Source organism: Mustela nivalis (assembly GCF_964662115.1).
Source record: "Mustela nivalis genome assembly, chromosome: 18".
In the NCBI taxonomy this organism is placed as follows: domain Eukaryota; kingdom Metazoa; phylum Chordata; class Mammalia; order Carnivora; family Mustelidae; genus Mustela; species Mustela nivalis.
This window is the reverse complement of record NC_139037.1, coordinates 34,133,528-34,277,706: the sequence shown is the minus strand read 5'-3', so window position 1 is coordinate 34,277,706 and position 144,179 is coordinate 34,133,528. Positions and strand designations below refer to the sequence as shown.

At 43.4% G+C, this 144,179-nt stretch overlaps 1 protein-coding gene across 15 annotated transcripts; it reads right to left on the bottom strand.

The window, feature by feature from the left end:
* Positions 1-59,870: 59,870 nt before the first annotated feature.
* On the bottom strand, positions 59,871-139,930 carry ABCC12 (ATP binding cassette subfamily C member 12). 15 transcript variants are annotated; one of them, XR_014305672.1, is made up of 30 exons: positions 139,766-139,930; positions 124,687-124,853; positions 121,279-121,434; positions 118,831-118,978; positions 118,308-118,541; positions 116,557-116,730; positions 115,951-116,098; positions 112,627-112,775; positions 110,071-110,178; positions 107,760-108,035; positions 104,046-104,117; positions 101,380-101,504; positions 93,754-93,826; positions 91,913-92,116; positions 88,155-88,289; positions 87,978-88,053; positions 87,821-87,892; positions 84,887-84,976; positions 84,104-84,207; positions 81,995-82,192; positions 80,985-81,211; positions 76,872-77,009; positions 72,537-72,723; positions 67,804-67,893; positions 65,380-65,569; positions 64,727-64,876; positions 63,639-63,717; positions 62,496-62,609; positions 60,743-60,907; positions 59,871-60,638 (listed from the first exon to the last, which is right to left on the bottom strand). XR_014305672.1 is itself a non-coding variant. In XM_082711388.1 (30 exons), exons 2-30 carry the CDS (start codon positions 124,803-124,805, stop codon positions 60,572-60,574), a joined length of 4,077 nt encoding a protein of 1,358 aa, XP_082567514.1. In that variant the 5' UTR covers positions 124,806-124,853; positions 139,766-139,930; the 3' UTR covers positions 59,871-60,571. The 15 variants fall into 15 exon arrangements, 8 of the variants coding, with proteins under 8 accessions (XP_082567514.1, XP_082567512.1, XP_082567516.1 ...); XM_082711388.1 differs by having other exon boundaries at positions 60,815-60,907; positions 62,425-62,609; positions 64,717-64,876; XM_082711386.1 differs by having other exon boundaries at positions 64,717-64,876.
* Positions 139,931-144,179: the final 4,249 nt, after the last annotated feature.

Below are 144,179 nucleotides of genomic sequence, written 5' to 3'. Positions count from 1 at the left end.
TCTCCCAGATGTGTATTCTATTCCTCAGATCCTTGTCTTTTCTAGAGAATAAGAGCTGATATGATTAAGTCACCAGATTATGACCCCTACTCAGTGAACTTTCAAGAGAAGAAATCTGGAATTTAGTTAGAGCATACATTTTTAACAAGTCCTTGTAGTCCAACTGGTCATATTGGAGGGTGGTTAAAACACAGCAGGTGTCCAGTGAGATAGGGATATTAGGAGGCTGTTCATGCCATGGCACTCTTTTTGTCCCTTGCCTGAAACAAGGTTTAAATCTTGATATTTGACTAACTTCCTTCTCTCCAGACCATATTGGCCCACTTCTTGCTCATGGGTTTACTTTAAAAAATAATAATAATAATTAAGTACCTAGTATTTAAACAAGGTAAGTACTATTACCTCTAACAAAAATGGTAGTACCATAATAGGGACACCCTGCCCATCAACCGAGATGGCTTCCAGCTTGTAGGGTCTCACTGTCGTCTTCCCATCTGCCATCTCTAGACTTTCATGGAAGTAGCCTACCACAACAAAGCTGAGAAAAAGGAGTTCAGAACCCATTATTGGGATGCTGAGACAACATGCATATCGGTATCACTGACCCTGACAGTTGCCATCTTTTTATAGGGTATGAGTGTATACAAAAAACCATAAAGCTGTTGTTCAAAATGACCCTGATCGTAGGTCAGGTAAAATGTGTACTATGATAGCTCTTGCAATCGTCAAGAGGGTGGTAGAGTTAGCTTTTTTCTGGCCTTCAAGTAGCTGAGAAAGGTCTGATACTGGCAGCTGACATTGCTGCATTACTTGATTGAACAAGAAGATGTGGAGGAGAGCAGTGTTAAGTTTAACAACACAGACCCAAAGGATTATTCAGGAGATTCCATAACTGCTTTATTTGTTGAGATAATACCCCAATATTTCTCTGGACCATAATCCAGATCTATTCTTATTTTTTTACTTTGGGTTACCCAGACAGAATGAATGGAGATACCAATTTAGGCACTTGAGAGGGGCCATGCCAGGCTAAAATGTGTGCACACACTTAATATGTGAGTCTTAAGCCTTTGAAACAGACTCCCTGGGCCACAAGAAGCCCACTAAGTGTATTTTAGGTCAGTCCCATCAAGTGTGTTTGTGTGCACATGATTGTGTGTATGTGCACATATGTGAGTGTGTGCATTTGATGCTATATGCTAGCAAGACTATAAAAACTTGATGAAAAGCAGATTTGAAGGAATGGAGATGCCTTGTTGTTCAGCAATGTTGAACTACCTGCTGTTTCCAGAAAGGCTCCAAGGCACCAAGCTGTTCCACACACCTCTGTTTTTTATAATCATGTCTTTACAAGCTAGAATGTCCTCTCCTATTGGTTATTCAAGGTTCAGCTTAAGCATCTTTCAAAGCTTTCTTTGACTGTAAGCAGACAATTAGCCATTTCCTCATTGGTGCACACTAAACCTCATAGCCTCTTCTGATAGGAGGAGAACAGCAAGCTTGATGTTCTTGTTACCAGTATTCACTTACCTGTTTCTGTCCCCACTGGCTCAGTTAGAAGAGGCATTATATCAGACAAGAGATAATCGTATGGCCACAAGTCTACAATGTGCAGATGAAGGTACTCATCTGTGATGAAAACACTAACACTGGGTGGGTACTGACCCAGTCACCCATCTGTGGGGCTCCATTTGAGTGCACTGAGTGTTTGACTATAATATCATGACAGAAGTGACCAGGATTATCCTGGCTTCTTATAAGAACTTCTAAGGACTTCAGAATATCTCAAAACAAAGGAGAGAACCAGTTCATTTCAGATTTTAAAGACTATTTTGAAGTTACAGAAGAGTTTTAGAAAATGAAGATATTCCTTTCTGGGTATAGTTTCTTGGTGCTATTTTTGTATGAGACAGAAAGTTTTAATTCTGCATTGTCATCTTAGTATTTGCCATTTGTTCATTTACTCATTTGGTTAATATTTATTGGGCATCTAAACTTTAGCTCCAAAATTACTTTATGCACCTAATCATGACATAAAAGTTTTTATCCAGTGTTATAATGTGCAATTTAGAAATTTTGGGAAAAAAACACTCTATTGCCCACCTGTGATATCTGCCTCCCTTCCCCAACTTAATCTTTCCTCTAAAAAACCCAGACATCCCACACATGGAGTTTACAGGAAGCATATCAGCTCCTTCTGTGAATACCTGTTTCTGTGTGCAATGGGAAAAATTAAAAAAAAACCAACAACAGTGGGCCTTTGACAAAGGAAAAAAAATCAGACAATATTTACTGAACATTTACTACATGTTTGATATAAAGAAGACCTAAGGAGAAAACAAATTACTATCCTCCAGCAACTTTACTCCAGTCCCACTAGAATGACTAAACTAACATGTGGGGAATAACTGTAGGCAAAGGAAGATAATTCATTCCTTCAGTGACCATCTCCTCACCCTCTTGTATAAGACTAGTGTTGTGGGAGCCCGCAGAAGTGCAGGTACAAATATTCAGTCCCTGTGCTCAAGGGGCTGATGGACTAAGGGCCATATACTCATAATGTACCACAATAAGGTGTGTTAAGCTTTAACAGTGGAGATTTGTGGTAGCCCAATGAAGCAGGTAATGAGCCCACTGGAGGCCAAGGCAGCCTTTCAGAGAGGATAACATGGGAGGGATGAGTTCATTGGGGAGGAGTTGGGGCAATTAACTGCTGCTGAAACATTTTCATGGGGTATTCCAATTCTACTGAGGTCTGATATAAACATAGTACAAACAGTGAGGTGAAGGAGAAAGAAGAGTTTCAAACTTTGCCAAGCCCCCATTCATTAAGATGCATCTCAACACATAAAGGTTTTTCTTGGTCACTTTATTTTCCATACACTTATTCATTCATTCAACAAACTTTATGGAGGTTCCATGCCAGACATGATTCTAAGGACTGAGGATGCAATGGCACACAAGATAAGGTCTTTTCCTTCAAGGAACTTTTATTCTGGTGGAGAAGCAAATAAGCAAGACTGTCAGTTTGTCAAGTCCTTTGAAGGATGAAGGTATGAAGTTACTGGGAGGCACCTCTTAACACATTCTGGGCAAGGAAGCTGTCCTGAAAAGGTGACCTATGAACTAAGACCTGAAAGATAAAACTAAGCCATATGAAGAGTTAGTGGGTAGAGAAGAGGATACTTTAGGCTAATGGAGTTGGGGAATATCCCTTAAGCAACTGTGCCTTTAGGCCTTGATCCACATATAGCCCTCTTGTAATAGGATTTGACCATCAGTCAGATCAGACTGGATTCTGTTACCATAGTAAGTGACTCCCAATCTCAATGATGCATAATGACATAGGCTTACGTGGTATTCATGGCACATGTCCACAGCAGATTGGAGGGAGGGAAATCTGCTTCATGGCTCCTCATCCCAAGACCCAGGCTGATGGAGCAGCCTGGATCTTAATGTTGGGCCTTGTGGTAGAGAGAAAGAGAGGAAGAGAGAACATGATCAGTCACACACTGGCTCTTACAACATTCACCTGAAAGAGGCGCTACACATTTTATTGACCAAAGAATGTCACATGTGCACACCTAACTCCAAGGAGGTAACACAGTGCAATTCCTACATTTTATCAGGAGAATAAGAAATGTCTATTAAACAGTACTAATGACTACCTTATGTGGGAAAAGTAATGAATTTGTCTTTCTCTCTTAGCTGGTACATGAAATCAGAAAGTTAATCTTTGGAAGTTTGTCACTGAGCTCCAAGAAGTTTGGTTGTAATCTATCTGAGCTCTCTGAACAGAGGAGCAAGGCTAGCTTCTGCTGCTGACACTCCTGTCTTCATCTGCTCAGACTACTGCAACAAAATACAACACAATGGATAGGTTAAACAACAGAAACTTATTTCTTCCAGTGTGGAGGTTGGGAAATTCAAGATTCCGGTTTGTAGATGGTCACTTTCTCTATGTGTGCTCACATGGCCTTTCCTCAGTGCACGCTCATGCAAAGACAAAGAGCTCTTGTGTCTCTTCCTCTTTTTATGAGACACTAATCCAATCATGAGAGTACCACCCTTGTGACCTCATTTAAATAAACCTAATGACCTCCCAAAATACCATCTCCCCAAATGTCCTTCCTCAGCATCAGAAACCCCAGCAAGAGATGCTTGAGTCCCCAGAATCTCACTCCCAGGGGAGCTCATGTTCAAAAGCTCAGAGAGCCCCCAAGAAAAACTCCTGGGCTCTTATGTGCCAGGCTCGGGGAATCTCAGAAGAGGGAAGAGATGCCGAGGCTTTGGTTTCTTTAAGGACAGTGGGGAAAATGCCGGGTGAAGGATGGGCAGAAAGGGGAAGCTGAAAGAGTTGAAACATTGCTGATGAAAGAGTCCGAGTGAGGTGATGAGAGACCCAGAGAGCAAAGGTAATGAGGCAGTGCAAGTGCAGGAGAAGGAGGGCAGGTATCAGAGAGCTGGGTGTCCTTTCAAGTGCAGAGGGGGAATGATGGGCAGAGACAAGCTTGGCACAGCTGCCCCTGGTTGGCTACTCATCCTGGGGAAAGAACAGGTTGGCTCATATCTGCCTTGCAAAGCTGGGGAGTCAGAGTGGGCAGAAGTAGTGGATGCAGGCTGCTGAGTGTCTGGTCACCATGTCTCTCTATATGTACCAGAGAGTGAGGGTTAACAACAGCTGCTGTTAGTCTTGCACCCATCCACCCTTCTGCCGCTCATAGCAACCTGACTTTCAACTGGGAACTCCCCTTAGGAACACGTCACTTCTTCCTACCTTTATGTCATGACAGGATTGGGCATACGAGTCAGGTTCGACCAATGTGAATATAGCATCAACCAAATGACTGGTTTGGGGATTGCATTGTGACCAATCATGCTAACCTAGTCAATTCCAAGATTTGGTCAGAATAATGGGGGATAGGTCCCCTTTTTATCCAGGAGCTCCTAAGCTGGCAGCATGTCTAAAGTCTAAAGCTTTAATGCCAAGAGCCATCCTGGCCACCACCTGGGGAGAGTCTGAGAATGAACCAATAGAGAGGAGCCTGACCTGAGCTGAGAGACTGAGCACCTGCTGGATTTCCTGGGCTTGAAGTTGGTGCATCCCAAGCATCTTTGTACTGTGACCATCTGAAATCCTTTTGTTCCTTAAGACTGCCTGAGTGGACTTCTGTTGCTGAAGGAGCCCAACTCTGGTTCCCACATCTTCTGGCAGCAAGCTCACTTTCTGCCCAGGTTTCTATGAATATACTAATTTGGCTTCTTCCCATGACTACCACCTAAATTCAGGGTACTAATGTGTGCTTTGCTTCCTAGCTCTGCTATTTCCTAAGCGTGAGAACTTGAGTAAGTTCTTCAAACTCTCTGTGCTTATTTCCTCATCTGTAAAATGGGGATAATAATGTTATGTATCTCATCAGGTGGCTGGGAAAATTAAATGAGTCAATAGATGTCAATTGCTTAGAATGGTGCTTAACACAAAGTAAGTTCTTAATAAGCATTTAGGGGCATATCCCATCACTTATTTTATATGCTGAACCAGGAAGAGATGCAAAACAGTTGCCACTGCCAAATGGTCTCTCCATGCTGAGTGCACTCTTAGAATACTAGGCTGACACAAATTTGGCTTTCCTCCCGCATCTCCTGTTACCTTGAATGCAGGCAAAGGACAAAGTGAGTGTTGATATGTGGCCTGATCTCAAGGTGCAGCTAGCCAGGGCCCCAGGGAGGGGAGTGGAGCAGCCCTGACTTATTGGCAGCAGGAAATGTGGAGGCTCTGAAGAGGCTCCCGCAGCCTGCAGAGTGGAGACTGTCAATCCGTGGGCAGCGTTTTCTGCAGCGGGGCATTGAACAGCTTCAACTAGGACAGACCAGTGATCCTTTCCTCCTCTGAAACTTCTCTGAAGGGTTTGGAACCATGTTTAAAAGTTTATCTGTGGGACTGTTGCCTGCATAGTAATTTAATGATGCACCCCTGAGCATTCACTCTCAGCTACCATTTCTTCCTCTTCATCTTATTTTCTGAAGTCTGAAAGTGTCCTTAGAAAAAAAGGCAAAAGGTGAACTTGTAAGGAGAATAAACTAAGAAACCCTGATATTTCTAATACTCTACTTGTTGGGACCATTCCTGCAGGGATGATGTTGTTTGCCTTTGACGTGGGACAGGATAACCCTCCAAATGCCCAGGATTCATTTTCAATTTCCCCCATGTCAGAACCCACACAGTCCTTTCTTCATGGACCCTCCATTCAGCTTGTTTCCATAGAAACTCCTGCCTGTGTCAGAGCACCTCTGAGAGGGTAGGAAGGAGGCAGGAGCTGTTGCCATAGCAACACGCATCTCCACAGCAGCAGCCCGTACTCAGTGCCATCTTGATTCCAAAGAGAGAGTTATCATTGTAGAGGAAACCTGGGTGGTTTTCCTAGGCTGGGAAGTGGGAGCTCAAATAACTGATTGTTATCAGTAACTCAGCCAGCTCTGCCTGGTATGCAAGAATCAGAAAAATGTATTTCAAAGTCCTGAGATGATAACATGAGCCAGACCCTATTTGAAGCCATACTACCAATAGGGCCACTTGCCGTTGTTGGAAAAGTTAAAGGATTAATCCAGACATTTCTACTAACATTATGTTTACATGACTCACATACAGAACCTCAAAGGCTTTGTATAAAATTTATACAATTTATACAAAGAGTATAAATTTAGGAACCAGACTCCCTAGAATCAAATACAGTCACTTACTGGCTCTGAGACCTTGGATAAGTCAACTTATCTGGACCTCAGTTTTCTTATTTGACAATAATAGTCCCTACTTCACTGGGTTGCGATGAGAACTAAGTCACTGGATTTATGAAAAGCTCTAAATTCCATCTTACAATAATTCCCTAATACATTAACTGTTATAATTACTGCTACTAATAATGAGATAGCACTTATGAGAGCTGACTGTGTACCAAGCATAGGGCTAAGCACTTTCTTAAGGACCATCTATGGTTACGGTAATGCCATGAGGAGGTACACTTGTTACCTTGCACTAGTATACAGACAAGGAGCCAACACTTCACCTCAAGAGGCTAGGTCCTACCAACACTCTATCTTTAGAGCATGCATTCCTGACAGCGCAAAATCACCCCCTGGGGCACAGAGATACACAGTACATAAATAGATGCTCAGTGTATCTATGGTATTAACATTTCATGGGTGTCAGGGAGGGTGGAAGGCAAGTAGGGATAATTGTCTAAAAAGGCTCTTCAGGGAGGTGATAATAAAAACAAGGTTGAGAAAGCAGAAATCAGATGGCAAGATTTGGGAAGCTAAGCTACGGGCAAATCCTACTCAACCTGTGCCATCTGCTGGTCATCAAGACCTTTTATCAAACCAGTATCAAGAACTGGCAACAAAACCACACCTTCCACAGTGACCTTGGAAAAAATGAGGTCAAAATTCAAGAAAGTACTTGGAACTTGTTAGAAGAAAGGGCCTGTGTAAACCCATAGAATTGTCCTTCTCGGCATTGATGGCGAAGTCCGAGATTGCTTAGGAATCAAGTCCCAAAGTTCTTCTTTGACCTGTGAAAGGATGACCAGCAAAGACATTGTGGGGGAGAGGGGGATCAGCAGACTTCTGTCCCAGCTCTCACCAGGAAGCTGATAGCCAGCTGCTGGGATGGGTGAATTTAGGACCTGGCTAGACTTCTAATACCTGGGAAAAGGCTGACAAGGCTAATTCCTCCTGAAAACACTCCCCAAAGGACTAAGATTGCTTCCATCCCATCACCTAAGGGGCTAACCTCTAGGCATTGAGCTACTAATTGGAAAAAATGGTACCCCAAAGGCCATCAGGCTGCAGCAACCACAGGACAGTAAGATGGGAGATTCCTTGGAGCCCTTGACAATAGTCCAGGACACCTATCCCTCTCCATCCACTCCCAGGTTTGTGAACAAAACCACTCAGCAAAAGTAAGAATCAATCTGGAACTTTCTTATGATTTTATGATTTGCTTAATTTCACATTCATCAGAGCCATGAAAAAGCATTGCTGTTAATATTATTATAACCAGGAAAAATAGCAAAGAGAGAGGGCAGAACCTCAAATCAAAACATCCAGCATTTTCCCAGAAGGACTCCACAGACCAGAGATTTTCAAACCGGTTTTGGTTGAGACTAAACTTAGGATAGACACTTTACCTTGTAAACAGGTACAAGCTCACATGTACACGTCAAACTAAGATAAAAAGTGTCATGAAATAGTACTTGTCCTTAACGTGGGTGATGCATTTTGATACTCCCCGCCTAATTTTATCTGTTTTAAAGGGTGTGTGATTCACTAAGATGACTTAATGGGTCACAAGCCAAGGTTTGAAGATTATTATCAAAGACCACATGTTACTCTTTAAGACAGTGACACATGAAGTTAGGAACCTGGATTCTGGCATCAGACTTGTATGGTTCAAGTTCAAGATGACTGGAGATTTCAGCCAATTTAGTTCATTTCTCTCATCCTCATTTCCTTAGTAGCAAGGTGGGAATATTAGTAGCACCTGGCCCCCAAGGACTGCTTTGCAATTAAGTGAATTAATGCTCATAAGGCATCTAGCACAGTGCTTGCTGTATAGACAGTGGCCATAACTAAGAAGTATCATCATTATTACTGTTGCTGTTGTAGTGATTGTCGTTTTTTTAAAAATGTAGAAATTGGTATGTACACAAAAGGATGGTCATTTGGGAGTTCAAAGCAAGATCAAACAGCATTGTAATTGAAGCCAGGCCCAGAAGAAGAGGAGTATGTGCCCTACTGAAGCAAGAAGAAGAGGGGGCACTTGAGTCAAGGGGGCGTGGTGGGGAACCCCCAGTGTGGATTGGAAGGGGACATCATTCCCATCACAAGGCTATGGACATCAGGAGCACAGAGAAGGGGTGCTCAGAAATCCTCACATACAAAATATTTTCCCTTCCTTGCAAGAGTCCTGGGCTCATTTGCTTTTAGGCTACAGCCAGTGACAAACCGTATTCCAGACGAGACTGCTGTAGTCTAGGCAAACCTAGAAGCTTGCAGTGCCACTAATCGAAAATTACACACTTTGTTTTCTGACTGCCAACTGCTATCCAAGGATGATCTTAAATATGGGTCGGAGCACACAGTTCACCCGACTCCTGACTTGCGGGCTGTGTTCATTGAGCAGCCGAAATTGCTGGGGAACCTGCAGAAATAGCCCAGTTTGGCCTGCAAATCATTGTGTTCGGGCCAGAAGCTGCATGCTCGCTCCTTGTCTTTGCCCTTGCCCAACAGGACAGCCAGTCCAGGTGCTCTGAAAGCCACGTGGTGAATGGATGGATGTGGGGGAGAGAGCATGTGTGAACACACGTGGGCACACATCCACACCGAGGGAGCAAAACACGTGGCTCCCAAGAGCAGCGAAGGGGGAGGTTATGTTCCCAGACTGTTTGTTGCTTGCCCTTGAGGGCCAGGACAGGAACAGAGGAAATGGTGATGAACATAGTGCTCAAAAAAATGACTGATATTTGCTGAGCACTTATTTTGCAACAGGCATGGTGCTAAGCTCTTCCACTGCGGAGGCGCATTTATGATAGCCATAGGAGACAGCTGTTACTATTACCCCTACTTTACAGAAGAGGAATCTGGGACTTAGGGATGTCAAGCAGCTGGTCAGTGGCCAAGCAAAGACTTGGACAATTTTTCTGAAAGCATCACCCTCAGGGAAGCGGCCAACAGATGCAGTTTCCATCTGGGAAAAGGTAGTCTTCCAAACTAAGCTTGAGACTGTCTCAGCTCTCCATCTTGAAACACAGGGAGGCTGCTGACATCTTCAGACAGGTTCGGGTGTTATGGACCAATGGGGAGGGACAGGGAGGAGAGCTTGAGGGCTTTGCTTGAAACCTGTCTTTCCAAGGAGTGTAGACTCTAGAATACGTGAGATATAATGGGCCTTTAACTTTGCAGATAGCGAAATTGAGACCCAGAAAGGGGAAGTGACTTGCTCAAGACCATCCAGCATGGTATGAACAGAGCCACGAGGAGAATCTGCCTTGACCGACTCCTAGTTCAGAATGCTCTTTCTACAGTCCCAACAACGAAAGTAATAGCAATACTATGCACATGAATTGAGTGCTTTTATTCTACCAGAAACCATGTTAAGTATGTTACATGTATTAACTCAGTTGTGCCCCACAACAACCTGATAACATATGTACGACTATTAACCCCCTGCCACACCTAAGGAAACAGTGACACAGAGAGGTTAAGCAACTTGCTTAAGATCACACAGCCAAGAAATATTCTATGTCCTTCAAGGCCTGGAAGACGGGTTGTTGCCCATCCTGTTTCATTTTCTCAATATAATGGGCTCAGTTTCCTCCCAATTTTGTGTGCCCAGAGTGGTCTGCTTTCCATTCGACCCCACTCCCCTCCCAGAGGACCCAAATGATCTTTTTCTGGCCTTGATCTGAAGGAGGTGAGGCAGAAAAGTCTAGAAGGGGTGGGCAGGAAGTCTGCAGGGTCAGGAGCAGGGGCTTTGCTCTTCTGAACAGAGAGCTTCCTAAACAGGCTGGCTGTTTCCCCTCCTCATCGTGCTAAGTAATATCCAGTCACCCAAACAGCTCCTGGCCACTGGGCTGGGATGTGCCCACTGGATCTGCTGGACTAATGTTAGAATGTGTCTGTGAGTCATAACTAATAGCTTCCCACCCTCCCCCCCCAAAATTCCATTTTGATCAGGTGTCACCTTAGACAGGAAAGGCTTTTGTTTAATTTGGGTTATCTGGGTGGCAGTTGTTTTTTCTAACTGCACCTTACCCTTTTTATAGCTGTAGATAATCTTTCTTTCCATAGACAGGCCCAGAAATGTAACCGTATTTATGGGTCAGGCTTCGCACGCAATCATCACTCAGAGGACGGTGATGGAGCAGTAACTCACCGGAACAGCCGTGCCACCTTCACACACCGGGCTCTCTCTCCCGGAAGCTCGCTCCTGTGGAGGGGTGGTGAAGGTGACCCCTCTGGAGTAGAATAGAATAGAAGATTCCAGCCCAGGAGCAAGGAGACTGAGAGGAGGGTGAAAGCAGCAGTTCAGAGGCTGAGAGGGGCATGTGTCAGATGGTTATTGATCTTTTGTGACCTGCCCAGCACAGGTCGGAGCCCAGGCCTCCTTTGATCTGCCCAATGTGGGAGACTTAGCCTGGGTCCTTGACCTGCCCAGTGCAGGGGACAGAGCTTGGGCCTTTGACCTGCCCAGTGCAGGGGACAGAGCCTGGGCCTTTGACCTGCCCAGTGCAGGGGACAGAGCCTGGGCCTTTGTACCCTGCCCAGTGCAAGGGACAGAGTGCCAGGCTGTGGAGTCAGACACAGGAGGCCAAATTCTGACTGGTCCACTGACCAGCAATGTGCCTGAGCAGGTTATTTAACCTCCCTAAGCCTGGTTTCCTCAACTGCAAAACAGGGAAAATAACACTCTGTGGGATTAGTATAAAAATTGGAAGAATGTAAAGTGCAGAACAGAGCACCTGACAGCCCAGGAGCGTTCAAAAACATTAGAGGTTATTTGCAGGAGTGTAGATGAGCCTTGAATCATTTTGTTGAGTTCAAGAAGCCAGACACAAGTTAGCACGTACTGTATGATTTAATTGAGATAAAGTTCTACGAAAGGCAAAACTAATCTCTGGTGAAAAGAAATAAGAGCAGTAGTTGCCCTTAAGGTGGGAGCTGGGGACAGAAAGAAGGGTCATAAGGGATTTTTCCAAGGGTGATGGAATTGTCTGGTGTCTTGATAGGGGTGTGCGTGCACTTGTCAAAACTCATAGAACTGAATACTTGAGATCTGGGTTTTACGGTGTATGTTATACCCTCATCAAAGAATTACCAGTAAAAATCACAGTTTTGCTTAACATTCTGTAAATCTTAATGAGGAGTCCTTCAATGGTGGAGATGAAACTTGATTAAACAAAAAGGGGAGGGCACCTGGGTGGCTCAGTGGGTTAAAGCCTCTGCCTTCGGCTCAGGTCATGATCCCGGGGTCCTGGGATCGAGCCCCACATCAGGCTCTCTGCTCGGCGGGGAGCCTGCTTCCTCCTCCCTCTCTGCCTGCTTCTCTGCCTACTTGTGATCTCTGTCTGTCAAATACATTAAAAAAAAAAAAAAAAACCACAAAAAACAAAAAGGGGATTTATTGACTCTCTTATCTGGAAAGTCCAGGAGTAGTTTGGCTTCAGGAATGGCTGGATTCAGGGGCTACATATGTCTCTTCTCTCAGCCTGCTCCCTGTCACACCCACCATCTTCATTCTCAGGGAGCCTGTCCCCACATGCTGAATAGAGGGCCGTAGCAGCTCCAGACTTACCAACTACCGGTTTGGAGACCTTGAGTAGGAGGTGCTGACCTATTTACGGATTACTCCTGCAAAAGCCCTGGGGTTGGCTTGGATGAAGGGTTCTCTTGGATGAAAAACAAAGAAGGGTGCCCCCGCGATTACAGTCAAAAATGGTGTCCATTTTATTGTTGTTGCTACTGATCTTGTTATGAAACCCTCTGATGAGGAAATTAAATAAACTGGCTTAACTGAATGGAGAACCAGCCTCCCCAAAATAAATAATTTTTAAACCATCAGTGGTTTCTTCCTATGAGGTAATACTTTAACTTCCCTAAGACCCAAGCTGAGAACACACAAAGGACACTCTCTGCAATCGTGTTTCTATTTTGTGAAGTTCCTTCTCCAGTTGTGGGGTCCCTTCAGAGTAGCTGTGTGCAGACCCTATTTGGGGGCTAGCAGAAATTTCTGTGGATTTAATATCAGACAGACTTCATTCTCTTTTCCTCCTCTTTAAAGGTGCCTCTCAAGTAACCTGAGGATGTTTTTACCTTTGAAAAGTTGCTCTAGGAAAAGAACACATTCCAAAGGTCCTACTAGGCCTTTCACACAGTTGCTTTTGTTCCTGTTGACCTGGGTGTGACCTTGGGCTGCCATTTACCTCTCCTATAAAGCGAGATGATGTGGGCTTTCCTGTCTGCATCACAGGGATTATAAGTTCCAGGGAAGCTAATCAAGTGACGGTATTTTGAAAATCACAAGCATTTATAAAAGCTTGTGAGTTATAAAAAAGAATCCTAAATGTCCAGGAAGAGAGACTGTTGTCTGCCCCCAGAGTCACCTGCGGGTCTCCAGTTTCTCGACAACGGCCCTGGAGGAGGAATATGCTCTCTTACAAGCTGCAATCCATGCCTGAGCAGAGATGTTGATTGAACCCTTTGTCAGGAAGCAGCCATGGCTTCACGAGACCCTGCAGCCACCTTGGGCCCTCCATTCCACTGCCTCATCTCTGGAGCAGAATTTGAACTCTATACCCCCTCTGACCCAGCAGATGCATTACGGCGATTCTCCCTCACTGAAACATCCGTTCATGCAAACGAGAAACCTATAAAAGAAGGCCCATTGTACCAAAATACCTGAAAATATCCAAGTGTTTATTGGTATAAATGTTGTATAAATCCAAGGATAAACATTGGATACGTTAAGGTACATCTAGATTATGGAGGGCTTGAAAGTCCCTAAAAAGGAACGTAGGTCAATAGCTCTGTTTCTTGGAGGAGAAAAAAAAAGAAAGTAAGTTGATGAACAACATTAATTCATCCAGAGTTCAACACACATGGTTGACCACCTACCTAGGCTCTCTCCTGGGACTGCAACAGCGAACAAGACAGATATAGCCCTGGCTTCATGGATCCTATTTTTTTTTGGGGGGGGGGGGTGGAGTGTGCCTCAGAAAATGTCTGCTCATAGCAACTACCCAGCTACCCCCAGAGTAGGGAACTCAGGGATGGGCACGGAAGCATGAGGAAGGAGGAGGGTGTTTTTACTTCTTCCATTATGCATGTCTGTGCTATTTGAATATTTCACAATGAGTATTTATCACTTTGTAATTTTTATAAAACCAACAGAGGGAACAAAATAAATGAACTGTGGGCACGCATGAGCACACACCATCCATAAAAAGCCAAGCTGGGAAGAGATAAGGAGGAGGTAGGAGGAGTCCAGGAGAGAGACAGATACTCCCCACATGCCCGCGGAAACAGCTGAAAAGAAGCTGTTTCTGGAGAGAGCAAGTTGCTAAAGTGTTCATTCCCTTGAGTATTTCTGTGCCAGGACCACGGAATGTGGCTCCTCAGGGTCCTGAGTGCAGTGAAGCAAATACCAACTGGCAGGTGCTGTTCCCTCTCTGGGATAGGAGGCAGGCTCTGTCCCTGCCCTCACCAGGACGTCATCATCCCTGCTCTGTGCAGCACAGAGCAAGTCCTGCCCTTATATTATAATACAGAGTTCAAGTCTAGCTGTGCAACTCATCAGCAGTGTAACCTATGCAACACCCTTCACCTCCCTGTGCTTTCTTACTTATAAAGTAAAGATGATGATGATGATGATGACGACGACGACGACGATGATGATGATAGCTGGGCCAAGGATTTATTAAGTAGATACTTGTAAAGAGCTTAGAGTACCACTCAGCACACAGGAAGAGTTCTGCCAGGTGTTAATTACCTTTAGAGCTGTTGTTAGAACTGCCTCCTACTGTGGGGAGCCTACCATGCAAAAAGTAGCACGTGTTTTCTGGCTCTTTTTACTTGGCTCCAGGGGCTTGGGATGTAATTCCCATCCAGTAGATCTGCCCTCAGAGTTGGACATCTAAAACCCAAAAGCCTTAGGGGTCCTATAGACCAAAGTCCCATTTTATGGATGGAACCACCAAGGCCCAGAGAGGCAAAACCTGAGCTCCTGCAATTCAGTGAGGCTCTAGAGAGTAAGGAAGGTGCATGAGGATGGGTGTTCCTCTCACCCTGCATTAAAGAGCTCTTGGGGGTGGGGAGTGCCTGGGTGGCTCAATGGGTTGAGCCTCTGCCTTCAGTTCAGGTCATGGTCTCAGGGTCCTGGGATCGGTCTTGGGATGAGGCTCTCTGCTCAGTGGGGAGCCTACTTCTCCTCTTTCTCTGGCTGCCTCTCTGCCTACTTGTGATCTCGCTCTCTCTGTGAAATAAATAAATGATAATTTTCTTAAAAAGAGCTCTGGGGATGTGCTAATTTGGTCCCTTAATTTAGGCAGTCTTGCTGGGACAGTTGGGTTTTAAGCACCATACTCTGCAGGGTAAAAATGATGCTACTAAAACTTCCTGGTCATCCTCTTGTGGATATGCCTAAGTATAAATTCCTTGCTGATACATGTATTTTCATCTTGGATCATTGTCACAGTTCATTTTGCAGTGCCTACTTGAATGGATTACAGAGTATCTAGATATTTGGCTAACCGTTTTTTCTGGGCGTGTCTGTGAGAGCTCTTCCAGCTGAGATTAGCATTTGAATCAGTGGATTCAATAAAGTACATTGCCCTCCACTGGGTGGGTGGGCATCCTCTGATTTATTAAGGGCCTGAGCAGAACAAAAGGGGAACTGAAGGAGGGTATGTCCCTTCCCTGCCTGATTGAGCTGAGACAGTGGTCTTCGCTTTGGGTCTAGAAATTACACCATCAGCTGCCCCGACTCTGGGACCTCCTGATTCAGACTGAATGATACCAATGGCTCTTCCTCTGCAGCTGCCAAACAGCAGATCATAAAACTGCTTAGCCTCCACTATTGTGTGAGCCAGTGTCTCACAATACCTCTGTCTGTATAGATATAGATGTAGATGAAATAAATGACATATAAACATAGATGATAGATCTAAGGACGATAGAGATGAAAAAGATACAGATATAGTTATAAATGATACAGCCATAGATCCTGGGGTTCTGTTTCTCTGGAGAACCACAACTAATACAACCATGTATTTTTTTTTTAACTTTTCATTTGAAATAAGTTTAGACTTTTTCTATAGAAAGGTTGCAGGGAGAGCAGAGTTTTCACATACCTTTCATCCACCCTCTCTCAAATGTTAGTATCTTCCATGAGCATAGTACAATGATCAAAACTAAGAAATTAATATTGATGCAATAATATTGACTGAACTACAGACTTTATTCAGATTTCCTTTTTCTGTTCCTGGATCCAAACCAGATTGAATCTGGATTCCACATGGAATTTAGTCATTATGTCTCCTTAATCTCCTCTAATCTGTGACAGTTCCTCAATCTTTCCTCATCCTGTATAACCTTGGAACATTTGACAAGGGCTGGTCAGGTAATTTGCAAGCCATCCATCAATTTTAATTTGCCTAAAGATTTCTCATGATCAGACTGAAGTTACAGACTCAGGAAAGTATACCACAGAGACAGGGAGCCCTTCTCATCCTGTCGTAGAGGGGGATAGAGGAAAGCCACATGTCTTATTGTTGGTGATGCTAACTTCCATCACTAGATTAAAGTGGTATCCATTTCAAAGTTACTAGTTTTCCTTCCTGTATGCTATATATTAGAAGTGAGTCAGGGAATCGGGCCACATTCAAGAGGAACGGAGTTAAGCTCTGTCTCCTGGAGGAAGGAGTGTCAAAGAATGTGTAGGTATATGTTAAATGCACCACAGTAATTAATGTATATCTGAAGGGAGATACATTGAGGCTGTACAAATATCCTGCTTCTCCTTAAACTTTACCTCACTAATTTTAGGATTCATTGGTGGATATTGCCTGCAGCAATGATTACTCTGGTGCCTTAACGGTGATTTTCTATTTCCCCTCATTCAGTCCCATTTATTAGTTGGAATTCTTCTGTAAGGAAGAATCAGCTTTTCTCCTCCATTTATTTACTCAATTTACTTATTCAATTACTTATTTACATCAGTATGGACTTATGAATAAGTATTTTCCTCTTTGGGTGATAATCCAACACAATTATTATTTACTTTGTTCTAGTTTGACCCTTGGGAGATCTTTCAGGGTGGCTTCTGGGCTTATGTGACTTTTTAAGTGTCCCCAACCTTTTTGGGGATTGTTTTTTATTTGGTTTGGTCTCTCGTGTTTGGCACAGGTCGTGTCTTTTTCTTTTTCTTTTCTTTTCTCTCTTTTTTTTTTAGATTTATTTATTTATTTATTTGAGAGAGAAAGAAAGAGAGAGAGAGAAGGGGAGAGGGGAAGCGGGAGAGGAAGAGAGACACAGAGCCCAACACACTACCTCAGGTCATGATCTCACAACCCTGAGATCGTGACCTGAGCCAAAACCAAGAGTGGACCACTCAACCAGCTGCGCCGCCCAGGCTCCTCAGCCATGTCTTTTTTCTTTTTTCTTTTTTTAGATTTTATTTATTTATTTGATAGAGAGAGAGAGAGAGAGAGATCACAAGTAGGCAGGCAGAGAGGCAGGGGGAAGCAGACTCCCCGCTGAGCAGAAAGCCTGATGTGGGGCTCTATCCAAGGACCCTGAGATCATGACCCAAGCCGAAGGCAGTGGCTTAACCCCCTGAGCCACCCAGGTGCCCCCCCCGCCATGTCTTTTTAAAGCATCAATTGAATCATGTTCTTCTACAGCTCAAAACCCTCCCACACATTTCCACCATACTTAAAGTAAGCCCCAGAGTTCTTTCTTCCCCACACTTCTGCCCCCCACAAGAGCCCCTCGTCACGTCTGACCTTACCCGCCACCCCCACACCTACCTCTCTCGCCTCTTGCTGAGCTGCAGTCCCTCTGACTTTCTTTTTGTTCCTATGACACACCTAGTTTGTTCTCTGCAAGCCCTTTGCTCCTGCATCCCCTCTGCCTGGAGCTCCGTTGCACAGATATCACCTTGGCTGACCTTCATCCTGCCAGCCAAAGCTCTGAGAAGCCTCCCTGATCAAGCCTGAAGTGGCAGGAGCACTCAGAGTTGGGATTGAAGGGAGTTTAACTAAGGTGCATTTTACAGAGGAGAAGATGGGTTACAGAGATAAAGATGGAAGAGTGAAGCACACAGGAATGGGCCAGACAGGAGCTATTACCAATCCCTAGCTTAGATTGAGAGGAGAAAAAGGTGTAAGTATCTCTGGCAAGAACTGGGGCCATAGGTAAAGTCATGCAACCACTCCCCAAACCCTGGGGCTAGCTGCAACAGGGGTGGGTCCTGGGAGGGCATTAACCTTTCCCTCTCCTTCTTCAATTTCCTATCAGTGTTTCCCATTGGCCAGGGAGCCAGGGAACAAGTCTGCTGCTACACTCCACAGAAGCTGGCCTCCTAGGACACAGGGCAGGGCAGAGATTGGGTGAAGGTGACGGTGAAGATTCGGTCTTCAGGGACAAATGGAGAATACCCAGCTCACCACTGCTGTCACTAGGGTGTCACTTCTCCTGCTTCTTCCCCTCCCTTTCATGCATTTGCCATTATCTGAAACTATGGTATTTACTTATCACTTGTTTGTTATCTACCGATCTCCAATTAAATGTGATTTCTATGTGGGAAGGGACCCTCTTATTCACCACGATATTCACAGTCCTTGGCACAAAGTAGGAATTCAACAAATATTTGTGATGAATGAAAAACATAATTGATGTTCAGAGACCAACCATATGTTCAGGTTCTTGGTACTCCCTTCAGGATGCTCCTTGTGGTTGGGATTATTGGTGCCATTCCAGAGCTGGAGCTACTCCAGCGCTTCCGATTCACTCTCCCCTCCCATATTCCCCCTTCATTTTGGCTGAAGCACAGCAGGGATGTCTCATCTGCTCTAGCTTTGGCCACCTATTTCCACCTCCTACCCTTGAGGCTCCGCTCGACCTGCCTCCTCAGAAGTCCCTCTGCTGTCTGTGCCCTTCCTGCCCTCTTCACTCTTCTTTGCAGACCAGCAAAGCCTCCCATTGTTTGTCTGTTTCTCTACACTCTTACTGCCAGTAGCCACTAGCCACATACGGCCACCCAGTATGTAAAGCGTGGCAGGTCCAATCCAGATATGTTATAAAGCACCCACCAGGTTTCAAAGAGTATGCATAAAAGAAGGCACACATCTTTTTGAAACTTTTTAATTTTTTTATTGAAGGGTCGTAAACCTAGGGTGTTATTTTAGTTTCAAGTATACAACACAATGATTCAATATTTCTTCATATTACTCAGTGCTCATGAAGATACGTGTACACTTGATCCCTGTTATCATTTCATTCATCCTCCAACCTCCCTTCTGATAACCACCAGTTTGCTCTCTATATTTAAGGGTAGTTTTGTCTCTTCTTCATTTGTTCATTTGTTTTATTTCTTAAATTCCATATACATGTGAAATGATATGGTATTTGTCTTTCTCTGACTGACCTATTTCACTTAGCCTTATACTCTCCACCCATATAGATGCAAATGGCAAGATTTCATACTTGTTATGGTTGAATAATATTCCACTGTGTGTGTGTGTGTGTGTGTGTGTGTACCACTACTTCTTTATCCATTCATCTACGGATGGACACTCAGGTTACTTCCATATCTTGGCTATTGTAAATAATGCTACAACAAACACAGGGGTGCATACATCTTTTCAAATTAGTGTTTCCATCTTCTTTGGGTGGAAAACAGTATAGGGTTTCCTGGGGGGGGGGGGGGTGGAGAACCAGAATTACCATATAATCCAGTAAGAAAGTACAGGTTTTTGTTTTGTTTTGTTTGTTTGTTTGTTTGTTTGTTTTTGGTCAGAAAGAGGGAGAGACAAAGACAGAGAACACAAACAGAGGAGTGGCAGGTAGAGGGAGAAGCAGACTTCCTGCTGAGCAGGGAGCCCAATATAGGCTGATTCCAACACCCTAGGATCATAACCTGAGCCGAAGGCAGACACTTAACTGACTGAGCCACCCAGACATTCTAAAAGTACAATTCTTGATTACATGTTGAGATGGTAACATTTTGGGTGTATTGGGTTAAATAAAATATATTATTAAAATTAACTTCACCTGTGTGTTTTTACATTTTAATATAGATACTAGAAAACCTAAAATTATATATACGGTTCACATTATATTTATGTCAGACAAAGCTGTTCCAGACTAAATATCTCCAGAAACATTGTCTTATTTGCCACAACATTCCCAGGGCCTGGCACATAGCCTGGCACAGAGCCTGGCATGTAGTAAGTGCTCAATAAATAACTGTTAAATAAATGAACACTTCCTACTTAAAGTCTTTTCCCCAGAGGGATCACGAGCTCCTGGAGAACAAGGCGGGGATTTTTCTGTCTGCTTCACAAGTGAGAGTTGCCTCTGGCACACGTTCATTGAATAAAGTTAATTAAGAAGGTCCAAATCTAACTGAGGCTCTAGAAATGAAACCTGGTGGCGCATGATGTCTGAATCAGGAATTAAAGTCAAAAGACCAGATTGGAGAATGAGTGGCATTACCTGTCTATGAAGAATAACTCACTTGAGGGTTTTAAAAGAACACAAGACTCTTAGAGAAGAAGCAAAGGACCCTGGTGACCTGTTTAACTGAATCAGGGAGGTTGTTCTGTGCCAATTTTTTTGACAGGAAGATGCTAGCATCTGCTGGCTCTGCACATTTTTACCTGACAGAGGGGGGAAATATGTAACCCTTTCTGTGGCAAGAGGTTGTAAAAGGAGGAGCTATCTGCCTCTCCCCAGAGGCAGAACTTGAGCCAGAGGCCATCATGAGCACTTTAGAATTCTTATTTCATAAATCCCTTCCATGCCTCTGAGAGGCAGGCAGTATTACCAATTCTGCTTTACTTCTGAGGAAAATGAAGCCCCAAGAGGTGAAGTAACTTAGCCAGAGTCTCAGATATAGTGACAGAGAGAGCCCCAAAACATAATTTTCTTGCTTCTTCATCCAGTGTACTGTCAAGTGTACCACGCTGGCTCCATCCTCAAGTTGACAAAGAGGGAGAGAGGGAGAAAAAGAAAGAGAGAGAGAGAAAAAGATGTGGAGTGGGGAGATAGTTTTGGGTCTGCAATCCATTGTTTTTCTCATGTAACTCTTCAATGATAGAATTTTTCAAAGCAGTATAGGTGCATTCTCCGTCAGAGCCCAGCCGTGTGACAGAAGTCCAGTTCCAGGATTCTACAATCAACACCCACATCTGCCTCTCTCTCTCTCTGTCCCACCACTGGCTTTCTGAGTCCTCAAGGATGATATTGCCAGCTCCTTGCTTCCCTTCTCTCTCTCTGTCAGAGGGAGAGCTAAAGTGCTGTGAATCTTCAAGTTTCCTGGTATACTCACTGGCTGTTTGACCTTGGAGAGTTCAAACACCTATATCAATCAGTTATTACTGCACCACAGAGTGCCCCCAAATAGCAGATCACTCACAGGTATGAAGATCTGTGGGGGTGTTTTTGCTTCACAGACCTCAGCTCAGGGCCCAGACTGATGGAAGGGCCATTAGCCACACAGGCATGGTCTTCTCATGTGTCAGAAGCAAAAGCAGGTAAACCAATCAGTCAAGCATACCTCAAGTCTCTGCTTGTACTCTCATCTACAAACACCTCATTGACCAAAGCAAGTCACGTGGCCCAGCTCAATGTCAAGATGCATCTTCCTATGGGGATTGAATGAGGTTGGTGGAAGAAAAATTTTTTTAAGAGTAGTGTAATCTAGCATATACTTTTGTCTATCTGGGCCTCAAGTACTATTGGTTTCAATGATCATTTGGTCAAGGAATAGAAACACACATCATGTTTGAATAGTAATACTACGTATATTCTTGATTTGTGAAATAATGCTACAATATATTTCTATTTCTTAAAGAGTTCATTACTTCCTTGACTGGAGTATTTCACAGGTCACATTCTATCTCTGAAACTGAACAACTACATCTGATTTGATGCAACTGGTCAATATATAAGTCCCATTCCCCATTACCAAAGTGGTAACCTTTCCACTGCAAAACTATAGAAACTTACCCAAAGCTTTGGCAGTGTTCTGCTCTCCAATTACAGTTTTCTCCCTGCATGAGTTATTAATACAAAGGATCCCTTTATAGTTCTACTCACTTTTACATAGCCCTCCCACATTTTAGAACTTGGCATTTTCTAAGAGAGTTGAATGAAGGTTTCTTATATTTAATTGCAAATGGGTTGGGCCCATTATTAGCCAAGTAATCATAAGTATTTAGGCACCAGTTATACACAGGGCATTGTAGCAGGGAAATGAAGACAGACTGAGTGGTGAGACACAGTACCTACCCTTAAGGAGCATAGCATCTGGTTGGAAAATCGACATGCTCTCCCATGTTGACATAGACCAGGCATGTCAGTACTACAGTGTACATTTGGTTTAGGTCAAACCATCACTGAAAATAATCATCCTAAATTCCACAACTGAGGATATGGACTAGCATTTTTTTTTTTTAATCATGTTTCTCAAACCCAATATCTGTACCTTGGATTTAAGAAGCAAATTTAAATTTTTGAAAAAATTTTGGGTTTCTGAAATGATGGTTTTAAATCTCTGGTCAGCAATATTTAAACTTCTCTAGCGTCCTTTTCAGCTGAATTTTTCATTTCATAAAGGATATTTTTCAATTTAAGAGAAAAGGGTAATTTTGTTTAATAAAAGGAAAATAGAAGCACTAGATGGTACACATTTATCTTGCTTTCAGTTGATGTTTCATTACAAATTTCCATTGCATCTGACAGTCTTGCATTAACAAATCTTTGAATACATCATTTTGGAATTAAGACAATAATTTGCCTGCAAATTTGACCAAAAAATTCAGTAATGCTGGAGATCCATCATACAGATATAATTTGCCACTGCTGTGATCATTTTCAGGAAAATGATCCAATTATACTCCACATAGCTTGTTATTAGTTTCCCTCCCTCGACCAGCTGGAAAAGGGAAAATAGTTTCATGTTATTAGTAAATGGCTCAAGTTTGTGCAACTCCAACTCTGATTCTGACAGTGAAATCTGGGGACATCAAGCCCCAAACCCTGTAATCACTTATTTGCTCAACAAATACATGTAGTCCCTGAACTATACCAGACAATGTTCTGGGTATGAAGAGGAGTTAAGAGGAGTTACACAGAAATGAATAAGACAAAGGGTCCCAGATTCAGTGCCTATATTTGCCAGGCTGCTGACATAAGTTGCTGAAGGGGGCATAGGAGAGCATGGCAAACAAGAGACTATATGCTCTGCCTACTCAGCACCCAGTCACCTATTACCTGGCATAAAGGTAAGACTGGTATGACCACAGCATCTAAGTTTTTAAAAGAAGCCAAAAACCAAACACCTGGGTGGTTTAGTTGGTCAAGTATCCAACTTAAGTATGACCAACTTAGGTTGTGATCTTGGGGTCGTAAGATTGAGCCTTGCTGGGCATGGAGTCTTCTTGGGATTCTCTCTCTCCCTTTCTCTCTTCCCTCGCCAGTCCCTATCCCTTAATAAAATAAATAAAAGAATCCAAAAACTAGGTGAAACTTTGGTGAAATCTCCTGATTTGAAAAACTTGTTTACTGACCTATGGGCTACTAATTGGGATCCCCATTTGGAGACAGGATTCCTGCCTTCAAGAAGCATGGGCAGTAGTGAACACAGGTCACTTTGACACAGGGCAGAGTGAATTAGTGGTGTGATGCATGCATCTCCAAGTACTAGAGAAGTAGGAAAGATGGGGAGAGAGCCCTCTAGGTGTGGGTTTCAGCAGGGGTCTTCTCTTGTGAGGCATCTGTAAGCCCTACGCACTTTTTCCTTTTAAGGCTTCACCCCAAAACATGGTCATCATATTAAAATGCATCCGGTTCTCAGATTAAATATATTTTGTTGTCAAAAATGTGTCTTAAAAATATTTTGATTTCGGGGCACCTGGGTGGCTCAGTGGGCTAAAGCCTCTGCCTTCGGCTCAGGTCATGATCTCAGGGTCCTGGGATGGAGCCCCTCATTGGGCTCTCTGCTCAGTGGGGAGCCTGCTTCCTCTTCTCTCTGTCTGCCTGCCTCTCTGCCTACATGTGATCTCTATCTGTCAAATACATAAATAAAATCTTTAAAAAATTTTTTTTTATTTCTGTTTTTCATATTTTGAGGCCCATTATTCTTTTTTGCCTTCTCTGCAGGCCTCATGGTCATAGGCTCCTGAAAACTCTGTAGGGCTAATAGGTAAAATACTCCCAAAGTCAGGAACAGTGTCATAAATCTTTGAAGATGAGTATATTTCCACTCACAGTAGTGAGGGAACTGAAAGGCTTTCCAGAAAAAGGAAGCAGTGAGGGGACATTCAGGAATAGTCTGGAAAGGATCAAGTATTTAGCCTTTTCCAGGGGCAGGTTAAAGGGAGGTCTAAAAAAAATAGGTAGAAGACAAATTTTGAAGACAGGATATGGATTTTAGATTTTATTCTCCATGCCATGAGGAGCCACAGATGGTTTCTGAGAGAAGCCTGACCTGTCCGGAGTACTATAGGTGGGACTGGTCTGGAAAGGCTTCAAGAAGATGAATCTAAAACTTGACATTGAGGAATGAACCTCAGAGCAGAGTTTGAGGTAGAACCCAGTGCTGTATGCATTGACTCTGCTCCATGTTTTCCTTATTCCTTCTGCCTTTGACATTCAAAGCTCTTCACTCCTTTTCCGTGCTACCATGCACCCCATAATACATTCTACTCCTGCTTCCTGGTCTGCAGCAATCCTGGTGCTGTCTTTGCTCTGTCTTGCCTTCTCAGTCGACATTTCATTCACTATCACATTTGCCTCCCCCAAAACACACTTTTATAGAATTCACACTATAGCCTCTTCTTCTAGAAAAGACTTATTTCACAGAGCTTAAATGCTGAAAGGGAAACTAGAAGCCAAGGACTCTTCATTTCTTCAAGTTTATAGTAAAGGAAAATTGCTTAGACAGGAAAACCTAACTTGCCTAAGGTCACCAGAATCAGAGCCAGAGTTGAGACAAGAAACTGTGTCAGCTGGTTCAAATAACTTCACTTCTTTGCCCCTGGCCACCTCCTGTGGGCATAACCTAGAGACTGAACTGACAGATATACAATGGTACGAGCCTTCAGACCCTAAACACACCAACTGTTTTCTGAATTAAGATTGTTATCCCCTAAGACAATTTAGAAATACTTTTAGTAATGGGGCCCTTGACTTTGTGACCAGGTCAGTTGTTGTGGGACCAATCAGACTGACTCATAAAATGCATTTTCCATGTATTCTCCAAATTGGCCTCTGATTCACTTTCTTTTTTCAACCTTTTTAAATAAGAATGAATGAAACAAAGGTTGGGGCTGATGATCCATCCTTTTTCTGATCCTCTGAGAGGAAATGTCTCACCCAAGAAATAACCACCTTTTTTTTTATTGGAAAAATTTGACATATTGAATAAAACTATTGGATAATTTTGACAATAACATTATGCATTTCTTTGATACATGTATATATTGTAATGTGATTGCCATTGTAGCAATATCAGTCACATTACATACTTATAATATAGTATTATCTATATTCATTATACTGTGCATCAGATCTCTATGGCTTCTTTACTATTCATTGCAAGTTTGTACCCTTAAGCAACATCACTCTTATCCTCCTTTCCATCCCCCGCTAACCACAATTTTACTGTTTTTTTTTAAATGAATATAACTTTGAGATGCCATGTATAAGTGATATCATACAGTACTTGCCTTTCTCTATTTGACTTATCACACTTAGCTTAAGGTGCTCAAGGGCCATCCATGTTGTCACAAATGGAAAGATATACTTTTTCATATCGTTGAATAGTATTCTAGTGTATATGTACCACATCTTTTTTTAAATCTTTTTATCTACCGATAGCCATTTCGGTGGAAATAACCATTGTTTTTTTGAAGGCTGCTGTTCATCCTTGGAAAAACAGTGATGTCAAACAGAGCCATGAGTTTCTTTGTGCTCTAACCTGCCTTGCCCCGCCATTTGAACAGTGAGGGCTTCCCAGGTAACATGAAATTTTCATGAAAGCTTTGTTTGTCTTTGAAAACAATTTAGTGCTGAAACTTTCCATGACAGTCTGTTAATGCCAGTATAACTCATGGTGATATGTGGTGTTGGGCAGGCAGTGGAAGTGAGCAAAATAGCCATAAAATCACCCTAAATAGACCTGTCTCCTTCACTTTTCTTGTCTTCGAATGACTATCACATCCCTTCCTAAAGATCTTCAAGAGGGGAGATGCCATACCCGGATGCCATAGCCTCAACCTGAAGTTTCATCATTAGATTTCACAAAGTTGATTCTCTTATCAAAACTGCAATTCTTTTGACATTTAATCTCCTCCTTTCTCGGTTCAATTCCTAAAGCACAGAAATCACTGCCCAACTTCGTTTTTCTCCTTCCTGTCTTGAAGATGACATTGTTTCTGTTGAGACTGGCACCAAGGGCCCTTGAGAGAAAAGGCAGCTTGCAAGGAAGGTTCCCTTGGAGACTCATGACCCCAAATGATCACCCTCGGCAACATTTTAGACAGGCTCTCTTAAAGATGTTAGTATCTTGCTTCTCTCCTGCCTCTTCGTTTCTTCAGGATGCCAATGAACTTGCATGCAAAATGAGTTCTTCCCTTGTTTGAATCAGTGCTTACAGTTCCTAATTAAATAATAACTTGCACAGCACTCTGCTGCTCTAAGCCTGAGCAGCATTTCCATTACCTCTTCTCTGAAGTCAAAATTACAGGCCTGTCATTTCCTGGATTTTCTCATAAATGCAAGCATTAAATTATACCTACACTCACCCATTAGTAACTTCTCTTTGTAGTGGGTGTTTAAATGTCTTATAATGACTCTACTCTCTCTTCAACTTTCCATCCCTCTCAGAATATTAATAAGTTCCACCTTGTTCTAGAGTTCCTATCTATTTTGTCTTCTAATTTCTAGATATAACATAAATGTGATTTTATAAAAGCTTTCTTTTTTCCTTCTCTTTGGGAAAGAAGAAGGAAAACATCTTTCTTAGGCACTTTCTTTGACTAAGGGCAAGAACCTAATAGAAGAGGAATCACTTTTAGATTTCAAATTTTTCTTTGAGTGGAAGAGCAAACAGTTTGGGTCCAGTTGCAGACAGACTGATAGAGTCCTTCTGTCTCTCCAAATAATTTTTTTGCCACTTGATCACACTTGGATAACGACACCTATGTTCTGGGTGTTTTATATGTATTAACTCCTTTAATCCTCACAGTAACACCAAGATAGTTTCTGTTCTTGTTACCATTTTATTGCTGTGGAAACTGAGGCAAAGAAGTCAATAAATTTTCTCAAGATCACAGAGCTAAGAAGCCTCACATGTAGATTAAACCCACACAGTCCAGCTGAGTCCACATAATTGACAGGGTCCTTTGAGTTACAAGTGACAGATGCTCAACACAAACTGGCTAGGCAAAAAGGGAAAGTTTATCTCTTCATAAACTAATCCTTGAAAATAACCCTGCTCTCAGAAGCAACAGAGGCTGGAAACATGGCTACCCTCAGAGACTGCCATCAGAGACTCCATCTCTGATCTTTGGTGTTTGCACACTTCCCTCAGGCTAACTTCTTCCACAAAGCTGCAATAGGGGCCACCAATTATTTCCTAGATGATACTCTCCCAGCTTCACAGGGAAAAGAAGGCTCTTTTCCCCAAGCTCCAACTCAAAAAAGAAAAAAAAAAAAAAGAGTGAAAGACAGATGGAAGGAAGGAAAAGAGAAAGAAAAAAAGAGGAAAAGAGAAAAGAAAAGGAAAAGAAAAGAAAAGAGAAAAGAAAAGAAAAGAGGAAAAGAAAAGAAAAGAGGAAAAGATGCTCATTGGGCAACTTGGGTCACAAGACCCGCCCCTGGACTAATCACTGTGGCCAGGAAGGTGTGGCATTAGAATCAGTTCAGCCTGGGCTAGGTGCCTGTTCTTGGAGAAGTTTTGGAGAAGTTACTGTGTAGTTATTGTGCAGTCATTGTGCAGCTACCAGAAGTAGCTTCTGGTAAGTTACATTTTAGAGTCACGGGCTAAGAGAAAAACAAAACAGTTTCCTAAAAGATGAGGGTGGGGTGGAGGGAGGTAACCCGACTTTGCCACTGGTGCAGTTACTGTAAACTGAACAACACCGGAAGAAACACAAAAAAACATCCCCAAAGAAACATAAAAATTAGAGAAATAGGAGGGGTAAAATAATGGTTCCTGAAACAGATGGATAAGCAGATCTGGCAACACCAGACTTTCAGATCAACAGTTAGCTGGAGCTCAGGACCAGGTTCCCCTCTATGGTGGGCTGTGGATGGTCTACTTTCCAAAGCCACCATCAGGCCTGCTTTGTTTATTTATGTCACCTGCTGGGCCCCTGTAGGCCTTTGAGTTTGAGGCCTGTGGCTTAGCGTATCGCCAAATAGCACATTCCATCATCGGGACAACCAACTAGAGCATTCATTTCCTGCATCATATTTGGCCAACAGCCCAAGAAGAAGGTTAATGCTTTGAAGAAAAAAGAGGCAAGGCAAAGGATCTGGCAGTTAAAAACAAGAGATTTCTTGACAGAATGGCTTATGGCATTTGACAGAATTTTTCAAGGAGCAGAAAAACAAGTTTGACAGCCTGTGTTTTAAGCAGAGATGCATATATGGCACTTCCAAAGTCAATCACTGCCAGCCTTTGTGTGAGGTGGGAGTGGGGAGGGAGGGGGACTTTTTCTCTCTTTCTCCTTCTTTCCACCCAGAGCCTTGGTCTACACTCTTTAGGTGGTTGTGTGAAATAGCCAAACCTATTTTTTCTTGCTGTCACTAATTTCTAGGTAAAGTCTCTGCCTTAGAATTCTCTTTGTAAAGATGCCCAGTGGCTCCTGGAAAAGCCACGAGGCTAGGACATCATATAACACTGCACTTTTCAAGCTGTGGCCCTAGAGATTCTTTGCTGTGTAAGCCAAGAGGTGTTCTCTGGCAAGATGCCCACCAAAAGCCTTCTAGGGCTTGGAGAAAAGATTTTGTTTTCCCCAATAGGCTGGGATGAAGTCAGCTAGTGATGGAAAGACAGGATGAAGGTTTTATGCTTCACATTCGGTCTTCGTTTTTCTCCACATCCAGATCTGTGAAAATACAAAGAGACCCTGTGGGTAGGGGGAGAGGGCAGTGACCTTGAGCCGGGAAGTAGAAAGTGAGTAGGAGGTGATCGTTTAGGAAAAAGCATCACTCTGGTCAAGTAAAAATGTAACTTTCTGGTCTCCTCTCACAGAGTGTCCATGAGAGGATGAGTCTCTTGCTTCCTTTTGTGGAATTATTGATGCCGATATCACATTTGGGGTGGAGAACCAGCTTGGCTGCCAGTGAGTGTCCCCTTCTGCTGTCCCTTTTGGAATAAAACCCATATTTGTGCAGCCAATCCAGTTTTCCTGACTGCTTTGCTACACCTCTGGGCACTGTTGTCTTCCCTGTAGCTTGTATAATCACCCTTCTGCATTCCTAAATAATTTCGGTGTTCATTTGTATGTTTTCCTCTCCTTTTACTGAGAGAGAAGAAACAGTTTATTGCTCCCTATTGCATCTCTACAAAACCTCAATTTCATTGTCGAACCCCTACAAAACCCCAGCTTCATCGCCCAACTCCTTATTTTGCTAATTTTTTTTAAAAGATAAGAAATAATATCTTTATCAAATCCAGTTATTGGCCTGAAGGAAATAAGAATGTGTTTTAACTCATATATTTTTCAAATGTATAACCTATGCTCAAGGTCACCCTTAATTCAACAATCTCTCACACCCCATTAATCACTCATCTATCCATCTTTCCATCCACCCATGCATCCACCCAACCCACCATCCACCTATCTGTTCATCCATCCATCCACCTATCCATCCACAACATTTATTCAGCTTGAAAAAATCAAATAAAAAAACCCATCTCCTTTACTATGTTCATTTATCTCAGTGACCATATGAAGTCAGTTGCATCACAAGCCATAGCTACTAGGCAAAAGCTGGTTTTTAAAACAACCAGATAAACAATTTGATTAGGCCATGGTTAAATGCATAACTGGACTCTCCTGCGAAAGATTATTGCCGAATCCTTAAAAGTAATTTTAAATTGTGGAAGTGAAGTATGACTATTTCTCAAAAAGATAAACAAAAGAAAGGAAAAGAAAGAGAGGGAGAGAGATGTGAGAAAATCACAGATATCTTTTTGCTCCTCATGCCCAGCCTTGGTCCCTTCCCTTCTCCCTAAAGGCCACCACTGTTGAGGTAAGATTTGCAGACCTTTTTAGATGCATTTATATAGATATATAGTAAGATACGGTTTATGTTAAAATACAAAATAAATGTACATATTTCTCCATGTAAAAAATGTATGCATGTATTTTCTGATTTTTTTTTATAACAAGCAATTCTAAATATTTCCCACAGTTTCAGTAAGAAGGTATTTGGGTCATTTATTCCTTGTTTTTGATAAAATTCTGCAGGCCCTGGTTAAATACCAGTGCTTTGGGTGACATCAGTGTCAGAGCTTGGGTCAGAATATTGGCATAAATTTGCTGAAATGCAATTTTCCCAGATGAATTTAAATTTAAAACCACCCACTTTTACAGAGGGCACTACATTATCGACTCGCCAAGAGCTTTTCTTTACTAGGGGCTGGAGATTAGCAAACACAGCCTGTCCCCGCCCTGATTTCTACAGGATAGGCTTCTCCCACCAATTCACCTGCTCTCAGCTCACTCTCCCTGAATGGAGAGCAGAAAAACTGCCACCCAGGGAAAAATAACTGGAACAAGAGAGAGTCTTAAAGCATGGGACTGTCTCTACATCAAGCCCAAACTAGAGGGAGGCATAAAAAGAGAGGCCGTAAGTCACAATGTTAAGCTTGCGGTCACTCTGACAGGAGTCTTTCTTCTCGGCCCTTCCCTCACACCATTAATTCATTGTATGTTCCCTTTTTGCTTCGCTCTGGTAGTTCTGATCATAATAAATTCATTGGCCTTTAAAATAGGAGCTTGTTCTTTACCCTCTGTCCCAACTTTGTCACCGGCTGTGCACCCCAACATGGACTAAGCGTGTGTACCACACTTCAACAGTGGCAGAGCCATATATTAACATACAGAAACATTTCCTAATTGGAAGACTTTAAGCTCAAAAAATACGTACCTGAGTTACAAATTCGGGGGATTTATAGATAAATTCAAATAGTCCACGTCAACATGAGTAATCATGTATGTTATCCTAAGAATCTATACTCAATTATTCATTGATACATCAGATTTTTCAATGAACCCAGGTCCTTTACTTTAAGATTCTTTTTTTGAGAGTAATGATGTACTGGGCTTTAAAAAAAAAAAAATGCTTTGTGTTTATTCTAAAGAATTCAAGCAGTGCCAAATCTACAAAGAAGTAAAAGATTTGTACTGAATCTAACCCCTAGAAATAGGTATTATTAAAATAATGTGAATTTTTAAAAAATTATCAGAATATCGTTTCAAACACTTTTTCTTTTGCATGTATATAGTTGGGAGGACAGATAAATCATGTAAAATACATTTCTGTGAAGTAGAAGATACCAAACATGCTATTTCATTAAAAATAAGTTTATTTTACTTGAATCTATTAGGAAAAAATTAACATTAAATTAAAAGAATTTATAAATTTCAAGTAAAAGTTACTGTACCATCAAAGGTATTAATTCCTTAAAAAGCTGCATTTAAAGTAATTTTTTAGTAATGTGTGTAAACTGCGTTTAAAGTAATTTTAAAGTAAAGCTGCGATTAAAGTAATAATGACAATTAAATCTTGAAAGTGTCTAAAGTTATTTTAGCTATCCATATAAATTTCTAAGTGTTGTTTATATATACCAATTTCAAATAATATTTACTTACTCCATCCTATGGAAGATATGAAAATCAGCACTGCCCTACCCCCATTTTTATTGGTTATTTTTTCTTAATTTTCAAGGTTTATGACATTTGCAAGCTATTCTATAATTACAATTCCCAACTTATTTAGTTCTGGTTCATAATTAAGTGGCTCTAGTGTTCAGAACTGCCCCTTTCCGTGACTTCTCCACCCCTACTTCTTTATTTTGACTTCTCTCTTAGTTGGCTATATGTTGTTATTGGATGTCCTTTTCAAGAGGACTCTAGTGTGTTGTTTTCCTGTGGTTCTTTCCAATGTGAGTCTCAGTCTGCAACTGTTACAGCCTAATGACACCTTTTTGGAGTAGACTAGATTAGGAAGGTCTGTTACACCCAGACCCTGAAAGCACTGGGCAGAGATCCTGAGAGTATTATACTCAGCCTGTTGGGTCCCAGGGGTCTCAATGCAGTAACACTTAGAAACAAAAGGAGAAGGAAGCAGCAGCAGCAGCAGCAGGAAGAGGAGGAGGAGGAGGAAACAGAAGAGGAGGGGGTGAGGGAGAACAAGAAAAGGGAAATGTGTTGGGACAGGAGAGTGGGAATAATTCTGCAGAAGCCTGGATGAAAAAAAGGTACCCTGGTCCTTTGTGGGTGCCCAGGAAAGGCTGTCCATCAAAGGGTGAGCCCCACAATTGTTCCAACTCTTCCATCATCTACACATGAAACCCAAAGAAGGAAAAATGCCCTCACGAAATCACAGAAGCAGAGGTGTGAGCAAATACCAGCCTGCCAGGGAATGAAGGAGGAAATTCTGCCACCTGAAAGCCAAACCCTCTGAGGAATAAAGCGGAGTAAAACTAACCAACTAAATAAATCAAAGCAAAAGCAAATTAACAGGGGCAGTGAGGACAGGAGGGAATGAAAAGCTGGTGATCAGGCACAGCTGGCCCATTCAGAGCAAGCTTAATATCTCTCAATTACTTGATGAGTTCTGCTCTTCAAAAACGTTTATACTCATTTCCTCATTCAGTTCACAGCAACACTGAAAAGTTGACAGGACTGGCTAGCCCCATTTTACAGACGACACCAAGCTGGGATATGACAGGGCTGGAACTAGGTCTCTACACTCTCATCCAAATAGGGGCTCCTGTGTGATGTCTCTGATACAGTCAAAAGACAAAGAGGATAAAACCAGGAGAGCTTTAGATACCTTCCCCTGGATTTTTCTCTTGGTCATCTTTGCAAGATGGAGGTTGGCCAACTATGTCATGGACAGACATCAAATGCCCACCACTTTCCTATTGGGAAATTACCTCCTGTGCTCCCCATTGGGGATACTCTTGGTGAAAAATAATTCCAGATGAATATCTTTCACTATAAAACTAAGGGAGTCACTTCAGGATAACTAGAGCAGATTCTCTCTCTCCAGACATTGAATCTTGAAAGACTGCTGAAAAGAAAACCATTGAAAAGTAAATGACCCATGATAAGGCTATTCATCATGGCAATGGTGGAGGTGGTAGTGGCCATGGCATCCACACTTGAGATAGAACAACTCCTACTTGTTTTATCTTTCCCAACAGTCTCCATTTATATAAAGAGACCAAAGGTGTTTTCTGTTGGGTGCAGCCCAGAATCCTAACTGACACAAGGGGTTTGGTGGGGCTTAAAATCTTGTCAAAGCTCTAGCACCCCATTTGGCCAGGAAGACCTGGATGGACAGTCAAGGAATTGAGAAAGTAGCAGAGAGGACTAGGTCTTTCTTGGACCATGCAGCTATAGATGAACAGATTCTGTATGGCAGATGTTCAGCAAACCTTGTCTAATGAGAGAGAGGCACCTGGAGTCTCCAGAATGGTGGATTCATGAACAAACAGAGGAGTTCCTGGGGGGTTCTGGGACTAAAGTCTGCATTTAAGCTGGAGTTGTCTGGTGGAAGGGGACACAGGCTTTGTACAGGGACATTCTTCTGGAATGCAGCAATACATTTCCATCACCAAGCTTGTTCAAGGTGCATTTGCTCCTGCAAATGATTTCCTGCAGCAGCAGAATGGCAGGGATCCTGAAGAAAGGCCATCCTCTGAGTCTCACTGTTTGCAGAAGAGATGCTTGAAAGAACCTGCCTGGGAAATGTCAGTGAGTCAGCTCTTAAGCACGCACCCCTGGACCTGTACCGGGGCAACCTGTAAACACACATTTTCCATTTTGTGACAGAGCTTTGTTTCCAGAGCACTCAGTGGAGTGGCCTAGCCAGCAGGCCTCCATAAATCATACTTCGGAGCCCACTTTACGGGCTCTTTCCTGCTGCCTGAGGGCTGAAGGATGACTGTTTCTCTGATGCTGCAGGTTTCTACTTCTCTCCTCTTTCCCTCCTCTTGCTGTATAGGAAAGACAACATAGTTCTCCTGGTGGGAGTCAGTGTTAAAGGAAAGAGTTGGTTTGGCAAGAAACAAAGAGTTTTATTTTACTTTATTCATTCCCTCAGTCTCAACGCTGCTTGCAAAACAGAGATGAAGAACTGAGAGGGTGACAGTAATAGAAGAAACAAATCCTTCCTCCTGACTCTCCTCTCATTGTCTTTCCAGCAACACTCCGCCCAAACTGCAGTATGTAGGCCAGAGCTCTTGGGCAAGAAGCTCATTTATGGGTCCTCTGTTTTTGGTTTTTCTCTCCTAGAATGGAAGGTCCATGAGGGCAGAGGCTGTTTGCTCTAATCACTGCCCCATCTCCAGAGCGTGGGAATGTGCCTGGCACTGAGGGAAGGGTGTGCTCAGGAAATATGGTGGAAAGGAAGTGGAGTTCTCCAAGTGGTGCAATGTGGCTGGGCGGGGGGGGGGGGGGGGGTGTCTCTTTTTCTTCTTTTTCACAGTATCTCTCATAAAACGTAGTTTGTGAACATATCTCAGTGATGTACTCCAATAGCCATACTTTAGGTTGAAGATATCCAGAGAAATGAAAGAATTTGCCCCTGAGTCACACAGCTAATGAGTGGTAGTTATGGGACTCACACTAGAGACTTCAGACAATTCTGTCCAGACCACAAGAAGTCCCCGTAAATTATTAATTTTTCAGGTTATATAAGAAATATGAGATTTTTAAAATTTAATTTTATAGTGGCAAGGACACTTAACATGAGATCTACACTCAACAAGTCTTTCAGGTACATACAGCATTGTTAATGACAGGTACAAAATGATACAGCAGATCTCTAGAACTTCATCTTTCTTAACTGGAACTTTCTAACTGTCGATTAGTCATTTCCCATTTCCCTCTTCCCCCAACCATGGGAAACCATCATGCCACTTTTTGCATCTATAGATTTGACTATTTGAGATACTTCATGTAAGTGGAATCATGGAGCGCTTGTCCTTCCGTGACTGTCTTATGTCACTCAGCATAACGTCCTCACGGTTCATCTCTGTCACTGAATATTGCAGAACATCCCTCTTTTCTAAGGTTTCATTTATTTTTTAAAAGAATGTTGTTGATTTATTTGAGAGAGAGAACACAAGCAGGGGCAGAGGCAGAGGGAGAGGGAGAAGCAGGCTCCCCATCAAGCAGGGAGCCCTATGTGGGATTTGATCCCAGGACTCCAGGATCATGACCTGAGTCAAAGGCGGACAGTTAACTAACTGAGCCACTCGAGTGCCCCTACGGTTCCATTTATGTATGCACCACATTTTCTTCATCCACACGTCGGCTGGTAGATATTCCGATTGTTTCCACACCTTGGCTATTGTGACTAACGCTGCAATGAACATGGAAGTGCAGGTATTGTTTCAAGATCCTAATTTCAATTATTTTGGATAAATACCCAGAAGTGGGAATCCTGGATTATCTGGTGGAAAAAAAGAAGAAGAAAAGAACTACATGATCCTATCGAAGGGCCAGATTTTAAGGGGGATTCAATAAATATTGTGGGGGTGAATTGATGTTAAAAGAATGTGACAACGGGGCCGGAAAGCCACGTCATTTGAGAACCAGCTGAATACACTGCGCGTTCGGAGAAGGAAGGTGATGGGATGCAGAACTGCTATCTTCACCTACATTTCTGTCCTCCCCCACAAACATTTAGCACCGAGTCAGCAGACCATAAATATTTGTTGGGTGAGTCAATTAATTGCTTTGCTTGGAGAGGGGAGGGTTGACACACTACATGCTGCTTCAGAAAGCCCATGCTTCAGAAAGCTCATGATAGCTAATGAGTAGAAAAGTTTCGAAGAGCTCACTCTCTTCAGGGGAAGAAGGTGGCATCTGTCAGAGCGGAAGGAGAACAACGCTTCTCAAACTTCAGTTGTTCGTGCATCACCTGGAGGTCTTGTTAAAATGCAGCTTCTGGTTCATTCGGTCTGAGGTGCAGCTGATTCTTCATTGTCAGCGAGTTTCCAGGGGATGCTGGGGTTCGCTGCTCATAGACCACCCTTTGGCAGAGAGGATATAGATAAAACTCCTCAGACGGGTGAGTGTCAGTAACACTGTATGTCACCTCCATTCCTAAGAGTCCCTGAGCGCTGAGCTTTCAACGAAAAAGACAAAGTTGAGAAATCTGGTAGGGTGTGATTTCCAGACATAAAAATTAATCTTTCTATTTATGTAAATCCAGAGATCTCTCTGCTGGGAACTGTGATCAAAGGAAGGAGGGGGTATTTGTATTTTCACACCAGAAGAAAAGCATTCCTGGTGGCTAAGATTCTACTAAAACGCTCAGCATATGTGTGCTGCATTTCACAACAAATCTGCTCAGTTTGATGCATTTAAAAACCTGTCAAATGCTTTACAAGCAGAAAATACATAACTCATGCAGAACCTGTAGACACTTTAAAGCCCCTTGCTGTTACTCTCGGCAAAATGGTCTCTCACCCTCCAAGAGCCTCTCCATTAAGTGTGTTTGTGAGTTACCAGTTTTCCATTCAGATTTCCACCCCAATGCTCCTCCCCTACTTGGCCCGAAGAGCAGGAGTAAATTGCCCTCCCCTCTTGAACTGACCACACAGGCCATTCCCGAAACACCAGATAAAAGGCCCATTCTTCCTCACCAAAAATCCCTAGATTGATAACTTTTGGTTGATACAGGGGAACAAGTCAACAAGGAAGGGAGAAGAGAAGGGAATCACATATGTTGAGCACCTACTCTCTGCCAGACAAGGGACCAGACTCATTCCACACATTTACCCTCTGCTCATTATACATTGTCACAGGGCAATAGAGGGTAAAGAAGTTTCCAGATATGCATGAACTTTGGGGGTGAACACACACTTTCCAGACTGCTCCTTTGTGCCTCTACACACAGGTCCTGACTTTGAACTGTGTTTCCAAATATCCTGCTTTGTCTGGAGGGTCAGGACAAACACCAAAGTGTGCCCAGATCACAGCTGCGTGTGGCTGCCTGAGGAGAATCTAGTGAAGGTTGACTGTAGGCTGTCATTGTTTCCCTCCAGTATTGTCTGCTCCTGGGGGAGGGCTGCAGAGAGCAAAGGTGGAAGTCCTGCCTAGATTCCACCTTCACAAAAATCTTTCCTGGGGCTTGAAGTGCCAAACCATAACAGTGCTCCAGCCCAGACCGTAATGCTGCAGCATGACGATCCCATTATTAATGCTGCCAATTTCAGGTCTATTTCCAGTAGGGGAAGAATGGGTTTTTGTTTTGTTTTGAGGCTAAATTGATAAGTAACAATGCATGTCCTTTGCAGACAATTGCTCACACTGGCAAAAAAAAAAAAAAAAAAAATGTCCACAATAAGGACAACAACAGCAGCAACAACAACAATAATAATAATAAAACAATGCCACCGTGACCTTTTAGCAATATGGAGAAAATCATTCTTCTGCAGGGATTCATTTTTCCAGCTTTCATGCTTTGTAGTCATAAGAAATAAAGGAAGCATAAACCCTATCCTTTAATTCACTGTTTTCCCCTTCCAGTTTCTGCTTCCTGGTAAATTAAATAAATGCATTTACAGTTTTTTCTTACTTTCCTTGCTCTTGTAAGTTGTTTTCAAAAGCCTCTCAACTCTTCCCCTACCCTGCCTTACAAATTTCTAACTCGGCTCTTCAGAGGTCTTGTATAAACACTGTTGAACTAGATCAGGTATCCTGCACATAGTAGGTGCCTAGTAAATGCTGCATGGGATTAAACTGAAGCACTGACAGTTTCTATTCTTGGTGTTAGCCCTATAGAGAATTACAGAATCTGGGGAGATGGACTGACCACACCTTGTCCCCCAATCTAGTTTGCTCTCTTCCACGTTCATTACCCGACTTGTAAGAGAAAATCCAACTCCGCTCTGTATCCTCAGAAGTGCTTTTCCTCCCTAGGCACTGGGTTGGATGACTCATGGAGTCCAGCCCAGCCTGTATCAGCCATAACAGCCTGCACCTGTCAACACAAGGTCTGCAGATCAAATGGAGGGGACCTTCTAATGGGGTCGTCCTGGCAGGGGCCACTCTGTAAGAAAGGAGTCACGTACTTGCAAAATGGGGGCAGAGGGCAAGCACACTACCCAAATCACAAAAATATTCATGAACTGAAATGATCATTGCTTTGTCTTTTTTCTCTTTTTCATTTTGTAAACAGCTCTAGGTTCTTGGTTCTACTCCCCGACCACAGCAGCCCCTAGTGGTAGTAAGCTGCAACACACAGGATTGCAAAAGGATCCCAAATAACAGGGCTTTCTTTAGAGTTTAGGTTGTTCTAAATTCGTCTCCAGATGTTAGTAGGACCCTGAAACATCCTCCCCTCCCCCGGACTCCCTGCTCACCTTCACTAATTTTATTTCTTAGGGACCAGGTTAGTTTTAGACTCATACTGACACTGTTAGGGTGGGGGGGGGGCGGTCCTTGGGGAACATCTGGGTCAGTGGCCCCTGGGGTGGGAGTACCGAGCTGGAGATTGGTGAGAACAGGGAGTGAGTTTCAGCAAAGTCCCATGTTCACTGGCCCAGTGTATCTTGTGAAGCTGGGGCCCAGCTCTGACTTGATTTTTTGTCCGGAGAATTAGCTGTCAGAGAATGAGGGGTAGACAGGCCCGGCCTCACCCAAGGGCTCCTAATCTCTGCTTTTATCCTCACATCCCCACCAGCAGCTGCCACCAGCCAGGGTGAGAAAAGCCTAATGGTACCCTTGAGAGAGGGGCTTGTATTAGCAGCAGAGTATCTTCTGTCTTCCCAGGGAATGACTTAACAAAACCTGAAAGTCCTACCCTGGATGACAGCTTACTCACCTTTTCTTAACGAAAACCTAAATGCAAAAACTTATCTGAAACAGCATACTAAGGGTGTCCTTGGATGCCTAACCCCAGTTAATGAGTTGATGCAAAGGCCACTTTCCCTGAAGGGAGTCTAAAGAGTCAAAGCCTTCTGAAATTCCCCTTCCTAGGATTGAAGGCCAGTGGGAAGAACCAGCTTCTTCTGACCAGGTCCATTTTGGAAGGGCTGGAAAGAAAGGGGAAATGGATTTGTGGGTGCCTACTGAGTCCGGAGACACTGCTAGAGGCTTCTTTCTTTAAACTTTAGCTCACTTCAGCTACCCTACAGCCCAGCAATTACACTACTGAGTATTTACACCAAAGATACAAACGTAGTGACCCGAAGGGGCACAGGCACCCCAATGTTTATAGCAGCAATGTGCACAATAGCCAAACTATGGAAAGAGCCTAGATGTCTATCAACAGATGAATGGATAAAGAAGATGTGGTATATATACACAATGGAATATTATGCAGCCATCAGAATCCCCAAAATCTTACCATTTGCAGTGACGTGGATGGACCTAGAGGGTATTATGCTGAGCGAAATAATTCAACCAGAAAAAGACAAGTATCATATGATCTCACTGATATGAGGAATCTGAGAAACAAGACAAAGGACCATAGGGCAAGGGAGGGAAAATTAAATAGGACAAAAACCAGAAAGGGAGACAAACCGTGAGAGACTCTTAAATCTCAGGAAACAAACTGAGGGTTGCTGGAGGGGAGGTGGGGAGGGAGGAAGGGGTGGCTGAGGGATAGACATTGGGGAGGGTATGTGCTGTGAATTGTGTAAGACTGATGAATCATAGACCTGTACCCCTGAAACAAATAATACATTATATGTTAATAAAAAACAAACAAACAAAAAAAAAACCATAGCTCACTTAAGATTCACACGGAGGAAACCAGAATGTGAGGAGTTCCTCTGGGAGGGAATTGACACTTGGAGGAACGGAATCCTGCCTTCAATGGGATCTACATATATTTGAATTGATTTAAATTCAGCTGACTGTGAGTTGGTGTTTTGTTTTTTTTTAATTTATTATCAAAGTATAGTTGACATGCAATGTTATATTAGTTTCAGGTGTGCAACGTAGTTCAACAATTCTACACATTACTCATTGCTCACCAACATTAATGTAGTCACCATCTGTCACCGTGCAACGTTATTTTAACATTATTGACAATATTCCCTTGCTGTATTTTTTTTTATCTTTATGACTTATTTATTCTATAACTGGAAGTTTGTACCTCTGCGATGGGTGATTTTGACATTGATTAATATACTCCAATAAAGTTAGCAGAGGGGGTCTTTGAATTAAGTTCAAGAAAAAAAAAAGAAGAAAAGACCAGCCTTTATACTTCCTGCTTTAAATTTTAACAGTGTATACAGGGAAATTCCCTCAGGGCTTATTACAAAGACTCAGAAGATGTTAAACCCACAGGGAAAATCCAAGAGCTCTGGATGTTGGAAGAAAATGTGAGTTAGTAAGGAAACAGTAGATCATTTTGACCATGTGTGATAATGCTCTAGGAGCTGCATGATTCCCAGCTGTTTGGAGGATGGATGTCAGAACAGGCTGGTTGGGTTCTCAGGAGTGCACTTCCAAGCCACGATGAGGAGAGAAGACCTCCAAGGGACCCAGGCATCCTCCTCATTATGGCCTGCCCCTCCTATCAACCTGAATGTGAAAGATTGTCCCCTTCCCCCATGACACTTCATTGCCCAGCATTTGTTCCTCCCAAGTCCCTAAGCCTGAGCTGTTTCTACCTCTTCAACCCACTCTTCATCAGGCTGCATCCACTGGCTTGGCTTTGGGGAAGATTAGTATGTTGAGTGCCTTCTTACCATCCAGACCCATGAGCCTCCTCTCCCTTTCCTGCCATTGCTGCTTCTCTGATCTGCTCTCCTCATGCAGCTCTGGAGGCATGGGTCCTGCTCAAGTGCCATTCCCTCCTCTGTCTTCCCTCCTGACCCTAAAGCTGACCTCTGTTCAATGTTAATGCTCTCTGAGGTTTGGTACCAAACATCCAATCTTTATACAAACCCAGTATCCACTTCCCTATTCATGCCACAAATACTTATTGTGTACTTACCATCTATCAGAACTTCTGCCAGCATGGGGCATATAGCAGTACATATAACAGACAAAGTTCTGTTCTTATGGGCTTAGGTCCTAGTGCAGGGGTTGGCAAATTTTTCTGTAAAGAACCAATATAGTCTTTAAATTTTAACAATGTATACAGGACAATTCCCCCAGGGCTTATTACAGAGATCCAGAAGATGTTAAACCCACAGAGAGAAGCTCTAGGTATTGAAGGAAAATGTCAGTTAGTTTGTAAGGGGACATAATAGTAGGATATTATATATTACAGACTTTGCAGGCCAGGTGGTCTCTGTAGTAATGACACAGCTCTGTTGCTGTAACTCAAATCTATTGTAGACAATACATAAACATGTAGCTTTAGCTGTGTTCCAAATAAACTTTGGAACTATAAACTATATTTATAAAAATGCATTGTAGGTGGGAGGATTTGGCCTGTGGACCCCAGTTTAGTGGACTGACAGTACCTCCAATTTTCCTTTGTGCAGACATACCTTCTCTACCCCAGTTCATATTGATTTGGTGGCCCTGAGCCCACTCCTCAGGCCTAAGGGTGGTCACATAATCCAGGCTCCAAGTCCTGGGTATTGTCTCAGGGACGGGCATGAGAGCAATGAGTTGATGGGAATCAGTCTTGCTTCCTTTGTTAGAACTCCAATGAAAGACATGACCTTTTCCTGTTGGTATGTATAAGTTATAGAATAAAGCCTCAGGGCCATTTTTGCCCTACACGGGAAGAACATGCTTGAGAATGAAGCCATCCAAAAGGACAGCAGAAAGAAGAATCCTCCTGACGTCCATGACATCTTTGACATGCAACCATGTGTGAAGTCACGTGTGAACCTCCCCTGTAACTTCAGTTACTAGAGTCAATAAAAGTCCTTCCTTTCTGCATTTTTGTTCTTAAGCCACTTGAGTTAGAGTTCTACCATTTGTTACCAGAGTCTGGATGGATACAAAAACCACTCTTGAACCTCCTTTCTGCTTACTCTGTATACTTTCCCTAGGAAATCTCATCCACCTCCATGAATTTCTGCTGTCACCTCTAAGTAGTTGATCCTCCTATCTTTATTTTGGGCCCTGACTTCAGTACTGGGCCCATACTACCTACTGCTGATTAGACATTTCCGTTGAGATATCCTGAAAGTATAACATATCTACAGCTCAATTAAGTGAAATCTCCACTCATCCTAACATCTTCCCCTATGTTTTTTAATAATACTAAAAATAATAACACCAACTGGGTAACTATACTATGCAAGGCCCTGAAGTAGCATTACATATACATTATTTTTAATCTTCCCAGCTAGCATGCAAGGCAGATATTGTAAGCTCCTCTACACAGATAAGAAAACTAGATCTCAGAGTCTAATCTCATTTGTTCGGTGAGTGGCGGACCTGCAGCTGAACTCAGTCCAGCTGTTCCAAACCTTGATCTTCCACTATGCCAGTCTGGCAGCCATCCTATTTGGTTAATAATACCAGCACCCAATCAAACTTCCAAGCCAGTAACTTCAATATTCCACTGGTCACTAGGACCCAGTGACTCTTCTTCTTTCCTTCTTCTTTATATATAGCCTTTGTCTTGGTCGAAGTTCTCATTCCTGAGATGATACAATAACTTTCCAAATGCCTTCCTTTCCCCAGGACCTTCCATTCCACTCCAGTCCAAAAATAAAAAATCTCTGCATTCTGAACTCCCCTTCTCAGAAATCAACAGAACAGTTCCTCCACCACCCAAGTACCTTATTTTGCAGTAAAGGCTCCTTTCATCCTTTTTCTTTTTTCTTTTTAGAGGTGGGGGAGGGGAAAAGGGAGAGAGAGAGAGAGAAAATCTCAAGCAGGTTTCATGCCTAGCATAGAGCCTGATGTAGGGCTCAATCTTACAACCCTGAAATTATGACCTGAGCCTAAATCAAGAGTCAGGCATTTCCCCAACTGAGCCACCCAGGAGCCCCTCCTTTCTTCCTTTTTAAAAACAGCTTTATAAAAATGTACATATTTAATGTGTACAATCTGAGGAGTTTGGACTCATGCATACAAACAAGAAACCATCACAATTATGGTAACAGACCTACCCATTACTTCTTAATGTTCCCTTGTGTCTTTTCTGTATATGTGGTAAAAGTATATAACATAAGCTCTACCCGCTTAACAAATTTCACATTTTTAAGTACACAATACAGTATTGTTAACTAGGCACTATGTTCAATTTGTGTAAAATGTCAGTTATACATGATGAAGAAGTTCTAGAAATTTGCTGGGCAACATAGTCAAGGCTGACTTCAATCTAGTCTATGACCGACCTTTTTAATCTTCTCTTGTAGTGACCCACTAAATATATTCTTGGTCTAGCCACTGCTTCCAGAATATAACAAGTTTAATCTCCTTTTCTAGCACTATTGGGCAACTCCAGCTTTGAATAATCCAACTGCTATCTGACTGTCCTTAAGTCCCTTCTCAGCTTCCAATTCTTCCAGAAAGCTCTCACAAAGTCTTCAAACTACTCTTCCCTTCACACCTTCCTAACTTTTTTGTCCCTTGAAGTTGTTGTCTTACTTCTTTAGTTAACACATATGCTGTTATTTAACTACATACATTTCCCTAACTAGGCAGTACCCAGAGGTCAGGTGTTTGATTTTGTTAACTTGTTTTGTTTTGTTTGCCTTTCCCCAGTTCCTAGAACATTTCTTCCCAATTTCAGTTGCACACCAGAGTCTCCAGTGGACTTTTTTTAAAAAAAAAATACAAATGCCATGTCCCACAACCAGAGATTTAGATTGAATTGGTCTGATGTGAGGCTCAGGTCCTGGTGATTCTAACACACAACCAGGCCGGGGAACTAGTGGTCCAGCATGTCAGAGACACTCAGAAAATGTTGGTGGATATTTGATTGATTGGCTCGAGTCTAGATATGGACCTAAATTTCATAGTTAATTACCCCAAATTTATTTGGCTGCCATAGTAACCTATAATATAAATAACCTATAAATATTGTTTGGGGTTGAGGGTGATAATGTCATTGATGAGGACGATGATGATAGTCATGATGATACAAATCTAAAACAAATTCCCTCTGTGTTCTACTTGCAGCACCAGGCAACAGTTCCCCAACAAGAAATCAGGTCAGCCCCAGTTCAGTCTCTGCAAGTTCTTTTCTTCCCTAATAGGTGCCTGTTGCCTTCTCAGTCAATCCTTTCAGGGCTCTTTGCAATACAACAGCCTTCCTGCATCAGTGGGGCAGACTCGCTGGGAATAACCCAGTTCCTCTTCATCCCCAAGGCTACAGTTTATAAAAAGCTTAGTTAATTTGTCATTCTGAGGAACTTTTGGACCCATCTAAGTTATTTTCTTAATGAGGCCTGGCTCCCTGGGAATGGGTATGGGCATAGCTTTTTAGTCTATGGCCTAAAACATTCTTGGAAGGAAAGGAGTTTGCATCAATGGCTGTTGTCAGTTGTTTAGAGACATTTGCTAATGAGGCTGATGTCATGGCTCCAACCCCTCATAAGGTAATGAGCTTTGTCCATTTCATGAGTGGAGCCCACCCCTGATCTCACTCAGCATTTTGCAAATACCCTCAGATGTTCCTATAGATGGTAAGAGAGCGTGGAGGATGGCTGGTTACTGCTGGATTAGAAAACATATGTGTATCTATGAAGTAGACCCCATAGTTACAGCCTAAGCATCAGGACCTGTGGGCTGTTTCTGCCATTTTATGACAGAGCTGATTAGGGACTTACCTTGGTACAAGTCAAATGAGATCTAAGATGCAAAAATTGGACATGTTTTTATTTCTTCTGCAGCCCAACTCCCATTAAAAGCCAGAAGAAAGCAGGACTGGTCTGAGTAGATCAGAAACAGAGGATCTTGGGCAATACTTATTTTGGGGACCATGTGGAGAACATGTCAGGGGATTGGAATAGTATAGGGGTCAGGAGTACAAGCTCTGGAGTCACACTGACCTTTGGCAACTGATTTCATGTTAGATTTTAATTTCCATATTTGCAAAATAGGATAAAAATAGTAAGTAATAGTAACAAACCTAGAATGTTCTAGGTCAGGACAGAAGGAAATAATTTTGGGAACTATGGCACTGAGGGGCCTCTATGACTACTGTGTGATAATAACATTGACCCAAATCCTTGTTCCCTGTGGCCTGGCTTCTGTTTAGCACATTCCTGAGTTAGAAGAATCAGCTTCTCATCTCATTAGTCAGTGGAGGGTAATAGGGACTCTTTTGTCCTCAACCCCCGAACAGATCACTATTGTAATTAGGATCTAGTCAGAAAAGTAAAAGTCAGTCCAGGTCCAAGCAGAAGCAATTTGATATGGGGAAACTGCAACACAGATAATGCAAAAAACCAAGACAAATGCAGAGGACAATGCAGAGAACCAGCAATTAGCAACAATGGCAGGTCACCATCACCAGAGGGCTAGAAGGACGATAGGAAGAGATGGGTCTACAGAGTGCAGAAGCCAGGCCTCCTGGTAGGAGCTAAAACCATGGCAGTAGCTTCTGGGAAGTATCTGGGACAATGGATAGAGGGATTGCCTGGTGGAAGCTGAAACAGCAGAGGAGACACAGACACTACTAAAGACACCTCAACAGGCAGAGGGTGGTGAGAAGAAATACCTTGACTTTTCTTCTTCTCTCATCCTCCAGAGAGCAAGAGAGTCTGGGAAATGTGGTTTCCAATGACACCATATGAGATAGGGAAGGTAGGGAAAGGTTTTGGAAGCAAACAGGCATCTGAGGAGCATAGCCTCCTTCCACACTTCCCATTGGATTTGTTTCCCCTGGAGCCAGCACAGAACTTTGTCTCATTGGATGAGTGAAAATACAAAAGGCCATCTCTCACCTGGGAAGTGTCAGAAGGCACCGGGCAAACTGAATTACAAGGGTCCTGGAAACACACTGCATACCCAGGGCTGCTCTGTTGGAATACAGAATACTACAGAGAGCAGAAAGGCAAGCCCTGCTGGGGTCTGGGGAATTAGATTTGCTTGTTTTCTTTAATTTATTTTTCTGACAAGTACCTCCATTCTTTTTTATTATTAATCTGGGATTTTTCTTTCATGTTCTCCATACGTCTTTGGAAGATTAATTTAAACCAAATCTGTAGGTTCCCAAGAGGCTAATCCATTTTTCTGACTCTGAACAAAAGGCAACTATTATTTCTTATCAACAGAAAAGCACAACTTTCTGAGTTAAGAGTGCAAGAAGTTCCCCGCCTTCTCAGCAGTCTGGAGGCTTGAGACATGGTTAAAGATCTCAGCACAGCCTGAGTTTCTTGTGGGACTCCTAACTTGGTGATAAGAGATGAGAGAGAATGGCCTTTGCCACAGCAGCTAATGACCTCTGGCCATTAGCACCTCAGACCATTACACTTCCTTGCCCTCCTCCCATCCTAGTTCTAAGAGAATGGATAAATCTGTAATGGGGAGGAGAAATGAGTCTTCCATCTTTTGTCTGAAGTTCAGAAGCCTGAGCCTTCCAGCAAAAAACAAATCACGACTGGCTCTGTCCAGGGGGCACTGAGAGATACAGCTAGTGCTAGAGATGCTAAGTAAATGGAGAAACTAGATATAAATGTCCTGGCTTTTTTAATCTTCCTGCCCTTCAATCCTAGAGGAAGAATGCAAATGAAGACTTCAAAATAATACAAACTCAGGGCACCTGGGTGGCTCAGTCAGGTAAGCAACTGACTTTCCGTTTCAGCTCAGGTCATGATTCTCAGGTTTGTGAGACTGAGCCCTACATCAGGCTCCAGCTGGATGTGGAACCTGCTTAAGATTCTCTCTCTCCTTTGCCCTCTGCCCCTCCCCCTCCCTCTCTCTCTAAAAATAAAATAAACAAAACTTAAAAACCACAAACTCAGAGCCCTAATGTCTGGCCTTCCAACAAATGTCCCCTCCCTAAATATTCCCTCTCCCAACCCCACTACCCCAACCCAACCCCCCACACAAACAGAATCCTGATGCTGCTAGAATTTGTCCAGCACTGGGAAGGTCACTTCCCTCCATCCTTTTGGTGGTGGGTCCAGCCACTACACTTATTCCATTCAGTGAGCCAGATCTGTCCACTGCATTCCAGAAAAGAAGGGCTCGTTTGGCTTCCCTGCATGGAAACATCTCAAAGGCCTACCCCCACCTCTCCAGTATCTTCTATTCTCCTGGCTGAAAAGCCTGTGAAGCACTATATTCAGCTCTGATTTTATGTCTACCTATTAAGTGTTTGAGTCAGTTTTATCCAAAATTTGTCACAGTGTATGAATTGATGATCTTTGGCAGATACCGTCAGCATCCACCCATATCCCTCCCTCGCCCTCCTTCAGGGCACACCAGCCCTACTTCCATGGTCAATGCACACATTTCTATCCCTGAGGGTCTTGTTTGATCCTTGGAACCCACTTTGCTCAGCCAAAGCAAGTAAGAGGTGCTGAGGAATGAACCCTCGTGAGGAGGCGCCCTCAAACAAAGAGAGATGGAGTTGGTGTAGAGCTACCCCAGCTCTCCTGCACCATCCTCAGATGGGATGACAAGCCTGTGGTCTACTGGTCTGCAATGGGATTAAACTTCAGTTCACAATGGTAACTGGTCCTCTAACTCATCCTTTATGGGCTGCTTTCTCTTTCCTGACTCATTTCTCCACTCTCGTTCTGCATTTTCCAGGAATCAGGAGTCTATCGCAGTAAATGCTCTTGGGGAGCCCAAGTTAAAACACAGCCAACTTGCACTGTAAATCTCCATAGTCTGAGGCCTTTCCCAAATGTGTTTAATCGATGAACTCTTTTCTCACAATTCACCTTAGGGACCAGGGTTCCAGAGAACAATCTTCTTTGGGAAGCTTTGTTCTAATTCCTAGGTAGCACACACCTGTCACCTGTTGTTGAGAGGAAAGAAGTTGAGGATGGTTGCATAGGACAGGAATGATGCTGACTACGGAATGTTCAGCCACCTAAAAATGCCAGGGATTAGGACTCCTCAGGGACAGAGCCCAGTCTGCCCAAAGGTGGCCAACGTGGTTCTTACATAGGTTCATCTGTTGTTATAAGACCTGTTTGGAATTACTGTTCTCATGCTTAAAGTGCAGGGTGTGGACTAGGGTAATTCCTAGAAAATTCACACTTTGTGAAAAAAAATTATATTTTCACTTTCTGTGAAGGAACTAACCTCCTGCTCTGCTTCTATCTATAAGGAAATGGTACCAATCTCCTCCAGCTGCGATTCGAAGAGGCAGAGACACCCCAGGATTGGGCAATTATGTCAGGAAATTCAACATTTGAAATGAATGGAAAATGGCTGGGGAGTTTTTTTTCCAACAACTTGGCTTGAGCAGGATTGATTCCAGGACTGAGAAGCAGTCAAGCAATACGGTGCCTGCAGTGTTATAAAATAGGATCATTTTATAGTTGGGAAATCTAAGGTGTGCCCTACCATCAAAGCACAGGCATTTAATAATGCCGCTTGAGAATGTGGAAGCAGTGAAGGGGGAAATCAACCATGAAACACTTGGTCAAACCTACATCTGGAGTCTGAACCATCACAGGGGCACAGGGAGACATCCTCTAGATTTTGACCTGAAGTGGGAGCCTTAATTTTGGCCTAGAAGGACTGGAATGTTCTTTTTGGGACACTTTACACCACTCTCCCAAGAAATCTCCATGACTCAGGAGTGCTGTCCGAGCCCACACAAGTCCTTAGACCTCCACCAAATATTGGCTTCTCGTTGGGCATTTGGTGATCCATCCCATATGTGATGGAATATAACATTTAAAAGATTAAAGTTCCCAGTCTTCCCTGACCATTTACCCACTAATGAGCATTCTGGCTGAGCCTGTTCCCACCCTTTAAGAAGGGCACTGCTCAGCAGGCCTGCTCTGGAGACTCAGTAGTGCAGAATCTGGAAAAAGGGAGAGGGAGGAAAATACAAGGGGTCTTGGGGAGTCAGGGCTGAGAGACTGAAGACTTTCAGGGTGGCTTGGAAAATAATAAGTCTGGAGTGCTATAGCACATGGGCAAAGTAGATGAGAGAAAAAACAAAAATGTGTTAAGAATGACTGAGGTCAAACACGTGCCCTCCTTGACATCTGAAAAATCTAAATCAGGGATAAGCGTGCTAGCTTTGAAATTTCTCTTGATTGTGTTTCTCTGGTCCTCTAACCCATCCTGGCACTGGATTTTGTGAGTCGTATCTTAAAGAACTACACAGATGTATACCCAAACCCTGAGCCTATAAATAAACCCACCCACCTACAAAAGCTTTGGCTAACAACCAATAAAAACAGATATTGGGACCTCCAGCCTAGTTTACAACTTAAGTGTCTTGGATCTTCTCTCTCCTCCCATTCGATCCCTCTAGTCTTTTACTGTTTAGTCTTTTCTCGACTTCTGACTTTCAACAATTCTCCCATTTTAGCCCTGCCCTTCCTTTTTGAACTTGGGCACAGAAGTTGACTTCCCTGATTTTGATCCTTCCTGTCCATAGGAAACAGCTTTTTTGCCTTTCTGGCTCTGTCTTATCCTAAGCCTCCAGTGTGAGCACCAACCCAGCCTGACTCCAGTCCCTGGGCCACTATGACACCTGGTATTAGCTGGGTTTGCTCCACACCCCACTTTGGCTTTGAGGGATTATTAGATAGTGTAGAACATGGCTGTTTTCCCAGCACCTTGTAAAGATTAGCTATTGTAATCTACTGTAACTACTGTTCAAGATCCCAGATAGGTCTGCTCTATCATGGTGTCCTCCCCACTCCTATCCCTGCACCTTGTCTAGAGCAAAGGCTTATCAAGTAGCTGTTGATTCCCAGACGCAGGATGATCTTTAGATCTCAGCCCAGGGAAAATGCCAATAACAGCTGTGACACTTTGAATTTACCATTGAGATGTTTACGTGTGTTAACAGAAATTCCAGAATGCCAGAGAGGTTCCTGGGGAAATCAGAAATTGTAGGAAAGAGAGATGCTCTTTTCTGGTCAACAGTCAGTGCATTAGTGACTGAACAAAGTTAATAGCTCGTGACATCTCCATGACCTTACCTCACTAAATTACTGCCCCTTATCTCACTTTTAAAGATTGGTCCTTTCCTGGTTCAACTGATTTTTCCCAGTTGGACTGCACCTTCTCTGGGTCCCTAGACTCCTTCCTGCCTTGTGTCATCCCTCCTTTCTGATCTCCTCCTTTGCATTACACCTAGAACTTGGAGCCAGACAGAGGCCAAATTTCCTTAGGTCTGCTATGAAATCTTGAGTTGTTTCTGATTGGATTATTCATTTTTCCCAGTTTTATTTGCTTTTCAAAAAAAAATTTTTTTTAGTATGATGAGTAAGCCCTCTGCTGGACTCTTGGAATATAATGACAGACCCTGACATCAAGGTTCCAACATACTTGGGAAGACAAACAAGATGGTGGAGAATTATGAAATGCTATTTTGGTGGGGCTGGCATGTTGCAGAAGCAAAGAGAAGAGCCACACAACCTGGCCTGGGGTTGGGGTTCTGTATGCAGTGGTGGGTGAATGAGGGAGATAGGGGTTGAGGTGAGAAAGGCTTTCAGGAAGGAACGATGTCTGGGAAGATCTTAAAGGATAGATAGCAGGCAAGATAGCCCAATAAAGAAGCAAAAAGGAAGTGTTCTAATCTTCCTGAGTTCTCTGATGTGCATGTTCTTTGAGCCTTCTTTACCTGATACATCCATATACTTCTTCCAAAGCCCAGCTCAGACATCACCTCTGTACAGTCTTCCTGACCCCCTTACCCTACCTCAGCTTCTGGTACTCAGCACTCTGATTTCCTCGTGGTACTTTGGAATACAATGCAATAAAACTTCTCCTACTACATCATTATAATATATCCATGAATCTATCTCCCCAGACAAATGCAAAGTCCATAGGTCTTGTTCATCTCAGTAGCCACAGGGCCTAGGAAAATACCTGGAACCTAGTACTCAATAAATGCTAGTTGAATTGAAATAATCAAATCTTAAGACAGTTTACTGATGTCATAGAGCTTTTGCACGTATCCATTTGGATAGTGATTGGTGCCTATTAGAGAGTGTATCAGTCATGGCCTAGTATGCTAGGGCATGATAACTGTAGTAAGATCTCTACCCAACAAAGGTTTATCTTATATTTAATATGGCAGAAATTTAATTCTCACTCATACCACCTGATTTATTCAGGTCTGCCTGTGGTAGGAAAGGGTCCTCCCTAAAGATGAAGAGAAATTCTTTATCTACTTACTCAGGGACCCAGGATGGTGGAGGCTTCACCACTTGGAATGTGGCCAAAACAATGGAAGAGCTTTCTAGAGGGTTTTCCCTAGCTCTTCCATGGGTCAGTTTATTTTGACATGTGTACTTCCATTTAAGCCTATTAACCAAAATTGTGAAAGAATTGCAAAAATCTCTCCCTGATACCAAGGGAACCAGGAATGGAGGGTTAGGGAGGCATAGATGGAATGTTTGGTGAGACCACTAACTCTGCTACAGGTGGAAACTAAAATCCCCAACACCTTTTCTTCAGTAGGTGAGGAACCACTGGGGGAAAATCACCAACCCACACGGTGTAGTCTGAATTCCCATTCCTGGCTCCAATTAATTCACAGAGAACTTGTGAAGACTGAAGCCTTAGGAAACATTTATGTTTGGGGAGGATATTTTTGTTTTTGTTTTTGTTTTGAAACACTGATGTCATATTCATCTTTCCTTAGAAATGCTAGCTACTGCTCAGATCTGACTGGTCCCTGGCCTTCTCCAGTACAGTCACCATTCCCATCAGAAGAGCTCCAACTTCATGCAGCTGCCAGAAGCCCAATGAGCAGTGCTTCTCTGTCACTGCATCCGTCAATGTCCAGTGAAACTCTGTCCCCATAGACCCCACTTTGCACACAGTTGCAAATGCAATTTTGGGGAATCATGCTCTCCACGTTCTTGATTTTCAAATTTTCCTCTGCTCATCCTCAATCTCCTCCCTGGTGCCAAACCTTGAGTACTGCCATGTTCTCATATTGACGTTTAATCAGATAGCTCATCTCTTGAGTTGCTGTCACCAAGGGCTTCAAGGAAATAACTTTTGGTAATCATTTTCAAAGTCTTCCCACCTCTCCTGCAGCCCCTCCCCCACCTTTTATTGTGCTCTGCATCTTCTTTCTGTTGTGAGCCGAACTCATTTATGAAAGTCATTTGAATCTGTTTTCTGCTTGGGTCTATTAATACGATGCATTTCCATGCTATTGCCCTCATTAATTCTACTTGTGCTGCTGACTCCGACTCGGGAGATATCCATCAATCCACACATGTTAGCTTTTTGGAAGGGAAAGGAAAGAGCTTGGCTAGCACTGGGAGTTTGCCTTGCCTCTACTGATCCACTTTCTTCATTACCTCTCAAGGGCACTTGATAGTTCTCATTTGTTTGGGTTTTTCCTTTTGACTATGAACCCTCCCTGGCTGTCTCCCTCATGTCTTCTTTGCACTGTGATACGGGGCTGGCTGGCTGTGGCTGCTCACTGGCCTGCTTGTCTGGCTGATTCACTCCCATCCTCCTCCTGCTTGGCTCTCTCAGTCGGTGGGGTCCCTTAATCATGTACTTGCTTCCCCCTTCAGCTTGTCTTTCCCTAAAAATTGAGGGAAATTTGGAAGTTCATTGAACACTGAGGACACTTCCTGAGGGAAATAAAGCTATTTGGGTCTAGCTCATCAGAGGGACTGGGACTATCACAGACCCTCTCTTCCTTCTGAATGTAGAGGGTGGCCATTCTGGGTAGGGAGATGCGGTGAGGGTAAAAAGGAGTTGTTTCTTAGAAGGTGGGTAGGGGCAGTGTGTCAGTGCATGTGTGTGTGTGTGTGTGTGAGAGAGAGAGAGAGAGAGACAAAGGCAGAGAGAGAGTCACACATTCTCCAAGGAGCATGGTATAATAAAAGAACTGGGAGAGGGGCGCCTGGGTGGCTCAGTGGGTTAAAGCCTCTGCCTTCAGCTCAGGCCATGATCCCAGGGTCCTGGGATCAAGCCCCACATCAGGCTCTCTGCTCAGCAGGGAGCCTGCTTCCCCTTCTCTCTCTGCCTGCTTCTCTGCCTACTTGTGATCTCTGTCTGTCAAATAAATAAATAAATATATTTAAAAAAAAAAAAAAAAAAAGAACTGGGAGATTAGACTCCAGACACCAACCTGCATTTAGGCAAACCTCTCTGTCCTTCGAGCCTTTCTTTCCCCTCCCATTAGATGGGACAATCAGAATTGGGTGTCTTTAGTAGGCCCTCCCAAGTATGAGCTTCTGTGGTTTTGTGAATGAATGCTAACTTAAGAGTCGTAGCTTGACCATTGGCAATTTATCTCAACTTTTTATGCTTTTTTAAAAAAAATCTACATGAGGGATAAAAATCCCAGTTCTGGAGACTATTGTGATAATAAAGTAGGTTAAAGATGTGAAATCATTTTAAGAACTTAAAGATACTTTAAAAATGCAAGATCCTTGGGCAAGTAACTCAGCCTGCCTATACTTCAGTAAAATGTGGATAACAACCACATGTGCTCATCGAGCTCTTGTGAGAAGTAAATGAGGTTGTCAGGCAAAACTTGTGAAACAGTGTCTGGCACATGGCAAGCATTAAATAAGTGTTTTATTATGTATATGTTTCAAGATGCTTATAGGACAGGGTAGCAGAGGGACCTCCCAGATTCAAAGACTGATTGCAGGAGGTGGTCTATGCAAGGAAAGCCTGCATCTGGAAGAGCAACTAGCTCCTAGTCTTTCCCCATGGACTGGAGTGGGGCCATCTGGTGAGGGCCTTCTTCCCACTTAGGGCATGAAACAGCACAGCTCTGACACAGTGGGGGCATTTAGGTCTTTAGGGGGTTAGGAAGCTCTGAGGATAGCAGAAGTCAGCAACCTAGGTAGGCCATAAGCAGCCAGTCCACCAATAGGGACTGTGCTACCTCAGAGCAGATAAGTAATACCCAGGGCCCACAGTAACATTTTCTCCTTATCTGGGCTCTGCTTTCTTCTATACTGGCTTCACTCTCGGGAAGACACTGTCCTTGCAATATTGAAAATGGCATTTGGAATCTTTAAGCTAAAGAGATCTATGGACCTCACCATCTAAGAAGGAGAACTCCCTGTTTACCCTTTAGTTTCGGGGTTTGACCTTGACTGGCCCAACTTGGGTCATGTGCCCAACTCAAATCTCTCAGAGCACCACGGAGATGTGACTCATATCAGCCTGGCCTGGGTTCCCAGACTAACCCCAGAGCAATTGCTGGGGTCAGCCTGAACTGCCTAGATCCTGGACTAAGAATAGAGTGGGTGGTGGTCTCCCAACAGGTGCTAGAGACTTGAAATGATGGATTTGATTCTAGGCTTTTCTGGTTTTCCTCAAGAGGGCTCCAGTAGTCCAAGGCAATCCTGGGAAGAAGAGTTAAAGGCACTGACCAAATCACGCTGAAACAAACAAGAGGGACCTGGGCAGAGTACTAACTACCCTTCCTAGAATCCTAAAGCTTAGGCTTCTCTATACCACATGTCCCTGTCCTCAGTTGGTCAATTCAGATATTAACATGTTGTGTTTGCTTAGAGTGAGACTTGGCTCTAAAATCCCCTCGTCGGAGAAAATGGAGGAATTTGATTAGTGTGGTAGCACCATTATGACCACTTCCCAAAGAACCCCTTTGGCTGCCAAGCCAAATGTGCTCTCTGCAGAGTGGCCTCATCATTTCCGAAATGATCCTGCTGTGCAGATGATCTCTGATTTACCAGTTGAAGATGCAAAGAGGCACACAATTGAAATGGATGCAGCAGAAGGAACTTGGCTTTCCTGTCTCTTCTACTGCATGCCTGAGACAGAGCTTCCTGTTGGTGGGGGCAGAGTGCATGTTATGGACCAGCAAATGTGGCCCTTGTGTGCCACACTGGCAGTTTCTCCTCGGGATGCCCAACCTGCCCTGGGGAAGGGGGTGATGTGTTGGAACCAACCAGTTTCTGTCCCCCATAGCTTATTGGCTCTGCTGCAGTGGGATTGTCAGAAACCCTGCTTTTCCTTGGCCAGACTCCCATGACTGCTAATGGTTCTTCCCAGTGCTGCCCTAATTGTTTCTACAACAAACTGTTCTCCCATCACCAATTGTATCCAAGCCATTGGTGGTCTCCAACTGTGTTTGGAAATGCAGACAGAGAAGTACCTGACGATTTTCCAAACAGTTGTCAGCCCTAGTTAGACAGTTGCCTGCTATCTCCCTCAACCAAGCTAATCCTTAACTCTGGGTCTCTAGATGATTTCCTCAAACAGGATCATATTCACGGACCCTTCTTGTCCTATAAGAGCCATTGGTGGTTTCCAGAATCATCTTCATCTGTGCCAATCTTCATTCATCTCTCCCTCTTTTAAATGAAAGGATGGATCATAAGAGTGAAGAATCAGATAAATGAATGAGTGAATGAATGAGTGAAAGGATGAATGAATGAGCTCACATCTAACCTTACACTCTCCTCCATCATGTAATGGTATTCTCGTTGGCACTTTTAAGTCATATCTCCAGTAATACTATAAGCTACCTGGAAGAAAGTACTATTGTCTTTTACTTATTTTATGACTCAAATTACAGAACTGGGCCACCACTGACCTTTTGGAAAACAGTCTATGCATCAATCAATGTGAAGTCATGGGTATAACACTAGTTGAAGTTCAGGATACTAATTCTCTCCCGTGTCTCTCTAGATGAGTTAGACCAGTTTTAGGCTTTGTTTGCCTTGGTTTTCTAATCTGTGAAGTGAAGGGATTGGGCTGAAAGAGTAGGCTCTGGGCTTTCCCTTACCTACCATCTAGGTAACCTTGGGCAAATTGCATAACTTCCCCAAGCAAAGAGGAAGAATCATTTCTACCCCGTGAGCTGTTTTAAAGACTTAATGATATGAAGTATATCAGGTGCTTAGCTCATAGTTAATAATTGTATTCTCTAAATTCCTGTCCAGACTCTGACTCAGACCATCCACTCAACATTCTGTATCAAAGTAACTTTGCAAAATGGTAGAACGCTGTCTCTTCTGTTAAGATTTTTACATGTCATGTAAATTTCCTTTAAAGAAATGTAAGGCCAATAAGCACACGAAAAGATGTTCCGCATCACTAAATATTAGGGACAAATCAAAACCACAAAGAGATACCACTTCACACTTAACTTGAATAGTCTTAAAAAGGAATGAATGTTGGACATGTACCTTGAGGACATTATGCTAAAAGAATTCTTCCAGTCACAAGAAGACATTATATGATTCCACTTTTATGATGCACCTAGAATAGTCAAATTCACAGAGATGGAAAGTAAAATGGTGGCTACCAGAGAGTTGGGGGAGGGTGGAATGGGAAGTTATTGTTCAATAGGTAAATTCTCAGTTTGGGGAGATGAGAAAGTTTTGGAGATGGGTGGTGGTGATGTTTGCACAACAATGCGAGTGTACTTAAATGTCACTGAGTCCCACACTTGAAAATAGTTAAAATGGTATATTTTATATGTATTTTAACATAATAAAACAATGTTTTGAGGAAGTGTAAAACCAAAATTAATTTCCTTTGGGTGTACTTTTTTTTGCCAGGTGATGGAGGCACAGAGCTCCAGGGGCTCCCGGAGTTGAGGGTACAGATCATGCTGCCATGCTTTGTGCTGAAACCCTAAAAACAGACTCAGCCTGGCCCTTTAATGCCGGTCCCACCAGAGAGAAAGCTTTTCAGTAGGAGCTATGAACAGGCACATTGTGAAGTCAGGCAGACCTTCTCTATGGAAATCAGCATTTATTTGAAGGCTTTAGTGCCCGATTTAGCCTCACCCAGAGGTGACCTTCTACACAGGGCCAAAAGAAAAGTGATTTCTTTGATCGTCCATTTGACCCCAAACTGACCTCCTGTGCTTTTCAATTCATTTTAAATCATGTTGTTCTGGCCAAAGCGATTCCAACTCTTAGCAGAGAATATTTCACATTTTTACCAGCAATTCTGGGCCAATTTCAGATCTGTTCACTCGTATAGCAAGAACAAACTCTGTGAGTTCTTCCTGAGTCTTTCTGATCTTAAGCAGCAGGGAGGAAAGTTGAGGGCAATATTCATAAATGGCATGAATTTGCAGGGGGAGATGTGAATTGGAAACTCCTCCTGGCTTAGATATGACCTAATGCTCATTTGGGCCACATCTAAAGGAAGACAGGCATGAATCCCAAGACAGGGACCCAGATTCTCTTTCCCTTGAGTCAGAATCAGCAATGTCCCAGGAAGGAAAACATCACTGTCCTCTGCATTGTTTATGATGTTGTGGGTTGCAAGTAACAACAAGCCAAATCAAGCTGGTTTGAACAATAAAGAAAAGGCATCTTCTGGCACAATAAGAGGTAAAATGAAGGCAGAGTTGGTAAGCCAGCGGATCAAAGTCGTAAACAAGGACCTGTGCTCTGTTCATCTCTCCACCCTCTGTGGTCATAAGAGAGCTGCCACAGCTTCAGACACCATAAACACACGAGGCAATGGGAGAGAATGCTTTCCAGAACCTGCCCCCCAAAACCCAGTTGACTTCCCTCTCACATCTCATTAACCTGAATTGTATCACGTACAAATGCCTAAACCAGGGGTGATCAGAATTTTCCATAAAGGGCCAGGTTAATAAATATTGTTGGCTTAGAAGACATGCATTTGGTTGCAAAAACTGAGCTCTGCCATTGGAATGTGAAAACAGCCATAGTAATGCTTTAACAAATGAGAATGGCCATGTTAAAATAAAACTTTATTTATAAAGACAGGTGGCAGGCTGGTTTTGACCTACAGGCTATGGTTTGCCCACCCTATTCCAGATCAGCCATTTCACAATTAGCTTCAGGACCCAACTAACAGGGAAACATATCACAGGCAATTTGTTAATAATTTATAATAGTAGTTTTTGTAAGTGGTTTATTCTCTGCACCCAAGAAAGGATATTCAAGAGGTTCTAATTCACAGAAGATCACTCCACGGGTAGGCAGATTAACAGGGCACAGTAGCACTGGGCCACCAAAATAAAGTGAGACTAAAATTTCAAAGATGTTCTTACGTGCAAAGAGCATCAAAGGAGGCACGAAGATTTAGAACTTGGTTAAACTTTGTTCAACTTATTTTAAAAATATAATCTTTACCAAAAATTTTTTTTATTACAGTTAGGGTTCATTGTAATTCTCCTAAAAGTCTAGATTTTACTCTTTGGAAAGTGCTTTCAAATCCTCCTTTTTTTCTCCTCTCATAGTTAAGTCAGGACTGGAAAGAACACTCAGTCCAAACCCCAAATTTTACAGATGAGGGAATGGAGGCTCAGAGAGGGCAAGCTAATTTCCCCAGATCACACAGCTACTCAGTGGCAAAACCAAGACCCAAATTCAAGCTGTGGTAGGTTGTAGTGTTATTCAGAATACATGCTGCCCCTCCAAGAGGTGGATTATACAACTCCCTGAAGGGACAAATTCCACTATGTGTTTGTGGTGCCCCTCCCTACTGTTGAGCTCAGGAGTGGCCGCAGGACTTGCTTTGCCCATGGAACATGGCATGTGTCACTTCGGATCGTCACGTGTGTCTGCCCTCTGCCACAAGATTAGTGATGTGCTAGGCAGAGGTTGCTCTGCCAGCCTGCACCACAGAGTGAAGAGGATAAAAAGTACAGGCACAACTGACCCATGATGGACAGGTCACAAACATACGGAATATACCCCTGAGATCAGGGGCTGTTTGTTACCACAGCATAGCTGACAAATACGTAGGCTTTACAACACTTAACAATGGGCTCCTTCTCACCTGGAGAATCTCAGGTTCCCAGCTGTATTAAATGGACTGAAAAACACACATTTTAGAGTTGGCCTGCCTGGGTTAAGATTTCACTAACTGTGTGACATGGGTCACATTGCTCTCTGACCCTCAGTTTCTTCATCTGTAATATAACACTGGTGCCTCTCCCTGGGAATATGGTGAGTATTCAATAACTGAGCCTGTGGTTTGAGGACTACTGGATAAATGTTGGTTACTATTATTCAGCATAGTCTTTCCCTGGGGACTTTTCAGCAACAGTAAGGTGTGGGTGGTAGGGGGCTCACTAAGACTGTTCTGTGTCATTATACATGAAAACAAGAGCCATTCTTCCAGAAGTCACTCTTCCCAATATGCAGTGCTTATAGTCATCACTGTCCCTGCTACAGGCCAAGGGGAAGAGACACGAGTGGCCGTTGCAGAGGGGTTAGGAGCAGGGCTCCTAAGGTCAGCCTGGTTAGGGTTCAAATGCTCTGTCTCTCCTTCCTGTGCATCTGTTATTAATCTCACACACTCGTGCCACTTATTCTTGAGTGCTCATGTTGCCACACATGTTTAAAAGGATAGGGAGGCGTGTGTGACCAAGACTAAGAAGGGGAGGTGCATGGGAGATATCAAATATAAGATGTACTGGCCATCACTGCCTTGTGCCACGTCTAGAGCTCAGACTGGCGGCTGGGAGGTGAGTCCAGAAAACCTCACCAAAACATCACTGGTGACTTCAAAGGTAAAAGAAGACAAAGAGACTGTATGTGTGCCCTTGGCAAACATTGCACAAGAACCCTTTGGATATTGTTCTTCTCTTCTCTTCTCTTTTCTCTTCTTTTTTCTTTTTCTTTTCTTCCAGATGTTACCATGAATTAACAGCACTCACTCCTGGGCTATTGGACACATATCTTTCTTGCTTCTGACAGAGCAAACCTTGAAGTTGGAAAGCAAGCTTTTTATTTGGGGAATGCTGTGGGGGGTTTATTACCGAGTCACCACAGAAAGCAGTGAGGGTCTGTGAGAGGAAGAAGTACAGAAAGTGGAAAGTCTTCAGTAAAATAATTGCAAGGCAACATTTCAGGGTAGTTTAAATTCCTACTGCATTTTAATGACCAATACAGGAGATATAAAAATGTCTTTTACAGAGAAACTCCAACCTTTTGTTTTCCTCGTTATTCTAATAGATCAAATGGAACATATGATTTTTTTAAAAAAATTATTTTCCATCAAACACTGTAATCAATCTTTCATGCTACAGATCAGTGTAGTTACTGCTTGTCACACACTCAAAATAGATGTGAATAGGACTTCAATGGAAAGGAAACTCTGCTCTTTTCCCTTCTGGTAACAAGGCAATAAACCTTTTACAAATTCCATCCTTAGGCATTTTCCTATTCTATTTGATCGGATTTCACTGGAAGTTAGTGTTTCATTCTCAGGCACTGAGGTGGTATTGATGGGAATACACTCATGGGGGCCTTGGGGTTTTAGGAGGTGGGGGCAGTTTTTTAATCCATTAGCTTTTTCTGCCTCAGTTCACCACCCAGAACTAACCCCAAGCACGCCAGATGAGGTCGGGAGGCATGGGCTGGGTAAGGCAGGACAGCAACCTCTGCCTCAGCTCAGCCTGTATGTCAGGGGTGGGAGGGACGGAGGGCCAGTGTTGCCTGTGGAAATGGCAGGCCCTTCTCCTGAAGGTCCTTCCAACTCAACTGAAGCATCCTCTAAAGTCAAGGGATGTGGCCCCCTCAGGGACTTCTACAGTCGAACTTTGTTTTCTGCGGCTAGTAACATCGCAAATGCAGAATCTGGCTTCTCAGCAAGGACTTCAGGCTTGTCAAACTCGACCACCTGAAAGTCAGAGAAGAAGATCTGAAATGGGCAGAAAATATACACTCACCTAGAATCCAAACCACTGAAACCTCTGGGGAGGTTACGCCAACAACTTCCTGTACCTTCCCATTTTCCATGACCAGGACAAGGTCACAGTTGAGAACTGTGTTGAGGCGGTGGGCTATGGTCAGTACTGTGCAGCCTTTGAAGGCATCTTTGATGGTGCTCTGAACAAGGGTGTCAGTCTTGGAGTCCATGGAGGCAGTGGCTTCGTCAAGGAGAATGATCTGTTGAGGAGGGCACATTAAGCCATTCTAAGTTTAAGTCACATTAAGCCAAATTCTGTATAAGTCACATTAAGCCAAAACTGTGTCAGAGGGAAATGCCCGGTCTTAGCTCTACTTATTTAAAAAGAATAAGGAGGAGGAGAAGGAGAAGGGCTGAAAAATCAGGAGCTGTGTGTCCTCTCAAACATTTAAAAAAAATAACAGCAAAATAAAAGTCAGTTCACACCATCTCCGTCTCCTTCAGTCAGAGGGACTGACTAAAAGAATAAGGTGATATATGATTTACTTCTCTTTGTAAATGGTTTATTGTAATCTTACAAACTGGTAGGAGGCTCTATCTACTGTGCTAACATGAATCAGCATGAGCTATAATACTTTGTATTTGTTTCCCGTCACAGCTCTAACAAATCAGCACAAACTTAGAGGCTTAAAAAACAACACAAATTTAGTGTCTTGCAGAGCTGGAAGTCAGAGAGCCTAAAGGAAAGGTATTGCCAGGGCTGCATTCCTTGTGTAGGCTCTAGGGACAAACTGTTCCCTTGCCTGTGCCAGCTGCTCTGGGCTGCTTGTGTTCCTTGGCTCGTGCTACCTTCCTGGCATTGCTCTAACGGCTACTTCCATTGGTCACATCTCTTCTTCTCTTTCTGATTCTTCAGCCTCCCTCTAACTCAGAGCTGCACCCAAGTAATCTAGGAGGATCTCCCCACCTCAACATCGTCAACTTAATTACACTTGCAAACCCCCTTTCTCTCAGGTAAGGTGGTACATTCACAGGTCCTGGTTATCAGGACGTGGACATCTTTGGAGGAGGAGGGCACTGTTCTGCCAACTGCAATGCAGGTTTGCAAGTCAGAGGGCCTGAGCTCCGCTCTAACTCAGCTTGACCTTGGTTAAATTACTTAACTTGCCCCCAAGACTCCATATCCTCATCTGTAAAAGGGGGTTATACCTTCTTCTGAGCCTGAAATGCAAAGCCAACACGACGCACAAACCGCTTCGCAGTGCATAGTGCCTCAGTCAGCACAGAACATGTGCTAGAGCTGGCTGCCACTCCTGACATTAGGACATCTACACAACACACATAGTGAGTTACACTTTGATCCGGGTTGAGAGAATGGGATTTCTAAAGCAAAGGCAACGCGTTCCTTGAAATCGGTAACCAAGGATGACTAAGTCCCTAAGAAAAATGAGTACAAATTCTACAGTTCTCGTTTCTTAGCATTCTAAAGGTGTTCTTTAGCATGCTGGGTATTGTTTATCAGGCCTCAGAATTGTTCAGGGACAAGGCAAAAAAGAGTTGAGAGGCAGATTTCTTATACTCAAACCGCTTAGGAAGACAGAGAGAATACCTAAGCAAGGCTTCCCAGGGGGAGGCCCAAGGGAAGCAAGTGCTATTGCTGTAAATGGCTGTTATTTTTCAATTTTTACCCCTTACAACTCTGTCTTAAAAGAAAGTGATCGGTTTTTAAATGGCTCAATTGTTCTCTCTTTGCTGAAAGACAAACGCGGGGCTCTACCTCCTGGACTGAGTGGCGCTGCAGGAAATATCCAAAATTTGACCAATCCATTTTCCTTGCTGTTTCCTTACTTTTGAATTACGGAGAAGCGCACGGGCCATACAAAGCAGCTGACGTTCCCCTACTGAGAAGTTTTCTCCATTTTCTGTGACTTCTGCCTGTAATTTTTCCGGGAGTTTCATGATCTATAAAACACAGAAAATGCCACATTTATGCTGATGATCTATAAAATTGTCCAGCATCGTCTGTATTGATTGCCCCCTGCTCATGCATTCATCAGCTGGCTTTATTTTACCGAGGAAGAGAAAGTACAAAACAACAACCATTTCAACATTGCAAACAGGCACCAGGGAAAGACCAGGGAGTAGGCAGACATTAATAATTTAAAATCACGGTATGATTCATAGAGCCCCGTAGACACCTTGCCAAAAGAGGACAAATGGTGCACATATGGCTCCAGAGAAACACAAACGAAGTGTAAATGGCTTCCAGGGTCCCCATTTCCACGGAGAGAATAGACATTGGGTAGGAGAGCTTTCTAGTCATCAAAGAAAGGTAAGACATTGTCTGATTTATACAGTCATAGTGGCACTGGGGAAGGCTCACCTTGGTACTGAGTCTTGGTGGAAACAATCCCCTCTGTGCTGCAGAGGTGGCCACGCTCACCTGCTCACTCTCGCTGCAGCTTTTATAGGACAGGACCCCATCTCACAGGACATGGCCTTATTTGCCATTCCTGGAGCATGCCATGCCCCCTTGCCTTCCTGTGGCATCTCTGTTCCCAGAAGCAAATGACACTATTGGCAGAGCAGCAGGATGCCCCATCTGCTCTAGAGTCATATCCACTTGGGTTGAAGTCTCCATTCTGCCACTTACTAGCTTACACATGTTTCTTCCCTAAGACTCCATTTCTGTACCTCTAAAAACCCGGGATAGGAGTCCCAACCTCAGAGGGCTGTAGTCAGGACAGGACCAAGTGAGATAATGCATGCAGAGCTCTTGACTGGACCACTGCAGAGGCCTAATACATGTTATCTATTGTTGCTTTTAACAACAGAGAGTAAATAAGGATCGCGTTCTATTGACATATATGATGCCAACAAATAAGCTTGGCCAAATGCTGGCCCAGTGCTTGTCCAGTTCAAACCTGGGCCAGGTATCTGGGGTCCTAGTGCTGGGAAACAGGTTCATCCTAGAGAGCCCCAGAGACCTACTGTGTCTCTCATGAATGTCCTCTCCAGAACCTGCCAGAGCATCTCATCCGAGTGGCTCTCAAAGGGATCCAAGTTGTACCTGAAATAAAGGAAAGAGCAGGGAGCTGGATTTCTGAGGAAGACAGGAGCGGGGGAGCATGCTTTCTGGAGCATATGGGAGAGAGTAAGAGGTGGTGTGTGTTGACCCCCATGCCTCCAAAAGCAGTGCTTAGCCAGGACAATGGTCCATAAAATGACCAATCTCAGGCCAAGAGAGCAAGAACCCTCAGCTCAGTGATGGACTAGAGACCACCACCAAGGCAGGTAAGATAGTACTGAGTAAGTACTCAGGAAGACACATTGATTTGGTCCTCACAATGGCCATGTGTGGCAGAATGCATTTGGCCCTCTGCAAATTCTTGGTGGAGGTGGAGGGGTGGGGATTCACTCTGGCATTGCGTTCACTCCACCTTCAGAAGTAAGACGTACAGCTGCAGCTCCCAGGCACTTGCACCAGGTGGCTATCCCAGTGGCTGGGTGTGCGTCTAGCATACTACTTGATTGGGTGCTCAGTGGGACAAATATCCCTCACATCAGAGGGGCAGCCCTTGCACTGGACTGAATGAGAAACTGGTTTTCTCCTTGTCCCTTGATATCGGACCTTGAGCCCTGCAGAAGTTGCAACCTACTGTTTATACTTGAACAACTCCGTGGGAATAGATCGATGCACTTCCTTATGGATGGTTACATGCATAGGGTGACCACTTACTTTAATTTCACAAACTGCCTTCTTTTGAGAGTGGCCATTGCTAAACGTGATAGGATGCTGAGACACAAGCATAAACCGGGGCTCTCCAGGGCCAACTGGGATATCTGCTCACCCTATGTGTAAGCTTCTTGCTTATTGGTGGTGTAGCTCATAAGATACAGGTAATGTTCATGTCCTTGGCTCCTCCCAAAGCTTGACTGAGGAGCAGGTACTATCAGTGCCTTATGATGCTGGTTCCCTCATCCCCACTGTGAGCACTTCACAAAGTTCCTAGCTGGTCTGCTTTTCCTATCCAAAAAATAGGAATGCATGACGATCAAAAACAGCTACCTTACTGTACCTACAAACAGGACAGGATCCTGGGGGATCACGGTCAGCTTGGTTCTGAGGTCTTCCAAACCAATCGTGCAGATATCCACCTCATCAATGAAGATTGTACCGCCGGCGGGCTCCACTAGACGAAACAGAGCCATTCCCAATGATGACTTTCCTGGGAACAATACAAGCAATAACAGCAGATCAAACATCAGTTTGCACTTCCATCATATCCAAGAATCTTATCAAGGGAATTTGTGATGCAGTAAAATGGCTCCATGCAGATGACCACGCAGACAGAAAGGCCTCACTCTGTGGGAGCAATCTGCTGCCCTGATGCAGTTAACCTTCTCATCCCTACAGGGGCTCTTAACACAGGACTCATCCTGGGGGGCTTGTTTCACAAGAATGATTCTCATTTAATTACTTCAAAAACCGATGTGTGTTTGTTTCCAACTCCACACACCCATTCAACCTGAAATCCTAATTTACAGTAAAAAGATTTGAGAGGGAGGAAAAAAACCAGCCAATCCGTGGCACGCGCACACACACAGTTGCGCATGCACGTGTTTGGACACACACACACACACCTCACCCTCTGGTGTGGCTTAACCAGCACGCGCAGTAGAAATGCAAAGAAAACAACTTGAAAAAAGCACAGTCAGAGCTGATCCTTACCAGAACCTGTTCTTCCAACGATCCCAACTGTCTGCCCACTTTGAATGACCAAGTTCAGCCCGTCAAGAACCAGGGGAGTGTTGTCTCTGTATCTCATCTGATAGTCTCTGAATGTTATCTCCCCACGGCTGGGCCAGTCATGGGGACAAGCCTCCACTTTGAGGGGGTGAGTGAATTCAGGAACACAGGTCTGAAAAGCAGAGTGACCAATGACAGGTTTATAACCATTTGCTTTTCCATCCATTTCATTCATTCATTCATTCATTCCCACCATTCTATGTACTGGTGTTCATGGTTGTGAGCTAGACCAATAAACTTAGTCAAGAACTTACATTCCGGTGGGGAACTCAGATGATACACAAGAAACGAAATCAGAAATGAAGACAATAAAACAAAGTATTGTAGAATACTATTCTACAATATATTTATCTATATATATTATAGACACAATATGTGTATCTACAATACAATATTCTATTGTATTCTATAAAATACAATACTGTAAAAGGGAATATAGAATGTGTGTGGTAGAAATAGGTAGGTGGAGTGAAAGTAACTTAAGGGTCGAAGAAGGTTATCATGAGGATGTGGCAATGCTAAAGCTGAGACCTGGAATGCTAAAAAGATGCCTGCTATAAGAAGATTTGAGTCCAGAGCCTTCCAGGCAGCTAGTGCAGAGACCCTGAAGCCAGGGCAAGCTTGGTCACTTTGAGGAATAGAAAGAAAAGTCATGTGGCTGATGTTTAGTGAACAGAGAGATAGGACTATTGTCACTACAAGGGACAGCTCCTACTGGGCCTTGTGTGCCTGGGCTAGGGTCAGCAGTTTGACCCTGAAACTATGTGATGAATCCAGACTAAGTCTTGAGATTTGCAGAATTCAATCAGATATAATTTCAATATCCGCAGGAGTCATCATGGTGTTCGAAGTAGGAAGATGACAGGAATGCAGAATGTCAGATTCAGAGGTCTTTAAAGTGACATAAAAAAGACATTTTCGTTTCCCAAGAATCCAAGAAAGGCAAAGTCTAAGTAAGGAGTAGAGCAACTTGACTGTGTTATAAGACCAATGCCTCTTCTGAAGTGATGGGTCTCTGTTAGAAATAAGAAGACCCTCATGTGCCCTGTAGGGTGGCTGACCAGCCCACATCTGTGATAAGCAGCCACAATTAGCTGAGAAAATAACTGTACTCTAGACAGTGAATACTTTTAACCCCAGGTGACCTAGCATTCATAAAAAAAAATTTAAGAGAAGCTTGAGGCACCTGTGTGGTTCAGTCTGTTAAGCATCTGACTCTTGATTTCAGCTCAGGGCTGTGAGTTCGAGCCTCAACTTGGGCTCCATGCCCAATTAGAAAATATATATTTTTTAAATAAGTAAATAAATATAATATATACATAAATAAATATATTAATAAATATATTTAAAATATATATATTTAAGAGGAGCAAAATTGTAACGGTAGTATTATCAGTTTAAGGACTCTGCATATTTGGTGTTTTAAGTATAATAATATTACTAACATAAGGGCTTGTGATTCTAATTTAAAATGAATAATTGAATAATTTATTTAAACATGATTTTAAGTTAAAAGCTTACTGTTCGTCTACAGCACTGGGATGCAAATTTAAAGCTTACTGTATTTATAAGTGTAATTTACTAGATTTATATAACCTCTGGAAGGTTTTTTTGTGAAATCAGATAATCAAGATACTTAAGAAGGGAATAGAATGTGCTGAATTTTAAAATACAATTTAAAATGTTTTAAACTGTTTGTAAATGGGGTCAAATGCCATTCAGAGTCCCTTAAAAGTGATTGCTTGACTTATCTAGACTTCTTCTCAAAGAATTGCAGGATTTTTAAGTTGAACTTAAAAATTTTTAGAGAAAGGGTGGCTGGGTGGTAGAGTTGGTTGAGTGTCCAGCTCTTGGTTTCAGCTAAAGTCATGATCTCAGGGTCATGGTCTCAAGGTCATGAGATCAAGCCCCACATAAGGCTCCTTGCTCAGCAAGGAGTCTGCTTGAGATTCTCTTTCTCCCTCTTCCTCTACTGCCCCACACCCATGCTCTCTCTCTCTCTCTCAAATAAATAAATATATCTTTTTTAAAAAGCTTTTAGGGAATTCAATCATTGGTTTTTGTGATTTACAATTTCAGTCAATCAAATATTAGTTTTAGAACTAAAGTTAGCCACTGATTTCTCTTTTTGTGTGCAGAAACTGCCCTTGAGGGGAAAAAAAATGTTTTTAAAAGTATCTCTTCCTCAACCTCAAGAACTTTAGAGTAAATATGGGTTTTAAGAAAAAGGTTGTGGTCCCACTTCAGTTTTTAAAAAGATCCCTTTCACATGTCAAAAAATCAAACCCCTACATAAATTCTGCCAGAGTTAACTAGGCCCTCCTCTGGCATACACTAATTTCTTACCAAAATATACTCTCTGAGCAGCTCCACAGAGGTGAATTTGGCCTGGGTCTCTGTCCCTGTGCGTACGCACACTTGGAGCAGTCCGCTGAGCTATTGTAGAGAAGCAAGCAGCTGGGTTAGAGCACTTTCCTCCCTTGGGTTCCACCGTTCCACCCCCCTGGGGTGAAGTACCCCTCTCCTCCCCAGTCTCACTCAGGGGAACACAGAAAGTAGGCCTGTATTCCCATCCAAGTGCCTAGAAGTGAAGATACTGGGGTATTTTGCCTTTAAACATTTCCTCTGCATTCCGAAACAAATGGGTAATGACATTTTCCCTGGCAATCCAGATGGCAAGTACCATCCCCCCACAGTATCACTTTATCACTCTTAGTCTGAGCGACAGGGAGATGCTATTGAGCTGGAATCTCCCAGGGCTACAGAACTGCTGGGTACCACCACCACCCCCACCTTGCTGCCATCTGGTGGGGTCCTGCACCTCTATGCCCTCTCTGCTTTACCCTACCCACAGCCAAGCAGCAACTGAACTCCAATCACCACAGATCATCAGAGGTAGAAGAAAACCATTAAGCCCATCTGTTTGCTTCAAACGTGAGAAAATCTAGGCTCAGAGTGGGGAATGCAGCTTGCTAAGGTCATCTACCTCAGGCCAAGATCCCCCAGGAGCCAACCCTGAAATATGAGTGTAAGCAATATATTAGGGAGATTGAATGGTGATCCCCCTAAAAGGTATGCTTACATCCAAATCCCTGAGAACTGTGAATGTTACCTCATTTGAAAAAAAGGATCTTTGCAAGTGTAATTAAGGATCACGAGATCATCCTGGATTACCCGCGTGGACCCTAAATCTAATGACAATTGTCCTTCCAAGAGACAGAGGAGAAGACACAAAAGAGAGGAATATGTGAAGGCAGAGGCAAAGATTGAAATGATGCAACTACATACAAGCCAAGGAATGCCAAGAGCCACCAGAAGCTGGGAGGGACAAGGAACAAATTGTCCTCTAGACCATTCAGAGGGAACAAGGTCCTGTCTACTACACCTTTGGGACTTCTGACCTTTAAAACTGTGAGAGAATAAATTTATCTGGTTTAAAGCCACTAGATTATGGTAACTTGTTACAGCAGCCCTAGGAAATTAATCCAGGAGGTGGACCCCAAAAGTACCAGTAGGAGCAGGGAGAAGTGGGGCACAGAAGAGAAGGTAAGTCACAAGAGGTTCAGCTGTGGGTAACTGAAACTGAAACTTGATCCCACTAGAAGCTCTGGGACATCGTATGGAACACACTTGAGTCATCCTAAGAAAGCTGGGCTACATCTCCACTGACCCCCCCTTTAATCATTGCTGGGCCACTTCCAACTGGGGTAACTCCCCACATCTGTCGCCTGCTCTGGGCTTGGACTGAGCACCTTCCTGTAGCAGCAGGATACCAACTGACCAGGGAAGGTTGGTGCACCAACCGCATCTGCCTCAGGTGCAAAGTAGGTTAGTCAGCTCAAGGCAGGATGAGGTCTTCTTCTCTAGGTAAGCAGTGGCTGTGGGCCAGGCACTGCTTGTGGGGGGAGGAGGGTTGCTGGTTTCCCAGGGCTAAATGTTTTGAACAAAACCCCTGCCCTCCTGAGGCTTATGTTCTAGTAGGCTGGCAGGATAAGACATGGGTAATTTCAAGAAATGGTGAGAATGCCAATAAAACAGGATGATGTGAAAGAGTGGCTAGGTTTGGGGGTGGGGTTGCCTCAGTTAGGGAAGTTAAGGAACTGTGTGAGTGCAGGCATTTACAGTAAGAAGTCTACCAGGTTAACTTAGGGCTTGGGTAGCTCTGAGTAGCAGCAAGTGGCCTTAACAAGGAGGAGGAGGTGGGCCCAAGCAGGTGAATGAGGGGATGAGTAGTGTAGGTTCAGACCCTTTTCCAGGTTCCTTTGCTGCTTTCCCAATTAACACATGCCACTGGCTTTCCATTTTTCTTAAAGCAGTGGCTCTTGACCTGGGTGATTTTGCCCTTCAGGAAGCATTTCGTATCTAGAGATACTTTTGGTTGTCACAACCTTGGAGGAGGGAGGTCCTATTGGGATTTCTTGGTTAGAGATCAGGGATGCTAACATCCTATAACACACAGGGTAGCCTCTCACAAAGAGGATCATCCAGACCAAATTTCCATAGTGCCACAGTGAAGAACCTTTTTTTAAAATGTAAACAACCCCCCTGTCATGGGTGACAAAGCCCTACAGAGTCTATTTCTGCCAATGCCTCAGACCTTATTTTCTATCAATCTGCTCAAACTACATGAACTTCTGAGTTCCTCAAATGTACCAAGCTCCTGCCTACCCCAAACTTTGCCCTGCCCCCCAGCCTAAAGCATTCTGCCTTCCATCTTCTTTGGTTCTTTGTCATTCAGGTATCAGTTTGGAAGTTACCTCCTGGCAGAGGTATCCTCTGACTATAGGATCTAATTTTGCTTCCCTACTGACAGTCACATTCCCTGATTTATTATCTTCCTAACACTTAAACAATTTCCAAAGACTTCTCATTGATTTACTTTGGCACTTATTTATTCCATCCCACATTACATCTCTTCTTATCCCATAAAGTATGAGCTCCATGATGGCAGGGACCTGTCCAGCTTGTTCATTGCTGAATCCACAGCAGCTATCAGACTTCCTGGCTCATGGCAGGTGTTCAGTGGCTATCTGGTCAATGAATGAGTGAGCCTGCCCTTGAGAAGGGCTTATACATGTTTTGTTAGATTCAAGAGTATCAGCCCATCAAGGCCCCGGGCAACCCTCCATAAGTTTAGAAATCTCCTGTCAGCACAGTGTTGGCCCAGTAAGTGCTCATTCTCCTCCATGATGTTATGTAATGTCACTTTGCATTCACTTTCTGCTCTGTGAGACTTCACATCTAGGGAGTCTCATCTATTCTCAAAGGAAGCTCTGTCATTTGGATTCTGTGTTCTCCGAAGAGGGCTAATGCTCAACAAAGCCACAAAGCCAGCTAGAGAAGTGTTCCCCTAGATCTCAGTGTGTTCAAATTCTCTAGCCTTATAGTTATGTTGAAAACAATCTCAGGGAAAGCTAATGATATCCCCAAAAAGCACAACCTCAGTTGTTGTGTTTCACTTGGACCAAGTTGAATCTATTTCAACATCATCTGCTTTCTATTTTACTAGGCAACAACAAATAAAAACATCCATCAATGAGGGAAACTGGCTACCCAAGAAAAATTCATTTTTTCCCACTTAAGATAAAGATCTGAAAATATATTTGTATTCCTTCCCTTTCCCCAAATGCCATTAAAATGATATCAGAGAGATTTTCAAAAAGGAATAGACCTTTAATGGCAAATGGGGTGGGAAGAGATATCTTTGAATGAAAGAGTCACAGATTCTGGAAGATGGAAAGGGGAAGAAAAGCCCTTTGACAGAATGGAGGCAGAATGTGCTGCAGGGACTTACTGAGCCTTCCATCTAGCTTATCTATCTAGAACTCAGACAGGCTTCAGGTGTGAAAAGGAGCCACAAAGAGACTGATTTGATTGGTAGTCTGTATAGACCCATCTATTTCCTTCCCCTCATCGTTTTCCCAACCAGAGGTAGCTGGACACTTTATCCCCTAGACAAAACACTCATACTCACACATACACAGACCCCATTCAAGATTCACATTCAGATGGCTATCAGACCCAAATGACCTGGGTTCAAAGCCTAGCTCTCACACATGACAGGTGTGTGAGGTTGGAGAAGACTTTCTGAGCCTCAATCTTCTCATCTATAAAATGAGGACTATGGCAGTACCTATCTCATAGGTTGTTATGTGAAAAAATAAATTAATTTACATACAAAATTTACAACAGTGCCCAAAATAGTCAGCTCAAGGCAGGATGAGCCTTGATGAGCCAAGATCCCCTAGGAGCCAACCCTGAAATATGAGTGTAAGCAATATATTAGGGAGATTGAATGGTGATCCCCCTAAAAGGTATGCTTACATCCAAATCCCTGAGAACTGTGAATGTTACCTCATTTGAAAAAAAGGATCTTTGCAAGTGTAATTAAGGATCGCGAGATCATCCTGGATTACCCGCGTGGACCCTAAATCTAATGACAATTGTCCTTCCAAGAGACAGAGGAGAAGACACAAAAGAGAGGAAGATGTGAAGGCAGAGGCAAAGATTGAAATGATCCTCTATTACTATTATTTCCCGATCACGTTATTTTTTTAAAGAAAAACCCCAAAGCAACCAAAATGAGAAGTCAGTATTATTTGTCATGGACATCATGGCTGCCACTCCAGCATTCTTCTCCTGCTTTCCAGCTGTGTGACTTGGGGGTCAGATAGCGTGTGACTCCATCCTTTGGCCTAAGCCAATCATCCCAATTCTATCCAGGCACTAACTAATTCTTGGATGCCCAAATTAATCCAGTAAGAGTAAAGCTCAGGGCTTTTGCTCAGTGGCTAGTGTAGGAAAAGCTTTCTTCTTCCTTCCTGCCTGTTACAACCCTCAGACTCTCAGTCACCATTGTACAACCATGAAGGAAGTCATCACAGAATAAAGACAAAGCCAGGGGCTATGATCCAACTGTTCCTAAAGCCCATATAACCACCAGATCTTTGAATGATGTGAGCCAGTCATTTCTTTATTCTTTGAACCCATTTGAATTGGTTCTTCTCTTACATCCATCCTCCTTGGTATACCCTATGCCAGGGCCTCCAGGTCAAGCCTAACCTTACATGAGGTGATACCTGGATGATGTAAGACAAAGACAAGCCTTTGGAGGAAGCACTAATTGAGGAGAAGCTCAGGGTCACCAACAAGGCCACAATGAAGGTCACAATGTTCATGAGGACGTCCATTCTTAGAGCAAACCACCTGAGAGCACAGTTAAAGTATAGGAGATGGCTGGAGTTTTCATCATTTAGCATCTTAAACCTAAAATTAAAAGATCAGACAAAATAGGAGATCAGATGTGCTTCCATAGACTTAGGGTTAGGGCTACTGGAAAATTAAGGCTAGGGGGATTTTTAATCAAGGACTAATGCACTTTACATAGGACTCCCTTACAAAGTTGGGGAAATATCCATACTCTAAAATCTGCTGCCATAGGTCTCTTTGATTTTCAAATACCCCAAGTGACAGTATTGTGCTGAGTGGTTTCTTTCTCTTTCCTAGAAATGGCAACTATAACTCACAGCTGAGAACAAAAGGTGCTCAGTGTCTCATGATCTACCATGAAAAGATCCCCTTTTTTGAAGTCAGCCACTCCCCACAAAGGACTGGTGGAATTGATAGTTGGCCCCCTTGATTCCTAAGAGGGGTGAGGGTTAATTGTGGAGGAGGTTGCCTTCAGGGAGAATCAATGTTTATGATGGAAAGAGAAGGGAAAGGACTATGTTTCGTTCCCTCCTCCTCACATCAGAGAAAGAAGAGTCAAGGCAATTGTTTATAAAGCTGAGGGTCCCCTCCAGAAAAAAAAAAGCTGACATCTTGTACCCCCATGTGTATTCAGTGAGCGAAAGAGAAGGGCACAGAGTAGAGGGACAGAACAATGACACCACCAAGGATGAGGACAAGACCCGCGCCTGGAGTTGCTCATTCCCCAGATGTGTGGAAGGCAGATCCAGCCCATTCCTGCTATTGCTACAGTTGGGAGTGCAGAGAGGTGACATTTGGTGCTGCAGTGTTAATGCAGTATTCCTCGGCGTGAGGCAAAGTGGCCCCACATCAATGGAATGCAGTGTGAGGCTGCCCTGGAAGAGCTCTCTGGAAGACCCAGGCTGGGGTCTTGATCATCAACAATGCCCAGCAGAGCTGCTAGGGATTTGGTCCTGTTGGAGCTTCTACCTTGCCACACCACATTGGCACATTTTGCCTGATTAGCAGAAATAAGCAGCAGGAAGGAGATAATGGCCCAAGGATGCATCTTCCCAATTCCATTCCCTTGCACCAGCCTCAGGAAACCAGTCTCTGAGAAAAGGGAGAGGATTTTTAAAAGAATACACCAGGGGCTTTCCAGAAGCACACCTGGCCCCCATCCTGCACAGGACATACACATAGCACAGTGTTACTACTCCAAGCCTCTGGGTGTGTCAGGGAGGGAATACAGTGAACCCTTGAACAGCATAGGTTTGAACTGCATGAGTCTACCTATATATGGTTTTTTTCCCCAATAAATACAATGTGGTATTGTAAATGTACTTTCTCTCCCCTATGATTTTCTTAATAGCACTTTTTTTTAGCTCACTTTATGGTAAGAATATAGTATATAATACATATAACATATGAAATATGTGTTAATTTGCTGTTTATGTCATCAGTAAGGCCTCCAGTCAATCATAGGTTACTAGTCATTAACTTTAGGGGGGAGTCCAAAGTTATGTGCAAATTTTCAGCTGTGTGGGGTATTGATGCTACCAAACCCACATGGTTCAAGGGTCAACTACACATTCAAGATTGAAATTTTAACTGAGCTGAACAATTAACCACAAGAGACATCAGGTCCAACTGCCACTGGAGGTTCCCCTCACCTATTGGGAAAGAGGCTTCATCAGAACAACTGGTAGACATTATTGGGGAAAAAAACAAAAAACTTCCAATGTTTAACCCCCTAAAGTGTTAAGATTCCTCCACTGGTACAGTCACAAACATCCTCAGGTATTGCTACTCCATCCTGTTCCAAAACTCCTCAAAAGACTCTGGAAGCACCTCTGACCAGCCATGCCAGGTCCTGTAGCACCCTCCGCCTTGTTTCCACCCTAATTGATTTTCCCCAGAGCTTAGTTAAAATATTCTTCCAAACACCATGGTGTTTCTACCCTACAGCTATAAAGCCTACAAATTCAGCTGACGGTTTAAGTGACTTAGGAGTCATGTGTGGTCTTATCTGTGTGGTTGGTTAGACTGCACAGGAACAAAAGAAACAGATTGGAATTTGACCTCAAGGCTCTGTTCAGTCCTGTGACATTTTTGTCTGGTGACAAGAGCAATACATGTCAGAAGCCCAAGCCCTCTGTAAAGTCCACGACGGGAAAGAAAGTATAAAAAGAAGGGGGCCCCATCAACCATAGGACTCAACTGTCCCGTAGGATTTCCTTGGAAACCTTGCTAAAGAATCTGCAGGAAGACAGAGCTTGTATCTGTTTTGTTTGTCATGAGTAAGTCGATGAATGACTCCATGGACAGGAGACTTTCTTCATGACCAGAACATGGGAAGGGTCCTTGTGTGACGCAGGACTCTTGACAGATGACATTCTGATTCAACTAGGAATAGCACAGCCACCAACTGAACTTAAGGGCCAGCTGGCATACCAAGTCTACACTGAAATCCTAGGTGGCAAAGCACGGGAAGAGAGAGAGGGAGAGAACTATACCCAAACTTGAAGTGTGTGTTGGGTTTGTTTGTTTTTTAAGATTTATTTATTTATTTGACAGACAGAGAAAGACAGTGACTGAGGGAACACAAGCACAGGGAGTAGGAGAGGGAGAAGCAGGCTCCCCACTAATTAGAAAGTCTGATGTGGAGCTCGATCCCAAAACCCTGAGATCATGGCCTGAGCCAAAGGCAGATGTTTAACCAATGGAGTGAGCCAGGTGTCCTGTGTGTTAGGTTTTTTTTTTTTTTTTTAAGATTTTATTTATTTATTTGACAGACAGAGGTCACAAGTAGGCAGAGAGACAGGCAGAGAGAGAGGAGGAAGCAGGCTCCCGGCTGAGCAGAGTCCAATGCAGAGCTCGATCCCAGGACCCTGGGATCATGACCTAGCTGAAGGCAGAGGCTTTAACCCACTGAGCCACCCAGGCGCCCCTGGTGTGTTAGGTTTTTAAGGCAGGAAAATATAGGGAAAAACAAAACAAACAACAACAGCAACAAAACAAAATAGAACACCCATTGTGGCAGATACTGCTATGGATTCAGCAAACCCCATTTTCTTTTCCTCCTGTGGGCACAGCTAGACTCCATTTCCCAGCTTCCCTTGCAGTTTGGTGAGCCCAGGTGAACGAAGACTGGTCAATGAGTGGGCAGAAATGATGAGTATCTTCATTGGAGTTAACCCATAAAAATTCCCCATGAGGTCCTGCACTCATTCCTCACCTAATCTTCCAATTAGACACAGAAGATCCTGGAGTAGAACCCCAAGGTCCTCAGGATGGAAAAGTCCCAGTGAAACAACACCCCTTTCCCCTGCACTACGAACTTTCGTTAAAATGTGACTTGAGGGGCACCTGGGTGGCTCAGTGGGTTAAAGCCTCTGCCTTGGGCTTCTGCTCAGGTCATGATCTCAGGGTCCTGGGATCGAGCCCCACATCGGGCTCTCTGCTCAGTGGGGAGCCTGCCTCCTCCTCTCTCTGCCTGCCTTTCTGCCTACTTGTGATCTCTGTCAAATAAATAAATAAAATCTTTTTTAAAAATGTGACTTGAGGAAAAATAAACACGCACTATGTTAAGTTGCTAAAATTTGGAAGTCTTTGCTACCATGGTGAGCCTACATGGTTGATACAATTTATACTGTATTTTAGAAGTTTGGAGCTGGAAGACTCCGGAGAAATTCACTTATCTAGTCCCCACATTTTAAAAAGAAGGGAAGTGCTGTATCCATCAAGTAAAATATAATATGGCCTTTAAAATTTATTTTTATGAGAAATATGTTATAACATTTTTAAAATGCCATTTAAAAATAAAATGAGACAAACATGATTATGAATACTTAAGAAACAGGAAAAATGAAAATTGAAGGAAATATATGAACATACTAATGGGATTTGGGTTGGGGACTTATGGGTGATTTTTTTCCTTCTTTTTCCTGCTTTCTCCTGAACTGGATGCATTTTGCTTCTAGTGCAAAAAATAAAACTTGTAAATTCATATACCAAAGTTGTCATTGAATGAGCTCACAACTTTTGGGCCCCAGATACTAGGGAGAAAGGCCTAGTGTCTTACACTGCTCCTTCTTGATTCTGCCAGCAATTCACCTACAGGGAGTCCCCAGCATCCCAGACTTCCCTTTTAATCTTATGACCTCCCATTCAGGGTCAGGTGTGAAATGGGGAGCCCTGGAGCAGGGTCCCAGCACCGGACTCACTTGCTAATGCAGTCCTCCTTCTTGTCATAGGCGTGGATGATGCCCAGGCCCTGCATGGATGAAGTGATGTGGGAGAACCAGGGAGACCGGCTGATGTTCTCCACCTTCTTGAGCTCCTGGACTCCTCTATGGAAAATGCTGTGGGGAGATCAAGAAGGCCACAGAGTAGGGTCTCTAAGGCTCTCTCTTAGCACACACAGGTCTGACTATGCACTCAAGACAAAGTTTAAGTCAGATGGGTGCCATATAACTAGAGAGAGGTGTTGGCCCACCACTCTCCTCTAGGACAGGCCATCCCAGCTGTGGGACGGATAGGGTCTCAGAAATGTATGTCCAACATGAATAGACATTTTTCCAAAGAAGACATCCAGACGGCTAACAGACACATGAAAAGATGTTCAATATCACTCATCATCAGGGAAATACAAATCAAAACTACAATGAGATATCACCTCACACCTGTCAGAATGGTAAAATTAACAACACAGGAAACAACAGATGTTGGCAAGGATGCAGAGAAAGGTGAACTCTCTTATACTGTTGGTGGAAGTGCAAACTGATGCAGCCATTCTGGAAAACAGCGTGGAGGTTCCTCAAGAGGTTCCAAATAGAACTACCCAGCAATTGCACTACTAGGTATTTACCCAAAGGATACACAAATACTGATTTGAAGGGATAGTTGCACTATGATGTTTATAGCAACATTATCAACAATAGATGAATTATGGAAAGAGCCCAAATGTCCGTTAACTGATGAATGGATAAAGAAGATGTGTTGGGGTATGTGTGTGTGTGTGTGTGTGTGTGTGTGTGTGTGTACACATATAATGGAATATTACTCAGCCATCAAAAGAATGAAATCTTGACATTTGCAATGACATGGATGGAGCTAGATTGTATTATGCTAAATGAAGTCCATCAGAAAAAGACAAATGCCATATGATCCCACTTACATGTGGAATTTAATGAGCAAAACAGATGAACATGGGGAGAAATAGAAGAGAGACAGGCAAACCATAAAAGAGACTTAACTATAGAAAACAAACTGTTGATGGAGGGAGATGGGAGGGGGATGGGTTGAATGGGTGATGGGCATTAAGGAGGGTACTGTTGTGATGAGCACTGGATGTTGTGTGGAAGGGATGAATCACTGAATTCTGCTCCTGAAACTAATATTACACTATATGTTAACTAACTGGAATTTTATTTTTTAATTTATTTGAGAGACAGAGATCACAAGTAGGCAGAAAGGCAGGCAGAGAGAGAGGAAGGGAAGCAGGCTCCCCGCTGAGGAGAGAGCCCGACGTGGGGCTCGATCCCAGGACCCTGAGATCATGACCCGAGCCGAAGGCAGCGGCTTAACCCACTGAGCCACCCAGGCGCCCCTGGAATTTAAATACAAACCTGAAACTGAGGAAAGAAAGAAGGAAGGAAGGAAGGAAGGAAGGAAGGAAGGAAGGAAGGAAGGAAGGAAGGAGAGAAGGATCTCAGAAATGTGAGCTATTCCTTGCTGTGGTCTGTTTTGAGTGCTTCTTGTAGCATGAATATCTCGCTGCAGGAGATGGGATTCCAGTCTTTGAAGACCAGAAATTTTCATACAATGCAGCTCCTAATACAAGCCAAGCACTTTTGGGGACCCAACCAAAGAAAAAGTGATCTGTTCCAATTCTGGAAGAAAATCTGGCTTGTCAACTGCCAATGCATGGTCTTCTAAAGGCATTTTCAAAGGTAATTTGAATCATAGCCTCAGGAGCTGACTTTAGAACAAAACCCCTCCACAGGATGCAACTCCCCTGGGTGCTCAAGTTCCAGGACCCTGCTGAGCACCAGACTACTGCCCTCAGGCAGGCACATTGGCAGGCTGGCCCACGACAGGGAATCTAATCTGCCCTCAGACTCTCAGCTGAAACTCACTCGGGGGAGAGGAAGGAAGACCTCATTAGCTCAGAGCTCGAGTGAGTTAGCTGGAAATATTTAGGTAATTCAGTCATAGCCAGCCATGGTCTGGCCTGTCTTTGTAGCAAGAAGTAGGGGTGCAGAGCAGAGAAAAACCATTGGCTAAGTAAGTCAACGGCATAAACTGGAGAACGGACAGAAACAACGAACGGTCAGTCAAACACAGGGATTACGAAAACAAGCATCAAGCCAAGGAGTCCATTTTAAGAAGTGGTATCCAAGACATCTTTATCTTTGCAAAGGACTTGCAGAAAGTATTTTACTGGGTCATGACAATTAACCCTTGAGGTTGGACAGTGAGGCCATATGACCTTTCTTGGAGTCACCAGGGAGACCATGGGAAACCAAAGACAGAGTCCAGGGCACTGGTGCTTGTTCCTACGGTCACACCAGCTCCTGCACAGAAGCCAAAGATGCAGAGTCCACCTTTCCAGCCGCAATGGAGTCCTATGTCCTCATTTCCCACTGCCTGTAGGCATCATCTGCAGACCTGACCCACAAACTAGAAACATCCAAATGTAAGCCCACAGATGTGATTACCCGAACTGCTTCTCTTTCCGTATCACTCATATCTCTCTTCATGTCCCTCCTCATCCGGGAACCATCCTTGCTTTCTCCCAACCCCTAACTCCAAAGACCATCTCAGAAATGGCTCCCAAATCTACCCTTTTCTGGCCCCTACTGCTGCCACCTGTCTCAACTCTCATTCAGCCTCTACATTTCAAGAATCTCTCATCCAGTAGCCCTGACCCTAGTCTTTCCGTAGCTCCATCCATCCTCTACACTGCGGCCTAAGTGCTATTTCAAAAACTCAGCTTTGAGTGCGGTGTCCCTGGGTGAAAACAAATGAACTTGCTTACAGGTGGAGGCAGGTCCAGGATTTGGGGGCTGAATCTTTTACAATTTGGGGGGCCCTCTTTGAGATCCTTAGTGTCCGACCCAAAATTTGGCACATCTAGGAGGATAATGAACATATTGTTGAGTTTGATGAAAACTCAAGTTCCTATAACATGGTATAGCTGATGCTTGTACAGTGCAAGGGTAGGGGAGCCAACCTCCCATGCAGGTAGAAATCCGCATGGAACTCTAGACTCCTCAAACTTAACTACTAATGGCCTGCTGTTGACAGGAAGCCTTACCAATCACATAAACAGTTGACTCACACATATTTTATGTTATATGTATTATATACTATATTCCTACAATAAAGTAAGCTAGAGTAAAAAAAAAAGTCATTAAAAAATCAAAGTGAAGAGAAAACCCATTTATAGCATGGTAAAATATTTATCAAAAAGAAGAACCCACATATAAGTGGACCTGTGCAGTTCAAACCCATGTTGTTCAAGGTCAGCTGTATTCCAGTTCTAATTTATAAGTCACTCAGAGCCCTACAGTTTCATTTGATACTCTTAATAGCCTCCTGGTTCATGTGCCAGGTGTATGTTTTAGCGATTACCTTTAGGGATGAGGAAACAGGCTTGTCCCAATGTTTTCCAGCTAGTTTTGCAGTAGGGCTGGGGCTCTGGTGGAAATTTCTCTGATTTCCAACTATTTGGCCTTATATGATATGCACCATGCTGCCTGCTGAGAACTCCAGCTCACCCCAGCAACAGGGTAGAACTGGGTTTCTCAAGGGCTAGGGTCAGTCCACCCTCCTGTTTCCCTCCAAGGTGGGTGAGGTAGTGCAGTGGGGCACAGCCGCAGCAGGTCTCCCCAGTGCCTAGCTGCCTGAGGCTTTCCTCTAACCATATCAGTGGTTGTGGGCGGGGGAGGGGAGATAGTTCCCAAAACTCAGAGTAACTAAGGACTGTCTTCTCTCTCCTCCAGCAGCAGGATGGCGGAGAGAGCTCATCTCCATGGTTGAGAGCACAACAGCAGACAGACAGCAGCCTTGGTTACTAGTTTCCTGGCCTAGGACCACCGACTTGAACTCCCAGTCATGCCTACCTCTCAGGTTACTCTGAAGTTAAAATGCCAGATGTATGCAAAGCACTGAGCATAGAACCTGGCATTTCATCAGGACTAAAAATCAGTATGCTCCCAGAATCAGAGAAGACAGCAACAATTTAGCATCGCCTGATAACCCCAGCATTGTGCAGAGTTAACCAAATACACAACGGTTTCATGGGCTCCTTTTTAAACAGCGTATCAACCTACCGTAAAAGAATGAAGAAGCCAACAGCAAGGCCGGCCAGGACTAAAAGGACGGCAGGAAACACAGCAGCCAATATCACAAGAATAAACAGCACCATAAAAAACTGCTGCAGAAAATTCTCCGCGTGAAGCGGCAGCCTCACATCCAGCTCGTCCATGTCCTTGGAAAAACGGTTCATTAGCCTGCCAGTGGGGGTCGTGTCAAAGAAGCTCATTGGGCTCTTTAGGATCTGTGGATAAAATCAGAGAGTCCATGATGAGGTGTGTGTTTAGGGAACACCGGCCGCTCTGCCGGGGCTGGGATGCTTTGAGCAGCATGAGCATTTTTCCGGTACCCAACACAATGTCCCAGGCCAGCCATCGTGGGAAAGTGAAGGTGTCCCCCATTTTTATGGCGCCCCTGAATGAGAGTGTGGGAGAGATTCAGCCTTTGTGTGGAGGCCCAGGAGAGCCCCTGCAGGTCAGACCTCCCTCCAAACCTGAGATGCAGCCTGGGGGGCCGAGGAGGAGGAGGAGGAGATTTGGCACTCCAGGGGCAATAAAAAGCTAAGTTCCCCTGTGTCTGTCTGCCTAGTGTGAGCCACACCTGTGGGCTCTGGCCACGGCCCAGGCAATAAAATTAATCAATAAAATTAATCAATTCTGCCTATTGCAGCAGTGGAATGAGGAGGTGGGGCCCTCTGTGGACTCAGGGCTCTTTGGAGCTAGAGATGGCCAGCCGGCCAGTACATGTCTGCCGCAGTGCAGTGTGGTGTCCTCAGGGAAACCGTCCTGACCACCTTCACCTCCACCCCTAGTCTGGCCTGAGCAGAATGGCCCACGGCACATTCCCACAGTCCCTGGAGTTTGCCTTCAAAGTCGACAGTAGGTATCTCGATAGTTCACTCGACCGTAAGCTCCTTGAGCATTGTGTCTGTGCCCAGAGCCCAGCACAGTGCCTGATGTGTTGTAGCAGCTCAGTAAATGCCATTGGCTGAATGGCTGGAATCGCGTGCAGCCCCCAGGAGCAGTACCTTGTCAAACACGAGGTCGTGTAATGAGGAGGAAGCCATCAGCGTGGTCTTGGTGAAGGTGAAACCTTTGATGACACTAAACGTCAGTACAGACACCATGCTCCCTGTGTACACCCACTGGAACACACGCTGCCCCGTGTCTGCCAGCACTACACCAATCTCACATGCACTCTTGTTGCCCTGGGGCCCACAGGTCATCTTTGGAGAAAAACAAGAGAAGCACCAAGAATTGGTAAATTGTCAGGAAAATAGGAATTGGCCAAAGGATCTTTCCAGGGAGAAGAAGCTAAAAGCAGGTGCATAATTGTGAAGAATGAACCAGGGGGTAAAAATCAGGTCATTTCCCTTTGAGGACCTCTGAGCTTTGCATGGGTCCTCCTGCTGGGCTACCTGCCCCCAAGACACCTGACTTATGAGGCTCAAGGCTCGAGCCTCAGCACAGTCAGTGGGCAAACAAAGCAGACAAAGCAGGCAGGCACAGGGTGACCAGATAGCTTCTGTCCCAGAAGCAACTATGCCTCAGGAGTCAAGATGTGATGTCGGGCCAGAAAAATTACAGAAGCACGGGAAATCTGGATTCCATGAAGTTGGCAAAGAGCCCTCAGGCAGCCCATTCAGGACCCGGTACCAGGCCAGCCCCACAGTCCCTTCCCTTTCCTTTTCTCAAGGAGCATCTTGGGGGATGCTGGTCCACTATCCCGAAGTCTCTGGTAGGGAAGAGGGAGTCTGGTGAACCACAGAGTTCTGGGAAGAGTCAAGACCACACACAGCTCCATCCTGCTGGGGGAAGAACACGCATTTCTGCCAGCATTTCTGGGGAGAGGCCATCTCCTCCTCCTGAGGAATTGGCAGCTTCATTTTTCTCTGAGCCATGTGCTGAAAGTCAAAACTGCCTTTGGGGAGCAAACAAGCATCTTTCTTTTAAATGTCATTTTGCTGATTACAGCAATAGAGGAAATGTAAACCAGAGGTGACGGCTGATGGATGAACATCCCTAAAAGCAAAAGCATCCCTGGGGAGCTAATTGATGAGAGGCCTCGCTTGAACAGGAGGCTTCACTGTGCATCAAGTTGTGTCCACAGTGCCTGGGGGCAGGGCAAACACCTGAGTCTGCCATTCCTGTTGCATGCTCAGTTAGCCAATGGCACTGGCCCACTGGTGAAGCACCACACCTAGAACAAGGTTCCATTCTGACCAGAAACCTTGGGCTCTCCAAGAAAAGAGCTCTTAATGAGCCAGGGAGGATCTGAGAATATTCTAGAGATGGTGCTTTTCCTGCACAGCGCAGAGCTCCCACTGGCTTCTCCCCTTGGGAAAGCCCTCAGGAAGCTGCGCCAACCTCCAGGAGAGTTATAGGGACCTCTCCCCTGCCCACAGCTCCCCACTGCCTTCCCACCTCAGTTGTCATAGCAACAGAACTATACCAAAATGTTATCTTGCAGGATGGGCTCACAGCATTCCCCAGGGCTCCAGGAAAGCTTAGAAACCACTGGCCAAAAGCTGGGAGAGTTTTTAGCAAGCTCCAGCAAAAGCAGAATTTTCAGGGACCCTGGTCTAGAGTAGACCTTTGGGTGGCAGATACCTGGTGTCTGAGAAAGATACATGGTAACTCTGCAGCACAACCAGGAACTGAGTCTGGCTTTTGCATGTCTGCTTCCTGCAGAGGGACTTTGGAGGGCAGAGAGAGGTGAAACCCTCTGACACCTGACAGTGTCAACAATAAGAGATCGGTTTCTGTTCAGAGGCAGGAAAATTAACAACCAGGCTAGGTTCCCCCAGCCCCTCAGGGCTATCCTCAAGGTGCATCACAATGGAGGCTGCAAGACCAACTCTATTCTACACAGGCTTGACTCCACGGACATGCAGCATTTGCCTGGCATGATCACAATCTTTTAGTCAATCCTTTGAAACCTGAAGGTGGCATATAGAAATCCAGATGTCCTGCTTGTCTTGCAAAATCAAAGGGAATTTCAGGAATTGAGCTGTGCAGGCAACTCATCTCAACTTCATGGAAAGGGGCAGTGGGAGGTTTCTTGGGCGGTGTTGGGGGCATTCATGCTCTCCGTCAGCAACTGACTCAACATTTGCCAATGCCAAAGGGAAACTCACCTGGGAGCCCTTGTCTAGCCAGAGACCCAGCCACCAATTGCTGAAGGCAGAGCTGCCGATCATCAGGAGGAAGAGGGACACCACGAACAGAGAGAAGAGGTACCCTACAAGAGGAGGGGAGATGTCCAGGGGGTTACAGAGGAGGAGGCTGCAGTGGGTCCAACCCTCATAAAAAATTCAAAGCCTGCAGAAAGAGGGCTCCCACCCCCTGGGAACTGCCTTCCAGGCTGCTGTCACAAGTCTGGGTGTTGGGACCCTGAACCCTAATGGGGACATATGTTCCACCTGGTTGGAAAATGGGTCCAAATTGCCAATATATTGGGGGGAAAAAAACCCCACCAATATGCACCTTAATAGAAGCAACTCAGTATTCCTCAAAAACAAACAAAACTCAGTCTTGCTGGGCAGAGACAGGGAATAAAACTGTAAGGTATTTTTGCACACCAAGATGGGAACCTTGCACTGAAGGCAAGCCATGAGTGGATTGCTGTTGTGCTCAGGGAAGAGGCAGTGAGGTGCGGAAGAACCGTGGCTGGTTCCTGCTGCTGCTCACTCAGTTTCAATAAATAGAGTCTGGCAGCTTTAATGGAGATAAAGGGTGATTCCATTTAAAAGGCTGTATTATCACACTTTGGATGAAAAAAAAAAAATAAAAGCATTGATAAATGGCTCTAGCATAAAAGAAGTAATTGTTAAGGAAATCATAAAATGTAAACCCAACAGTTTGAGAAAGGATTTTTTTAATGCAAATTAAATCAAGAAACCCGTTGTTTTATATCGAACCTCCAGAAGCCTTAATGTACATGTGATACGTTTTCCAGGTCACGGTTCCTTCCTGGGGGGATTCAGTCTGGACGAGCTGGTGCAGAGGAACTACGGAGACAGACACAAGTCCTGGGGTGCCTGCTGGCAGCGGAGGGGAGCCCAGTGGGTCGGGCACACCCCTCCTATATACCCATTCCTGCAATGGGGGCAGTTTTCCACCCTTCCTTCCATTGTCCTACACTTTGAAAGTCCCAGCACACTTTTGCTCATGTTATTTGATTTGATCCTCATCACAGCCCCGTAAGGCAGGTGGCCTGCAGTCTTGGGAGAAATATTTATGAAGCAACTACTATGTGCTCAGCCCTGAGATCAGGGGATTGATTGGGTCTAGTTCTCCAGAAGTAGCTCCTGAGAAGGGGTTATGAATGCATGGAGCTTATTCAGGAGCTGTAGGGCATAGGAAAGGGAACAATAGAAGGCATCTCATCAAGCCAGTCACCTCCGTAGGCATCTGGAGCTTAATGTGGAGAAGGGTCGAGCCAGTGTGGAACACACACCCACCAGTGTTCACCTGACCAGAGGGTAGAAAATGTTTCTACAAATTCCATTGTCCCCTGGGTGAGGGCTCCTCCCTGTGAGGGTTAATTCCCCAGCTCTTCTGGCTTAACCTAAGGCTGGCAACCTGCAGAGAGAGCCCTCAAGCAAAAGAATACAGCACTGAAGTGCTAAAAGCACCCACAGCAAATCCTGCGGGGTCAACCAGAAGGAGGCAGTGGCTCCTGTCTTCTCAGAGCTCACACCTCACACATTAAACCCAGGACCTCCTCCTCAGTCAGCCACTGCCTGGACTCCCAATTCCCTCCACGGGGATGTTCCAAGTCCTCTCTGCTTTCCAAAGGGAAAGGAAAATGACTGTTAAATTCTCCAGGAAAGCACAACCAGAGGTACAGGGATGCTGGCTAAAGCAGCTCACAACAGTCAGAACTGAGCACTCGTCCCCTTCCTCTCCTTCACAGAAAAGCATGAAAATGTCAGCTCCAAAGCAGAATCCTAAATCAAACATGGCTTTTATAAAAGAGATAATAAATAGAGCTAGACACACGGGTGCCCCTGCACATGGGCTCTCTGCACCTTGCTCCAAGACGGGGTAGCTGTCACACCTCAAAGGCGCCATGAATAGAGCTACTATTATACCCTCTGCCTGGGAAGCTTCATGCTTCTTTGAAAACGTTCAGCCTGACTTTCTTTCATTGCGTCTCTCTCTGGGCCTGCAAAATGAGGGAGATGCCCAGTGGGTGGGCGGAGCCTACTGAAGACACCTGGAGCACAAAGGGAACTAGTCAAATCCCACGGTAGCCCACCAGCCCAGCCAGGAATGCTGATGACGCTCTTCACCTTGCTGTGCTTTAGAAAATGCCCTGATGCCAGGCGGGGTGGGCACCACCTCCTTTAACGGGATCCCTTCCTATAGCTTTGAGAGCAGGTGATTTCCCCTCCAGAATAGGGAGGGTGAGGAGAAAAAGAGGAGCAGGGTTTACTTCCTCCACAGGACCTCACATCCTAGGCAGCCTGGAGCTTTCCTGGGAAGGCATGGAAGAGATGGTGAGCACCTCACTTCAGCCTTGGCCGCCTCCAGAGCGATAAAAATATGTTGTCTTTCCAAACGTGCATGCATTTGTCAAAAGCACCATTATTGGTGCCAAATTTCATCGATTCAAAGACTCACTTTTTTTTTTTTTTTCACATTTTAACATCTCTGAAATCATGATGTGCCTTCCATTCGGTAGTATGCCATATCATCTAATTGGCAGAGATTTTTCTTTCTAAGTGGATTACGTACAACGATGGTGATCTTAAAATGGATGAGATCTTAAATTTGACAAAATACACTGAGGTGTGGTTTTGTTTTGTTGTTTTGTTTTGTTTTGTTTTGTTTTTTCCAGCTACACATTATTGAGGAACAGAGCTCTAACTTGGAAAGCCTCCAAGGGCACTTTGAGGAAAGAGACTGTGGATCTGTATCCCTGGCCCCTTGTTGCCCAGCCCCAGAGAAGGGCATAGAGTAGGTGATCAACAAATGTTGAATGTATACAGGGGTGGAAGGGAACAATGTGTCGGGAGGAGAAGAGGGAGCTTGACAAAGTTGGCCCTCACCAGATTTATCTCTTCTCTCTGCCTTCCTGGAATTCCGACCTGCCCTCAACCTCAAGATCCTCCCCCTTCCCCACCTTCTTACCACAGTGCCTCCCAGAAAACTCCTACATATCCTTGAAGGACTAGACCCAAGTTTGCCAGCTCTGCGAGGACCTCCCTGACTTGCTATGCCCACTCCAACGCCCATTACCTTTATCCCAGTTTCCCATGATTACCGCCTTGCCTGTGTCGCCCACCAGACCATGAGCTCCTGAGATCTCATATTTTTGTCTCTGCAGATGATTGTGGGGACCAGCACATAGCAGAATGCTTAGTTCTCCCACCCAGTCTCTTCAGTGCTGCACATTCCTTTCTCAATGCTCCCCATAAAGAGTGTGACACATCTCTCTTGTGTGTGCCTTTGCCTCTAACCAGTCTCTGTGCACTGCTTTGACCTAACGAGTAACAATAATAACTACTGTTGAGAGTTACTCTATGTCAGACACTGGGCTAATCATTTTATGTGTAGTTTCCCATGTAATCCTTGTGGGAACCTATGAGGTTGGTTATTACTTCCCCGTTTTATGGATTAAGAAACTAAGGTTCAGAGTAGCCTAGTATCTTGTGCCAACTCATATAACTAGAAAGTGGTTGAGCCAGAGCTTGGACTCAGGCAGTTAAACCCCAGGGCTCACATGACAGTAAGTTGTATTAATTCTAGTTGCCCCCAAAGGACTTAAAATGGGCCTCCATTTCTCTATCCAGAATGCTCCATAAATATTTAAGACTATTGTAACTGAGGGAACGAATAGCAAGTACCTTTTATGTCTAAAAATTCTGAGTCTGTTTCAGGTTCTCTTCCTTCATCTTTCCCATCTCTTGGAGCCAAAACTAGGGTGAGAAATAAAGAGAGATCTGTGTCTGCTCATGAGCCATGGGCACTAAGAGAGGAGTGTGGTTTGAACTCGGACTGTACCAGCATCTTCATCTCTCTCAGCGGGGCTCTCCTTAAGGGCTTCCACCATGGCTGCATTGTAGATGTGCTCGGGATCCTGGAGACAAAATGACAGTCCTTCGGAAAGCTACAAGACAGGCCTGCTCCCAGGCTAGAGACCCAGACGGAAGGACCCCCACCTTTTGCACCCAGAATTACCTTGAATTGCAACCCTCGGAGATTGTGAATCAGTTTGGCATAGCACCCTCTCTCCTCCATTAACTCCTTGTGGGTTCCCTTTTCACAAATCTCTCCATCTTCTAACAGAATGACTTCATCACAAGACTCTAAGAACTGCAAAGATACAAAAATGGTCTACAGTGAATTTCTTCTGCCTGGTAAGAGAAGTGAGCCATGCCAAACTGCCGTCCAGTGGCACCTCAAGCTCCTCTAGTACAGAGGTTCTCAACCTTGGCCCTGTGGGCACTGAGGGCCAGATCGTTCTTTGTTGTTGAGGCGGGGACAGTGGGCTGTCAATGCATTGTGGGATGTTAGCAGTCTCCTCCTTCCTCTACGTACTAGATGACAGTAGCAATCCCCTGCTCTACCTGTGATAAGCAAAAACATCTCCAGATATTGACAAATGCCCTCTAAAGGGCAAAATGACCCCCAGTTGAGAAGCACTGATCTAGTGCCTACTGGTGTCGTTGAGTCCAACGGGACCCTCTGTTTGTCTCTGTGAAACACTGTTCCCTAAGTGGGCCAAGAAATCTGATCGGGGGCAGGTGAGATTTGGAATATGAAATTGTCAAGTTACTGCAAGACAAGATCTGGTGGAGAGGGGAAATATGACCTCAGCAATGGCCTTCCTTTGCTAGAACGTTACAAGCCCACCTCATCACCCTCCTAGTCCAGAAGCAGAACATGGAGCAGTCCCCCACCATGAGGCCCCACTCCTCCCTTGATCACAAACCCCTCCCCCACTAGGCCTGAGGAGTTTACATCAGCTTTATCTCTATGATAAAAAATACAGCTTCATTTAATATGGCATCCCACATTTTGCCCAAAGCACTTCTGATTTTCTAATTGGAGCTCCCTTCATTTACATATCACTCCTGAGATCAAAGAGTTCTGCTAATAGGGGTTTCCTCTCAATTGGAACGAGATAGATTTTTCTCCATAGGATCAACCCATCTAAGAGCAGGAAGCTCCTCCTACAGGAACAAAATGCAGTGAGATTTAAGATGGCTCAGCCTAATGAAGCCCTTGCAAAACAGCCCAGAGGTCTTCCCCTATATTGAGGGTCCACCCAAAATCAAATTAACTTTTGAGGCCCTTGACTCAGAGTTTGAGAGAAGCAGCTACATTTGGTCATTGTACTCCTGACAGGATGTTGGGGGAATGGGGATGGTGCCCAAAAGGCCAGGTGATAGCGGTTCTGGCAGCTTGGGCAGCTCCAGCCTTTCCGCCTCCCTTAGACTAATGACTCAGCTCCTTGTCCACTTTCCCAGACAGCTAAGCAGAAACAGCCTGGCTTGTCATGTCCAGTTGAGATACTTTCTGAGAGAACCTTTTTCTGGAAAATAACATCTCACCTTTACATAGCCTATTCTAACTTTTCAAAACCTGATCTTGTTCGTCTCTTATGTGTCAATGCCCCACAAGCTAGTAAAGGAAGTGGCAGCTTTGTGATCAGCCTATTCTCGAGATAGGGAGATTGAGGCACCAGTGTGGGGTACGTGACAGCCTCACAGCCTTTTCTTTCTCTGTGGGGAAGTTCCTGGTGAAGGCCCTCTGGCTAGTGAGTTCCCCAGTTCATGCCAGTGAGATCTGGTGTGATTTGAGCAGTTTTGTTCGCAAACACAAAATCTGACCCTGGGTTGGTTTTCAGTGGCAACTGCAGGCCTCATTTCATTTGTTTCCTCAAGTAAATGAAGAGCAATCGTCCAGCCCAAGCACTGGGAAGCATCCTGATTGGCTGTGAGCCCACAAGTAAAAGCAACAGAGCAATGTTCTGGAAAAGCCCTGGGGTTCCAGTTCAAGGGCTTGGAACCCCCTCCTCCCCAACAACAGACAGCTGGACTGAGACTCCAGTGCCATCTGGTGGCTGCTTATATTCTTCAATATTCAAAAAAGAAAGAAAGAAAAAGAAAAAAAAATGACCTTGGTGAAAGGTAGATTCTTCCAGGAGACAGGCCTGGGGAAGAGATAGTTCTTGCCTGAGGTCATGGAGCTAGTCATCAAGGTTCAAAGACTGGACAGGGCTGAGGTGATGATTTCCCCCAGTAAAGATTCCTTCAAAGACAGCTATGACCCACAGTTATCAGGGGCCAGAAATCCTCCTCCAGATCCCCAGGACCCCTCAGGAGGACAGACCTTTCCACTGCAAGGGGTCTCCAGGGCTTTGGACCCTCACAGTGCGGAGCTGTGTTTACAACACTTAGCACTGTGGCTGGGCAAGAGCCCATTCCCACTGACCTCATGGGGGTCCAGAAGAAATCCAACCTTCTCCTCCACTCTGATGCCTGGCCAGCAGAGCAACTTGTTTATACCACTAGATGCTTCCTGGAGGTGACTGAGCCCACTCAACAGGAATCCAAAACTCAGATGCTTGGAGTTTATTCTGAGAACTCCAGTCCTCAGCAAAGAGACATAGGCTGGGGGCAGAACTACAGTAATGGGAAGAAATGGTTTTCCTGGGTCTTTAAGAAATGTCCCCCTCGGGGCGCCTGGGTGGCTCAGTGGGTTAAGCCGCTGCCTTCGGCTCAGGTCATGATCTCAGGGTCCTGGGATCGAGTCCCGCATTGGGCTCTCTGCTCAGCAGGGAGCCTGTTCCCTCTCTCTCTCTCTGCCTGTCTCTCCATCTTCTTGTGATTTCTGTCAAATAAATAAATAAAATCTTTAAAAAAAAAAAAAAAGAAATGTCCCCCTCTTCAAACTGGCCCTTCTGGCCACTGATAGAAGATCCTAGAAATGCTGCTTGGAGCACCCTGTAGCCATGGTGACCTCATTTGCCTCCTCCCCTAGGTTGACTTACCCTCACAAAGACCATGAGGTCTGTCTCTTACCCCCAGGCCAGGCCCCTGTTGAATATTTTCCCCACAGGTGGCACGAGAAGAAAGAAGACAGGACTTCTGCTCCAACAGTCCTCTCAAGGCAGGTCAGTCCCATGGGATCCCTCCTTGCAGCAGACGCACACATGTATATACATACACATATACATGGACACATTCCCCACACCTCTACAGACTCACTGTGAAGAGGGGAGATGGAGGTAGGGGGAAATCTGGTTTGTCTCAGGGTACAGGGGAGCCTTGTATTCCTACCAGGTGTTCAGAGCTCTTGATGAAGCTGACACTGTGAGCACTCTCTCCACCCTGCCTGATTCTTGAGCCCTCTGGGCAAGCTTAGTAACTCCTCAGTAATATTCATGTTCCTAAGCCTAAGAGAGTGGCTCTGAGAAAGGAAAAGAGTCTTGCCTTAGCCTAAAAGCCCTGGTCTCCAGCCTTTTCCCCTTGGTGAGTGATGCCAAAAGCATCAGAGCCCCTTATCCCCCCTCCCAGGCACTCTGTCCTCGGGCCCACCTAGCACTTGCTGAAGGAAGGGTGGGGACTGAATTTTTTCTACCTGGCTTCCCACCTCACCACCATCAGTGGTCCAGAGCTGGAGGAAGTGCCCCATGTCCACCCCATAGATAGGAATCATTTGCTTCTGGAGAGTCTATCCTCTGGTGGAAAGAAAGGTCTTGGCCCCACTGAACCCAAATTTAGAGTCTATGCCCAGAGAGGAGCAGGCAGGGTTTTGTGCAAGCTGGGATGGCTGGGGAGAATCATGAATGTAACCTACACATCTTGCTTCCTCCAACCCTGACCCTGTCTCAGCCATGGATGGGACAGGTTTAGGCAGAAAAGGAGACTTGTGAGCATTAGACACCACACCCATCCTGTGACCTCATGAACCCTGCCAGTTCCAGTTACCTGCAGCTGGTGCGTCACCAGGACAATTGTCTTCCCCTTGAGTGTCTTCTTAATGCACTCTTCAAAAACGTGCTTCCCCACGTGGGCATCTACTGCTGACAGGGGGTCATCCAGCAGGTAGATTTCATGGTTTGAGTAGACAGCGCGGGCCAGACTGATCCTCTGTCTCTGCCCCCCAGAGAGGTTGAGGCCCCGCTCCCCAATCTGTAGGCAGGAACAATGTTACTCTCCATCACTGGGCCCCATTTCCACCCTGCAGTCTTCAGGGAACAAGAGCTTCAAGACTCCTTTGCAAACTGATCATTACTACACTCCAGTTCCTCCACCCCCTACAGGAACCCCCTGACTGTACCAGATGCCCTGGGAAGTGAAAGACTCACTTCTGTAGGCAGCCTGGTGGGCAACGGCAACTAGGGAAAAACTCCAGTGTTGAGTGAGGGGGACCTGTCTCACAACAGACTCATTTTAGTGCATATCCCATAGAGAAGGGCTATGTCTTAACCACCAACATCAGAGGGAATTGTTGAGCAGAAGCTCTGGCAGAGTGGACAGGTGAACAGGAGGGAGCAGAGCCTAGGAGCAAATGGACAAGGAGGCTCTCAATTTGCTTGCTTGTGTACCAACTCCTCACCTCCATTAGGACCTTTAAGCTCTACAAAGATGGAAGGCATGTCTACTGTATTTAACACTCTATCCCTAAGGCCTGGCATCACACCTGACACAGAGCAGGTGCTCAGTAAGCATTTGTAGAAAGGATGAAAATCTAGATAGCCTACTTTAGGTTCTTCTGTCCAACTGACCCCAAAGTAGGTCCCCATTATGTTCAGCCAGGCACGGGGGTGAGCACCGGGGAAGGACACACGAAGCTGGACAAAAAAAAAAATAAATTCCCTAACTACTGGGAGCTCACATATTGGCAGAAACTGAGAAGCATAAGCCAAGTATTCTGGAGCAAACCACTGCAGACTGTGGGATTCAGGAAAGTCTCCCTCAAGGGGGTAGATTTGTGGTTTGAACTTGAAAGGTGGTAACAATGGCAAGAACAGAGGTCTGGAGGTTGGAAGGCAAGTGTACACTTAGGCAAGTAAGGATGAGTAGAAGCAAACCCTGGGGAGGTGGGCCAGGGCTGCAGCAAGAGAGATCTTGAATGCCAGACCATGATGGCTGTGGTATCCAATTCCTTGACACAGGCACATTGAGGGCCCTAGCAGAGAAAGGCAATGTTTTCTGAACTCATCTTTCTTCAAGAGTCTTTAGCTCTCTGGTCTCCTACTTTGCTTTTGGGCAAAACCGAAGACTCAACAGAGTGCACACTGGGATGGGCAAACAGAAAGATGGCATGATGACCTCCTTCCCTGAGTCACCTGAGTTGGCAGGCTCAACCCTGGACCCAGGCAGGTTTTTGGACAAGCAGCTGAGAGCAGTGTTAGGAGGGCAGAGCAAACAAGGCAAGAAGGAGCCCTAGAGACCAGTTACAATGCAGCATCCCCGGACCTCTGTCTTTGGAAGACAGAGCCAGTCCATAAGCTATGGAAGCAGATTTAACCAGAAACCTTCTCTAAGTTAACAGGTGGTTTGGGAATGGCTCCAAGAGTTACCACACTGAACCCAACACAGGTAGAGTTGGTACCATAACCATTGTTAATATTCCCCCAAGAATAAACCCAGATGAGGAATTCAGGGTGGTAGAACTTGGCTTTTCCCACACTTCCTGGGACATTTCTGTCCTTCAGAGCATCCAAATGTGGATGGAACCAGGGCCTGCCAGCCTCAGCCCTTTCAACCTGGGCAGCCAAGCTGCCATGTTGCTACTGTGCAGCTGAGCTCCTAGCTCTGCTCACCTCAGTCAGGTCTCCATAAGGAAGGCTGCTCAGGTCTTCCTGAAGGGCACAGACACGAACCGTGTGCTGATACCTGTGGACACAAATAACATAAGTCAGCATGGTGACAAAAGATCCCATTGCTTCCCTGGATTGCCTGGAAATGTATCACTGAAGTAAGACAAGGAGTTGGTCAGTTGCTTCATCTTTGATGTCTAAATGCAGCTTCTCCTTGACCCCTAGGCCTTCCCCGCACATCTGATGCAGAGTTTACTTACGGATGGCTCCTTCCCTCACAGGTTTTCTGCCCTGAGAGGAAGATGATTCAATGTACATGAAACCTCTGAAGGGAAGACTGGGGATGCCAACTGCTAGCACTGCTCTTGGGAGTCAAAGAAGGGAGTGACCAGTATGAGCTGCGGTCACTGTGGGAGGCTTCCCAGAAGATGCAAGACCATAAATGGAGAAATGTGTGTGGGTAGAGGGTAACAGCAGGGTGCTGGGATGATTACCAGTGATGACTCTGACCTCTGCTCCAGGATTCTCCTCTATCCAACAGTCACTCCTACCAGGTTGGAGAGAGCAGGGTTTTCTCCCCCTGAGACACCTGAGTACACTGGGCATAGAGAATACTGCCTGAGGAAGAGAAGCCAGGAAGGAATAGGATCTCAGTTCCTTGGATCTCCTAGCTTCTTGGTTTTATCCCTTAGCATTGCCAACTGTCTAGCACTGGGCCAGTCTGTAGGGAGTCTAATGGGCAAGACCCTAACCAACTCTCAGCACCCATGCTGCCAGGATCAGCACCTCATCCTGCAAAGGACAACAAAACTGGGGTACCCATGACCTACCAGGCATGACTCCAGTCTCACTCTATGAAAATTTTGACAGCAAGGAATCCAAGAAAGTCAATAAGTTAGTGGGTATGAACTCAAAAATGCTCAGGCCTCAAGCTATGGGAGAATTCCACACCCTCCTCCCTTGGCTTTCTCTCTACCTCATTCCCATTCAGATGGCTTCCACCATAGATAGAATCTTTCTCAGGGGACCACATTGCTTCAGAAGTTAGTTCCTGCTCTGATTTCCCTGATGTTCCTGGTATCAGTTCAAGGTCATGCCCTATGCAAGGCACAGTCAGTTCCCATCACTGGACCCTAGGTTTCTGTCCCACTTGACAGGCTGCCTGCTTCCACTTTATTAGCTGAGTAATTAATTGATTGATTGATTAGCTGATTGATATCATCAGCATTATCAGCATCATTGGGATCCTCTCTTCTCAATGCATGAGAGTGGACAAGCCTCACAACTGAGACTTCCCCAACAAAGGGCACCAACAAGAGAGTGAGCAGGCAGATCATAGGTAGCTGCCCTTCAAATGGCATGCTGACCCCTGGCAGCACTTAACATCCTGGAGCATCACACCCATACACCAACTTCAGGAGTGGTATATATGGTGGTTAAGACTGGGGGCTTTGGCAAGGTTAACAATATTTACATTAGACAAAATAGACTTTAAAGCAAAGACTGTATAACAAGAGACAAAGAAGGGCATTATAAAATGATAAAGATATCAACCCAGTTAGAGGATAAAGCAATTGTAAGTATCTATGCACCCAACATCAGAGCACCTAAGTACATAGAGCAAATATTAATGAATGTAAAGAGAGAAATTGATGGTATTAAATAATGGTAAAAGACTTCAACTGCCCATGTACATCAACGGATAGATCATTTAGACAGAAAATCAATAAGAAAAGTGTCTTTGAATGATGCATCTGATTGGATAGACAGATATATAAAGAACATTCCATAGAAAAACAAGAAAATACACATTCTTTTCAAGTGCACACAAAACATTCTCCAGAATATGTCACATGTTAGGCCACAAAGCAATCCTCAATAAATTTAAGAAGAACAAAATCATAGAATGCATTTTTTCTGATCACAACAGTAATACAACTAGAGATCAATCACAAGGAAAAAAAGTGGGAAAAACACAAACACATGGAGTCTAAACAGCATGATACTTAACAACAAATCAAAGAAGAAATTTTAAAAAAAAATACATGGAGACAAATGAAAATGAAAACACCAAGGTTCAGAATCTCTGGGACACAGCAAAAGTAGTTTAAAGAAAGAAGAAAAAGCTGAAATAAACAATCTAACCTTACACTTCAAAGTAACCAGAAAAAGAACAAAGCCCAAGATGAGTAGAAGGAAAATAATAATAAAGATTAGAGCAGAAATAAATGACATAGAGATGAAAACAAATCAGAAAAAAAAAATCAATGAAACCACAAGTGGGTTCTTTGAAAAGATATATAAAAGTGATAAATAGCCAGATTCACAAAGAAAAAGAAAGGACCCCAAAAATAAAATCAGAAGTGAAAGAGAAGTAACAACTGACACCACAGAAATACAAGATATTATAAGAGAATACTATGAAAAAATCATGCCAACAAACTGGATAACCTAGAAGAAATGAATACATTTCTAGGAACATATAATCTTCTAAGACTAAATCAAGGAGAAAAAGAAAATTTTGACATACCAATTACTATAAAAAAATTAAACCAGTAATAATAATAATAGTAATAATGATAATAATAATGGTAGTAACCTACTAAAAAATAAAAGTCTAGGACCAGATGGATTCACGGGTGAATTCTGCCAAACATTTAAGAAGAGTTAATACCTATCCTCAAACTATTTCAAAAAGTAGAAGAGGAAGGAAGGCTTCCAGATACATTCTATGAAGCCAGCAGTACCCTGATACCAAAACCAGGCAAAGACACCACAAAAGAAAAGAAAACTATAGGCCAATATCCCTGATGAACACAGATCCCAAATGCTCAGAATATTAGCAAACCCCATTTAACAGTTCATTAAAAGGATCATTCACCATTATCAAGTGGGATTTATTCTGGAAGTGCAAGAATGGTTTAGTATTTGTAAATCAGTCAACATGGTACATCACATCAACAAAATGAAAACTGAAAATCATATGATGATCAATAGATCCAGAAAAAGTATTTGACAAAATTCAACACTCAGTCAAATAAAAACTCCCCACAAACTGGGTTTAGAGGAAATGCACTTCAACATAATACAAGCCATATGAGAGTGGGGTGCCTGGGTGTCTCAGTGGGTTAAAGCCTCTGCTTTCGGCTCGGGTCATGATCTCAGGGTCCTGGGATCGAGCCCCATGTCCAGCTCTCTGCTCAGCAGGGAGCCTGTTTTCCTTCCTCTCTCTCTGCCTGCCTCTCCAGCTACCTGTGACCTAATATCATACTTTATGGTGAAAAACTGAAAGGTTTTCCTCTAAGACCAGGAATGAGACAAGGACATCCACTTTTGCTACTTTCATTTAACATAATACCGGAAGTTCTAGCCACAACAATCAGACAAGAAAATAAATGAGGCATTCATATTGACAAAGAAGTTAAACTGTCACTATTTGTAGATGACATGATACTATACATAGAAAATCCTAAAAACCCCCACCAAAAAACTACTAGAAGTAACAAATGAGTTCTGTGAAATTGCAGGATAAAAAATTAATACCCAGAAATTGATAGCATTTCTACACATTCATAAGAAATTAGCAGAAAGAGAAATTAAGAAAACAATTTTATCTACAATGGCACCAAAAAATAATAAAATACCTTAGAATAAACTTAACCAAGGAGATGAAAGTTCTGTGCTCTGAAAACTATAAAACACTGATGAAAGAAACTGAAAATGACACAAATAAATGGAAATATATACAGTGCTCATGAATTGGAAGAATTAAAAACGTCCCCACTATCCAAAGCAATCTATAGATTTAATGTGATCACTATCAAAAATACCAAACCATTTTTCACAGAACTAGAACAAATGATACTAAAATTTGTGTCTTTGTATACAAAAGACCCCGAGTAGCCCAAACAACCCTGAGAAAGAAAAACAAAGCTGGAGGTATCACAATTCCAGATTTTAAGATATACTACAAAGTTATAGTATTCAAAACAGCTTGGTACTGGCCCAAAAATAGACACATAGATCAAAAGAACAAAACAGAACACTCAGAAATAAACCCATACTTAAAGGGTCAATTAATCTATGACAAAGGAGGCAAGAATATATAATGGGAAAAGACAGTCTCTTCAGCAAATAGTGCTGAAGGGCTCCTGGGTGACTCAAACAGTTAAGCATCTGCCTTCAGCTCAGGTCATGATCCCAGAACCCCAGGATGGAGCTCTGCATCAGGCTCCCTGTTGAGCTGGAAGTCTGCTTCTCCCTCTGCTCCTCAGCCTGCTCATGCTTTCTCTCTCCTCCCCCCTCACTCTCTCAAATAAATAAATAAAATATTTTTTTAAAAAACAGTACTGAGAAAACTGGACAGCTAAGTGCAAAGAATGAAACTGGGCCAGGTTATAGCACCATACACAAAAATAAACTCCAAATAGCATAGACCTAAATGTAAGACCTAAGGCTATAAAAATCCTAGAAGAGAACACGGGTAGTAATTTCTCTGATATTGGCAGTATGTCTCCTAAGGCAAGAGAAACAAAAGCAACAATAAATTAATGGGACTCCATCAAAATAAAAAATTTGGGGGGTGCCTGGATGGCTCAGTCAGTCAAGCATCCAATCCTTTATCTTTCTCAGGTCTTGATCTCAGGGCTGTGAATTTGGACCCACTAACAAACAAACAACCTTTGCACAGCAAAGGAAACCATCAACAAAACAAAAAGGCAACCTACAGAGTGGGAAAAGATATTTGCAAATGATATATCTGATAAAGGGTTCATATCCAAAATGTTATAAAGCACTTCCACAATTCAATACTAAAAATCAATGTGATTACAAAATAGGCAGAGGACCTGAATAGACATCTTTCTAAAAAAAAAAAAAAAAAAAAAAGACATACAGATGGACAACAGACACTTAAAAAGACATTCAATATCATTAATCATCAGACATATTAAAGCCACAATGAGATATCACCTCATACCTATCAGAATGGCTAAAATCAAAAAGGCAAGAAATAATAAGTGTTGGAAAGGATGTGAAGAAAAAGGAACCCTCATACGCTGTTGGTGGGAACGCAAATCGGTGCAGCCACTCGGGAAAATGGTATAGCTTTTCCTCAAAAATTGAAAATGGAAATACCATATGATCCAGTGATCCCAATATGGGGTATTTACCCTTAGAAAACACAGACACTAATTGCAAAAGATATTTGCACACCTATATTTATTGCAGCGTCATATACAATAGCTAACATATAGAAGCAACCTAAGTGTCCACTGATAGATGGATGAATAAGGAAGATATGATTGTGTGTGTGTGTGTGTGTGTGTGTGCGTACACACACACACATGTGTGTGTGTGTGATGTGATAGAATATTACATAACCTTAAAAAGATGGGATCATGCCATTTCCAACAACATGGATGGGCCTAGAGGAGATTATACTAAGTGATCTAAGTCAGACTGAGAAAGACAAACACCATATGGTTTTACTCATATATGCAATTTGAAAAAACAAATGAGTAAACAAACCAAAAGAGTCAGACCCATAAATACAGAGAATAAATTGGTGGTTGCAGGTGGGGGAAGGAAATGGGCAAAGTGGGTGAAAGGGGGTGGTGGGAGGTACAGGCTTCCGGTTACAGAACGATTAAGTCATGGGGATGAAAGGTGCAACACAGGGTTTCTAGTCAATGACATTGTCATAGAGTTGTATGGTAACTGATGGTGGTAGGTACACTTGGGGTGAGCATACCATAACATATAGAGAAGTTGAATCGCTATGTCTTACACCTGAAACTAATGTAACAGTGTGTGTTGACTATACTCAAATAAAAAATAAATAAAAATTAACTTTGGAATCAGAACAATCTGGTTTGAATCCAGCTGGGTAACACTTGGACGAGTGAATGTACTTCCCTGATCCTCACTCTCCGCTCTATAAATTGGACTCATAACGCTCATTGGGTTGTGAAAAGAAAACAAGAACACATATCTGAAGCCAACTGCACAATTCCTGGTGCACTTCAAGTTCTCCATCAGTGGTGGTTATTATTAACATCATTACCTTTGTCAGTCCTTAACTATGACATGCAGAGTGTTCAGCACATCTTCATCCCTTTGCCACTTCTACCCCTGCCATCTTAAGTTACCTCCTACTCTCTTGCTTCCTATGGCCTGAGAGCCACCATGGTCACCCTATAGATGCCACACACAAAGGGGGCCTGCATCCACCCTGCCCGGCCCAATTTAAGCAACACACCTCTCTTCCCTCTCATGATCTCTCTGCCTCTGAATAATCCAACAGGGCCTCCTGGAACTTGGCACGTTCCTTCTTGGTACACTGTTACTTCTGTATATCACTTATAGCTCCTTCCCCAGACTTGAACACCTCAGGGGCAAAGACACATCTAAACCACCCTTCCTTCTCCCCTCATCTTGCATGGCCCTGCAAATTCCAAGTATTTGGTAAATATTTGCCCTGACATTCTGCCTGATGAAGGTAGGAATCCTTTTTCCTAGCTGGCTACTACAGAAAGAGAAACCATTCCAGGTGGGTTGGGGAGGAGGCCAGGAAACACTGAGCCAAGGACTCCTGCACTGATGAGACCTTCCTGCTGCTCTTGAGCCTCCTAGCAACAGGATGCCATGGCCAGGGAAGAGCAGGGGGGAAAGTAATAGACCCCTTGCTGGGGGTACACATGCTGGCCAATGTCAGCCAGCAAGGACAGTTTGTGGGTTCAGACAATAAAATACTAAAGTCCAGATCATCACTGGAGATCTGGCAGCCAAATTAAAACAAACAAACACAAACAAGCAGCAATTCCACTGGTCCTTACTTCAGCATCAGGGAGCTTAGAGATGCTTGGGGGGACCCAATGTTGGGAAGCTCCAGTGAGAACAAATGATGCTGGCCTGGCATTCAAGACTCAACCCTTGCCATTTAATAGCCTTGACCTTGGGCAAGTCAATTCCCCTTCTGAGCTTCAGCCTTTTCGTCTAAAAAATGGGGATATGATGCTAGGATCTCCCTAAATAGATGTTTATAGAACTCTAATGAGAGAAGGTACATGGCAGCATACCAAATCCAGAGAAGAATCATAGAAAGCTATTACTTTCCAGTGCTTAAAATAATGATCCCAAGTATATCCAAAAATTATGACTTAAACTTTGTTTTTCTTCCATTAGATCATTTTGAGTATATTAATGAGAATATGTCCTTATAGATCTGATGTCAATTAATAATGTCAGGGCTGATTAGTTTGCATACCTGCTGCTCATGATTTCAAGCAGTTTTGATTACTTGGCCTAAAGCAAAATTGCCAGATATATCTTTCTCCAGTCAGACAACATATGCACTGTTACAGAGAACCTCAGAACATATGCTACTCTGCACTGGGAATGAAGTGCCAATTCCACCCATTTCTTAGAGTGTGATCACAGGTCTGCAGAAGGCGCCTCTCCTGAACTCTCGGGTCAGGAAGAGAAAAACCAACACCCATTTGGATCTGACAAATGTTTAATCAGAATTCATTAAAGAAACCCACTCAACAAGCATTACAAATGGCATCAGCATCTAGAGCAGAAGCTACCAAATACTAAAGCGCCTCCTCATTTCAAAGTTAATATTACCTTTGGTGATCATACTTTTCTCCAAAGAGTATGTTTTCTCTCACATTTCCATGAAAGATCCAGGCTTGCTGGGAAACATAGGCCACAGTCCCATTGACTGCCACGATCCCTTGCTGTAACTGCATCTGGAGCAAAATACCGGAAGACCTTCAGAAGCTAAAACCCCACAGACCTCTCTTTCGGGGCCCACTGCACCCTTGCCACCCACTTATTCCATGAAAATTAGCTATGATGGTGCAAGAGGGTCAACAAGATGTCTTGACCCACACTGCACAGCACAATGGTAGTCTGATGGTCACAAAGGTCAAAAATCTATGAGCAGCCAGGCAGAAATGTCACAGAAGAGGCAATGGTGAGCTCTACGGCAGGCTGGAGAGACCGCATGGCAAATCTGTACCACCAGAACAAAATGCCCTCTGAGAGGACCCATCACAAGGGCTCCCTTTTCCTCCAGGTGCACCAGCTGGATTCTACCCTCCTCATCCAGGCCCCAGGGGCCGGATATACAGCCTGTATGGCTGTGGATGGTGGTCCTGGCATGCCCTGTCTCAAGAAAGCAGCCTCAACTCAGTGGCACAATGGGTGCGGGGCCTGGTACAAGGATGCAGGCTCGGCGCAGCCAGAACGTCCCATTCTTCAAGGGGAGTGGAAAATCCAGTTTCATGGGGCATATCGAGCAATCCAGCTAGAAACTTGCATGAGCTCTAGTGTGTGACCCTGAGTACATTAAGTTCACTTAGGATGATCCCGCGTGGTGGGTATCTAACAGGTTAACAGTGGACACTAGTGATGATGCCCTGTTCAAAGTTGTCAGGGGACGGGATTTGTGGTGCTCAGGGAGGATGAGCAGTGGCAATGTGTCGTGGATATGAAGAAAGATAGCCAAGGTCAAGGGACGTGATGCCATTTCACCTCAAGAATGGTCCAAGGGACAGAGAACACTAGACTTGGAGAAAATGATAATGACAAGAATGGTAATCAGAAAAGCAAAATGAATAGGGGCGCCTGGGTGGCTCAGTGGGTTAAAGCCTCTGCCTTCGGCTCAGGTCATGATCTCAGGGTCCTGGGATCGAGCCCCGCATCGGGCTCTCTGCTCAGCGGGGAGCCTGCTTCCTCTTCTCTCTCTCTCTGCTTGTTTGTGCTCTCTCTCTCTCCAATAAATGAATAAATAAAATCTTAAAAAAAAAAAAAGAATAGCAAAATATTCGAATAGGGGCTATGCCAATCACCATGACTGGCCCTGGGAATTACCTTATAACTATTAGATACATTATCTTGTGTAACCTTCACCATGACCCTCCTAACCTCCATTTTACAGATGAAGACACCAGGGTTCAGAGAGACTTAGTTACTTATCCAAGGTTAAACAGTGAGCATGGGGCTGAGACAGGTGGTAAACACAGGCAGCCCACTCAAAAGTCACCCTGCTGCCTCTATCCCAGTGACTATGGTGAGGCATATGATCTTCCCAATGTCACATGGGAAATAGATTCTATTTTTTCTGAGAGATTCCAAAGGAGCAGACCAAAGGGCAGAAGTTAAAAGGAGGCAAACTTCACTTCCATATATATCAAAACTCTCCAGAGGGAACTGGCTATGAAATAATGAACTCCCCATTGCCGAAGATATCCAAGCAGAAGCTGGCTCATTTCTTAGTGGATGCTGTGGAGAGATTCCTATTATTAAGTAGAGAATTGGGATGGGTCACCTGGAACACACCTGCTGACTCTAGGGTTATGACAGAGATGCACACAGAGAATTCTAGAGCATAAGGGACCTTAGGAACTCACTGTATTCTGCCCCCACATTTTCCTTCAGACAGGGAAGGAGTTGTTGCTCGTTCTAGAAATGAGTTAACTGAGGCCAAAAGAAGTCACTGGTCTAGTGGGTTCTTCTGAACCTAGTATCCTTGTTTTTTCAGAGGTGTCTCCTCTCCCTACTACAGGCATCCAAACTTCTCTTTAGGGACAGCAGAATGGGGAGAAAGAGGACTTAATATTCATTCATTTGGGATGAGAAACTGTATCAATTTAGAGCCCTATGAATACAATAAATGGCTTGGCCATTTCACTGGGGTCACACAGCTAGAAATAGCAGAGGACAAGAACCCTGCACTCTTCCTTCTTCCTACCAGGAGGTCTGCAGAGAAGCTGAGGGCACATTGCTGCTTTAGTTGATGCATGCATTCAGCCACTCCATCAAAGAAGGCCTGACTAAGACAGTGCACTGGGCAGACACTAGAGATAAGGAGAAAGACAAGGGGAAAAATAATCTAGAGTCATGGTGAGTCACAGGTGCCTCACTCCCTCCCTGCAAAGCCACCTTGCTGGCCTTTCTAATCAGAATGTCTCAAGTCATGGGAAACACCATGTCCTTAATGACTTGTCTCTTCCTTTCACAAAGATGGCACTCTAGGCAAGGAAACAGTCATTGTTCAACACATGTCCTTGGGAGGCAAACCCAAGAGTGTATGGAAAGCTCAGTATCACGTGGACAAGGGGCATGGAGCTACTGAGCACATTAACTTCCTGGAAATCTCTGTTAACTGTGTGCACAGCATCAGTGCAGCTGAGCCCAGGCACTGGGTCCACTGTTCTTGAAGGGCCCCAGGCAGGGCAGGCAAGGGACGATTTGACTCATGTCAGTGCTCCAACTTCACAGCTTACCTGTCCTAGGAGAGCTGCAATGAGAGAGCTCTTTCCACTTCCAACATTCCCACATATTCCCAAAACCTTCCCCTACCAGAGAAACAGAAAAAAGACACAGTCATTCCACCAGTTCTTAAAGGGTCTTGGGCCAAAGGTGTTGCCCCCAAACTGTGCTAGCCAGGCCAGGTGGTAAGCAAGGGGTCACTGCCGGCTCTAAGAGATGGCAGATACAGTCTCACACCCCAAACCTGATATGCAGCCTGGGAGAAGGCAGGAACCTAAGTCTTAATTAAGTGCTTTCCTTGGCACAACACAGCGGAGTGCCCAGAGGAGTTCCAGAAATCATGTACAAGCACTGATGCGAAACAGCCTTGTGCTGGTCTGGGACACACAGGCCCTGGACGTGAGGACTGTCCCTTGACCACACTCCAGGAAAGCAAATCTAATAGAAGTTAAAGGCTGCACAACCCAGGGGGACAACGGTAGCCTTTGAAATACAGAGAGCCAAGTGTTTTTCAAAAGTCATTTTTTAAGTATCCTTCCACCATACCGAAGCATAATCTGAAATTACTGAGCAGTTATGCTATTCCAATACATTGGGTTAATGGGTTATTCTACAGCTACTAATCTATTAATTCAACCACAAATCATTGTAAGAGACTGCTGTGTGCCAGGTGCTGTTCTGGACACTAGCAATAGCACAATACAGGAATGAACATGACAGACAATAGTTTGGCTCTGCCCTCAAGGAGCTTGTGTTTTAGTTGGGTGGACCAAAAGTCAATAAGTAAGTAGAGTATGAAGTATGTTAGGGACAGGCCATGGAAACACATGAAGCAGGGAGGAGATACGGAGGAGATGAGGGTGGAGGGAACCTTACTGAAAAAGTAAATGTCTTAGCTTGAGCTCTACCAGAAATGGGCCCTGAATCAAAAGATTTGAGTGAAGGTAGTTTGTTTGGGAGGTACCACGGGAAGGGGAAGGTGGCCCATCAAGGGTGTACTATTATGTCAGCACCCATGGGAGGCAAGTGAAGTTCAATCTTGCTGGGAAATCCTGGGAAACTGAGGGTGGTTCTCTACCCCCAGCGGCTGAGGGAGTGTTGGAGAATGGCTCCCTTGGCTGTGGATGTCCTGTTGCTTTGTGGGTGGTGGGGAGGGCCCTAGGGCACAGATACAGATCCAGCAGTTGGAAGATGGCCAGGGCACATGGATGGGTCACCGGTAGTATCTGCTACAGATGCCATTTGAGTAAGACATGAAGGAGGTGAAGGAGTGAACCATATAATATCTGGGGGGAAACTACTGCAGGCAGAGTGAGAGTCCATACAGAGACTTTTAGGCTGACATGTGCCCACTCTTGTATTCAAGTGAATATTGTAATGCTGCCGTTGGAACATCTAAGAGCATTCTCATTAAGACCTGCTTTCAGGGACCCCTTAGAGAAAAGATGGTCTTCTTGGAGCTAAATATTTCTCCTTTCCCATCTGATATAGACCAGAAGGGTCCTGCCTGCCACCCCCAGCACGTGAAGACTGCTTCTTGTCATCATGAATTTCTTTGACAAGTCTTTATAGAACACCAGGCATCATGCTAGGCACTGGGCATAAAGTAGTAATCTAGGCAGATGGGATCCCTGCCTTATGGAGTTCACACTGTCACTGAAGCTTCAACTCAGCGAAGCTCATCCATTTTAATCCCATTAGAAGGACTTCAAAGAACTGGGACTCTTCAAAGACTTTGGGACAAAGAGACCACAAGGATGGATTCAGCTTCTAGGCATTTGGCTCTCTTTCGAGTTCTGTCCACTCTCTGGGGCCAGGTCTGAGGCTTCCAGAGTCATCCTTGTCTTCAGGAGAAAATCCACGTGGCCTGCACCCCCAGGATTTCCAATTATTCATTTGTTCATTCCGAAGAGAGTCTTGGGACCTATACTGTGCCAGGCACCTGCTTTGGTGCCAGGTCACAGCTGTGAATGAGACAGATACATGCCTGACATCAAGGAGACTATAGCCCAATGGAATCCTGGAACTAAATTTGGGAAAATATGGATGCTCTGAATTTAAGATATTTAAGGGCTGCTCTTAAGAAGGACTTGGTTGTGAGAGGAAAAAGGCAACAACAGCTAACATCAGTTGAGACTTACTATTGGCTTAGTGTTTTTGTATGATATCTCTCAATTCTCACACCCAGCCTATAAAGTGCTATTATTATTAAAATGTCCATTGAGCAGGTAAAGGAGGAGAGGTTCTAAGAGGTTATGTGGTATATACAAAGTCACACAGCTACAAGTGGCTGGAACCGGAACACACGCACACCAGGTTCCAGAGGCATACCCTTAATCCACACGATGCTGTGTTGCCCCCTTGTTTCAGAAAACATTGACCCTGTCCTTGATGCACAAGCCCAAGAGTCACCAACATAATGAGAAGGAAGAAAGCAATGAGGAGGGTAAAAGGCAGCTTCTTTAAAACACAAGAATACTTCACTGAGGCCTCTCTGGAGCAACTCTAAAGGCATGGTTAGAGCAATCCAGGTGCTGCACATCACAGGCAGGGGAAGGGAATGAGAAAGCAAAATGGTTTGCACCCAGCAGGACTTATCTGAGAACCTAGCTCAATTGCACTCAGCCAAACAAATACCATTTCCAACAAATACATGGCAGACAGTCTTGTTAACGACAAGAAGTACCACCCTACGCCAGCTATTGAACTTAGCATCACATAATAAATAGGAAAAATAGGAACCTCTCCTTCTATAGTGCTCACATGGCAAAAGAGTGAGTCAACGACATGGGAGATTAAAATACTAGGCACAAGATTATGGCAAGTGCTGTGAAATGTGTAAGCCTGATGATTCACAGTCCTGTACCCATACATTATATGTTAATTTAAAAAAATAATACCGAAAAAATAATAAAATAAAATATTAGGCACAAGATTAATGCTGAGCCCTCTGCAGCAAAATCAACAAACACTGCCATCCCCAGAGCACTGCTGCTGAGTTCCCATGCAAGAGAACCACATGTAGAAGGCCACACATTCTGTAAATGCAGAGCTTTGTCTAAAGACTCTATTCCCCAATCCTGAAGGGGAGCAGCCAATAGATTGCCTGGCTTCTTTTCCTGGTTGCTTGTTGATCTCATTTGCTTTTAACAAGTGTGTTGTTGAAGATCATAGATTCTGGGGCCAGGTGCCCTCGGTGTGAAGCCACTTGCTAGCAGTGTGGTCTTGGGTGAGTGATTTAACCTCCCTGTGTGTCAGGTTTCTCAACCATCAAGTGGGAGTAGCTACAGTACCTACCTCTTAGGTTATTGGGGTGGTTAAATGAATTAATTATGCACCTGGTAAATAGTAAGTGCTCTTAATTGTCGGTTATTATCCATCATAGTACTCCATTGTGAAATTAAGAACAAATCCAAAAAGATTTATAAAAGATAGTCATTTTGAGCCTAGCCACCTGAAATGGATTATTCATTCAACATTAAAACTGGCTCCTTTGGCGTGTGAAGATCAGTCCTAACATAACCACAATCTTCTTTCAGCTCGAAGAAAATGTCTCCATTAACCATGTACATAATTCTAAAACTGGGGAAAGAAAACAACTTAGCTACATCCTCCCACCACCATCACCACCCCCAGTTCAAACGGAATTATGTTAGGCCTTGATAAGACCATAGCTGTGTGATACAAGGAGGAAAGATGGAAGCCACCCCTGTAGAACACATACTCACCTTTCTCACCACAAAGTTTATATTGTGCAGAACAAATTTTGAGGGGCTACCACTTTGCTCCTCTGGGCCAGGAACTCCGTGGGCTGATGAACCCAAACTGTAGGCCTCTAGCCTCTGTTTCTTGAGACAATGTTTTTGGTTCTGCACTTTCCTTAGGTCACTTTTTATGCTGGTTTCTTGATCCCATGTCAAGGTGGCATTTGCTAAAAGCAAGACAGTATCTGGGTCTTCTGGTTGGGTGATGTAAGATGGGGGGCTTTTATCTATGAGAATTTTCTAAGATTAAAGAGACAAAATTAACTGGGCAAACATTATCCATTTGCAAGAACCATCCCAATATATCTTCTGATGACCCCAAATCATAATCTTGGCAATTTTACTTAGGACATTCAGAGAAGACATCCTGAAGATATTTCCCCTACGAGAAGCTGGAGCAGAAATAGTCTACTAGCTCATGCTATCTAGGACAGCATGTCTCTTCAACCACAAGGTCTATGTGGGTCACCCACATTGGAGAATGCTAATATCAAGTACATATCTTCTTCATGCCCAAGGTAATAAGTTTTTGCCAGCTTTGGATGGTAGGCTTCATTACCTGGCACTGATGCTTATGACACCAAGGTCACATGCTCAGCCTCTACTGTGTCTTCTTCCTAAGTTCCCACTCAGCTCCGTTTAATAAAACATTTGCCAAGTGCCTACCCTCTGTCATTCTGGGGTAAACAGCAGAAATACAATTATGGATAAGACAAGATTCCTGGTCTTGAAGAGATTACTGTCTAGGGGAAGATGGGAACATAATTAGACATTTCAGGGAAATGTAACAAGAACAAAACACTGTAACTTCCAGAGAAGGGAACTCTACTCCCCATCCTGAAGGCCATGTATTTGAGCCAAAGCTGAATCTGGATAGGTGCTGTACAGGCAAAGATGAGGGAGGGAAGAGGAGATGGAAACTTTTTAACAGAGTACATTGCATTAGTAAAGGCAAGGAAGCATGCAACACCACAGTTTATTGGGGTGGGGGCATGAAACAACCAATTCAGGGTTATGACAGAGCTCAAGATAGGAAGGGTATAGGAAATCAGGTGGAGACATAACTAAGGACCTGCTGATGGAAGGCCCAGTCTCAGTCCTAGAGAGAACAAGGACTCAAGGTTTTCAAGCAGGTGAATATCAGTGGTCAGACCAATATTTTAACAGCTCTCGGGGGGCTGAGTGTGATAAGGGGAAAAGAAGATAGGTTCCTAAGTCACTGTGTTGATTCAGAAGAGAGATGATAAGATCTTGAATGATCATGATGGCAGTAGGGACAGAGGAAAAGTTGAGAAGTCAAGAAATAGCACTATTCCTCTAGTCTAAGACATCTGATATAATATATAGCATCAATATGATGGTGTTCATGCTTCTGTTTTGTTCAAGAAGTGATGAGTCAACAGTGCCACCTTCCAACCCAGTCTTACAAACAGCACTCTTAAAATTGAGGAAATACAGTGAGCAAAAGGCGACCCAACAGGGCTCTTGATTAGTTGAATGTAGATAGTAAGGGAGAAGAGGGATGAATAAAGGCACCTCAGATGCCTAAGAGGACTTCCAGATTGCTGGCCTGAGTGAAAAAAAAAAAAAAAATTGTTCAATTAATTCACACATGTCTGAAACACCCTCCTCCTTTTCCTTCCCTTGCCTGAACTTCAAAACCACTTTATACACCCTTTACACGGGTCACGTATCCTTAGTGCATACATCAGTTCCTGGGATACCTGGTCCTTCAGTAGTCTGGGAGGCTCTTGAGAGTAAAAACTCTCTCTTCCTCTTATTTTCATTTACCACAATGCCTTATATACAGGAAGGACACAGTAGATCTCTGATGACTGACTGACTGAATGAATGAATAAAGTAACTAAATATATAAATGTGGTGCCCCACCACCCTCTTTATCACTACCCTCACCACACCCATCATAGGACAAACCAGGAAGGTAAAGGGGAGGAGGATGGCTCAGTGCAAACTTAGCCCCATTCCTGGGACAACTTAAGATTTATAGCTTGGAAAAAGAGGTTCAGGAACATCATCTCTATGTATGGATATTCTATTTCATTTTTACTAAAAGGGCAGACCACCTTATCAAGCTCTCCTTATATATCCTTTGATGCACATTTATTGATCCAACTCTGAATGCAGGGTCTTCTTCCAATGTTCTTCAAACCAGTGACCCAGCCCTCCAATGGACTGACACAGCTTCCCCATATCTGAGAATTTTCCCACCCAAAAGTGAGATCTCTCTTCCCTACTCACCCAGCATTAGTTATACCTTCATTCTCCTCAGAGAGACATTGGCTTCGGCCATGGCTTTGACAGAGAAAGGCAAGATTGCAATCGAAAACTTCATTACATTAAACATGGCAATCACACTAAACACCTTAAGAACAAAAGAGAAGTATAGGGTTTAGGATGAGATGTTGCCTTGGCTCTGAATCATTATATCTCTGGGAATTATATTTGTCGAGATGAAAAATAATGGCACAGTTGGAGTTTTTACAAGAACATTTTTTTTCCCCATTTCATGGCTCACAAATCATGGGCTGGCAAATTAGGGATAACAATATCTTAATCTCTTTTGCTCTGGATTTTCATCAGAATGGTGGGAGATGTATCCCTTGTCTCTGCCAGTACAGAGAGGATCGTGTCCAAGGAAGTCCTCTAAATGAATGTGTTTCGAAGTCTCCATCCACGTCTTTACAAGGCCTAGACCATTCACCCAAAACCCCATGGACTGTCCTAAGTTACCGTCTTTTTCCAGTTTCTTCAAAGGCCTCTGGCCCTTCACATCTAGATTTATTTCTGGTGTTTAAATATCCATACCATATTCAGCCCCAAAATGAAGGCAGAAGTTTCCTGGAAGGACCAGTTGGCCCATGCTGGCGTGTGGAGAGTGACTTCGGGTTCTCCTGCCCCTGGGGTCTGGCCTCCACACGCTCACCACATGTCTGAGACAAACTTGAAAGCCTCTGTTCAACTGCCATTCCCAAAAAAATCACCTCCCCTCCTTACTGAGACCTTTCTCCCTGAGCCCTGCCTGGTAGGTGGTTAACATCATACAGCCTCAGTGAAGATAAGTTTCCTCACTCCACCAGTACCCCAGGGGTGCATGATCTCATCTCTCAGATTTCATCTTCTCACCTGTCCAATTTGTAATGAACAACTTCTCCCCTAACCACCTATTTAAGGAATTAGTAACACAGCTTCCATCAACAAATCCAGAGTGATCCTTCCTGCTGTTGTATGGGCCCCATGGACAGAGCCCTGGGCTTCAACTAATCCTCAGTAGTTCTGTAAGGGCACAATGAAGAATGCTGTCTTTATCACATCTGGTCCCAAATCCATCCCCAGAGAGAACTCAGCTCCCCTAAGTCCCCAAGCACTATCTTGGCTCAGAAAACCCAAGCCTTGGTTGACATAGCACTTGGGCTGCCTGACGTGAGCCAGCACCTGGGGGCTGACCTCTTCCTGATGTGGCCCTGACAGAGAAGACAAAGGATTCTGAATCTGAAGAAATATGTGCCTTGCATTTGGGAGAATTTGTTCTTGGCCTACCTTTCTTCTAAATCATCATTTTAGAAAATATTAACCACGTGCACTCAATTTGGTTTTAAATTTGCTTGATGTATTGCTGGGGATAGAATTCTTTGCCATCGTTTGGGATCATAGAACACAGTCACAATAATTGAAAAGCGTTCCGTTGAGGCTTTGGTATGGCATTACCATTCATTCTGGCTTCAGGTTCGTGGCTGAATTCAAGCCCCCAGAGTGTGTGAGTAAACTGCGTGTGAAGAACCCAAGAAAACAAAAAGCACATCACAAGAAACACGAGGAGGTTCTAGGACTGACAGTGACACAACAGATGCCCCCTCAGCAGGAGCATCCTGCCTTCTCCACATCTCCGTTCCCCTCAAAATCGGTAATTTTTGGTGCAACTATTGCTCTGCGACCCCACTTGCTTATTTCATTCTCTCTCTCTCTTTCTCTCTCTTTTTCTTGTTTTTATTGCCCTTCCTCCATTCACTTACCCTTCAGACACTGGGTTTAATAACTCAGCTGTTTATTTCAGCCAGGAGCTGTTTCCCATCTAGCCCAGAGCTTCTTTACCTTTGAGTGCACAGACCCCCTTATAAAAAAAAAAAAAAAAAAAACCCTGAGCATCTCACATTCATTCTAATTCTCCCTCGGAGGCTTTCAGCCCCAAATCGCCTGGCCTGGGTGAGCATCAGGCTAATAAGAACAACAAACACTTACACAGCATTTACAACGTACCAGGCGCTGTTCCACATGCCTTCTTTTATAGAACTCCTTCAGTCCTCACAACCACAGGGACTATTATAACCCCATTTGTAGATAATAAAACCAAGCAAGAGGGGTTCAATGAATTGCCTCTGTCATGGTAAAGTACCAGAGTTAGGATTTTGAAGAGGGGGATTCTGACCCTTGCATCTCCCAGTACCTACGACTCCTCCCACCAAGAGAACTCTCACAAACTTCCCTTTTTATAAAGCATAGGAATAATTGTGAATAAGGCAGCCAAGTGCTCGTCTGCTTCCAGTTTTGTTTTCCAAATGTCAAATTGTGTTCCAACATTAACCACTACTCCTGCACTGAGTTAGACTGAACAAAAGTCTCTGTTGGGCTATCCCGGGTTCACCGCAGCCCAAGGACTTGTTTTTAAAAGTAAAGATAGAATTCTGGCCCTTCTGGGATTGGGTATTCTGTGCCAGTCCACAGTCTCGGGCCTCTGCAGGCAGGGAGACACTTCCCACCTGGCACCTGCCAGTGCTACAGTGAGAAGGAAGCCCGTTCTGGAGATGGTTCTTACCACCGGGGCAGTGAGCCTGCGTCTGAGAAGGATGTGGCAGGTGAAGGTCAATACAATGGCTATTGTGGATGCAATGGGGGCCAGGGCTGAGTTTCCACTTTGGACGAATCCAGCTTTTTCCAGTAATTTCCTTTCCCGCTTCCTTATATCTGTAAATAGAGAACAGTCCATGATGGATTTATTTGGCGGCACTAAGAAATGTATTTACCCCTACCTGATCCTCCTGTAAAAGAGAATTTAGGATTCCTGCTGTGGAGTTTAAACTAGAGGAAGCGCAGAAAGTCCTGGGTGCAAACTGGGAATTCAGTGCATGTCCGCTGCCACATTGGATGGTTTCTGGGGTCTTTTCCAATTCTGATTCTGTGTCAGGAAGTCCTACACATGGATGCCGACAGGGGTGAGGCAAGTAATGTAAATGAAGGCAGTGGGCAGAGAGTAAGACCAGAGGGAAGGTGTGCAGTGTAGCAAAACGGGGACCACATGCCTCAGTGAAAGGGGCCACAACCTCTCAATGCAGGGCAGCCCAGGGTCACCAGACCTTTAGCTATTCCGAAGACTGGGGTCTGGAATTTTGTGGGACATCCTTCTCCTTGCAAATGTTGGGAACTGATTGGAAAGTTTCTAAATACTATAGAAACCAAATAAAACACAGGTGCCAAGCCTGGAGACTGCCAGATTGGGGTTCCTGTCCTGTGTCTCAGGAACAACTACCAAAGCCCAAGAGCATTTCTCCCTTTCATGAGTCCAGATGGGGTCCACACCTCCACGTTGCTCACAAGTTAAATTCAAGCCTCCTTCTCCTGGTGTTTAAAGTTCTTAATTCCAATTCTAGCCTCTTCCGCAAAAACCCTTTCACACTGGCATCATGGGGCCATCACGATTCTTACTGAGTGCTCGGCTGAGCACGGCATAATGTTCTCATTTGATCACTCTAATCACTGTGTGACAAGGGAAGAGCTATTATTATGCCCTCTGGCAGGACAGAAAAGCCTTCACAGGTTAAGTAACTTGCTTTTTAATTGGTCATGGTACAGCTGGAACCCAGTTCTACTACAGTCTGAAGTTTTGCTGTCCACATGCCCTTTACCTCTGCGATACCACCCACCTCCTTGTCCCCAAGCACATCCTCACATATCTACCTCGAGGCCTCTGTTCCTGCTGGGGGTCTTCCCCAGTTCTGTCTATGTCTGAATCCTTGCTATCATTCAAGGCCTTTCTAAAATGCCACTTTTGCCATAATGCTTCTCCTGATCTCTCCAATGGGATATGCTCAACCCCTCACCCTCCTGGAGCTTCTCTCCATTTCCTTGGTGACATTTTCCCCATTTCATCCTATGGTTAGTTCACGTGTTCACTCATTTAACAAATTTTAACCTGGATGTCTACTATTGACCAGGTGCTGCACTTGGGTGTTGGACAGCATAGGAGTCAACAGAGTCTCAGCTTTCTTTCCATTGGGGAGACAGACAATAGAGAAATAAACAAACAAATCCTGTCATTACTAATTTGTTGGGCGATATGAAAGAAATGAACAAGATGAAGTGATTAAAAGGAATTGGTAGAGAATGGGCCTGCTTAGAACTATAGTCAAGAAGGCCTCTTTGAGTCAACAACATTGAGAGGCATCCCAAAGTCACCATCAAAATCTAGCACAAGAGCACTTCAGGCAGAAAGAACAGCAACTGCAAAGATCCTAAGGTATGAATGAGCATGGATGTTGTTCTAAAAAAAGACAGAAGGTTCTCATGGCCCAAGCGAATTATCAAGGGTTAGGACAAGATGTGATGAGATCAGAGAGGTCTTCAGGGGTCAGATCATGTTGGATCCAATAGGCCATAGAAAGGAATTTGGATTTATTATTTTTTTAAAGACTTTATTTATTTATTTGACAGAGATCACAAGTAGGCAGAGAGGCAGGCAGAGGGGGAGGGGGTTGCAGGCTCCCCACTGAGCAAAGAGCCCGATGCGGGGCTTGATCCCAAGACCCTGAGATCATGACCTGAGCTGAAGGCAGAGGCTTTAACCCACTGAGCCATCCAGGTGTCCCAAGGAATTTGGATTTAAATCAAAAGTCCTAAATTGGAATAATCTAAGTGTGATAAGAAGCCACTAAAGATTTTTCAGCAGGGAGGAACAGGATCTGACTGACATTTTTCAAAGGTCACAGTGGTTTCTGAGTACATAATGGATTTTAGGGGGAGGGAAGAAAGCAAATGTTGCATCTGGAAGTTCTTTCCATACTCCAAAAGGGAGAGAATATTGGCTTGCAATAGTGTGGCAGCAGAACGAAGAGAAGCAGATTCCAGACATATTCTAGAGGCAGAGCCAAAAACTTACAGCTACTGTTGAGCTTAGTTAACTCATTGTTCCTTCATCCCAGAAGCAGGAACCCTTTTTCTTATAATTCTATGTAGCTCCCATGACCTTGCACATAGCAGGAAGCTGATAAATATTTATTGAGTTAAACTGACTCGAATTAAAATGAGTTGAATTAAATCGAACTAAGTCAAATGGAATCCAGTTTAATCAAATCACTGTACTAAAGTGAGTTCAAGGTGTAAGGGAAGTATTTCTGGGTCTTCAAGGAATGTTCCAAAGGGTTGCCAGTGTCCCAAACTGCAGCATTTCCTTGGGCAATCTCAGAAGCAAGTTTTCTAAAACCACTCCCTAAAACACAGAGACACAGCTTCAGGGCCAATTACATGCTGATCTAAAAGTGTAATTGTAGATCCAGAGAGTCAATTGTAACAGTGGTTCAGACCATTAACCGGCCAACCACCTGAGTCTATGTCAGCAATTATGTAAATGTTCCTGCAATTAGATTTGCATTTATATTTGATTGTAATGGCTTAATATCATCTTTTTTAAAAAGCTATGTATGTGTCCTCATATCTGTGCAAGGAATGTCAAGTCAGGGGGTCATCCAATCATCATGATGTTGCTGCAGGCAAGGAGATATATATACATAAGCTCGAGTATGTGCCTGTGTATGTGTATACATCTTCTAAGTCAAGGAAATAGATAGCTCTTCTCTTTATAATGTTTTAGTGGATTACTTTTGTGAAAGGTAACTGGTCAGTACCAACATCCACATGCCTTCATAAAGGCTAGACCTTATATCTCTCACCTGTTGAGGACTTGGGTTCACCAGAACAGATGCCTGGGTCTATTAAAACCTCTGTAATCCTTTGAAAAGCCTGCAAAGCAGCTCAAGGGGTCCCCACGGCCCCCTTTCTGGAATGCCTGGCCCCAGGAACCTTAAGAACACTTTGGAAGAGCACATTCTACAGAGTAAGTGGTTCTTCAAGCACCAGCACGTCCTACCTTGAATGGTATTGGTAAAAGATTTTTCCCAGGCGTACATTTTAATCAGCTTTATGCAGGTCAGAAACTCATTCATTGTCTGAACTCGCTTGTCTGTCACCGAAATTGCTGATCGTCGGAAAGCTGAATTGAGCTTAGCCATAAACATCTGAAATCAAGGTACAAACAGTGTTCAGAGAGAATTGCTGAATTGCAGTTGGCCTAAAAATCCAGGGATCAGAGTATAAGTGCCAGGAAAAGTTCAAAGGGAAGTTGGGCTAAGATTCTCAGCCATCCTTCCCTCGAGTTGTGGCAGCCGATGTGAACCAGGGGACAACACTGGAGGTCAAGCAGGTGATACAAATACATGAGTTATTAGGATGCAAACAGAGTGTTGGGGACTTTGACAAACTGGAAAACATGCCTTTCTCCCCTAGGGCATTCAAATTCAAGTTCTTAAAAATAAAATACACTGTGCCAAGAAAAGAAAACACATTCGTGAACACGAAGTGAGGGCACAGGCTTCAGGTTCCTGCCCTGGAAATGAAACCTTCTATTTAATTCAGTGAGAACATGTGTGCAAAATGCAAGCATACAGAGGTTACAGTTGCAAAGATCTGCCATTACCTGGATGGGGATGAATACGATGTACACAGATATCCCGATGAGGGCTGTGGGGCCCAGAATGAAAAAAGCATACACTGCACAAACAGCCATTAGGATAGGGATGGTGGCTGGCAACGGACAAAACAAGGCAGCTTCAAACAAGGAATAACTATCATTTGATAGTATATTGAGCACCTGGAAAGAAAGCACATGGAATCAGGCTTTGGAAGCATCACCCAAACATCTCCTCAAGTGAGAAGAGAAGGAAAGAAGAAACTGCTTTAAGAGGGAGGGGTATTGCCAAGGGACAAACATGATGAATTTTGTGGCTCTCATGCTGATCTGATTTTGGAGAGGCCAGTATTTTAGGACTGAGAGTCCCAATGAAGAAAGACATAAGAGTAATAAATATTATCATCTAAGAGCAAGCTGGAGAAATGGCTAGCTGCCTACCCTTTATCTATCTCTCCTTCTTCCTGCTTTATTCAGAGCACGAATGCGCCCAGCTAAAAAACTACATTTTTTAGTTTCCTTTGTGGAAAGAGTACGGCCATGTGATTATGTCAAGGACAATGAGATAGATAAAAGCCAAAAGTGTCAAGTGGGAGCTTGGAAATGCATTCTTAAAGGGAACGAACTCAACTTAGAGGACATATATCCTTATTCTTTCCTCCTTCCTTTTACCAGCTATCTGAAACATGACTAGCATGACTGGACCTCCAGCATCTACCCTAAACCATTATGGGAGTCATGCACTAGGATAGTGACAAAGAAAAGAAGATCCAGAAATCCCCGTACCAGCTCTGAATTGTTCTCTTCCACACTCCTTTTGCAAAATGTGAAATAAATTCATCTTGCTTAATCTACTGTTACTTTATATTTTCTGGTTCTATGCAACCAAGTGCATCTTAACTGATACAAGATACTTTGGACATAATGAAAGAGCAACTGTAAGACAAAGGCAAATCTTCTCCCTTACTTCGTGCCACATGGAGTTCCCTTGACTAGGGAAATTTTATTGTGTAAATGGTGAGGATTTTATTGCTAAGGTTCAAAGGCTTAAGAAAATATAAATTCAGGGCACCTGGGTGGCTCAGTCAGTTGTGTCCAACTCTTGTTTTTGGCTCAAGTCATGATCTAAAGGTTGTGAGATCGAGCCCCATGTCAGGCTGTGCACTGGGTGTGGAGCCTGCTTGATATTCACTCTTTCCATCTGTCCCTCTCTCTGACCCTCTCTCTTTCTCCTACTCGAAGAGAAGAGAACAGAAGAGAAGAGAAGAGAGAGAGAGAGGAAGGAAGGAAGGAAGGAAGGAAGGAAGGAAGGAAGGAAGGAAAGAAAGAAGGAAAGAGAAAAAGGGAAAGTATAAGTTCTGAAGTCCAGTAGGCAGTCTTTATTATGGCTTTGGCACCCCAAACTCTACACAATCAGAATTACTGGATCAATTCCTCACTCATTTTTTTAAATGCCTGTGGTGTATCCCATACTGCCTCAGTGTCCCCAAAGGGATTGAATGATGTCATCCCCCAGCCCTGAGTCAGCTGGAACAAGAAAGCCTTTCCAAATTCTCCAGCTTGAATGGAGCCCTCCTTTCACTAAATTCCTCTGGTGTTTTGAGTCTCTCTCATCTCATTTAACATGGAAATAGGGTATAATGGGCAGGACATTGGACAAAAAAAAAAGAAGGCATATGCACCATCCAGGAAGCACATTTCACTCATATTCAGAAAAGCCAGGATTTAATTTTCTAAAATGAAACTCTGGACCTGCTTACCTCACCAACAGAGATGTGTGCCAGCGTCTTGAAGGACACCAGGTTTTCGAAAACCAAAGTAGAGACAGCCACCTTCAACCGGATTGCTGTGCGGTAATTTATGGCCCAGGCAAGGGCCCAAAAGAGCACTTTGGTAAACTCAGTAGCAAAAAGGGCTATGCACAGGCCAATGCCAGCCCAGACATTCCTAGAAATGCTCTCGGTATGTTGGAGGATTTGGTGAATGAGAACCGTCTGCAAAACAGCACAATGGAGAGAGAAGAGGGCCACTGGGGGTTGAGGTTTGTATAGGAAGCCTCAGATAATGTCGGCAAGCTGACTTTATGAGGCAAACTTTTTAATTAATTTCAGTGGCGGCTGCTGTGCTTGACAAGGATTAGCTTTATGAAAATTTGCCCCCAAGGAGCTCAAAGATAATGACAATGTACTAAACCCACCAGCTCGTAGAGAAAGCAACTAATGACATTCTTTGCCAGACTAGGGACCTGTTTGACAAGGCAGGCGAAGGGCCACCCCCACTCACCGGCCCTATGGCTGCCATGATCACACACAGGATGTTGGCCACAATATCCATCAAAACACGTGTCCTCTGGAATTTCCAGACTACTCGGCCCAGAGAGGCTTGCTCAGGACCCACTCTTTCTACCTCTTCATCCCAAAGGATTCGAAATCTGTGATGAAAGAACAGGAAGAAGGAAAGGGGCTTACATTTCCATTTGCTGTTTGAAACTACTTGGAGGGACAAACCTCTCAAAGGTGCTCAACACAGCCCTCATCCCTGGCCGTGGTCGCTCTACAGAAGCAGTTCTGATTCTCTCTTCTTCCTTTCTAGGGCAGATGGGATACAGGAGGGGCAGGAGGGCAAAGCCTCGGCACAAGCACCAGCTGGTACCTGGCACTTGGGCACTTTCCAGGCCTTCATTTCCTGCTCCTACTGCCCATCTCTGGCACAATACCAGTTCTGATTAAAAAAAAAAAAAAAAAAAGACAGAGGCAACAGAAGCATGACAAGAGTAGTCTTCCCCAGAACAGGGAGGAGTTAGTCCATTTCAAAGATCTGAAAGAAGGCAAGTGTGACAAGAGTGTGGTGAAGGAGGAGACAGGCTGACATGACACTGGGAGGAGAGGCAAAGCCAAATCCCGTGGGACCTCATAGTTCTCAGAAAGGAGTTTAGGTTTATTTTCTGGAGCAAAGGAAGCCATTGCAGGTTTTTAAGCCTAAGTGATAAGATCATTTTACATATCTAAAACAACATTCAGGTTGGTGTGAGAATAGTGGGTTATAGGGGGAACAAGAGCAAAAGCAGGGGGACCATAGCAGGAGACTGTTGACAACCAGGGGAGAAGTGGTGGTGGTTTGACACTGGCTTTAAGGGACGTGCATTTGAGAAAGAATGGACAGAGACAACGGGACATACTGATGAACTAGATGTAAAAGAAAGGGGAGGGAGGATCAGGGACCCCAATTTTCTGGCTCAACCAAGGGTGTGAATGGAGTTTGTCAAGAAGAAGAGAAGAGCATCGTCAGGTTGGGGCCCAGAAGAAAGCAGCTTTAGATACAAGACATTTATGAGTCATGCAAGTCCAGCTGTCCAGTTGGATGCGGGACATATGAATTCAGAGTCTGGAAGAGAGACGTGGACTGAAGGGGCATAGTATTAAAAGGTTGTATTTGGTGTTGAGTCTTTACAAGGGATAAACTCACCGAGGAATAGGCATAGCATGGAAGAGAAGAGGACCCAAGTTGATGTTGGGTAGAGAGAAGGAAACATTAAAAACAGAAAGAGAAGTTCAGACCAGAGAAGTAGAAGGAAAATCCAATACTCCACAGGCACTGGTCCAGCTCTTCTTCTCTGATCTCACTGGCAACTTTCTCTGGACTATAGATATGGGAAATTACCATTGAATGAGATATCTGCAACACATGGGTGAGGAGAAGCACAACTGTAGAAACAATTGCAAGACCATGATTAAAATTCCCAGTCCTTTAAGTACATACTCCAGACTATACTTTGCACTTTACCACATGTGGCCAAAGATAAGAAGACTCCCAAAAGAAACAAGTGCAAAAAAGTCTTAGAGAAGTTCCCCCATTGTTTAAGACATTATGATTCATCACAACCTCAAAGGCCAAAGGAGCTGGGAGAAAGAATGAAGTTAATGTCTTTATCCTTATGCTGACATGGAAAAATCTTTATAAATGCTTACTGAAAATAGCAAAATGGTCAACCATTCTATAACACTTCACTTTGTTTAAAGAAAAAAAATGACATGTAAATGGGAGGAAGAAGAGGTACTGATCCACAGAAGATGGTACAAAAGGGTATGCTTAATTAGAGTAGAAAAAATTCTGGACAGATCAACATAAACGTTTAACAATGCTGATCTCTTGAGTAGCAGAGCAGGAGTACAGTAGGGATACTCTCATGGCTTAAATGTCTGTTGCTTTAACATTTTTAGAATTAATACGAATTAGGTTGAACCAATGACATTTACATTTTTTGCAAGTCAAAACTGTCAAATATTAGCAGTTTCATTTGGCTCAACTTAAACAAATTTTACAATACAAAAGCCCAATAATGATTTTTAAAGTTAAGCAAAACATGATGCCTGGAGCTGCACTCAGCAGCAGCCCAGGTGGGTCTAGCCAGCACAGTGCAAAGTGAAATTCTGGCCGCCTTCGTCCCGATGTAGGGCTTCTATAAATCAGCGACAACCCAGCTCCTAAGCCTTAGGCTGTAACTCACAAACAATCCTTCTTCCACACCATCTTTCCCCAGTCCTCACCTCCCCAGAGACTGGGTCAATAAATTTAGTCAGCTAAACTCATGTTTCAGGGAGCACCCATCAAAAAGGGCCCCCAAGGACCTGGAGGTCCTTCCATACCCGGGAAAGGAGATCACTCAAAGGGCACATGGGCCCCTGCATAGGATGGGCTCCTCTCCTGAGGTGACCCACAGAATCCTGGTACCTTTTGGCATTGGTGTCCGATGAGTCATATGGTGACAGCGGGGGCAGGGTATCCACAGTCAATGTGTGCTTGTAGCCCCTAACCATCACTGGTGTGATCCAGGAAAACGTAGCAAAGGAGAGCAGTCCTGCATCATCCACAGGGTTGGGTGCCAGCCTAAGACAAATGAGACACTGTGTGTTCCAGGGCATAGAGGTTATTGCCCTGAGTCCCTAGCTTGAGCTCTTAACTGTAATAATAATCACAGCCACACTTAGAAGCCATGATTCCCACCCATTAGCCATTTGAGCAATGGCGTGTGCTGGGACCCGCTCATATCAGTCCGTGATAACTGATTTTTAGATTTTTAGGAGTTTTGCAAGTTAGTTGCTAAACATGGCCAGTATTAAAAATTACTTAATTTTAGGGTGCCTGGGTGGCTCAGTGGGTTAAGCTGCTGCCTTCGACTCAGGTCATGATCTCGGGGTCCTGGGATCGAGTCCCGCATCGGGCTCTCTGCTCAGCAGGGAGCCTGCTTCCTCCTCTTTCTCTCTGCCTGCCTCTCTGCCTACTTGTGATCTCTCTGTGTCAAATAAATAAATAAAATCTTAGAAAAAAAAATTACTTAATTTTAAATAAATCGTCTTAAGGACAAAGGTAAGTACTTGAAACTCATCACTTCTTAATTATTTTACTAGATTTTGCTAGTATGTATGGTCTTTAGATTATATAAATCTGTTGCATCTATACAGTAGAAATACAATGGAACAGGGTGTTATGCACATCTCTTCCCAACTTGGCATTCAGTGACATCACATTGCCTTGAAATCAGCCACGGTAGGCCGTCAGAACTGATAAGTGCTACCCACCATGGAATTTTTTTAGTGAGCCAGTGCTCAAACCTCACAACCAACCCATGGGAACGAAGGCACCTGACCTATTTGTCATGAGGAAATGAAGATCGGGAAGCTGATTATCAGAGGCTGAAGTGCATGTCTTGTGCTCCCAGGAGGATGGGGAAGGTACAGAGCTGGGCATGACACCATGGGGATGAAGCAGGGAGGCTACCTAGGCAGGCACATGCTGGAGGCAAACTCATGGTTCTGCAGACCAGGAGGATGGAATGAATTAAAGCATTTAAAGTGCTCTGGCTGCGTAAATACCAGCTAGCAGATAAAAAAAAAAGAGGGCAGAGGAGGGGCAAGGAGGAGAAGAAAGAAGAAATGGAAGAAGGCAGAAGGAAAAGGAGGAAAAGGAAGTAAAAAGAAAAGGAGGAGAAAGAGTAAACAGTTGAGGAGAAGGAAGAGAAGAAAAGAGAGGAAGAGGAAGAGGTAATGAAGGAGGAGAAGACCTTGGTTTTGCCCTTGCAAAATTAACCAATTAACCACCTAAGACAGAATAAAGTCAGAGACATGGAGCAATATCTACTGATTACTAAGCCATGAGTATATTCTGGACCCTGTAAGGGCTTTATACTTGTAGCAGATGCTGCCAGGATCCCGTGGGTCACAGACGCTTGGCTCAAGCTGACAACATCCCGTCTTCAATGTGAGCTATGCCCCCTTTTCACCACCTGTTTCAGTGCCTTCTCAGGAGCTTAAGTGCAGCCCAGAATTGCAGGGCACTGATGCCTCCAGGAGCAAATCTTAACAAATGGGGAATATAGGAGCCCATGGACAAATGCACCCTCCTATCCTTTGGGTGGAAAATTGTACACTTTCCCAGGAAGCCCTAGTAGAATCCAGCCCCTATTCCTACAGCAGTGACACTGATGACACCATGTTGTCCTTCCCTGACCCACTTCCCCTAAATCCTCCCTCCTGCTTCCTGGGATCACATCCTGAATGAGCTACCTGCATCCAAGTTCTTAGCTCAGACTCTGATTTTGGAGAACTCAAGCTAAGAGAATATTAACAATGTACCATGTACCTGGCACATGGTAAAACTTTCTAAAAGGTGGCTTTTATGATACAGTCATACATTACTTCATAGAATCATTACAACAAATCATTGGAATGGACAGAAGGAGGGAATAATGACACCATTTTGTAGGCAAGAACATAGTGGCACAGAGAAGTTAAAGTCCTTGGCCAAATCTTAGAGTTGAAAAGTGGTGGAGCAATGATTCAAACCCACTCCTTGCTGACTCCAAGGTCCCCATCATTTTCTTAAGCTCTACACCACATTGCCTCTCCACAAAACAATTATAGCTCAGCCAAAACAGTGGGTAGTTAGTGCTTTCCTGCCTGGGGTTAGTTATGGTAGCCTATTCCCTCACCTTTCAACCTTCACCTCTCCCCTCAGAGGGCTCAAGGTGCATCTTCGGTCCAGAGATTCTAGAAAAGAGCAATGCTGTGTCACCTCACTATAGAGATGCCACTTGGCCTTCTGATGTTCAGAGGACTGGACATAAGGGCCTTTTCCATGCAGAAAAGGCAGCATAATATTAATAATATTATGACTAGTATAATATTAATATTATACTAGTATAATATTAATAATATCACATTATATCATGTTAGAGTTAAGCTTGTGAGCTTGAAAGTCAAGCTACATGTGTTTCTATCCTGCAGTTCATACATGACCTAATTCTCTCTCCCCAACTGTATAACAGCCCTTTGGATTGTGAGCTTGCAACTGCTTCCATCAGTAGGTCCAGTCTATTTCTCCACTCCTAGAATCTGAGCTGACTTGTTCCTCAATTTGGTCAATAGAATGCTGTGAAAGAAATGGTGTGCCAGTTCTGAACTTGAATCTCAAGAAACCCTATATGCTTCAACTCATCCTTTTGGTAGTCTGCTCTCATACTAAGTGATCAAGCCCAGGATACCCTGATGGGAATTGATAGCCCATATGGCCCACTTGTTCCTATTGTCCCAGTCAGCAGCCACCTTGCCGACGGGAATATTTATAAGTAAGCCTACTCAAGACCAGATGAATCACCCACGTAAGCCCAGCCCAAGTTGCTGACCAAACCATAAAGTTGTATGCTAACTAAATGGCAATTGTTTTAGCATTCCAAGTGTTAACAGTTAGAAAGTTTGTGTGTTACAAAAAAAAAAAAAGCTACCTGGTGAACTTTCAGCAAGTTACTTAACTTCTCTGTGCCTCATTTGCCCGCCCATCAGATAAAGATAATAATACCTCCATGGTGGCTGGGAAGAGCAAATGAGACCATGTTTGTAAAGTACTTGGACAGGTCCTGGCACAATGAAAGCTTTCCTTAAACACTAGCTATTGTTCTCTCAGCAAAGGATAACAGGAGTGGCTAATGGATGGATGGATGGATGGATGGATGGAAGACACAAAGACAAGAGAATACAGAGCAGCAGCATGGGGAGCAGGGCCAGAGCTTACTCTCCTGATAGGTTAGAAACTAATTCTGGAGGTTCTCCCCCGGCTCTCCATCCAAACCTCCTCCTGGCTTACCTTGCATAGGGTCTCACCGGGATCATGGTTTTTAGGCTGGAGTCATATCTTTCTATAAAGGTTCTCCGCTGGCCTCGCCGATCCAGATCTGAGATAAGGTAGGGGCCTTCACCCACCATCCTGATGGCAGCCTGGAGCCTTGGCCTATTGGCCTAGGGACACTTTCACTATATAGCAGAAAGATGAGGAAGGTTACTGAGAAATGAGGACACTCTGAAATGGGTTCAGGCATTCCACCCATACTCTACCCAGATCAGCTTCCTTGCTCCAACCCATTAGACAGTTTCACCAATTAGCTTTCTACATTTATGGGTCAGGTGGGGGTGGAGGGTGAGGTGTGGCCAGAAACCCTGCCACATCCTTCAGTTCCACTTTGAGGTTTCCTTATTAGCCAGGACATTCTGTGCCTCTTCTTTTCCATTTTGGGTTGACTGGGACAAAAAAAAGGCTATCATGGATTGTCTGTTGGGAGCTAGTCTGTGACCAGCCCTGAATCCCAGACCAACAAAAGAGCTCCAGGAAGGTATGTTTGCTGTCACACAAATTTGCTTCACAAAGAGTGAAGTTTGTCTCACACACCTCTTTTTCTTCCGGCTTCTTGTGTGTCCACACTGCCTTATACCCAAGGGCTAGAGACTTCAAATGAGACTACCTCTCAGGACAGGGCACATCTGGACAAACCCACATTCCCCCCCTCCACTTCTGGGACCACTGTCCCTAAGGAAAACCAACAATCTATGTGGAGAAAACACTTTTTGGAGTGCCTGTCCAGTCCATAAACCAACCACCCCATTCACCAATCACCTAAACCTAATGAATAGAGAATAATCCTTGAAGGTTTGCCTATTCCTGGTTTCAGTCCTTTCCTGAATGAAACCCCAGCTCTATTCTTCCCCTAAGATTCCATAAAATCTCCCTCCTTATAAGCTAGAGATGAATTCTCCCTTTTTACCCAAATTATCTTAAGTTGTTTTTTGTCATTTACCACCAGAGGCCTCACCACTAATACATGTATATGTATATATATATACATACACATACACATATGTGTGTGTGTGTGTATACATACACACTCATACATGGGGTTGCCATTCCCATGAATTTTCTCAGGAAGTTTTCATGGCTAGAAACATCAAATAAACCAATTCCCATCAAGGTTTTAATGACTGACAATCAAATGACAGAGTTAGAAATGTTCTCAGATTCAATATTTTACAAACTCTTCCTTACACACAAGAAGAAATGAAGACCAAAAGAAGGGAAAAGACTTACTCAAGAATATATGGTAGTGATACTAGCATCATGGCTGAATAAAACAACTTTTGTTTGTGTCTCTCCTACTCTCAACAATAATTTGCCATCTATTCACCAATAAAAGTGTCCTTCTGAGAGCTGTGGGATCCAGCACCATATGCCAAGAAACCGAGGAGTCTTGCCCACCCATGTATCAGGTAATGGACATAGAGACCTTGTTCCTGGCTCTGGGCCTTGAAGTGGTCCATGAACTAGCTCCAGACCTCCTTGGCCATAGTCTAGGAGTCCCTGAAAAATATTACCTTAGACAATCACTAAGGACAAGAGAACTTTTGGAGAAGTCCAGATTCTCAGTGGAAATTTTCCAGCACACCATTCAAACAAAAAAATATAAGTCTGGATGTATTGGAGAGGGAAAAGGGAATATTTTGACTTTATCCACACTACCACTCCCCCAAGGCAGCATAGCTTAGGGCCAAAAGAGATCTTCTCAGCCTATGATTTCTCTTATAGGAGAAAGAGAAAACTGGCTTCCAGAGCTGGCATCCAGCTGCACAGGGGAATGATAAAGAAGCCTATTTCTCTTTCACCATATATAGAGGACTGAATTCTGAACTTCATCAGCCTGGCAAGAAGAGGCTTCAAGAGAGGCACATAGGACTCTTGGAGGACATTAAAGGAACATGAATCCTACTAACTGCATCACAGATTACATCAAGAAACCTGCTTTTGAATCATTGAGAATACCTCATTCACGCATGTTTCCAACTGGTTCACAGGCACCCCTAACATTCCACATGCCTCATCTACACATATACCCAGCCTGTGGCCAGCTCCCTATGCATGTTGCCAGTGGCAGCAGTGAGAGGAAGATTTGACGGATAGCTAGTGAGCATCATGGAAAACCAAACCACACCAAATCTGTGGGCTAAGGAGAGACCACAAACTTGAGCTTTAGCACCAGTTTTGGGAAAACAAAATGAAGGCTGTCAGCATCCAGCCCAGCACTTTGCAGGATTGATAGAAAGCATATAGCCTTAAGAAGAGCAAGGAAGAGCTAGAAATATGGAGTAGGCATATCCATAGAATGTCTGAGAAAGCCCTAGACTCCCAGCAAGGATCATGGAAGGTATTTCTTTCCCAGAGACTGTTAGTAAAGATTGGAGGAGGTAACTGATGTTTCAAATGTGAAGACAGCAATGCAAAACTTTAAGGAGCATGAAAAATTAAAGAAACATGGCACCACCAAAGGACAATAATAATATTCTCAAAAATATGGAGATTGCAAGTAACCCAGTAAAGAAATGAAAACATCTGTTTTAAGGAAACTGAAGGAATTACAAGAAAATTCAGAAAGACATTTCAGATAAATCAGGAAAACAATACACAACCAAAATGAGAAGTTTAACACAGAGACAGAAATTATTAAAAGAACCAAACAGAAATTCTGGAAGTAAAAAATATAATGAATAAAATGAAAAGTGTAATAGGATCAACAACAGAAAGAATCTATGAGTTAGATGACAAGAAATTTGAGATTATCCAGTCAGAGGAGAACTAAAAAAGAATTAAAAAATTAAAAATTAAAAAATTAAGAATTAAAAAAGAGTGATGAAAACCTATGCAATCTATAGAATACCATCAAAAGAAACAATTTGTTAATTGTTGGAGTTTCAGAAAAAAGAGGAAGTATGAGACAGAAGACTTATTTAAAGAAATAATGGAAGGGCACCTGGGTGGCTCAGTGAGCTATGTATATGACTTTGGCTCAGGTCATGATCTCAAGGTCCTGGGATCGAGCCTTGGTTTGGTTCCCTGATCAGCAAGGAGTCTGCTTCTTCCTCTCCCTCTGACCCTCCCCCTTGTTCATGATCTCTTTCTCTCAAATGAATAAATAAAAAATCTTAAAAGAATAGAAATACGGGCTGTGACAAACCACTGAATTCTATTCCCAAAACCAATAATACACTATATGTTAGCTAACTAGAATTTAAATAAAAATTTAGAAGGGGGTGGGGGGAAATAATGGCTACAAACTTCCTAAATCTAAGTAAAGATTTGAATACCCAAGTTCATGAGCCATATAGGTCACCAAAGAAACTCAAAGAGATTCTTTCTAACACACATTAAAATAAAATTGTCAAAAATCAAACAGAGAGAATCATAAAAGCAGTAAGAGAAAAGAAGCTTGTAACTTACAAGGGAACTCCAATAAGGGTATTAGTGATTTCTCCGCAGAAACCATACAGGCCAAGAGAGTGGGATGATCTATTCAAAGTGCCAAGAAAACAAAACCAAAAACAAATACCTACCAACCAAGAATGCCCTAACTGGCAAAGGTATTATTCAGAAATGAAAGTGAAATACTTTCCCAGGCAAACAAAATATGAGGGAGTTTATCACCACTACACCTGCCTTAACAAGAATTGCTGGAAGAAATTCTTCAAGCTGAAATTAAAGGATACTAATTAGTAACATGAAAATTTGTAACATACTGACTAATGTAAGTATATAGTCAAATTCAGAATACTCTAATACTGTAATATGGTAGTGTGTTAACAATTCTAATAGAAAGACTAAGAGGCAATAATTTTTAATAAATACACAATATAAAAAGGCACAAATTGTGACATCAATAACATAAAATAGAGGAGTAAAATGGTAGAGTTTTTGTATGTGATCAAAATTAAGTTCTTATCAACATAAAATGACAATTATATTTATAAAATGTTTTATATAAGCCTTAAGGTAAAAGGTTTTTAAGCAAAAACTTACAACAGATTTACAAAAGATAAAGAGAAGGGAGTCAAAGCATACCACTATGAAGTCATCAATTCACAATGAAACTGCAAAATAGCCAGGAAAAAAAATAAGATGGTATTAGTAAGTCTTTACCCATCAATAAATATGTGAAATGTAAATGGATTAAATTCTACAATCAAAAGGCATAGAGTTGCTGGCTGGATGAAAAAAATAAGAAGACCCAACTATGTGCTACCTACAAGAGACTCACTTCAGCTTTAAAGACATACATAAGCTCAAGGTGAAGGGATGGAAGAAGGTATTTCATTCAAGTGGAAACCAAAGGACAGCAGGCATAGCTATACTTATATCAAACAAAATATATTTTAAACCAAAAATTATAATAAGAGACAAAGAAAATTACTATACCATGATAAAAGGATCAGTTAATCAAGAAGATATAACAATCATATGTATAATATATACACACACATATATTGTATAAATATAAAAGATGATAGATAGGTATGTTTTAATGATGGGACACCTAAATATATTAAGCAAATACTAACAGATCTGAATGGAGAAATAGACAATAATACAATATTATTAGGTAACTTTTAAAAATTCAATTAGCCAATATATAGTACATAATGAGTTTTAGATGTAGTGTTCAATGATACTTTAATACTCCACTTTCAACATTAGCTAGGTCATCCAGACAGAACATCAATAAGGAAATCCTGGACTTGAACTACATTTTAGACCAACTGGACGTAACAAACATATATTGAATATTCTGTACAACAACACTAAAATGCACCTCTTTGTTAGGAACACCTGGAATGTTCTCCAGGATAGATAATGATGGGTCACAAAACAAGTTGTAGCAAATTTAAGATGACTGAAATCATACCAAGTATTTTTTTATCACAATGGTATGAAATGAAATCAATAACAAAAGAAAGCTGGAGAGTTCACAAATATGTGGAAATTAGACAACACATTTCTGACCAACCGATGAGTCAAAGAAGAAATCAAAAGGAAAATGAAAAAAAAATCTTGAAACAAAGTGGAAACACAATATAACAAAACTTGTGGTATGTAGCAGAAGTAATCCCCAAATGGAAATTTATAGTGATAAATGTCTACATTAAGAAAAATAAAAGATTTCAAATAAAGAACCTAACTTTACACTTCAATGAACCAAAAAAAAGGAAGAACAAACTAAGCCGAAAGTTAACAGAAAGAAATAACAAAAATCAGGGCAGAAATAAATAAACTAGAGATCAGAAAAAACAATATAAAAGATTAATGAAGCTAAAAACTGGTTTTTTGAAAAAATATGCAAAATTGAACAAATCTTTAGCTAGACTATAGGAAAAAGAGAAGACTTGTAAATAAGATGAGAAAAAGTAGATACTACAACTGATAGTACAGAGATACAAATGATCATAAGAGACTACCAGAACAACCATACATTGACAGATTGGATAACTTACAAATAATTGATAAATTCCTAGAAAAATGAAGCTCATCAAGACTGAATAATAAAGAAAAAGAAAATCTGAACAGAACACATGACCCAACTATCCCCCAAAAAGAAAATCCAAGACCAGATGGTTTCATTAATGAATTCTACTAAACATTTAAAGAAGAATTAATGTCAAATATTCTCAAATTCCTCCAGAAAATTGAAGAGGAGATATTACTCAAAACTTATAAGACAAAAATTACCCTACTACTAACACCAGATAAGGACATTACAAGAAAAGGAAGCTATAGGTCAATATCCTAATGAATATAGATGCAAATATTCTCAAAGAAATATTAGCAAACTGAATTCAACAACAGATTAAAAAATCATACATCAACCATTAATCAACCATTAATCAACAATTAATAAATAAATAAATAATAAAATTAAATATCATATACCATGATCAAGTGGAGTTTATCCCTGGGAAGAAAGGAAACAATAAAACACTCATGGCTAAACTTAACAAAGGAGGTGAAAGATCTGTACACTTTGAGGAAAGAAATTGAAGACACAAATGGGAAGCTATCTTGTGTTCATGGTCAGAAAAATTAATATTATTAAAATGTCCATACCACACCAGTTATCTATAGATTTGACACAATCCCCATAAAAATTCTAATGACATTTTTCACAGAAATAGAAAAAACAATTCTAAAATTTGTACTAAATCACAAAAAACCCTGAATAGCCAAAGAAGAAAGAAGAACAGAGCTGGAGGCATGACACTTCCTGGTTTCAAACTATACTACAAAGCTATTGTAATCAATGGTGCTGGTATAAAAACAGACACATAAAACAATAGAACAAAATTGAGAGCCCACAGATAAACATATATGTATACATATATACATATATAAATACATATATAGTCAATAATATTTGAAAAGGAATCTGAGGATACTCTACAGGAAAAGATATTCTCTTTAATAAATGGTATAAGGAGAACTGGATCATCACACAAAGATGAATAAAATTGGACTCTTATCTTAACACTACTCACAAAAATTAACTTGAAATGAAATAAACTTAAGAAGTAAAACCATAAACTCCTAGAAGTAATCAAAGGGAAAAGCTCGTTGTCTTGGCAATAATCCCTTGATATGACTCAGAAGCACTAGGAAAATAAAAAACAAAAATAATTAAACAGAACTACATTGAGCTAAAAGTCTTCTGCACAGCAAGAGAAAAAAAATCAACAAGATGAAAAGACAACCTACAGAATGGGGAAAAAAAATTGCAAATCCTGTCTCATAAAGAGTAAATATCCAAAGTATATAAAGAACTCCTACAACTCAAAAGCAAAATAAAACAAAAAATTTGATTTAAAAATGAGCAGAGGAACTGAATGGACATTTTTCCAAAGAAAACATACGAATGACAGACAAGTACATGAAAAGGTGCTCAACATCACTAATCATCAGCGAGATGCAAGTCAAAACCACAAGGAGATATCACTGCATACCTGTTAGAATGACTATCAACAAAAAGACAAGAGATAACAAAGTGTTGACAAAGACATAGAGAGAAGGGAATTCTTGTGCACTGTTGGTGAGAATGTAAATCAGCACAGCCACTACAGAAAACAGATGTAAACTCCTCAAAAAGTTTACAATAAAACTGCCATAGGATTCAGCAATCCCAATTCTGGGTATATATCCAAAGGAAATGAAATCAGGATCCTGAAAAGATACCTGGACCTTCACACCCATTGCAGCATCATTCACAATAATCAAGATATGGAAACAATTTATGGATGAATTAAAAAGAATGGATTAAAAAGATGTGGTGTACATATACAATGGAGTATTATTCAGCCCTGAGAAAGAATGACATTCTGCCATTTGGGACAACAAAGATGGACCCGGAGGAAATTATGCTGAGTGAAGAAGTCAGACAGAGAAAGACAAATACTGTAGGATACACACTTACATCTAGAATCTAAAAAAGCTAAACTCATAGTAACAGGGAGTAAAACAATGGTTGCCAGGGGTTGGATGGTGGAGGAAATAGGGATAGTTTGGTGAGAGTTAGGTAAAAATTTCTAGTTAGGAGTAAATTCTGGGTATCTCAATACAACATGGTGATTAAAGTTAACAACACTGTATTACATACTTGAAAGTTGCTAAGAGAGTGGATCTTAAACATTTCACTTCAAAAGAGAATGATAATTTTGTGAGATGATGGAGGTTTTAACTCATGTTACTGTGGTAGTCATTTCACAATAAAGTCTATCAAATCTGCATGTCATACACATTTAAATGTATAATATGATAAGTTGTATTATATGACAATTATATCTCAATAAAGCGGGGGGGGGGCAGAGTCTACATAAAATGAGTGGCACTATCTCATCTGGGACAGGCTAGATATAGAGAAACTGACATGTCCACACTTTTTTCCAATTACTCCGGAAAACCCCTTGCATATATTATATTACAAGAAGCACCTCTCTGGAATAATATATTCTTTATTACAATAGAATTTAAAAATTAAAATGGCTTCACGTCAAAAAGACAAATCCCCCAAAATAGAAACAAGCATTACAAACAACTGGAGGGGAATAAATGTTTTGTAGGCAATAATACTGCTCAAAATCTCTTCTGTCATTCAATTAATGAATATTAAAGATATGAATATCAAGGATCTCTAGATTCTTAGTTCAAATAGGAACTCCCTAAACTTCTTGTCAACCTGTGCTGTACTCCAAAGCCCTCCCTCCATTTCCACCACCTAATACTGCACTCCAGCAACGTCACATGTCTGAACAAATTGCCAATTATTTCCACCTCTTGGTCACCACTGTTACAACCTGGAAAAATGTAACATCATTCCCTTCACTTGACCACTTCCTGTTCAGCCTCAATTCAGGCTCAATTCAGACATTTCTCCTCTAGGAAAACTTCCCTACTTACTTATCTATTTTCTTAAACAGACTGAAAACTAAGCACAAAATAACACACATGAAAATGTAAATCGCAGCGTAGTGTTAGCCCTGCAGCTGGGGGTGCGGAGGGGGCAGGGAGGAACACAGAAAGAAAACAAAACTTAAAACTAAGAATTCAATCAAAGAAATAAAATGGGGCATATAATAATGGATTCACCCCAAATAGTTTTATTGACAAACGACATCTCAATGCCAGCCCTTGATAGGCAAGGAGGAACTGAAACATAAAAAACAGGGATAAGTGGAAGACAAATATCAAGCTGATAGACTTAAACCCAACCACATCAATAATTACATTTAATATAAATGGAGTAAACACTTCAGCTAAAAACTAGAGATTGTCAGACTGGGTATAAAAGCAAGACGCAATGATATGGTACCCACAAGAAATGGATTTTAAATATAAAGACATAAATAGATTGCAACTAACAGAATGAAAAAAGAACTACCATGTTAACAGCATCAGAATTGTCAACTCTGTGAGCAAAGAGTTTATCAACTAGAATATGGTACTTCTAAGAGTATAGTACAGTATGAAAAAGGCAGAAAAGTATAACTTTACAGTAGAGAAACCTGACAAATACTATTTCAAACTAGGTGATCAAGGTCAACATCAATAGTAACAAGTCACGGGTGTTTGTTTGTTTTTTAATTTTAGTAGCAAGTCATATTAATCAAAAGACATAATTTTTTAAAAGATCAAGAACAAACTGTGGGTTTCGTGGGAGTGGGGGTGTGAGTCTGGTGGTGGGTATTGTGGAGGGCACGTATTACATGGAGTAGTGGGTGTGGGGCATAAACAATGAATTTTGGAACACTGAAAAAAAATAAGATTTAAAACAAACAAAAAGACCAAATTTTTAAAAATATTGTTAAAGATTAAAAATGAAGCAACATGCTGGCATAAATGTGATTCACCTAACTACAAAAAGTTAGTATGCAAAAGTTACAAAGAATGCTCTATATATCAATAACAAACGGACAATAAACTAGAGAAATGAGCAAAAGATATCAACAGGCAGTTCACAGATGAGCCAAACAAACAACACAAAAATGCTCTATCTCTGAGTATCAAGGAAGTGAGCATTAAAGCCACAATCACAGTAAGAACTATTTTTCATTCTTCAGATAGGTAATACTTAAGTCTGAACATTTTAAGTCTTGACATGTGTGTGGATCACAGCAGTTCTTAGACCCTGTTAATAGGAATATATATTGTTTAACTAATTTATAAAGCAATTTGGCATTACCTGTTCATGTTCAAGATTATTTTAGTAACATAGCCAGCATACATAAGCCTCCTTATGTATTTAAATGCTCAGAACCAATTCTGTCTATTCAAGGAGTCCTATACAGAAGACTTGTGAGCTCCTTCTCACTGTCCTCACAAATTCTCCCCTAGCTCTGTTAGCCTCTTTTCAATCATACTCACTAATATCAACACTGAATTTCAATCTAGAAAAACAATCCATGGAACTAGAGGATATTATGCTAAGCAAAATAAGTCAGTCAGAAAAAGACAAATACCATATGATTTCACGCATATGTGGAATTTAAGAAACCAAACAGATGAACATGGGCGAAGGGAAGGAAAAAAGAAGTAAGATAAAAACAGAGAGGGATGAAAACCATCAGAGACTCAAGTGTAGGGAACAAACTGAGTGTTGCTGGAGGGGAGGTTGCTGGGAAGGTAATTGGATAGTGGACATTAAGGAGGGCATTTGATGTAATAGCACTGAGTATTGTATGCAACTGATGAATCACTAAATTCTACCCCTGAAACTAATAATATAGTATATGTTAACTAAATTATACACTATGTATAATACGTATATGTATGTATAAATTGTACAATATAGAAAAGGGGAAAAAAGGAATGACTCGACAGTGAACAAACCTGACAAATACTACCTCAGCAGGTGATCAGGGTCAACATCAACAGTGAAAAACCATGGTGACAGCATGTGTCCTTGATATGACGGGATGAGGAGGGCACTTTACTTCTGTGGTCCTCCTCCCCAAAACCCATAATTCCAGTCTAATCATAGGGAAAAATAAAAGACAAGTCCCTTGAGGGACAGCCTACAAAATACCTGAGCAGTACTGCTTAAAACTTTCAAGGTCATCAAAAAACAAGGAAAATCTGAGAAATTGTTGCAACCAAAAAGAGCCTAAGGAAATATAATGAGTATATCCTGGATGAGATCCTAGGAGGAAAAAGGGACATTAGGTAAAAACTAAGGAAAGCTAAATGAAGAATGGATATTAGTCAATAATGATGTACCAATAAGTGTTCATTAATCTTAACACATATGTAAGATGTTAATAGTAATGTAAGATGCAATGACCCTCTGTACTCCTTTCACAACTTTTCTGTAACAAAAAATTATCCTTAAAAAATAGTTTACTTTGTTAAAATGTGTAAGAAAATATACACCAATTTCAAGATGGTAGTTACCTCCAGGAGGCAAAGGAATGAGATCTGGAAGTTATGCAGAGATTGCCCTATGACATTGTAGCATTTAACTATATATTTAAGAATGAAAAAGCTGGAACCAGGCTGTGGGGTTAGGAAGAAACTCTTATGGGAAGTGACACTAGAGTTGATTGGCTGCAAAAGAGAAGAGAGGTGAGAAAGAGAGAGTTAGAGAGAAAGCCCAGGTGAGGCATTCAGCTGAGACTGGGTGTGGTGCCTGCCCAGTAAGGCTCTTAAGGTCACCATATGGGCAAGACTAAACCCTAGGCAGAAGTTCCCCAACCCTACCTCAAGAGCCTTCCCGCAAGATTTCCATTTGGCTGTTTATCAGAAAGCCCTTCAGAGCTTCCTCTACCCAAATCATCATGCGCCGCCCTGGGGCCTCTCGGCTTTTCCAGATTTGCTGGAAGACAATGAAGAGGGACGCTTAGGGATGCTTAGACTGAGAAAGTAAAGAAACTGGCTTCTCACCTTTGGACAGGTCCTTGGCTTCTTATATATTTGCATTCCAGCCCTGGCCAGAGAGACAGGAGGAGGGAAATCTGGACATGGGCACAGCCTTGTATACAGTCTTTATATTACATTCTTACCCTCCCTGTTAGTGTCACAACATAGCATGAACAGCTAAGCTGTGGTCCCTGACCAGCTCCCGGTGGCTTCCCACTGCCTCTGGGCCACTTCCCCTGCCTGCAGTGCCCTTAGGGCTGCACAGAAGTTAGTCTGAGCAAACTGGAGGTAAGAGGCAGAGTAGCTGATAAAGAAGAAAGGTCACTCCAACTTCTGAAACCCAACTGAAATTATTTGGGGAGGGAGAGAGAATCACAGAATCCAAGAATTAAAAGAATTCAAGAGGACATCATCCATGGAAAACTCAGTGTTTCCAGTGGGAATTTCCTTTTAACCAACCAAATCATGATTCAGCGAGCTGTGGCAACAGACCTCGGCCCACTCTCATGACTGCCTCCATGGGTATTTCAGCAAACAAATGGATAGCCTGACTTAGTCATGAGGAAATATCAGACAAACCCAAAGGAACATTCCACAAAACCACTGGCCTGTGCTCTTTAAAATTGTTTGCATTATGAAAGACAATGAAAAGAGGGGAATGGGTTTGGATTAACAGCAACTGAAGATACCTGACAGCTAAAAGCAATATAATCCCACACTGGGTCCTGGACCAGGAAAAAATAAAATTAAAGATTATTTTGGGACAATTAGGGAAACCTGAATATGGGCTGTAGGGTACATAAAAGTATTATATCAAAGCAAAATTTTCTGATGTTGATAATTGTACAATTTGACCATTAATAATTGTGATAATCATGGTTATATAAGAGAATGTCCTTATTCTTAGGAACTATATACTAAAGTATTTAGAGATAATGGAGTAAAATGTCTGCAATTTACTCTCAGATGTGTCAGAAAAATAATAATTATGCACAGAAATAGAATGTTGAAGCAAATGTGCAAAATGTTACTTTGCAATTTCAAGTGAAGGGTAGTTAAAATTTCTTAGCATTATTGTTGTTACTTTTATGTCTTTAAAATCATTTCAAAATAAAAAATCGAACCTTGTTTGTTGTTGTTGTTAAAGAAAAAAGCCCTAAAGGGGCCCTAAAGGGAATGAATTGTTTTCTTTCTCTGGAACTGAACACGATTTTCCTGCAACAGTCACTCTGCGCTCAGGTGTCACGTAGACTACATTTATCCCTCCTTACGTGCCCTCCGATGTGTGAGGACAATCACCGTGTCCCTCTGATCACCCCCAGCAACCCATCTGCAATTTCTCTCCTGTCCAAACTACATGGCTCCAGTCTCTAGGATCCAGATTTCCTCTTCCTAAGGGTGTGGGTTTCATTATCCATGGAGAACCGTTAGTATGACCTCTATAATTTTTCTCACTTTCCTAATGGCAAATAATTCTGGCAGCAAGCTGTCATCAGCTCATCTCAAGGGGTCTGGATTCCAAGATGCCAAACAGGAGACCAGGCCTCCCTGGCCATGTTCAGGTAATCAGAGTGTGTAGGAAATTGGTGCTGGGAGGTAATTTCCTTGAGCGCTCCACGGGGAATGCAGAGTTATGATTACCTAAGACGGCTTGGAAGCGTTGCAGCAGGAATGGCACCTTGCTAAATTTGGCAGTCCTGGGGGGAAAATGAGACTTTTTAATTCAGGAAGTCTGCTTTGGCTAACGTCTCTATCCCCGTCTGTCGTGGCATCCTCTGCCAGGAGTGAGGAGCTGCCTGGAGTGGCAAATCTGCTTGCTGGCAGCCAGGGGGTGGGGGTGGGGGGAGCTTTGATGGGAGCTGAAAGGAGTGAAGACAGGACCGGGCCAGAGCCCCTGCAGCCATCATGATTCTGTTCCTGGCAGTTTTTTTTCCACTCAGAGCATCTGAGTGTTGGGCTGAACTGAGGGTTGGGTTGAATCTGAGGGTTGGCAGGGGATTGAAGAAGGTCCCTGGTGCATCCCTCTGCTTTTTGGCGGGGCATTCCCAAGCTGACCTCAATAGACCTGACAAGGTAGAAGCAGGAAGGTCTCTGTTTAGAGCAGTGGACACAAACAAGTGGACCATGGACCACATACGACTTACGGGTCCATTTTATTTGGTCTGTACAGTTTTTAAATTTTTCTGAATTTGAATTAGGACATATTATATTAAAAGAAAAAAGACCTCTGACTTATGACGAAATATCAAGAGCTCTCCGTGCCCACGTGGCTACAATCCCCTCACACTGAGCAGAAGTACCCCTTTTCTGGCAGGGCATACATGATTTAGCTTGCCACAATCCTCACTACACCTTACTGTCTCCCCATCTCTGGGGTTCTGGGGGACTCAGCATTTATCCTCACCTTTGCACTGCTGTTTTCCTTGTAGTCGATTCATTTTTCTCTATCTTTGCTCTCCAAAGAGGGAGGACAAAAGGTATCTCGAGGGCGTTTCAAGAAGAAATATTTTCCACATCTACTTACTTTGCTCAATTAGGTTCCATTTCTGCCTCCCTGACCCAGAAAATTAACAAATTCTCAATTGAATTCTCAAATTATTATTTACCAAATTATTATATAATTATTCTATATTCTATATTCTATATTCTATCAAATTATTAATTATTTGATCATTATATCAAATAATTATTTGATTATTATATCAAATTATTAATTAAAAATTAATTTAATTCTCAAATTAATATTTGAGAATTGGATCTTTAGTTTTCCTTTGTGCCCGTGATGGAAATCCTTCTCTGGGACCCCCCTGCATCAGTCAAATGCAGATACACTGTTAATGATAAACTCCGCCCCAGGTAAGAGATTAGGGCCCCTGTGGATTTCTTGATAAACCCGTTCTTAATTTCAAGCCACCCAAATCACCAATATCCACTGCTCTCGTGTCCTCTCCCCAACTCCCATAGCCCTGGCAACTCCCTCCAGGCCCTGGCTAGCCTCCCGCTCAGAGAAGCAGCTCTGTCTCGCTGTCCCCAGCCCCCAAGTAGGTAGCCAGACCCGGCCTTAGATTGCTGCTGGAGAGGGAGGCAGGAGGTGGAGAGAGGGCCGAAGGAAGCACAAATGGGTGAGAGGATGCGAAGCCTAGGGTACAGGAACGGGGGGCAGGGGTGTTGTCCAAAGCCTCTCTTTCCCGGAGCATCCCACAGAGTGACTTGTGATATGTTTCCAAATGAGGTCACCGTTCAGTGACAGCGACATTCTGACAAGATGGAAGGAAAATGAGAAAGCCCATCTCAGACCTGTGTGAACCATGTGGGAGTGCATTGTGAACTTAAGTTTTTGTTCATGTGTTTGTTTTATAAATCCTGTGATTAAATAGTGAATAGGACAGGATGTCTAGGTGTGTGTTGAAGACTTCGTTGATTCAGTGTAGGTTTTTGTATGTCACCGATTTTGATGTCCTGGCTTGGACTTTGATGTCCTCTACTTTTTCTTGTACCTACCAGTGGCCTCCAAGAATGGAAGTACCCCAAGCCTCCCTTCTGCTCTGGGAGGCCACAGGTCCCTGCTGACTCCCATGTGGGCAGCCACGTTTGATGTGGTGTCACCCACCACAGCCTGGCCTGGGGAAAACAGACAAGGGCACTGGGGGCTGATTGCTACAGAGAGAAGCTCTACCTGGGCAGGAAATGCTAGTGTCCTGGTCCTGAGGAAAAGAAGATGAGGAGGAAGGGTCCAAAGTCATGGGGCTCCGTGGGTATTTCCGGCTGCCTATTAGCCTGAGACTTCTTCCGTCCACGGACCTCAGATTCAGCTTCCCTGTCCCATCTGCCTTGAGTCCTGCTCTCCAACTGTCCCATTCAACTGTCACCCTCACCACGCCTGTGGAGGGAACTCTGGGGGACCAACATTCCCTCTGCCACGTTAAAGGGCACTGCCCCGTCCCATTCCTTCAGTGACAGCCAAAGTTCACGCAATGTGCTTGCACAGCTGCCCCTTCCTGGCCTGTCACATCACAGCTTTCTATAAACAAAGGAGAAATTGCCCCCAAGAAGCCCCCATTCTACAGGTGGAGAGTGTATGGAATCAGAGACCCTCCACGACTGGCTGAGACCAGTAGCCAAGTCTCCTGACCCCCAGGCAGGAGCCTCCTTCTCCATGGTCCTCCAAAAGTAAAGCAACTCTGAGGTCAGGAGATGAGATGTGTGTGTTGGAGTGGAGGGTAGCCAATCTTCAAAACAGAGAAAATCTCATTTATTGAAAAATGAAAGGTAATCTGAGCTCTTTTTTTTTTTCCCCTCTTAAATTAAGTGAAAATTAGGTCAGGTTCTGACACTGACAGCTAATTCTTGCATATAAAATTTCCCACTTACCTCACTCTAAGCTTTGCAAACTCTAGAGGGCAGGACTTTTTCCATGTCTTGAGATCCTTCAAGTGCCTGGCCACAGGGCTTTGCTCAGAGTTGGCTGAAGAATTCCACAGTGGCCAGGGAATGGCTGGGAGCAAACAAATCTCCAAATTCAGAAGTGACAAATCCAAATTCACTTTTAAGAATTATTTGGACATTGGGCGCCTGGGGGGCTCAGTGGATTAAGCCGCCACCTTGGGCTCAGGTCATGATCCCAGGGTCCTGGGATCCAGTCCCACATTGGGCTCTCTGCTCAGCGGGGAGCCTACTACCCTCTCTCTCTCTCTGCCTGCCTCTCTGCCTACTTGTGATCTCTGTGTGTGTCAAATAAATAAATAAAATCTTAAAAAAAAAAAGAATTATTTGGACACTTTGGGGCACCTGGGTGGCTCAGTTGTTAAATGCCTGCCTTAGGCTCCCGTGGTGATCCTGGGGTCCTGGGATGGAGCCCCACATTGGGCTCCCTGCTCAGCTGGAAGCCTGCTTCTCCCTCTCCCACTCCGCCTGCTCATGTTTCCTCTCTTTCTGTGTCTCTTTCTATCAGATAAATAAATAAACAAAATCTTTAAAAAAAAAAAAAGAAAAAGAAGAAGAATTATTTGGACATCTTAGAAGACCTCCCCCTCCTCTAACTCTCGTGGATTTTATCGCACATTTTACTGTAGTATTTTCAAGCCTGCCCAAAGCCTCCTCCTCCTCCTCTTACACTGGTCAATCCCGCCCCCTGCTGGCTGTTTCTGGCTCCTGCACTTCCTGGGGACGCAGTTCCCAGGGCAAGCAGCCTCCACCCCCACATGGTACTTTGCTTCCTGCCCAAAAGGGAGGTGGAAAGTGGGGAGGGTATGTACACGATTGCCAGGTAGAAAAAGATACAAGGAGGAAGGCTTCCTGGACTCAGGGAGAGCTGGCCTGCAGAAGCTGTCCTTATTGGTCTGTGTCCCCTTTTGTTGGCCCCCATTCCTTCCTCCATAAATGCAAATCCCTGCTAATAAGATTATCTGACATCTGTACAGCCCTTTGTGTATCATGACGTTCTGCTCCTTTTATCACTTGATCTTCACCCCTACGCCAGAAGGTCTCTGAAACGCAGCCCAGACTCGCTTTCACAATTTCCAAGCAGATTTGAATGCTGTAACATTTATAGCAGATTGATGAGTAGCTTTCTCCCCCTCCCCAAGTTCGTTGAAGGTCTGGCAGAGACGGATCTCTACCGAGACATGCAGTACATAAAGGCGATTGTTTGGGCTGTCAGGCCACTGATTCTGGAGTGAAATGATGGAGGAGGGTTGTGCAGTCTCTGCCAGGGGGTCTGAAGAAAGGAGCAGGCAAGCTCCTGCTCTCACAGGACCCTGAGATCTGAGCAGGGCGTAGACATCCCCGGGGCTGAGCGGGGCATGAGAACCCACTGGAGTCAGAAGAAAATATTAGAAATCCCTTCTAGGGCGCCTGGGTGGCTCAGTCAGTTAAGTGTCTGCCTTTGGCCCGGGTCATGATCTCAGGGTCCGGGGATCAAGCCTCGTGTCAGGCCCTCTGCTCAGTAGGGAGTCTGCTTCTCTGTGCTCTCTCTCTCTCAAATAAATATATAAAATCTTAAAAAAGAAAGAAAAGAAAAGAAAGAAAGAAAGAAATCCTTTCTATTCCTCATCCTTACAAAAATGATATTTTTCTGTATGAACATGATGGGATAGTGATGTACGTGCGTAGGTCACATATCATTTGTGAATAAATATATATGTATGTATCAGGACTCCACGCCCCAAACCCTGATGGTGGGACTGGGGAGAAGCTTTCAGCAGCACGCCCCTTGATCATATCCCCAGCTCTCCAGTTCAGTGAGGCCTTTATTCCAAAGCAAGTCTGTCTCAAATTCTCCCTATCCCATCCTTTACTGGTAGATCTTCAATAAATTATAAAAGACATAAGCTCAATCAGCCTCAGAAACATTTTTGTAAATAACTCTTTTTAAAAGATTTTATTCATTTATTTGAGAGAGAGAGCAAGAGGAGGAGGAGGGGCAAAAGGAGAAGGAGAAACAGAATCCTGCTGAGTGAGGGGCCCAGTGCAGGGCTTGATCCCAGGATCCTGAGATCATGACCTGAGCTGAAGGCAGACACTTAACTGACTGAGCCACCCTGGCGCCCCTATAAATAACGTGTGTGTGTGTGTGTGTGTGTGTGTGTGTGTGTGTGTATATATATATGTATTTCTGTATATATATAGAAATCAGTGTGTGGCATTGCATAATCAGTAGCATATAGTGGTTAAGGAAATCAGTGTGGGGCATTGCAGAATCAGTAGCATACAGTGGTTAAGGAAATCAGTGTGTGGCATTGCAGAATCAGTAGCATATAGTGGTTAAGGATGGAAACTCTAGAAGCAGATCCCAGCTCAAATCTCTAAAATTTCAATTTCCCCATCTATAAAATGAAAACACTAACTTCAAAGCATTGGAAGTTAATTGAGGATTAAATAATGTATGGGAAGTACTTACTTAACACAATGTCTTAAACATTGTAAACATTCAATACATGGTAGCTATTATTTATGAATAATATATATATATATATTTTTTATTTTTATTTTTTTAATTAGCAGGATCTTGGGAGAAATAAGCATCCCGCCTTCTGGGTCACTGTTGAAATCTGTCCAGTGGAAGTGCACAAAGTATTTGCTAAAGGAAGGGGCTTGGGTTTTTCATTTTTGTTGGTTTGCCTTAAGAACTAAGGAAGGACTTACAGAAGGAAGAGCAAACTACGATGATGTCAAATGCATTAGGAAAGTCGTTTGGAATCTGAAAGGGCCTTTAAAACGATAGGTTAGTGAAGCAGAAGCACATGCAGACAACAATGAAAGAAGAAGCTCTCTAATGAAAGACAAACCTCTTCTTGGGCAGAAAGCTTGAGTTCTGGCCTCAGCTTCAACCTTCAGAGCTTAAAACCCTGAACAAGTCCCTTGGCTCACACACAGAAAAGGTGGTCGTCCCTTTTCAGGACCAGGAAAACTTGGCTTAGTGTGAACAACTTTATTTTTTCTTTAAATGGCTGAGTTGTAAAGATCTTTTTAAAAAGAATTTGTTTATTTATTTGACTGGGGGGGTAGGGAGAGGGTTGGGGAGAGCACAAGCAGGGGGAGCAGCAGGCAGAGAGAGAGAAGCATACTCCCCGCTGAGCAAGGAGCCTGATGAATGCGGAGCTCCGTCCCAGGACCCTGGGATCATGACCTGAGCTGAAGGCAGACTCTTAACTGACAGAGACACCCAGGTGTCCCCCAAGTTGTGAAGATCTTGTAATCCATCTTCATTCTTTCCCCTCACTTAAGGAGCTCAGAGAGAAAACTCTCAGCTATCTCTAACAACAGATGGTACACAATCCCATGGCATGCATTAGTGGGAAATGATGTCTGTGGAAGTGCTCTGTAAGCTCTAAGTCATGAACCAGGCACAACCCCATGATCTAGCAGTAGATCCTATAACTACTATAATTCAAAGCAGTGATGCACGTGTTATTTCCAGATACCTGAAACAATTGAAATGAGATTTGAGAATGTCTCTGATTCTGTTGGTGATAAAGTCACAGGTAGTAATAATACTAGTACAACTTTTTACCTCCTTCATAATCGGTGGAAATGTTAAGTTTCAATTAGTAAAAATAAAGACAATTTTTCCTTAACCAAATTCATGGGTC

Coding starts and splice junctions, on each gene's coding strand:
- ABCC12 (XM_082711386.1), bottom strand. CDS start 124,805: ATGGTGGGTGAAGGCCCCTACCTTATCTCAGATCTGGATCGGCGAGGC. Junction 63,718..64,716: donor CTGTTTGTAGGTACAGTAAG/GTAGCTGTTTTT, acceptor CCTTTATTTCAG/GTACAACTTGGATCCCTTTG. Junction 60,639..60,742: donor TGGTCATGGAAAATGGGAAG/GTACAGGAAGTT, acceptor TCTGACTTTCAG/GTGGTCGAGTTTGACAAGCC.